The following is a 138,916-nucleotide window of genomic DNA, read 5'->3' as shown; positions in this document are numbered from 1 at the left end:
GAAGGGGATGTGGATGTGATGTGCTCATAGAGTTCCCTGGGCAAGGAACTGCAGTGCATTTTGTAGATGGTGCACATTGAGGCCACTGTATACTGGTGGTGGAGAGAGGGAATGTTTGATGGGTGTGTTACGGACTCAGTGTATGTCCCTTTAAGATAGAGTGTGTGTGTGTGTGTGTGTGTGTGTGTGTGTGTGTGTGTGTGTGTGTGTGTGGTGCTTACGTCAATAGAAGATAAAGGACGTAATGATGTTGTTGAAGAGGTCAGTCAAAGAAAGGAGAGAGAGAGAGAGAAGGGAGAGAGACACCAGCCTGCTTGTTTTCTCTATCGATGGATGAGAAACAATAACTGTGTTTACCACTGAAATCCATGTATGGAAGTTGGAAGTAATCCGGTGGAGTTCACTTTGTTGCTGACCTGTAGAAGGAAACAGGTATTTGTGTGTGGACGACCACGGTTCGGATGCTTTTCGGGGTGAGGAAGTCACTACCGAGTAAACACTGAAGTGTCATTTGGGTTCCATCGTGGAACATTTGGATTTCGTATGTACTCTCTCTATGTTTCTCTACATCTGCGTCTTATCTTCAGACAACGGTGGTTGTTGAAGAAGCCCTTGCTCATGTTTCACCTTATGGTTTGTGGAACGGAACTTTAAGAACCATTCCTGAACTTGGATTTTGGGACTTTGCCACACACACACACGCATGAAGATTTTGGGGTTAACGTTCAAGGTTTAACATTTTTGAATTCTAACATACTAACATTTTTACTTTTATTTTATGTATTATCATAAGTAGTGATTAATAAAATAGTTTTTAACACTGAATCAGGCTCAGTGCGTTTCTGTTGCTGGTTCGTGACAAAATTGGGGGCTCGTCTGGGATCCAACCCAAAGATTAACGAGTGTCGTCTGGGATCGTTCCCCAGATTGATGAGATTTGTTCGGGATTCAATCCAAAGATTGTTGAGGGAGGTCTGATAAATTCTTTTCTTTTTAATTGGCTTGTGTGTGTGGAAACCAGCAACAATGGATACATTTTTGGGAAAACCCATTCCTGGAGGATTGCAGGGGATGAGGAAGCCTGATTTGGTGAAAATTGCTGCAGAGCTACATCTTGAGGCAGTAACGCGAGTTATGAGAAAGGCAGATATTCAGAGACTGATAGCTGGCCATTATGTGGAAAAGAAGGTGTTTGAGAAGGAAGTGTTAAAACAGTTTCCTGGCAGTGAAATAGCAATTTCTGAGGCACAGGTGCAGCTGGCAAAGATAGAGGCTGAACGAGAGCAAACCCAGTTAAAGATAGAGGCTGAACAAAAGGCTGAACGAGAGCTAAATCGGATGAAGATAGAGGCTGATCTAGCAATGAAGCAGATGGAATTGAAGAGGATGGAGCTGGATAGTGAGGAGAAGGAAAAACAGAGGCAGCATGAGTTACAAATGAAGTGAAAGAGTTTGGAGTCTGATTCTGATTATGGTTTTTCAGCCAGCAGGGAGGTTCGATTAGTCCCTCCTTTTGAGGAAGATCAGGTTGATCAGTATTTCCAACATTTTGAAAAGGTTGCTGTGAGTTCAAACTGGCCAAAGGAAGGATGGGCTCTTATGGTACAGAGTGTGATTAAAGGTAAAGCTCAAAAAGCTTATTCTGCTTTGTCCGCTGAGGATGCAGCTGATTATACCAAGGTAAAACAAGCTGTGTTGAAGGCCTATGAATTGGTACCTGAAGCTTATAGACAAAAATTTAGAGACCTGAAGAAATCTGCAGATCAGACTTATATGGAATTTGCCAATGGAAAGAGAATATGTTTTGAACGATGGTGCCTGGCTAAAAATGTAGATGGGGATTTTGATAAATTAAAAGAATTGATATTAGTGGAAGACTTTAAAAGATGTGTTCCAGCTGAATTAACAACATATTTAAATGAAAAGGCAGTGGAAACTTTACAAGAAACAGCTAGGTTGGCAGATGATTATGCTTTAACCCATAAATCCAAATGGGAACAACCTAAAACCTTTCAAAAGAGTTACAAGGACAATCCAGGTAAACCAGAGATTAAATTGGGAGGTAATCAAAAAGGGAAGGATGAAAAGAAGCCAGTGCTGGAGAAACCTGTTGAGCGTACTTGTTATTACTGTAGGAAACCTGGCCATGTGATATCTAATTGTGCCCTTTTGAAAAAAAGGAAGGAAGCTGTGCCCAATGCTTGCTTTCAGGCAATTAAAAATCAAAAAGGTTTAGGAGATGCTGTTAAAGATCAGTCCTTGCAAGAGGGAAAAGCAGAAAAGTTGGAGGAGGTGAGAAAAGAATTCCGTTCTTATGTATCAGAGGGTTTTGTTTCACTGAATGATGAGTCACCCCAGGTGCCAGTGAAAATTCTTAGAGATACTGGGGCTAGTCAATCTCTCTTGCTGGACAGTGTTTTAAATTTTGGTGAAGAAAGTGACACTGGTGAAGTAAATCTAGTACGAGGCGTTACAGGTGAGACCATGTCTGTCCCTTTACACAAGGTGATTTTAAAGTCAAAATTTGTAGAAGGATCAGTCGAGATAGGGATAAGACCTAGTTTGCCATTGGAAGGAGTTTCTTTGTTATTGGGAAATGACCTTGCGGATGGAGAAATTGTTCCTGTGGTACGGTTAACGACCAAACCAAGGATTGATGAGTCTGAGAATGATCCAGATGTTTACCCATCATGTGCGTTGACTCGAGCTAGAGCTAGAGAATTAGCCAAGACAGACAGTCCGGTGCAGTCTGATGTGGTTCCTTGTGACAGTCCTAAACAGGAAAAAATTATGATACCTTGTCTGAGACTTTTCTGTCTTCACTGGAGGATCAACATCCTTATAGTGAGCCTGAATTTAAAGATTTGTCTTTGTCGACGAAGGAGTTTATGGTGGAACAGACAAAGGACCCTGAGTTGACAGAATTGAAAGAAAAAGCACTCTCATGTGAGGAGATTAAAAAAGTGTCAATTGGATACTATGTCAAAAATGGAGTGTTAATGAGGAAATGGAGACCTCCTCATGTTCCTGTTACTGAGGAATGGGAAGTTATTCATCAGGTTGTTGTTCCAAAAGTTTATAGGAATGAGATTTTAAACCTGGCCCACAGTATGCCTTTGGGTGGTCATTTTGGTGTGAATAAAACTGTAGGGAAGATCTTGAAACAATTCTATTGGCCTGGTTTGAGAAAAGATGTGTGATGTTTTGTCGAACCTGCCACACATGTCAGATGGTAGGTAAACCAAATCAAAAACCCCCTGTGGCTCCGTTGAAGCCAATTCCTGCTTTTGGGGAGCCCTTTCTGAAGGTGATTGTGGACTGTGTTGGCCCCTTACCAAAGTCTAAGACTGGAAATCAGTATTTGTTAACCATCATGTGTGCCACTTCTAGATTTCCAGAGGCAATACCCCTTAGAAATATTAAGGCCAAGACGGTGTCAAAGGCTCTTTTAACATTTTTTGCCTTGTTTGGTTTGCCGAACGAAATCCAATCTGATCAAGGTAGTAATTTTATGTCAAAAATTTTTCAACAAATAGTCTATGAGCTGGGAGCAAAGCAGATTGTATCATCTGCATATCACCCAGAATCTCAAGGAGCTCTGGAGAGATTTCATTCTACTCTCAAAAATATGCTGAAGACTTATTGCTTTGTAAACACAAAGGATTGGGACGAAGGCGTTCATTTACTTTTGTTTGCCATTAGAGACTCAATCCAGGAGTCATTAGGACTTAGTCCGTTTGAGCTTGTATTTGGACATAGGGTGAGAGGACCTTTGGAGTTGTTAAGAGAGCAATGGGTTAATGAGGAAGTGCACTTGAGTCTGTTGGACTATGACCAAAAATTTAAAACTCAGTTGGAGAGAGTCTGCCAGCTAGCGAGAGAGAATCTGAAAACAAGCCAGATAAGAATGAAGACATATTTTGATAGACGTGCTCGGCCTAGGACATTCGCAGTGGGGCAAAAGGTGTTGGTATTTTTCCCTAGCCAAAATAATCCCTTGCAAGCTCGTTTTTCTGGACCCTATGTTATTGAATCTCGAGTGACTGATCTAACATATATAATCAAAACACCAGATAGACGCAAGAAAACACAACTCTGTCATGTAAACATCCTAAAACCTTATTATGAGAGGGATTCAGTTGTGGCCTTGGTGGCTGATGTGAACGTCATTTCCAGAATGCCTGATGTTGATGTTGAGGAAGGCCAATTTAGACCAAATATTGTTCCATCGAAACTAAAAACCCAAAATATCCTGGAGAACCTTGAAACGAAGTTGGACCATTTACAAGTTTCACAAAAACAACAGATGAGAGAATTAATTTTAAAATTTAGAACCTGTTCCCAGATGTTCCAAACAGAACATCGATAATTACCCATGATGTTGATGTTGGGGATGCAAAACCAATCAAACAACACCCCTATCGAATGTATGTGGAAAAAAGTAAACTTGTTGATCAGGAGATAAAATACATGTTGGAAAATGATATTATTAAACATTCTACTTGAAATTGGAGTTTGCCCTGTGTTATTGTGCCTAAACCTGATGGAACTGTTAGATTTTGCACAGATTACAGGAAAGTGAATGCTGTAACAAAGTCAGATGCTTACCCTATTCCTAGGGTGGATGATTGCATAGACAGAGTGGGAAAGGCAAAACTTCTTACAAAGATTGACCTATTAAAAGGGTACTGGTGTGTTCCATTAACAGATAGAGGAAGGGAGATTTCAGCCTTTGTAACCCCTTCTGGATTGTATGAATACAATGTTTTACCATTTGGAATGAAAAATGCTCCGGCAACATTTCAAAGAATGATTAATTCAGTGATTCATGGGTTAAAACATACAGATGCCTACATTGACGACTTAGTGACTGGGAATGATACATGGGAGGATCACATCTCTGCGTTAGAAAGGTTGTTTGAAAGACTTTCCAAGGCTAACCTTACAGTTAACTTGGCTAAAAGTGAATTTGGCCATGCCACTGTGACGTATCTTGGTTATGTTGTAGGTCAAGGCAAGCAAGCTGAAAGCCATTTTATGCTACCATCCTCTGCTCAAATCACCTGACTTTGAAAAGCCATTTTCATGAGCAGTAGATGCCAGTGATGAAGCTGCAGGAGCTGTGTTGTTGCAGAAGGGTGACCTTGATGATATTGACCATCCTGTAGCTTACTTTTCAAAGAAATTTAATGAGCATCAAAAGAATTATTCCATTATAGAGAAAGAATTACTGTCGCTTGTTTTAGCCTTGCAACATTTCAATGTATATGTTTGCACCGCTCAGAAACCATTGACTGTGTATACAGATCATAACCCATTGGTGTTTCTGAGCCGAGTCAAAAACAAGAACAGAAGGCTGTTAAACTGGAGTTTAATTTTGCAAGAGTTTGATCTCATGATAACTCACATTAAAGGCAAAGATAATGTGATTGCTGATTGTCTTTCCCGATGTTAAATGGGAAACATGTATCTGTACTAATCTGATAGTCTGTAGTTGTGTAGAATGATAATCATTAACATTACTAACTGTATGCGCGGTTAAATTTTTCTTGGGAAAAATTTCTTTTTTAGGTGGGAGGTGTTACGGACTCAGTGAATGTCCCTTTAAGATTGTGTGTGTGTGTGTGTGTGTGTGTGTGTGTGTGTGTGTGTGTGTGTGTGTGTGTGTGTGTGTGTGTGTGTGTGTGGTGTGTGTGTGTGTGTGTGGCGTGCTTACGTCGATAGAAGATAAAGTACGTAATGACATTGTTGAAGAGGTCAGTCGAAGAAATGAGAGAGAGAGAGAGAAGGGAAAGAGACACCAGCCTGCTTGTTTTCTTTATCAATGGATGAGAAACAATAACTGTGTCTGCCACTGAAATCCATGTATGGAAATTAGAAGTAATCCGGTGGAGTTCACTTTGTTGCTGACCTGTAGAAGGAAACAGGTATTTGTGTGTGGACGACCACGGTTCGGATGCTTTTCGGGGTGAGGAAGTCACTACCGAGTAAACACTGGAGTGTCGTTTGGGTTCCATCGTGGAACATTTGGATTTCGTATGTACTCTCTCTATGTTTCTCTACATCTACATCTTATCTTCAGACAACGGTGGTTGTTGAAGAAGCGTTTGCTCATGTTTCACCTTATGGCTTGTGGAACTGAACTTTAAGAACCATTCCTGAACTTGGAGTTTGGGACTTTGCCACACACACACACACACACAGAAAGAGTTTAGTTTTTGGGGTTAACGTTCAAGGTTTAACATTTTTGAATTCTAACATACTAACATTTTTACTTTTATTTTACGTATTATCATAAGTAGTGATTAATAAAATAGTTTTTAACACTGAATCATGCTCAGTGTCTTTCTTTTGTTGCTGGTTCGTGACAGGTGCCAAACAAATGAGCTGATTTGTCCTGGGTGGTGTCAAGCTTCTTGAGAGTTGTTGGCACTGTCCACCCAGCAGGCGAGAGGAGTGTGTCCATCATGTCCCTCACTTGTGATGTGTGGATTGTGGAACAGCCTTCGGGTGTCAGTGGATGAGTCATTTACCCCAGGATACCCAGGATGTGACCTGCTCTCCTAGGTGAACAATATTCCCTGTAGTTTAAACCCCAGCACTGCTCCCTGCGGCACTCCACCTCAGGCCTGCAACCTGAAAATAATTTGTTTATGCAATCTGTTACCTGTCAGTTAGCAAATCCACTATCCAGGATAATTCATTACTCACAATGCCATCAGCTGTTCCCCTTTTCAATGTCTTCTGGAAATGTAAATATATCACATCAACTGGTTCAACTCTTCTACTTGTCATCTCCTCAAAGATCTCCAAGAAGTATGTCACAGACATTTTCTTCATGAATCCACGTTGATTCTGCTCCACTCTCCATGCCACTACCACTCTCCCTGCTTCAGTCTGAGCTTCCCACCTGTTTCACGAAGACCACTATCATCCCGGTACCTGAGAACAACAAGGTAACGTGCCTTAATGACTACCGCCCGGTAGTTCTGACATCCAGCGTCATGAAGCGTAACTCCAGCCTCCCAGACAACCTCAACTTGTTGCAATTCACCGAACACCGAAACAGGTCTACAGCAAATGCCATCTCCTTGGCCATATATGGATTATCTGGAGAGTCATCTCTGGAGCATCTGGACAGTAAAGACACCTATGTTAGACTATTGTTTATTGACTACAGCTCCACCTTCAATACTATAATTCCAAGCAAACTCATCACCAAACTCTGAGACCTGGGACTCAACACCTCCCTCTGCAACTGGATCCTTGACTTCCTGACCAACAGGCCGCAATCAGTGAGGATAGGCAGCAACACCTCCAGCATGATTATTTTCAACACTGGTGCCCCACAAGGCTGCGTCCTGAGCCCTATACTCTACTCCCTATACACTCATGACCAAGTGGCCTGATTCTGCTAACTCCATCTACAAGTTTGCAGATGATACCACTGTTGTAGGCTGTATCTCAAACAGTGATGAGTTGTGGAGTAGAAGAAGGAGATAGAGAGCCTAGTGACATGGTGTCATGACGATAATCTTTCCCTCAATGTCAGCAAAACAAAAGAGCTGGTCATTGACTTCAGGAAAGTAGGCAGTGTACGTGCACCTGTCCACATCAATGGTGCTGAGGTCAGGGGGTTGAGAGCTTCAAGTTCCCAGGAATGAACATCACCAATAGCCTGTCCAGGTCCAACCACATAGACGCCACGGCCAAGAAAGCTCACCAGCGCCTCTACTTCCTCAGGAGGCTAAAGAAATTTGGCATGTCCCCTTTGACACTCACCAACTTTTATCGATGCACCATAGAAAGCATCACAGCTTGGTACGGCAACTGCTCTGACCCGGACTGCAAGAAACTACAGAGTTCTGGACACAACCCAGCATATCACGGAAACCAGCCTCCCCTCCATGGACTCTGTCTATACTTCTCGCTGCCTTGGTGAAGCAGCCAGTATAATCAAAGACCTCACCCACCCAAGACATTCTCACTTCTCCCCTCTCCCATCAGGCAGAAGATAAATGGGCATTCAACATTTCGGGTCCCCTTCATCAAGAGTCCATTTCCTTGCACAGATGCTGCTTTTGTTTTTGCTTCGTTTTTGCTTAAGGTGCTGGTAACTGCCCACATTATTGGTATTGGTTTATTATTGTCACTTGTACTGAGGTACAGTGAAAAGCTTGTCTTGCATTAAGCCATTTGGATTCACATCAATTGGAGATATTCCCTGCATTCTACAAATTCCTCCCCCACCTTCTCTCCCACTGAAAATTAATTTGTGTTTCTCTCTTTCCCATTTCTGACAGAGGGTCCCAGGCCCAAAACATCACTGTTTCTCTTTCCTCAGACGCTGCCTGACCTGCTATTTCCAACATTTTCGGATTTGGTTCCAGATTTCCAGCCTCTCCAGTTCCTTGATTGTCATTTCCTCTGTTTGACTGTGTATGATTTTCTACATGCTTCGCTATAGTTCCTGCACAGTGGGTTCCAGCATTTTCCCAGTGACAGACATGAGAAGACTGACTTTCCTGCTTTCTACCACCTTCCTTTCTTCAATGGGAGCCTTACATTTGCAGTTTTCCGATTAGCAGGGCCCATTCCTGAATCCAGGAAATGCTATCAGTTCCCAACCAAACTAGAACTCCAAAATTGATCAGAAATGACCGATTGGTTTGATTTCTTGGGTTCACTCATTGGGCAGTGAATTTAACTTCCCAAAATGAATCACTTTGCATTTATTTGAGTTAAATTCCATCTGCCATTCCTTGGCCCACTTTCCCCGTTGATCTAGATCGTCTGGTAACTTTAGACAACCTACCGCACTCTCCACTACACCACCAATTTGGTGTCATCTGCAAACTTACTGATCATGCCAGTGAGCTGTGTATGGTCTAATCATGGTCAGTGGGCTGTGGTGTAAAAGGTAACGGGAAATGTGAGGGTTAATGGTGTGCAGCCATTATTTCTTTCACCATGGCGTGATATTGCTCCAACCGTGGTGTGACTATAGTTACGGCTGTAAGTTGTGCAGGTGCTGGTGAGATACAAAGAAGTACTCAAGGCAAATCTTGTTTTGTGACAAGTTTGCTGTCAGCAACTGCCCTCGTATGTGCAGCTTCCCACGGAGGCTTCTTTAGATGACGTATAAAAGAAGGGACACTAACATGTAAATCTCTGAGTGTATGATTTCTCTGAGTGTATATCAGTACAGAGCTCGGGTTACACTGTTTACTCTTTCTCTGTATCCCTCACTCCCGCTAGCATTAAAATAATAAAGCATCAGTGATATGCTCCTTGGTTCTGCAGTTGTCTGCTTTATTACAGCGCGGGTCTACTTTCACATTGGCGTAGTCGGTAGGATCTCACAGGGATAACAGGATACCTCCGGACTGAGTAAGTGGCAGGCGGCATTCGGAAGGTCAATGGGAGAAATAAAGACACCTTCAGACCCCTTGAGTCTGACTCCTAAGTTGCCTTCCAGGAACACTGTGGTCCCTCGTCTGAGATAGATCTGGTTGCCTGCCGAGATCCAAGAAGAACCAGGAGAAGAGAACAAAGAGATTCACAGGTAGGAGTGTGTTATTTTATGAAATATTCAAATGGTGTAAAAATAAGTACTTAAAGTTCATACGGTATAAGTTCGTTCGGAAATAAAGTTCGTTTGGAGTTAGAGTTCGTATGGAATAAAAAAAAAGTTTGTTCGGTATCAGTACGGCCGTGTGGGATAAGTAATATCGTTTGGTAAAAATAAGTTTGTTTGGGATAAGTTCATTTAGAAAATTATAGTAGTACGACAGAGTTCGTTTGGAAACAGAGTTCATTTGGAAATAGTGTTGGGTTGGAAACAGTCTGGGATAAACTGTAATTCGACCTGTGGCAGTGAGGCCAGGATAAGTTGTGACGCGGACATCAGACATTTAGTAGAATGGACAGAGCCTCGATAAAACTGATGGGGGCGTTCCAGTGCAGCAAATGTGTTACTTGCACCCAGAACATCGAAAAGAGTGTTGACAATTGTCAGCAGCATTAACAAAGAGATTAGGCAATGAATAATGGCCGATCGGTGGTACGTGGTCAGTGAAGGTTTTAGAGGAAGCGCCACAGTTATTATGGGAAAGGAATGTCAGTGTGAAGTAGAAAAGACGAATTAAGGAATCGAAAGAACCAGGTTTAAAAGAGTGGCAGAGAGTAGTTGGAGGGATAATGCATGTAGCAGAGAGATTGAGTTATGTACAAAGGAGGGTGCACCCAAGGACTGGGGGGTGTTAAAGGCTCAGTGTGGATGGTACGACAACCAAGAAAAGAAGCACAGAGATAACGAAGCCCAGGAGCAGTGCCAATTAATTAACAAAATGGCCAAAGTTGATAAGACTGATAACGACCTCGGAGACCCATTGTCAGGCATGGCGACCCTGTTCTTGCAGAATGATGAGGATGAGGAATTGGAAGATTCCTTGTGGGTGAGACCACCCCCGTATGCCCTCAGGGACATATGCTCTTGTATTGAGCATTGGTGCCCTGGGAAAGAGGTGCTGGCTGCCCACCCTATCTATTCCTCTTAATATTTTGTACACCTCTATCATGTCTCCTCTCATCCTACTTCTCGCCAAAGAGTAAAGTCCTAGCTCCCTTAGTCTCTCCTCATAATGCATACTCTCTAAACCAGACAGCATCCTGGTAAATCTCCTCCGCACCCTTTCCAATGCTTCCACATCCTTCCTGTAATGAGGTGACCAGAACTGGACACAGTACTCCAAGTGTGGTCTAACAAGAGTTTTGTAAAGCTGCATCATTATTTCGCGGCTCTTAAACTCAATCCCACGATTTATGAAAGCTAACATCCCATAAGCTTTCTTTACTACCCTATCCACCTGTGAGGCAACTTTCAGTGATCTATGGATATGAATCCCCAGATCCCTCTGCTCCTCCACACTAACCAGAATCCTTCCATTAACTTTGTACTCTGCCTTGGAGTTGGTCCTTCCAAAGTGTACCACCTCACACTTCTCCAGATTGAACTGCATCTGCCACTTCTCAGCCCAGCTCTGCATCCTGTCAATGTCCCTCTGCAACCTTTGACAATCCTCTACACTATCCACAACACCACCAACCTTTGTGTCATCTGCAAACTTGCCAACCCACCCTTCCACCCCCTCATCCAAGTCATTCATAAAAATCACGAAAAGCAGAGGTCCCAGAACCGATCCTTGTGGGACACCACTAGTCACAGCCCTCCAATCCGAATGCACTCCCTCCACCACAACCCTCTGCTTTCTACAGGCAAGCCAATTCTGAATCCACACGGCCAAGCATCCCTGGATCCCATGCCCTCTGACCTTCTGAAGAAGCCTACCATGTGGAACCTTGTCAAATGCTTTACTAAAATCCATGTAGACCACATCTACTGCACTACCATTCCCGTGGACAACGAGGACTCCAAGATCCTAGCCAAATGCTCAGCAATGTCCTCCCTCACCTCACAGAGCAGCCTGGGGAATATTCCGTCAGGCCCCGGGGACTTATCTGTCCTAATATTTTCTAACAGCTCCAACGCATCCTCTCTCTTGATATCTACACACTCTAGAACATTACCCTCACCTACACTGTCCTCAGCGTCATCAAGGCCCCTCTCCTTGGTGAATACTGAAGAGAAGTATTCATTGAGAACCTCACCCACTTCCACAGCTTCCAGGCACATCCTCCCACCTTTATCCCTATTTGGTCCAACCTTACTCCCGTCATCCTTCTGCTCTTCATGTACGTGAAAAATGCCTTGGGGTTTTCCTTAACTGTACTCACCAAGTCCTTTTCATGTCCCCTTCTCGCTCTCCTCAGCCTTTTCTTAAGTTCCTTCCTTGCTACTCTCTATTCCTCACGAGCCCTGTCTGATCCTTGCTGCTTACACTTTATGTTTGCTGCCTTCTTCCTAACTAGTTGTTCCACCTCTCTTGTCACCCACGGTTCCTTCACCCTGCCATCCTTTCTGTGACTCACTGGGACAAATGTATCCCTAACATCCTGCCAGAGATCCCTGAACATCGACCACATCTCCATAGTACATTTCCCTTCAAAAATGTCATCCCAATTCACACTTGCAAGTTCTAGCCTGAGAGCCTCATAATTCGCCTTTCCCCAATTAGATATCTTCCCGTCCTCTTTGCTCCTATCCCTGTCCATGACGATGCTAAAGGTTATGGAGCAGTGGTCACTGTCCCCCAAATGCTCACCCACCGATAGATCTGTCACCTGACCAGGTTCATTACCTAAAACTAGATCTAATATGGCATTCCCTCTGGTCGGCCTGTCAACATATTGTGACAGGAGTCCGTCCTGGACACACCTAACAAACTGCGCCCCATCTAAACCTTTGGTACAAAGCAGGTGCCAATCAATATTTAGGAAGTTGAAGTCTCCCATGATAACAACACTGTTATTCTTGCACCTTTCCAAACTCTGCCTCCTGATCTGCTCCTCAGTATCCTTGCTGCTACCGGGCGGCCTACAGAATACTCCCAGTAGAGTAACTGCTCCTTTCTTGTTCCTAACTTCCACCCATACTGACTCTAGAGAGGATCCTTCTACATTATCCACCCTTTCTGCAGCTGTAATAGTGTCCCTGACCAGTAACGCCAACCGTCCTCCTCTTCTCCCCTCCCCCCATCCCTTTTAAAACACTGAAATCCGGGAATATTCAGTATCCAATCCTGCCCTGGTGACAGACAAGTCTCTGCAAGAGCCACAATATCATAGTCCCATGTACTTATCCAAGCTCTCAGTTCATCACCCTTATTCCTGATGCTTCTTGCATTTAAGTAAATGCACCTTAGCCCATCCACCTTACTACTTTTATACCCTGTACTCTGCTTCTCCTTCCTCAAACCCCCTCTATATGTTAGATCTGGCTTTACTCCATGCACTTCTTCCACTGACCGATCCCTGTGGTTCCCATCCCCCTTGCAAACTAGTTTAAACCCTCCCGAACCACACCAGCAAACCTGCCTGCAAGGATATTGGTCCCCCTCGAGTTCAGGTGTCACCCATCCAATCTGAACAGCTCCCACCTTCCCCAGACGAGATCCAAATGATCCAAAAATTGAAAACCTTGTCCCCTGCATCAACTCCTCAGCCACGCATTTATCTGCCACCTGCTCCTATTCCTACCTTCACTATCGCGTGGCACTGGCAGCAATCCCAAGATCACTACCCTCGAGGTCCTGTCCTTCAGCCTTCTGCCTAGCTCCCTAAACTCACTTTTCAGGACCTCATCCCTCTTTCTATCTCTGTCGTTGGTACCAACATGTACCATGACTTCTGGCTGCTTTCCCTCCCGCACAAGAATGCTGTGGACCCGATCAGAGACATCCTGGACCCTGGCACCTGGGAGGCAACATACCATTTGGGATTCATGCTCACTGCCACAGAACCTCCTGTCTGTTCCCCTGACTATCCAGTCCCCTATCACTACTGCCCTCCTCTTCTCCTCCCTTCCCTTCTGAGCAGCAGGACCAGTCCCAGTGCCAGAGACCTGGCTACTGCTGCTTGATCCCTGTAGGTCATTTCCCTCAACAGCTTCCAAAGTGGAAAACCTGTTTTTGAGGGGACCAGCCTCTGGGGTCCTCTGCTCTGTCTGCCTGTTCCCTTTCTCTTTCTCTTCTGAGCTGAAGTTCCTCCAGCGTCAAGCACTTACTGCAGATGTGGTCACCGTGCACCACAGCAGGGTCCACTAGCTCCCACATCATGCAGCTGCAGCACATCACCTTGCCCTCCATCTCAACTGTTTTTTTCTTATCTAGCTGTAGTCTACTTCAAAGTTATAGTAATAACAGTAACCTTTACTTACCAGCTTTTCACCAGTGTTGCTGCTAAAATCCATGCAGACAATGTCTACCGCCATTGTCAATCCTCGTCACCTCTTCAAAACACTCAATCAAATTCATGAGACACAATCTCTCAACCTCAAAGCCACACTGACAATGCCTAATCAGCCCTTGCCTTTCCGAATGCAGGTTGATCCTGTCCCTCAGAATCCCCTGCAGTAACTTTCTCACCACTACCGTTCACCTCACCGGCCTGTGGTTCCCTGGCTTGTCCTTTCAGCCTTTCTTTAATAAAGGCACAACATTTGCCACCCTCAGTCTTCTGTCACCTCACCTGTGCCTAAAAACGTTGCAAATCTCTCTGCAGGGGCCCCTGCAATTTCTTCCCAAACCTTTTACAATTTTGTAGAATACACTTGATCAGGCTCTGAGGAATTAACCACCTGATTAGAATCAGAATCAGGTTTATTATCACTGACTTGCACGTTGTGAAGTGTGTTGTTTTGTGGCAGCAGTACAGAGCAAAGAAATAAAATTACTATAAATTACAAAACAAATAAATTGTGCAAACGAAGGAACAACGAAATAGTGTTCATGGACCATTCAGAAACCTGATGGCGGAGGGGAAGAAGCTGTTTCTAAATCACTGAGTGTGGGTCTTCAGGCTCCTGTACCTCCTCCCCAATGGTAGTAACAAGAAGAGGGCATGTCCTGGATAGTGAGGGTCCTCAGTGATGGATGCTGCCTTCCTGAGGCACCGCCTCTTGAAGATGTCCTCAATGGTGGGGAGGGTTGTGCCTGTGATGGAGCTGGCCTAGTCTACAGCCCTCTGCAGCCTGTTGCGATCCTGTGCATTGGAGCCTCTGTACCAGGGTGTGATGCAACCAGACAGAATGCTCCCCATCGTACATCTGCAGAAATTTACAAGAGTCTTTGGGAACATACCAAATCTCCTCAAACTCCCAGTGAAGTAGATCTGCTGGCGTGCCTTCTTCATGATTGCATCAGTGTGCTGGGCCCAGGACAGATCCTCTGAGATGTTGACACCCAGGAACTTGAAGCTGTCACCCTTTCCACCGCTGACCCCTCAATGAGGACTGGTGTGTGTTAAGAATATAGAACATAGAACAGTACAGTGCAGAACAGGCCCTTCGGCCCACAATGTTGTGCCGACATAGCTAATCTCCTACCTACAGAATGCCCATATCCCTCTATTTTCCTCTCATTCATGTGCCCATCCAAGCCCCTCTTAAAAGCCCCCAACGAATTTGCCTCCACCACCCCATCAGGAAACACATTCTAGGCATCCACTACTCTCTCGGTAAAAAACGTGCCCCTCACGTCTGTTCTGAACCTACCCTCTCTCACTTTAAATGCATGCCCTCTGGTATTGGATCACTCAATAATGGGAAAAAGATATTGCTTGTCCACCCTATCTATGCCCCTCATAATGTTATACACCTCCAACAGATCAACCCTCAGCCTCCGCTGCTCCAGAGAAAAGAGCCCAAGTTTGTCCAGCCTCTCCTGATAGCACATGCCCTCTAATCCAGGCAGCATCCTAGTAAACCTCCTCTGCACCCTCTCTAAAACCTTGACATCCATCCGATAGTGAGGTGACCAGAATTGCACGCAATACTCTAAATGCTGCCTAACCACAGTTCTATAGAGATGCATCATAACTTCTTGACTCTTGTACTCAATACCCCGATTAATAAATGCAAGTATTTCATAAGCCTCTTAACCACCCTGTCTACCTGTGTAGCCACTTTCAATGAGTCATGGACTTGCATCCCAAGGTCTCTCTGCTCTTCAACACTGTTAAGGGTCTTGCCCTTCAGAGTGTACTGCCTCATGACATTAGTCCTATCAAGGTGCACCACCTCACATTGATCCGGGTTAAACTCCATCTGCCATGACTCCTCCTCTTTTACCCCCCTTCTATTCTTCCTAAAACTTCGAAACCCTGGTACATCGATCACCAATTCCTGTCCCTCCCTCAACCAAGTCTCTTTCATGGCCAGAGTCTCTGTAACGGAGATGTCAGAGGTAGGTTTTTTACACAGAGAGTGGTGGGTGGGTGGAACGCACTGCCAGGGGTGGTGGTGGTGCCTGATACAACAGGGACATTGAAGAGACTCCTAGGTAGACACATGGATGTTTGAAAACTAGAGGGTTATGGGCTGTGTAGGAAGGAAGGGTTAGATTGATCAAGGAATAGGTGTTTATATAGGTTAGCGCAACATCGTGGGCCAAAGGGCCCGTACTGTGGTGCACTGTTCTTTGTTCTATTAACTTCCATGACCTTTTCTATGGCGAATACAGATGAGAAATATTCATTTAAGACCTCACCCATCTGCTGTGGCTCCGCACATAGATGAACACATTGATCCTTAAGGGGACCTATTTTTATCCTTGTTACCTTTTTGCTCTTGAAATATCCATGCCCTGGAATATTGAGCTGCCTTCCTGCCAGTCTCTCAACCAAGTTTCTCTCATGGCTACAATATCTTCGTTCCATGTACCATTCCAGGCTCCGAGCTCAGCCTCCTTACCCATTATACTCCTTGCATAGAAATAAATGCATTTCAGACCATCAGTCCATCCGTGTTTATTAACCTGGCCCTGCCTATTATTGCTGTTAGACTTACTTGACTGAATCTCTACCTTCTGCTCAATCATTCCACCTGCTGGCCTACTTCTCCAGTTCCCAACCCCTCCCAACGCTCCCTTGTAGCACCAGCAAACCTCCCTGTACAGGCGTTGGTGCCCTTTAGTTTAGATGCAACTTGCCCTTCTTGTACAGGTCCCACCTGCCCTGGAATAGATCCCAGTGATCCAGGTATCTGATGCCCTTCCTCCTACAGAAGCTCTTCCTATTTATGGCCTCGCTCACATGTGGCACAGAGAGTACTCCTGAGATTGCCACCCTGGAGGTCCTGCTTTGTGACTTTCTACCCAACTTCCTAAATTCCCTTCTCAGGATCTCATTCATCTTCCTGTATGGACCAAAATCTCTGGCTGCTCACCTTCCCCTCTCAGAATGCTCCGTACCCGCTCCGAGACATCCTTGACCCTGGCACCAGGGAGGTAATGCATCATTCTGGAATCTCGCTCACGGCCACACTGTCACCTGTCAATGCCTGACTACAACCGCTATCACTCCCCTAGACCTTGCCCTACCCTGCTATAGAACAGAGCCAGTCGTGGTGCCACTGATCTGGCTGCTGCTGCTGCTTTTGCCTGAGAAGCTATGCCCTCCCCCCCCCAACGATATCCAAAGCAGTATATTTGATTGAGAGGGGACCAGCCACAGGGGACTCCTGCCCTAACTGCCTGGTGATCACCCATCTACCTGACTGAACCTGTGGTGTGTCCTGAAACTCCTGTCTCTAACACTCTCTGCCTCCTGTGTGCTCCTCAGTGAGTCCAACTGCTGCTCCAACCCATCCATCAGGTCTGAAGGGAGCTCCAGCTGGAAACACTTGCTGCAGATGTAGTCGTCAGGGACACTTGAATGCTCCCTGATCTCCCACATATCACAGAAGGAGCAGACCACTCATAGAGTGATCGAGCAATACAGCCCTTCAGCCCGACCAGTCCATGCCGACCATAGTGTCCACCCAGCTGGTCCCAATTTCCCGCGTTCAGCCCATATCCCTCCAAGCCCCAACCCTCCATCCACCTATCCAAGTGCTTGTCAAATGACACTGTTGTACCTGCCTCACCCACTTCCTCCGGCAGCTCGTTCCATACACTCACCACCCTCTTTGTGAAAAAGTTGTTCCTCAGGTCCCTTTTAAATCTTTCCCCTCTCACCCTGAACCCATGCCCCCTAGTTTTGGACTCCCCTCCCCTGGGGAAAAGGTGCTACCATTCTCCTTATCTATGCCTCTCATCATTTTAAACATTTCTATAAGGTCACCCCTCACTCTCCTACGTTCCAAGGAATAAAAATAGTGCTGGGTCGGTGATGAGTAAACCAGAATCTGACAATAGGGAAACATCTGGCAGACAGGATGGTGTGGGAATGTGTGTGACCTCAAACACGGAGAGAGCAGTTCCTGTGGAAAGCAGGGATCAGGGGAAGAGGGTGGTGAGTGGTGGTGAGATCACTGTGTAGCTGGCGGAGATGGCAGAGAATGAGGTGCTGCATGTGGAGGGTTGTGGGTGAAAGGTGACGACCAAGGAACTCTATCGCCGTCCTGCCTGGGCAGAAGGGGTTGGGCACGTAAGGTGAAGGAAAGATCCACATGCACCTCCTCCAGCCTCCTCTGCTGCATCCGGTGCTCTCGATGTGGCCTCCTCGACATCGGTGAGACTAAGCGCAGATCAGGTGGCAGCTTTGCAGAGCGCCTGCGCTTTCTCCGTAAAGGCCATCTTGAACTTCCAGTTTCACGTCATTTTAACGGCCCTTCCCATCTCTGTCATCGCGATGAGATCCAAGTCGTTTGTTTCTAATCGTGCCATCAACACCTCTCCTGTTACAGATGCTGCACATGTTCAGAGAAAGAGCCTCAAGCTTTGACTTTTTGCAGTCGTTACTACCTGTGGGTTCACTTACAGCTGCACACGTTTGTTAGATTTCCTGCTCCTGACTGTTATGCCTGTACAGCACAGTACAGGCCCTTCAGCCCACAATGTTGCGCTGACATTCCATCCTGCTCTAAGATCTATCTAACCCTTCCCTCCCACATAGCCCCCCATTTCTCCATCATTCATGTGACTATCTGAGAGTCTCTTAAATGTCCCTAATCTGCCCCAACAACCTCTGCCGGCAGTGCGTTCCACGCACCCACCACTCTCTTGGTAAAAAAACTTATCTCAGACCTCCCCCTTATACCTTCCTCCAATCAACTTAAAATTATGTCCGCTCGTGTTAGCCATTGTCGCCCTGGGAAAAAGTCTCTGACTGTCCACTCGATCTAAGCCTCTTATCATCTTGTACACCTTTGTCAAATCAGCTCTCATCCACCTTCTCTCCAAAGAGAAAAGCCCTAGCTCACTCAACCTATCCTCATAAGACATGCTCTCCAATCCAGGCAGCATCCTGGTAAATCTCCTCTGCACCCTCTCTGAAGCTTCCACATCCTTCCTATAATGAAGCAACCAGAACTGAACACAATACTTCAAGTGAGGTCTAACCAGAGTTCTTTCGAGATGCAACATTATCTCACGGCTCTTGAAGAGCTTCAGTGCTTTGTTTCAACCCCACCCAGACCACATCCTTTGCTTTTCAAATAAATCATGTATGTTTGCATCAAGTCAAACAGCCCTTCAGCCCACCATATCCGTGCTGACCACCAGGGACCTGTCTAAGGGTGGTACCCATCTTGACTTCCTGACCAACAGACCACAATCAGTGTGGACAGGCAGCAACACCTCCGGCACGATTATCCTCAACACTGGTGCCCCACAAGGCTGCGTCCTCAGCCCCCTGCTCTACTCCCTGTAAACTCACAACTGTGTGTCCAGATTCTGCTCTAACTCCATCTGCAGGTTTGCAGATGACACCACCGTAGTGGGCCGAATCTCGAATAACTGTCAGTGGGAGAACAGGAAGGAGATAGAGAGTCGAGTGACATGGTGTCATAACAACAATATTCCCCTCAATGTCAGCAGAACAAAAGAGCTGGTCATTGACTTCAGGAAAGGGGGGTTGTGCACATGCTCCTGTTTACATCAGCGGTGCTGAGGTCGAGAGGGTTGAAAGCTTCAAGTTCCTAGGAGTGAACATCACCCAATAGCCTGTCCCCTCCAACCATGTAGACGCCACGGCCAAGAATGCTCACCAGCGTCTCTACTTCCTCAGGAGGCTAAAGGAATTTGGCATGTCCCCTTTGACCTCCACAAATTTTTACAGCTCCACCATAGAAAGCATCCTATCCAGATACATCGCAGCTTGGTACGGCAACTGCTCTACCCGAGACCGTAAGAAACTGTAGAAACTAGTGGACACATCTCAGCACATCACGGAAACCAGCTGCTCCTCCATGGACTCTACACTTCCCACTGCCTCATCAAAGACCCAACCCACACTGGACATTCTCTTTTCTCCCATCGCCATTCGGGCAGAAGATACAAAAGCCTGAAAGCTTTTCTGTTACTGTTTTCCCTTGTACGACCTCAATGCACTGTGTAATGAAATGGTCTGTGTGGATGGCATGCAAAACAGAGTTTTTCACCGTCCCTCAGTACATGTGACAATAATAAACAGATTTACCAAACTTAATCCCATTTACCAAGACTTTCCCACTCCCCTTCAAACCGCTTCTCACTCCCCTACTCCCCTCCCCACACTCTCTCTCCCCATCTCTCTCTCTCCCAGCCTATCTGTACCCTCCTCACTCCCCCCGCCCTTGGATCACCACTGAGTCACTTACAGTAACTCGGACTTCTGTGCCAGTGGCCATTACGTCTTTGAAACCTGAAAACACCATCGCACTGGTGACCTCTCCCTCCTTTCGACTACTAACACTACCATACTTGTGGCCTTTCTCTGGTTTAGAAGCGACAACGCTCAATCACTTAAAGGTAAGGAGAGGAGAGAAAAAAACCACTTGGTTGCTCCCAATCAGCTGCCACTCCTCACTTTCTGTACAGTGACCTCACTCCCGGTTCCACTGGTGGTCTCATGAGGGAGACAAGTGAGTTCCCTCTCTCCCCACACTCAGTGTGAAGAACCTCAGACTTTGACTTTTTGCATGTTTTACCGTGTCTGGCTTTACTTTCTGCCACACAGTTTATATTTCCTCCCCTTACCTGTCAAGCCTTGACTTTCATTTTCCCTCTCATTACTCTCCGATTTCTTTTTAACTTATTAAACTTCTCATCACTAGACCCCTCCCCCATTGGGTTAAAAGTATGCAGAGTAGCACACAGGACAGAGAAGATGACTCACCTGTGGCCAACGGAGAGTGAAAGAAGCTCCCTGTTATATCTGTGGCTCCGAGCACACGATCTCACAGATCACACGCTGTCAGAAATAATATCTGGAAGGTGGGTGAACTGAACTCCAGAGACGTCAGTGAGTGAGTCTGACCCGAACTGTAAAACAGCAACAGGTACAGTGACCGATGAACCAACTGTTCCCTTCAGTGACCCGGCCAGTGACCGACTGCTTCAGGCTCTCAGTGTGACCTCTGCTGTTATTGTGTCTTGGTTTTACTGAGAGCTTCAGTGCTTTCAGTTTCAACCCCACCCAGAGCACATCCATTGCTTTTCAAAGAAATCATGTGACTGTTTGTATCGGGTCAAATAGCCCTTCAGCCCACCATATCCGTGCTGACCACCAAGCACCTGTCTAAGGGTGGTACCCGTCTTGACTTCCTGACCAACAGACCACAAGCAGTGAGGATAGGCAGCAACACCTCCGGCACGGTTATCCTCAACACTGGTGTCCCACAAGGCTGTGTCTTCAGCCCCCTGCTCTACTGCCTGTAAACTCACAACTGTGTGTCCAGATTCTGCTCTAACTCCATCTGCAGGTTTGCAGATGGCACCACCGTAGTGGGCCGAATCTCGAATAACCATCAGTGGGAGAACAGGAAGGAGATAGAACATAGAACAGTACAGCACATTACAGGCCATTCAGACCACAATGTTGCGCTGACCTTTAAACCTCACCTAAGACTATCTAACCCCTTCCTCTATTTTAAATTCATCCATGTGCTTATCTAGCAATGTCTTGAATTTGACCAATGTACCTGCCTCCACCATGACCCCAGGCAGCACATTCCATGCCCCAACCAATCTCTGCGTAAAAAACCTTCCTCTGATATTTCCCTTGAACTTCCCACCCATTACTTTAAAGCCATGCCCTCTTGTATTGAGCATTGGTGCCCTGGGAAAGAGGCGCTGGCTGCCCACTCTATCTATTCCTCTTAATATTTTGTACATCTCTATCATGTCTCCTCTCATCCTCCTTTTCTCCAAAGAGTAAAGCCCTAGCTCCCTTAGTCTCTCCTCATAATCTATACTCTCTAATCCAGGCAGCATACTAGTAAATCTCCTCTGCACCCTCTCCAACCCATCCACATCCTTCCTATAATGAGGTGACCAGAACTGGACACAGTACTCTAGGTGTGGTCTAACCAGAGTTTTATAGAGCTGCATCATTTCCTCGTGACTCTTAAACTCGATCCCTCAACTTATGAAAGCCAACATCCCATAAGCTTTCTTAACTACCCTATCCACCTGTGAGGCAAATTTCAGAGAACTGTGGATATGAACCCCCAGATCCCTCTGCTCCTCCACACTGCCCAGAATCCTGCCATTAACTTTGTACTCTGCCTTGGAGTTTGTCCTTCCAAAGTGTACCACCTCACACTTCTCCGGATTGAACTCCATCTGCCACTTCTCAGCCCAGCTCTGCATCATATCAATGTCCGTCTGCAATCTTCAACAATCCTCTACACTATCCACAACACCACCAACCTTTGTGTCATCTGCAAACTTGCCAACACACTCTTCTAACCCCTCCAGTAAGTTTGTCAAACAGGACCTGCCCTTCCTGAATCCGTGCTGCGTCTGACTGATGGAACCACTTCTATCCAGATGTCTCTCTATTCCTTCCTTAATGACAGCTTCAAGCATTTTCCCAACAGCAGAGATTAAGCTAACTGGCCTATAGTTACCTGGCTTTTGCCTACATCCTTTTTTAAACAGTGGCGTGACATTTACTCTCTTCCAGTCTGCCGGGTTCTCAAGTACCAGCCGTGGCAAATGCTGTTTGTTTCATAGAATCATAGTTACAGTGAAACTGGGTGCAGAGCGAACTGGCTTTGCGACATCATCAAAACATCTGAGCACATGAGCATACAGGTCACTTGGAATTTCTGATCTTCTGGTCACCACCTCAGACATTTATAAGATCAGATACCTTTATTAGTCACATGTACATTGAAACACACAGTGAAATGCATCTTTTTGTGTAGAGTGTTCTGGGGGTAGTCCACAAGTGTCGCCATGCTTCCGGCGCCAACATAGCATGCCCACAACTTCCTAACCTGTACGTCTTTGGAATGTGGGAGGAAACCGGAGCACCCGGAGGAAACCCACGCAGACACACAGGGAGAACGTACAAACTCCTTATGGACGGTGGCTGGAATTGAACCCGTGTCACTGGCGCCGTAAAGCATTACGTAGGATAAAAAATGCTGGAAATGTTCAGTAGGTTTGTGGGAACAGCTGCTTCCTGGCCTGATGAGTATTTCCAACATACCCTGCTTATATTTCAGATTTCTAGTACTGGTATTGGTATTGGTTTATTATTGTCACTTGTACCGAGGTACAGTGAAAAACTTGTCTGACAAACCGATCGGACAGGTTGATTCATTACACAGTGCAGTCACATTGAGGTAGTACAGAGTGCATTGATGTAGTACAGGTAAAAACAATAACAGTACAGAGTAAAGTGTCACAGCTACAGAGAAAGTGCAGTGCAGTAAGGTGCAAGGTCACAACAAGATAGATCGTAAGGTCATGAGGTCATAGGTCATAGTCCATCTCATCGTATAAGGGAACCATTCAATAGTCTTATCACAGTGGGGTAGAAGCTGTCCTTAAGTCTGGTGGCACGTGCCCTCAGGCTCCTGTATCTTCTACCCGATGGAAGAGGAGAGAAGAGAGAATGTCCTGGGTGGGTGGGGTCTTTGATTATGCTGGCTGCTTCACCAAGACAACGAGAGGTAAAGACAGAGTCCAAGGAGGGGAGGCTGGTGTCCGTAATGCGCTGGGCTGTGTCCACAACTTTCTGCAGCTTCTTGCGGTCTTGGGCAGAGCAGTTGCCATACCAAGCCGTGATGCATCCAGATAGGATGCTTTTTATGGTGCATCGATAAAAGTTGGTGAGAGTCAAAGGGGACAAACCAGATTTCTTTAGCCTCCTGAGGAAGTAGAGGCGCTAGTGAGCTTTCTTGGCTGTGGCATCTACATGATTTGACCAGGACAGGCTGTTGGTGATGTTCACACCCAGGAACTTGAAGCTCTCAACCCTCTCGACCTCAGCACCATTGATGTAGACAGGTGTATGTACACCTCCCCCTTTCCTGAAGTCAATGACCAGCTCTTTAGTTTTGTTGACATTGAGGGAAAGGTTGTTGTCATGACACCATTCCAGTAAGCTCTCTATTTCCTTCCTGTACTCTGACTCATCACTGTTTGAGATACGGCCTACAATGGTGGTATCATCTGCAAACTTGTAGATGGAGTTAGAGCAGAATCTGGCCACACAGTCGTTGAGTGTATAGGGAGTAGAGTAGAGGGCTGAGGACGCAGCCTTGTGGGCCACCAGTGTTGAGAATAATCGTGCCGGAGGTATTGCTGCCTATCCTCACTGATTGCGGTCTGTTTGTTAGAAAGTCAAGGATCCAGTTACAGAGGGAGATGTTGAGTCCCAGGTCTCGGAGTTTGGTGACAAGCTTGCTTGGTATTATTGTATTGAAGGCAGAGCTGAAGTCAATAAACAATAATCTAACATAAGTGTCTTTACTGTCCAGATGCTCCAGAGCTGAGTGTAGGGCCAGGGAGATGGCATCCGCTGTAGACCTGTTTCGCCGATAAGCGAATTGCAATGGGTCCAGGTTGTCTGGGAGGCTGGAGTTGATGTGTGCCATGACCAACCTCTCAAAGCACTTCACGATGGTGGATGTCAGTGCCACTGGTCGGTAGTCATTGAGGCATGTTACCTTGCTTTTCTTTGGTACCGGGATGATAGTGGTCTTCTTAAAACAGGAGGGAACCTGAGATTGAAGCAGGGAGAGGTTGAATACGTGCGCAAATACTTCTGCCAGCTGATCAGCACAAGATCTGCGCACGCGGCCCGGGACACCATCTGGGCCAGGTGCTTTCCTCGTATTCACTCTTCAGAAGACTGATCTTCGGTCCTCCACTGTGATCACAGGTTCAGCTGCGTTGGTGGCTGTCAGGGTGGATGGTGACAATCCACTTCCTTTTTGTTCAAAACGTGCATAGAATGCATTAAATTCATCAGGGAAGGATGCACTGTTGTTAACTATGCAGCCTGACTTCATCTTGTAGCCTGTTATGTCATGTAAGCCCTGCCATAACTGACGGCTGGTCAAGGACTCTATTTTGAGTTGGTATTGCCTCTTGGCATTCCTTATAGCTTTACAAAGGTCATACCTCGCTTTCTTCTACAGATCAGGATTACCAGATTTGTGTGCAGCAGTCCTCTCCTTCAGGAGGGAGTGGATCTCCCGGTTCATCCATGGCTTCCTGTTTGGGAACACCTGGATTGTCCTCTTTGGTACACAGTCCTCCACACACTTAAATAAAATAACAGGGTTGTTATCATAGACTTCAACTTCCCAAATATTGATTGGCACCTGCTTAGTACCAAAGGTTTAGACGGGGCAGAGTTTGTTAAGTGTGTCCAGGACGGATTCCTGTCACAGTATGTTGACAGGCCAACTACAGCAAATGCCATATTAGATCCAGTATTAGGTCATGAACCGGGTCAGGTGACAGATCTCTCAGTGGGTGAGCATTTGGGGGACAGTGACCACTGCTCCCTAACTTTTAGAATTGTCATGGACAGGGATAGGAGCAAAGAGGACAGGAAGATATTTAACTGGGGAAGGGCAAATTACGAGGCTATAAGGCAAGAACTTGGGAGTGTGAATTGGGATGACATTTTTGAAGGGAAATGTACTATGGAGATGTGGTCATTGTTCAGGGATCTCTGGCAGGATGTTAGGGATAAATTTGTCCCAGTGAGGCAGAGAAACAATGGCAGGGTGAAGGATTCATGGGTGACAAGAGAGGTGGAACATCTAATTGGGAGGAAGAAGACAGCATACATAAGGTGTAGGCAGCAAGGATCAGATGGGGCTCTTGAGGATTATAGGGTAGCAAGGAAGGAACTTACGAAAGGGCTGAGGAGAGCAAGAAAGGGACATGAAAAGGCTTTGGCGTGTAAGGTTAAGGAAAACCCCAAGGCATTTTTCACTTATGTGAAGAGCAGAAGGATGGCGGGAGTAAAGGTAGGACCGATTAGGCATAATTAGGCGCGTGACGTCACTCGGAAGCGCGCGGGCGATTTAAAAAGCAGACGACCATATCCAGCGGGCAGCGTCGGAGCGGGCAGCGGAGTGAGGGGGAGCAGAGTGGGTTGGGCTTTGGCTCAAGGGGCTTCGGCAAGAGCGGGAAAGAGGCGAGACTAATAGAGAGGGGGTAAGTTATTAGTTTATTTGTTGAACTCAGTGATATTCAGCAATATGCATCTCGGGTTGGTCTTATGTTTGGAGTGTCAGATGTGGGGACCCTGGGAGACTACCAGACTCCCCGATAACTACATCTGCGCAAAGTGCACCGAGATGCGGCTCCTCAAGGAACGGATTGAGAGTCTGGAGCTGCAGCTCGATGACCTTCGGTTGGTTAGGGAGAGCGAGCAGGAAATAGACAGGAGTTATGAAGAGTCTGTAGACAGCACCTCTGTGGCAGTCCCCCTCAAAAACCGATATCTCATTTTAGATTCGGTTGGAGAGGATGACCTGATAGAGGAAGACCTCAGCAACCGGGACCTTGGCACCGTGCCTGGTACTGTGGTCCAGCGGAGGAAGCGAAATGCAGTGGTTATTGGGGATTTTATAGTAAGGGGTATGGATAGCAGATTCTGCGATAGCGACAACGAGTCTCGGATGGTGTGTTGCTTCCCTGGTGCCAGGGTACAGGATATCACAGACTGGGTCCAGAATACTCTGAGGGGAGAGGGTGAGCAGCCAGAAGTCTTGGTACATGTAGGTACCAATGACATAGGTAGAAAAAGAGAAGAGGTCCTGAAGGAGGAATACAAGGCAATAGGGAGAAGGTTGAGAAGTAGGACCTCAAGGGTAGTAATCTCAGGCTTACTATCTGTGCCACGTGTCAATGATAGGAAGAATAGAAAGCTCTGGCAGATGAATGTGTGGCTGAGTGACTGGTGCAGGGGGCAGGGCTTCAGATTTTTGGATAATTGGGACCTTTTTTGGGGGAGGCATGATCTATTCGCTAAGGATGGGTTGCACCTAAACTCCAAAGGGTCCAATATCCTGGCGGGAGACTGAGTTTGTGGAATGTCTAAGGGATGTTTTTCTGGAGCAACTTATTGAGGAGCCCACCAGGGGATCGGCTGTTTTGGATTGGGTGCTGTGTAGTGAACCCGAGGTGATGAGGGAACTAAAGGTAAAGGAACCACTGGGAACAAGTGATCACAATATGATTGAGTTTAGTTTCAAGTTTGAGAAGGAGAAGCTGATAACTGGTGTATCGATATTTCAGTGGAATAAGGGAAATTACAAAGGTATGAGAGATGAGTTGGCCCAAATTGATTGGAGGAGTAAGTTAGCTGAAGGGACGGCAGAGGAAAAATGGAAGAAATTTCTACAGGAAATAAGGACAATGCAGGACAGATATATTCCAAGAAAAAAGAAGGTTTTGAATGGAAAAAAGGCACAGATGTGGATAACGAGCGAGGTGAAGGATAAAATAAAAGCAAAAGGGGCGGCGTACAAAGTAGCAAAAATTAGTGGGAAAATAGAAGATTGGAACGATTTTAAAAATCTGCAGAGAGAAACTAAGAAGGTCATTAGGAAAGCAAAGATGAGTTATGAAAGGAAGCTGGCGGACAACATTCGGAAGGATTCTAAGAGTTTTTTTAAATACATAAGGAATAAAAGAGAGACACGGGTTGACATAGGACCAATTGATAACGGTGCAGGAGGTATTATAATGGATGATAGTGAGATGGCAAGGGAATTGAATGAATATTTTGCATCGGTCTTCACCGTGGAGGACATAAGCAATGTGCCCGTTAGTCAGGAGTCTCACGAATTGGAGCTGAGTTCAATTGAGATTAATAGGGAGAAGGTGCTTGGAAAACTAAAGGGGCTTAAGGCTGATAAGTCTCCTGGACCGGATGAGGTGCATCCCCGGGTTCTGAAGGAGGTGGCTGTGGAGATAGCGGAGGCATTGGCGATTATTTTTCAGGAATCGATAGATTCTGGCATGGTTCCGGAGGACTGGAGGGTAGCGAATGTAGTTCCGTTGTATAAGAAAGGTGGGAGGCAGCACAAAGGCAATTACAGACCTATTAGTCTGACGTCAGTGGTGGGAAAATTATTGGAGTCTATCCTCAAGGAGGAGGTTACCGAATACCTAGAGGCGCAAGGCAAGATAGGACCTAGTCAACATGGTTTTGTGAAGGGAAGATCCTGTCTGACCAACCTATTGGAGTTTTTTGAAGAAATCACAGGTAGGGTGGATAAGGGAGAGGTAGTAGACGTTGTGTATTTAGACTTTCAAAAGGCCTTCGATAAGGTGCCTCACAAGAGACTGATTAATAAGATGAGAGGTCATGGAATTATGGGCAGGGTAGCAAAATGGGTGGAGAATTGGCTGGTTGGCAGGAAGCAAAGGGTGGAAATAAAAGGATCTCGTTCTGGTTGGTTACCGGTTACTAGTGGTGTGCCTCAGGGGTCGGTGTTGGGGCCTCTCCTTTTTACCTTGTACATCAATGATTTGGATGATGGAATAAATGGTTGTGTGGCTAAGTTTGCGGATGACACCAAGATAAGTGGAGGAGTAGGGAGCATAGAGGAAATAGAAAGAATGCAGAGGGACCTAGACAGTTTAGGAGAATGGGCAAGGAAATGGCAGATGAGATTCAATGTTGAGAAATGTGCAGTTGTACACTTTGGAAGTAGAAATAAGCGGGTAGATTATTATCTAGAAGGAGAGAAGATTGATAGTGCGGTAGTACAAAGGGACTTGGGGGTACTCATACAAGATACCTTAAAAGTTAACCACCAGGTTGGATCGGTGGTTAAGAAAGCGAATGCTATGTTGGCATTCATCTCGAGAGGTATAGTGTATAAAAGTAAGGAAGTGTTGATGAGGCTCTACGGGGCGCTAGTGAGGCCTCATTTGGAATATTGTGCGCAGTTTTGGGCCCCACATCTTAGGAAGGATGTGCTGACATTGGAGAGGGTTCAGAGGAGATTTACGAGAATGATTCCAGGAATGAAAGGGCTTAAGTATGATGAGTGTTTGTCGGCTCTTGGACTGTACTCGCTGGAGTACAGAAGGATGAGAGGGGACCTCGTAGCGACATTTAAAATGTTGACAGGTAAGGATAGAGTAGATGTGGCTAGGCTGTTTCCCTTGGTGGGCGTGTCCAGGACCAGAGGGCACAATCTTAGAATTAGAGGGTACAGTTTCAAGACAGAGATGAGGAGAAGTTTCTTTACCCAGAGGGTGGTGAAATTGTGGAACTCCTTGCCACGCACAGCAGTGGAGGCCAGATCAGTGGGGGTATTCAAGGAGGAGATAGACAGATATCTAAATAGTCAGGGTATCAAGGGATATGGGGATAAGGCTGGCAAATGGGATTAGAATAGTTTTTTTTTCTTCTTTTTTTCCCACCCCATTTCTTTTTCCCTTTTCCTTGGAGCAGACTCGATGGGCCGAATGGCCTGCTTCTGCTCCCTTATCTTGTGATCTTGTGATCTTGTGATCTTAATTTAGTTGTAGGGGAGGGTTTAAACTGATCTGGCAGGGGGATGGAAACCAGGATGTTAGGTTACAAGATGCTAAGGTAAGGGAGGAAGTTTATAGAAACGAGTCCAGTGAGGATGGCAAGAAGGACAGGCAGGTGAGAAGTCAGGATAATTGGCTGAATAATAGAAGTACAACAAATCAGGATGTTAGGATACAGAATGTTAGGATAGGGGATGAGGTATATAAGAACAAGTCTAAGATAGTATGTAGTGCAGATGGTCAGAAGGATAGACAAGTGGAAAGTCAGGATAATCTGCTGAACAATAGAAGTACAACAAAATCAACAGCAGATACCGGACTAAACGTACTATATTTAACTGCATGCGGCATTAGGAATAAAGTAGATGACCTAGTGGCACAACTACAGGTTAATAAATACAACATTGTGGCAATCACCGAGTCATGGCTTCATGATGGATGTGACTGGGAACTGAATGTCCGGGGATACACAGTGTATAGGAAGGATAGGCGGGTGGGCAGAGGGGGAGGTGTGGCCATGATGGTTGGTAGTGATATAAAATCAATAGAACGGAAGGACATTGGGTCAGAGGAGGTGGAATCCTTATGGGTGGAGCTAAGAAATAGTATATATAGGCCCCCTAATAGCGGTCAGAAAGTGGACCATAAGTTGCAGTTTGAGATAGAAAAAGCGTGTCAGAGTGACAACGTCAAGATAATTATGGGAGATTTTAACATGAAGGTGGACTGGGAAATCCAGCAAGGCAGTAGATCTCAGGAGTGAGTTTGTGGAATGTCTAAGGGACGTTTTGCTGGAGCAACTTGTTGAAGAGCCCACCAGGGGATCGGCTGTTTTGGATCGGGTGCTGTGTAATGAACCGGAGGTGATTAGGGAACTAAAGGTAAAGGAACCACTGGGAACCAGTGATCACAATATGATTGAGTTCAGTTTCAAGTTTGAGAAGGAGAAGCTGATAACTGGTGTATCGATATTTCAGTGCAACAAAGGAAATTACAGTGGTATGGGAGAGGAGTTGGCCCAAATTGATTGGAAGAGTAAGCTAGCTGGAAGCACGGCGGAGGAGAAATGGAAGGAATTTCTACAGGAAGTAAGGAAAATGCAGGATAGATATATTCCAAGAAAAAAGGTTTTGAATGGAAAAAAGGCACAAATGTGGATAATGAGAGAGGTGAAGGCTAAAATAAAAGCAAAAGGGGCGGCATACAAAGAAGCAAAAATTAGTGGGAAAAGAGAAGACTGGGAAGCTTTTAAAAACCTGCAGAGAGAAACTAAGAAGGTCATTAGGAAAGAAAAGATGAATTATGAAAGGAAGTGGGTGGATAACATTCGAAAGGATACTCAGAGTTTTTTTTAAATACATCAGGAGTAAAAGAGAGACACGGGTTGATATAGGACCAATTGATAACGGTGCAGGAGGTATTGTAATGGACGATAGAGAGATGGCAGAGGAATTCAATGAATATTTTGCATTGGTCTCCACCGTGGAGGACATCAGCAATGTGCTGGTTAGTCAGGAGTCTCACGAAATGGAACTGAGTTCAGTTAAGATTACTAGGGAGAAGGTGCTAGGAAAACTAAATGGGCTAAAGACTGATAAGTCTCCCGGACCGGATGAGGTGCATCCCTGGGTTCTGAAGGAGGTGGCTTTAGAGATAGCGGAGGCATTGAAGATAATTTTCCAGAAATCGATAGATTCCGGCATGGTTCCGGAGGACTGGAGGGTCGCAAATGTAGGTCCATTATATAAGAAAGGTGGGAGGCAGTTAAAGGAAATTACAGACCTATTAGTCTGACGTCAGTGGTGGGAAAATTATTGGAATCTATCCTCAAGGATGGGGTTATGGAATACCTAGAGGCGCAAGGCAAGATAGGTCCTAGCCAACATGGATTTGTGAAGGGAAGATTCTGCCTGACCAACCTATTGGAGTTTTTTGAAGAAATCACAGGTAGGGTGGATAAGGGAGAGGTAGTAGATGTTGTGTATTTAGACTTTCAAAAGGCCTTTGATAAGGTGCCTCACAAGAGACTGAGTAATAAGATGAGAGGTCATGGAATTATTGATAGGATAGCAGAATGGGTGGAGCATTGGCTGGTTGGCAGGAAGTAAAAAGTGGAAATAAAAGGATCTCGTTATGTTTGGTTACCGGTTACTAGTGGTGTGCCTCAGGGGTCGGTGTTGGGACCGCTCCTTTTTACCTTGTACATCAACGATTTGAATAATGGAATAAATGGTTTCATGGCTAAATTTGTGGATGACACCAAGATTGGTGGAGGAGTAGGGAGTATTGAGGAGATAGGAAGGTTGCAGAGGGACCAAAACAGTTTAGGAGAATGGGCAAGGAAATGGCAGATGAGATTCAAAGTTGAGAAGTGTGCAGTTGTACACTTTGGAAGCAGATATAAGCAGGAAGATTACTATCTGGAAGGAGAGAAAATTCAAAATACGGAACTACAAAGGGACTTGGGGGTACTCGTGCAGGATACCCTAAAGGTTAAGCACCAGGTCGGATCGCTGGTAAAGAAAGCGAATGCTATGTTGGCATTCATTTTGAGAGGTATAGTGTATAAAAGTAAGGAAGAGTTGATGAGGCTCTACGGGGCACTAGTGAGGCTTCATTTGGAATATTGTGCATAGTTTTGGGCCCCACATCTTTGGAAGGATATTCTGACGTTGGAAAGGGTTCAGAGGAGATCTACGAGGAAGATTCCAGGAATGAAAGGGCTTACGTATGATGAGCGTTTGTCGGCTCTTGTACTGTACTCACTGGAGTACAGAAGAATGAGAGGGGACCTCATAGCAACATTTAAAATGTTGATAGGAAAGGACAGAGTAGATGTGGCTAGGCTGTTTCCCTTGGTGGGTGAGTCCAGGACCAGAGGGCACAATCTTAGAATTAGAGGGTACAGTTTCAAACCAGAGATGAGGAGAAATATCTTTAGCCAGAGGGTGGTGAATTTGTGGAACACCTTGCCACGTACAGCAGTGGAGGCCAGATAACTGGGGGCATTCAAGGAGGAGATAGATAGATATCTAAATAGTCAGGGTATCAAGGGATATGGGGATAAGGCGGGAAACTGGGATTAGAATAGGTTTTTTTTCTCACCATTCACCATTTCTTTTTTGTTTTTCTTTGGAGCAGACTAGATGGCCCGAATGGCATGCATCTGCTCCCTTGTCTTGTCATCTTGTGACAATTCAACTCCGCTTTTCAACACACAACAACTGCGGCAGCTAATGCCCATTGCTTCTGCATCACAATCGTCTTCCACCTCTTAGCATTCGCACCAAATCTAGCTGCAGACATGCAAAAAGAGGAGATGACCTCAAGCTTGTGCAAGTACAACGATCAGCGGTAGGGAGCACCTAAGCGGACCAGCAGAAATCGGCTCAGAGACCTTCCACAATGCCGCAAGACATCTCAGTCTTCAAGCTTGGCCTGCAACTGCGAGCTGGGGCTTCAGATTCTAGCACTCCCTGCTGGTATTTACCTGCAAGCGCGGAAACTCGACTGCCTTGTCCAGGCTGCAAACTCAGACATCAAGAAAGTTATGCTTCTGCCTTTGTGCTCAGCTGTCACACTGTATACTTGCCGTTGACCTGACAATTCTGTCTTCTTCTTGCTTGCAGACCAATTAAAGATGAGTCAGGTGCTACTGCTTCAGCAGCATGCTTGAAGAAATAGCGCTCTAAATGCTACCTTGTGCTTGGATAGCCTTGGGTATCCAGTGATTTCATGTGAGTGCATTCCTTCCGCTGACTTGCCTCAGCCCTGATCTGAGCAGCACTATCCCACCCGCTCGCACCCTGATACGGCAATTGGTGCTTGACCAATTAAATGTATACTTGCCATTGAGCTGACAATTCTGTTTTCTTCTTGCTTGCAGAACAGTGAAAGCTGAGACAGGTGCTACTGCTTCAGCAGCATGCTTGAAGAAATAGCGCTCTGGAATGCTACCTTGTGCTTGGATAGTGTTATGGACTCAGTGAAAGTCCCTTTAAGATAGAGAGTGTGTGTGTATGTGTGTGTGGGGCGGGCTTACGTCAATAGAAGATAAAGGACGTAATGACGTTGTTGAAGAGGTTAGAAGAAGCAGAAGGAGAGAGAGAGAGAAGGGAGAGAGACACCAGCCTGCTTGTTTTCTCTATCGATGGATGAGAAACAATAACTGTGTTTGCCACTGAAATCCATGTATGGAAGTTGGAAGTAATCCGGTGGAGTTCACTTTGTTGCTGACCTGTAGAAGGAACCGGGTATTTGTGTGTGGACGACCACGGTTCGGATGCTTTTCGGGGTGAGGAAGTCACTACCGAGTAAACGCTGGAGTGTCGTTTGGGTTCCATCATGGAACATTTGGAATTTGTATTTACTCTCCCTATGTTTCTCTACGTCTACGTCTTATCTTCAGACAACGGTGGTTGTTGAAGATGCCCTTGCTCATGTTTCACCTTATGGCTTGCGGAACTGAACTTTAAGAACCATTCCGGAACTGGGAGTTTTGGACTTTGTCACACACACACACGAAGAGTTTAGTTTTGGGGTTAACGTTCGAGCTGGGGCTTCATATTCTAGCACTCCCTGCTGGTATTTACCTGCATGCGCGGAAAGTCGACTGGGAACATTAGGGAGAAGGTTGTGAAGTAGGACCTCAAGGTTGGTGATCCCAGGATTACTACCAGTGCCACGTGTCAATGATAGGAAGAATAGAAAGCTCTGGCAGATGAATGTGTGGCTGAGTGACTGGTGCAGGGGGCAGGCCTTCAGAGTTTTGGATAATTGGGACCTTTTTTGGGGGAGGCATGACCTATTCGCTAAGGATGGGTTGCACCTAAACTCCAAAGTGTCCAATATCCTGGCGGGAATGTTTAAATTAGTTGTAGGGGAGGGTTTAAACTGATCTGGCAGGGGGATGGAAACCAGGATGTTAGGTTACAAGATGCTAAGGTAAGGGAGGAAGTTTATAGAAACAAGTCCAGTGAGGATGGCAAGAAGGACAGGCAGGTGAGAAGTTAGGATAATTGGCTGAATTATAGAAGTACAACAAATCAGGATGTTAGGATACAGAATGTTAGGATAGGGGATGAGGTATATAAGAACAAGTCTAAGATAGTATGTAGTGCAGATGGTCAGAAGGATAGACAAGTGGAAAGTCAGGATAATCTGCTGAACAATAGAAGTACAACAAAATCAATAGCAGATACCGGACTAAACGTACTATATTTAAATGCATGCGGCATTAGGAATAAAGTAGATGACCTAGTGGCACAACTACAATAATAAATACGACATTGTGGCAATCACCGAGTCATGGCTTTATGATGGATGTGACTGGGAACTGAATGTCCATGGATACACAGTGTTTAGGAAGGATAGGCAGGGTAGGGCAGAGGGGGAGGTGTGGCCATGATGGTTGGTAGTGATATAAAATCAATAGAAAGGAAGGACATTGGGTGAGAGGAGGTGGAATCCTTATGGGTGGAGCTAAGAAATAGTACGGTTCAAAGGACGATAGTAGCAGTCAGATATAGGCCCCCTAATAGCGGTCAGGAAGTGGACGATAAGTTGCAGTTTGAGATAGAAAAAGCGTGCCAGAGTGACAATGTGAAGATAATTATGGGGGATTTTAACATGAAGGTGGACTGGGAAATCCAGCAAGGTGGTAGAACTCAGGAGAGTGAGTTTGTGGAATGTCTAAGGGACGTTTTTCTGGAGCAACTTGTTGAAGAGCCCACCAGGGGATCGGCTGTTTTGGATTGGGTGCTGTGTAATGAACCCGAGGTGATTAGGGAACTAAAGGTAAAGGAACCACTGGGAACCAGTGATCACAATATGATTGAGTTTAGTTTCAAGTTTGAGAAGGAGAAGCTGATAACTGGTGTATCGATATTTCAGTGGAACAAAGGAAATTAGAGTGGTATGGGAGAGGAGTTGGCCCAAATTGATTGGAAGAGTAAGCTAGCTGGAGGCACGGCGGAGGAGAAATGGAAGGAATTTCTACAGGAAATAAGGAAAATGCAGGATAGATATATTCCAAGAAAAATGGTTTTGAATGGAAAAAAGGCACAAATGTGGATAATGAGCGAGGTGAAGGCTAAAATAAAAGCAATAGGGGCGGCATACAAAGAAGCAAAAATTAGTGGGAAAAGAGAAGACTGGGAAGCTTTTAAAAACCTGCAGAGAGAAACTAAGAAGGTCATTAGGAAAGAAAAGATGAATTATGAAAGGAAGTTGGCGGATAACATTCCAAAGGATACTAAGTTTTTTTTTAAATACATAAGGAGTAAAAAGAGACACGGGTTGATATAGGACCAGTTGATAACGGTGCAGGAGATATTGTAATGGACGATAGAGAGATGGCAGAGGAATTGAATGAATATTTTGCATTGGTCTCCACCGTGGAGGACATCAGCAATGTGCCGGTTAGTCAGGAGTCTCAAGAAATGGAACAGAGTTCAGTTAAGATTACTAGGGAGAAGGTGCTAGGAAAACTAAATGGGCTAAAGAATGATAAGTCTCCCGGACCAGATGAGGTGCGTCCCCAGGTTCTGAAGGAGGTAGCCTTAGAGATAGCGGAGGCATTGGGGATAACTTTCCAGAAATCAATAGATTCCGGCATCGTTCCCGGAGGACTGGAGGGTCGCAAATGTAGTTCCGTTGTATAAGAAAGGTGGGAGGCAGCATAAAGTAAATTACAGACCTATTAGTCTGACATCAGTGGTGGGAAAATTATTGGAATCTATCCTCAAGGATGGGGTTATGGAATACCTCGAGGCGCAAGGCAAGATAGGTCCTAGCCAACATGGTTTTGTGAAGGGAAGATCCTGCCTGACCAACCTATTGGAGTTTTTTGAAGAAATCACAGGTAGGGTGGATAAGGGAGAGGCGGTAGATGTTGTGTATTTAGACTTTCAAAAGGCCTTCGATAAGGTGCCTCACAAGAGACTGATTAATAAGATGAGAGGTCATGGAATTACGGGTAGGATAACAGAATGGGTGGAGCATTGGCTGGATGGCAGGAAGTAAAGAGTGGGAATAAAAGGATCTCGTTCTGGTTGGTTACCGGTTACTAGTGGTGTGCCTCAGGGGTCGGTGTTGGGACCGTTCCCTTTTACCTTGTACATCAATGATTTGGATAATGGAATAAATGGTTGTGTGGCTAAGTTTGCTGATGACACCAAGATAGGTGGAGGAGTAGGGAGTATTGAGGAGATAGGAAGATTGCAGAGGGACCTAGACAGTTTAGGAGAATGGGCAAGGAAATGGCAGATGAGATTCAATGTTGAGAAATGTGCAGTTGTACACTTTGGAAGCAGAAAGAAGCAGGCAGATTATTACCTAGAAAGAGAGAAGATTGAAAGTACGGAAGTACATGGGACTTGGGGGTACTCGTGCAGGATAGCTTAAAGGTTAATCACCAGGTCAGATCGGTGGTAAAGAAAGCAAATGCTATGTTGGCATTCATTTCGAGAGGTATAGTGTATAAAAGTAAGGAAGTGTTGATGAGGCTCTACGGGGCACTAGTGAGGCTTCATTTGGAATATTGTGCGCAGTTTTGGGCCCCACATCTTAGGAAGGATGTGCTGACGTTTGAGAGGGTTCAGAGGAGATTTATGAGGATGATTCCAGGAATGAAAGGGCTTACATATGATAAGTGTTTGTCGGCTCTTGGACTATACTCACTGGAGTACAGAAGAATGAGAGGGGACCTCATAGCGACGTTTAAAGTGTTGATAGGAAAGGATAGAGTAGATGTGGCTAGGCTGTTTACCTTGGTGGGTGAGTCCAGAACCAAAGGGCACAATCTTAGAATTCGAGGGTACAGTTTCAAAACAGAGATGAGGAGAAATTTCTTTAGCCAGAGGGTGGTGAATTTGTGGAACTCCTTGCTACGTACAGCAGTGGAGGCCAGATCAGTGGGGGCGTTCAAGGAGGAGATAGATAGATATCTAAATAGTCAGGGTATCAAGGGATATTTGGGATAAGGCCGGAAATTGGGATTAGAATAGGTTCTTTTTCCTCCCCATTCCCCATTTCTTTTTCCCTTTTCCTTGGAGCAGACTCAATGGGCCAAATGGCCTGCTTCTGCTCCCTTGTCTTGTGATCTTGTGTAAAGCTGGGAAGATGTGCCTGAAAGCTGTGGAAGTGAGTGAGGTTCTCAATGAATACTTCTCTTCAGTATTCACCAAGGAGAGGGGTCTTGATGACAGTGTTGGTGTTAATGTTCTAGAGCATGTTGATATCAAGAGAGGATGTGTTGGAGCTGTTAGAAAATATGTCCCCGGGGCCTGATGGAATATTCCCCAGGCTGCTCCGCGAGGCGAGGGATGACATTGCAGAACCTTTGGCTAGGATCTTTGAGTCCTCGTTGTCCACAGGAATGGTACCAGAGGATTGAAGGGCGGCAAATGTTGTCCCCCTATTCAAAAAAGGTAGTAGGGATAGTCCACGGAATTACAGACCAGTGAGCCTTACGTCTGTGGTGGGCAAGCTGTTGGAAAGGATTCTTAGAGATAGGATCTATGGGCATTTGGAGAATCATAGTCTGATCACAGAGAACCAGCATGGCTTTGTGAAGCACAGATCATGTCACACAAGCCTGATGGTGTTCTTTGAGGATGTGACCAGACAGATTGATGAGGGTAGTGCAGTGGATGTGGTCTACATGGATTTCAGTAAGGTATTTGACAAGGTTCCACATGGTAGGCTTCTTCAGAAGGTCAGAGGGCAAGGGATCCGGGGAAGCTTGGCCGTGTGGATTCAGAATTGGCTTGCCTGTAGAAAGCAGAGGGTTGTGGTGGAGGGAGCGCATTCAGATTGGAGGGCTGTGACTAGTGGTGTCCCACAGGGATCGGTTCTGGGACCTCTGCTTTTCATGATTTTTATTAATGACTTGGATGAGGGGGTGGAAGGGTGGGTTGGCAAGTTTGCAGACGACACAAAGGTTGGTGGTGTTGTGAATAGTGTGGAGGAACTGTCGAAGATTGCAGACAGACATTGATAGGATGCAGAGCTGGGCTGAGAAGTGGCAGATGGAGTTCAATCTGGAGAAATGTGAGGTGGTACACTTTGGAAGGACAAACTCCAAGACAAAGTTAATGGCAGGATTCTGGGCAGTGTGGAGGAGCAGAGGGATCTGGGGGTCTATATCCACAGATCACTGAAAGTTGCCTCACAGGTGGATAGGGTAGTTCAGAAAGCTGATGGGATGTGAGCTTATGAAAGTCGTGGGATCAAGTTTAAGAGCCACGAGGTAATGATGCAGCTCTACAAAACCATACTTAGACCACACTTAGAGTACTGTGTCCAGTTCTGGTCACCTCATTATAGGAAGGATGTGGAAGCATTGGAAAGGATGCAGAGGAGATTTACCAGGATGCTGCCTGGTTTAAAGAGTATGGATTATGAGGAGAGATTAAGGCAGCTAGGGCTTTACTCTTTGGAGAGAAGGAGGATGAGGGGAGACATGATAGAGGTGTACAAAATATTGAGGAATAGATAGAGTGAACAGCCAGCGCCTCTTTTCCAGGGCACCAATGCTCAATACAAGAGGGCATGGCTTCAAAGTAATGGGTGGGAAGTTCAAGGGAGATATCAGAGGAAGGTTTTTTACCCAGAGAGTGGTTAGGGCATGGAATGCGCTGCCTGGGGCGGTGGTGGAGGCAGGTACATTGGTCAAATTCAAGTGATTGTTAGATAAGCATATGGAGGAATTTAAAATAGAGGTTTATGTGGGAGGAAGGGGTTAGATAGTCTTAGGCGAGGTTTAAAGGTCAGCACTACATTGTGGGCCGAAGGGCCTGTATTGTGCTGTACTGTTCTATGATTCTTACATCTGGTGGTACAAGCCCTCAGGCTCCTGTATCTTCTACTGATGGAAGAGGAGAGAAGAGAGATGTCCCAAGTGGGTGGGGTCTTTGATTATGCTGGCTTCTTCTCCAAGGCGGCGAGAAGTAAAGACAGAGTCCAAGGAGGGGAGGCTGGTGTCCTTGATGCTCTGGGCTGTGTCCACAACTCTCTGCAGTTTCTTGTGGTCCTGAGCAGAGCAGTTGCCATACCAAGCCGTGATGCATCCAGATAGGACGCTTTCTATGGTGCATCGATAACAGTTGGTGAGTGTCTAAGGGGATATTGCAAATTTCTTCAGCCTCCTGAGGAAGTAGAGGTGCTGGTGAGCTTTCTTGGCCATGGCATCTACGTGATTTGACCAGGACAGGCTGTTGATGATGTTCACTCTTAAGAATTTGAAGCTCTCAACCCTCTTGACCTCACACTGTTGATGTAGACAGGTGCATGTCCATCGCCCTGTTTCCTGAAGTCAGTGACCAGCTCTTTAGTTTTGTTGACATTGAGGGAAAGGTTGTTGTCATGACACCATTCCACTAAGCTCTCTATCTCCTTCCTGTACTCTGACATCACCGTTTGAGATAAGGCCTACAACAGTGGTATCATCTGTGGGCAGCCCGCAAGTGTCGCCACGCTTCCGGCACCAACATAGCACGCCCACAACTTCCTAACCCGTACGTCTTTGGAATGTGGGAGGAAACCGGAGCACCCGGAGGAAAACCACGCGCACATGGGGAGAATGTATAAACTCCTTACAGACAGTGGCCGGATTTGAACCCGGGTCACTGGTGCTGTAAAGCGTTATGCTAACTGCTACACTACTGTGCCTGCCCCTACACTACCCTGCCTGCCCAGGGAGTGGATCTCCAGGTTCTTCCATGGTTTCCAGTTTGGGAACACCCATATTTCCTCTTTGGCACACAGTCACCAACACACTTGCTGATAAAGTCTGTGATGGTGGTGACGTACTCATCAAGGCTGGCAGCTGGGTCTTTGAACATGGACCAGTTCACTGACTCAAAGCAGTCACATAGGAGTTCATCTGTTTCCTCAGACCAGCATTGCACAACTCTCTGTACTGGATCCTCCCGTTTCAGTTTCTGGTTGTATGCAGGGAGAAGGAGCACAGCCTGGTGATCCGATTTCCCAAAGTGAGGGCGAGGGGTGGCTCAGAAGGCATCTTTGATGGATGAAGAGCAGTGGTCAAGGGTGTTAGGGCCCTTGGTGTCCACTTTGCTTTTGTATAAATTGAAATTTGAGGTAATTATGCAGAACTGAAATGTGACATAAATATTTAATTATAAGGTACATCCTCGCAATATTAACACAAAATAACATCTGTTAACATTTCTGCTTTCCAGATCCATTATTTCAGCACAATCCAATGGAGGCGGGTTTGCACAATGGAAATATTTCAGGATCCAGGTAACAAAGAATGCACCTTGCTTGCAGACTGGGAAAATCTGAACAACCCAAGTTCCAGATCTCTCTTATTGATGAATTACAAGTCATTTTCGACACCTGATAATCACCATGAGGGTGATCCATCAATAAATAATCAGGGTAATCAGTAAACCATAGAACCATAGAACTATACAGCACAAAACAGGCCCTTCGGCCCACCATGTTGTGCCGTCCATCAAACCACCCTCACACTATCTAACCCTTTCCTCCCGCATATCCCTCTATCTCACATTCCTCCATATGCCTATCCAACAAACTCTTGACCATGTCCAATGTATCTGCCTCCACCACCACCCCAGGTAGTGCATTCCATGCACCAACCACTCTCTGGGTGAAAAACCTCCCCCTGACATCTCCCCTGAACCTCCCACCCATACCTTAAAGCCATGCCCTCTCGTCTTGAGCATTGGTGCCCTGGGAAGGAGGCGCTGGTTGTCTACTCTTATCTATTCCTCTCAATATTTTATATACCTCTATCATGTCTCCTCTCATCCTCCTCCTTTCCAGTCAATAAAGCCCTAGCACCTTAAGCCTCTCCTCATATTCCATACGCTCTAATCCAGGCAGCATCCTGCTAAATCTCCTCTGCACCCTCTCCAATGCCTCCACATCCTTCCTATAATGAGGCGACCAGAAGTGAACACAGTACACTAAGTGTGGTCTAACTAGAGTTTTGTAAATCTGCATCATCACTTCGCGGCTCTTAAACTCAATCCCACAATTTATAAAAGCCAACATCCCATTGGCCTTCTTAACTGCTCTATCCACCTGTGAGGTAACTTTCAGTGAACTGTGAATATGAACATCCAGATCCCTCTGCTCCTCCACACTGCCAAGTACCTTGCCATTTACCCTGTACTCTGCCCTGGAGTTTGTCCTTCCAAAGTGTACCACCTCACACCTCTCCGGATTGAACTCCATCTGCCACTTGTCAGCCCAGCTCTGCATCCTATCAATATCCCTCTGTAAGCACCGACAGCCCTCCACACTATTCACAACACCGCCGATCTTAGTAGTCATCCGCAAACTTACTAACCCAGCCCTTCCACCCTGATCGTCTAAGTCATCTATAAATATCACAAGATGTACACGTCCCAGAACCGATCTCTGGAGGACAGTGACTAGTCACTGTCCTCCAATCCGAGGGCACTCCCTCCACAACAACCCTCTGCTTTCTACAAGCAAGCCAATTCCTAATCCACACAGCCAAGCTTCCTTGGATCCCTTGGCCTCTGACCTTCTGAAGAAGCCTACCATGAGGAACCTTATCAAACGCCTTACCAAATCCATATAGACCACATCCACCGCGCTCCCCACATCAATCTTCCTCGTCACCTCCTCAAAGAACTCTATCAGGCTTGTGAGGCAAGATCTTCCCTTCACAAAGCCATGCTGGCTGTCCCTAATCAGTCCATGATTCTCTAGGTGTTCATAGATCCTATCCCTTAGAATCCTTTCTAACAGCTTACCCACCACAGACGTGAGACTCACCGGTCTATAATTCCCTGGACTATCCCTACTACATGTTTTGAACAAGGGGACAACAATCGCCACCCTCCAATCCTCTGGCACCATCCCCGTGGACAACGAGGACTCAAAGATCCTTACCAGCGTTTAATCAATCTCCTCCCTCACCTATCGAAGCAGCCAGGGGAAAATCCCGTCAGTCTTCGGAGATTTATCTGTCTTGATATTACTTAACAACTTCAACACATCCTCTCGCATGATATTTACAACCTTGAGAACATTACCCTTACCAGCACTCCTTTCTGCATCATCAAGACCCCTCTCCTAGGTGAATACCGAAGAGAAGTATTCATTGAGAACTTCTCCCACTTCCGCCGCCTCCAGGCACAATCTCCCACCTCTGTCTTTAATCGGACCTACCTTTACCCTCGCCATCCTCCTACCCTTCACGTAGGTGAAAAAGGCTTTGGGATTTTCCTTAACCCTACTAGCCAATGCCTTTTCATGTCCCCTTCTAGCCCTCCTCAGCCCTTTCTTAAGTTCCTTCCTCACTACTCTATATTCCTCACGGTCCCTGTCTGTACCTTGCTGCTTAGACCTTATGTATGCTACCTTCTTCTCCCTAACTAGTCGTTCGACCTCTCTCGTCACCCACGGTTCCTTCACCGCCTCACTGGGACATATTTATCCCTAACATCCTTTCATAAGTTCCCTGAACATCGACCACATCTCCATAGTACATTTCCTTTCAAAAAGGACATCCCAATTTACACTCCCAAGTTCTCTCCTTATAGCCTCATAGTTCGCCCTTCCCCAATTAAATATCTTCTTGTCCTCGCTGCACCTGTCACAAGTATTCATTAAGTACCTCCACTACTTCTTCCGGATCCATACACACTTTCCCACCGCTGCACTTGATAGGCCCTATCCTTTCACATCTCATCCTCTTACTCTTCACATACTTGTCGAACGCCTTGGGGTTTTCCTTAATCCTGCCCCCAAGGCCTTCTCATGTCCCCTTCTGGCTCTCCTAATCTCTTTCTTAAGTTCCTTCCTTTTAGCCTTGTACTCCTCCAGGTCTCTAACATTACCTAGCTCACTGTACCTTTTGTATGCTTTTCTTTTCCTTTTGACTAGATTATAGCCTTCAGACACCACGGTTCCTGTATCCTGTCATGACTCCCCCGTCTCATCGGAACATGTCTATGCAGAGCTCCACACAAATCCCCACTGAATATTTGCCACATATCCTCCTGTACTTTTCCCAGAGAACATCTGTTCCCAATTTAATCTTCCAATTTCCTGCCTGAGAGCTTCATAATTCCATTTACTCCAAGTAAACACCTTTCTAGTCTGTCTGTTCCTATCCCTTTCCAGTGCTAACGTAAAGGAGATAGAATTATGATCACTATCACCAAAATGTTCACTCACTGAGAGATCTGACACCTGACCAGGTTCATTTTCCAATATCAAATCAAGCACATCCTCTCCTCTTGTAGGTCTATCTACATACTGTGTCAAGAACCCTTCCTGAACACACGTAACAAACTCCATCCCATCTAAACCCCTCACTGTCTGGAGATGCCAATCGATGTTTGGGAAATTAAAATCCCCCATCACAACAACTCTGTTATTCTCACACCTTTCTAGGATCTGCTTCCCTATCTGCTCCTCAATAACCCTGTCGCTACTGTGCGGCCTATTTTGTTAAGCAGATTGCCCCAGTCCCCTGTAACTTGAATTAACAATTTGATATCTCCCTGTAGGGAGGAGTGGGTACAATTTGCCGTTTTTTCCCAAGCTAATCTAATCCACAGTAAGTTGAAGCGACAGTGACAGCTTTGTTCTATCAACCAGTTACCACCCACCATGAATCACATCATTCTGCGCTGCCTCAGAACTGACATTTCAATCTTTCTTTATGAGTTGATCTGCCTTTCTAGCCAAACTGGGATTCATTTATAGCTGGGAAACAGGCCATTCGGCCCAATTCATCCATGTCGACCAAGATGCCTACCGAAGCTCTACACCACAACTTTGTGCATGGGGGAACATGTCTTCCGAATTTCATTGAGTTTTTTGAAGAAGTAACCAAGAAGGTCAATGAGGACAGGACGGTAGATGTAGTCTACATGGACTTCAGCAAGGCCTTTGATAAGGTACCACATGGTAAGCTACTCTGAAAGGTTAGACCACACGGCTAGCTCACTGGATACAGAATTGGCTTGATGTAGGAAGCAAAGGGTGATGGTGGAAGGTTGTTTTTCAGACTGAGCAACACACACAGAATGCTGGAGGAACTCAGCACGTCAGGTAGCATCTATGGAGAGAAATAAACTGTCGATGCTTCGGGTCGAGACCCTTCATCAGGACTAGAAAGGAAGAGGGCAGAAGCCGATAAAGGAAGGTTGGGAGAGGGGGAGGAGTACATGCAGGCGATAGGTGAATTCACCTATCATCTGCTATCACCTGAACTCACCTATCACCTGCCTGCAGGTACTCCTCCCCCGATATTCTGGCTTCTCTGCTCTTCCTTTCCAGTCCTGATGAAGGGTCTCGACCCAAAACATCGACTGTTTATTTCCCTCCATTGATGCTGCCTGACCTGCTGAGTTCCTCCAGCATTCTGTGTGTGTGTTGCTCCAGATTCCCGCATCTGCAGAATCTCGTGTCTCTGTTTTTCACACTGGATGCCCATTACTAGTGGTCGCCTCAGGGGTCGGTGCTGGGCGCATCGTTGTTTATTAGCTATATCAATGATATAGATATCAACGACAAGTTTGCAGATGACACTAAAATAGGTGGCATCGTAGACACTGAGGGTTATCAAGAATTACAATAGGATCTTGATCAGCTGGGTAAGTGGGCCCTGGAATGGCCAATGGAGTTTAATTCAGGTAAGTGTGAGGTGTTGCATTTTGGGAAGTCAAATTAAGGCAGGACTTTCACAGTGAATAGCAGAATCCTGGGGAGAGTTGTACAACAGAGGGACCTAAGAGGACAAGTACATAGTGTCCTGAAAGTGACATCACAGGTAGTCACGGTGGTGAAGAAAGCTTTTGGCACACTGGCCTTCATCAGTCTACGCACTGAGCATAGAAGTTGGGATGTTATGTTGCAAATATACAAGACATTGGTGAGGCCGCACTTAGAGTATTGTGTGCAGTTTTGGTCACCCTGCTATGGGAAGATTCCATTAAGCTGGAAAGAGTGCAAAGAAGATTTACAAGGATGTTGCCAGGACTCAAGAGACTGGCTTATAGGGAAAGGTTGGGCAGGCTTGGACTTTATTCCTTGGAGCATAAGAGAGTGAGAGGTGATCTTATAGAGGCGCATAAAATCATAAGGATCATAGACAGGGCCTTTTTCCCAAGGTTAGGAATCAAGAACTAGAAGGCATAGGTTTAAGTGAAGATGGGAAAGACTCAATCAGAAACCCAAACAGTCCTTTCAGGTGAGACAGAGATTCACCTGCACCTCCCTTAATATCATCTACTGCATTCGGTGCTCCAAGAGTGGCCTCCTCTACATTGCTGAGACCAAACGCAGACTAGATGACCACTTTGCAGAACACCTGCGCTGTCCGTAACTGCGATCTGCATCTGCAACTGGAGGAACAGCATCGCATTTTTCATCTTGGAACCTTGCAGCATGAACTTCAATTCTCCCACTTTAAGTAATCCCCACACTCACCTCACCACCCCCCACCCCCAACCATGCCTCTTCTTTTCTTCCCTTTGCAAGCCTCTCTCTTTTCTAACCCCTTTTTTTCTCTCACTCATCCCCTGGTGGATCTGCACTCCCCTCCTCCCCCACACCTGCCTTATACTATCTCTTACCTGCATCTACCTATCAACATCTTGGGCACACCCTGCCTCCCCTCTTTTGTCCACCTATCACTGCTCTGCTTTTCCCTTCTTGATATTGGGCTTCCCCTTTTCCTATCTTCAGTCCTGAAGAAGGGTCCTGACCCAAAACGTTGACCGCCTGTTTTTCTCCACAGATGCTGCCTGGCCTGCTGAGCTCCTCCAATATCATAGTGTTTTTCATCTGGATTCCAGCATCTGCAGTCCTTTGTTTCCCCAAGATTCAATAGCAACCTGAGGGGCAACTTTTCACACAAAGGGTGGTACTTATATGGAATGAGCTGCCAGAGGAAGTGGTTGAGGCAGGTACAATAACATTTAAATGACATTTGGACAGATAAGTAATTAAGAATCGCTTAGAGGGATATGGGTCAAACACAGGCAAATGGGACGAGCTTAGGTGGGCGTCTTGCTTTGCTTGGACAAGTTGGGCCAAAGGGCCTGTTTTTGTGCTGTATGGCTCTCTGACTCTAAATGTTCTGTTTCAGGTATCCAGGCAGCTCTTAAGTTGCACGACAAGGGTGTGATCCACATGAACTAAAATAAAAGCAGAGAATGCCGGAAACACTCAGCATCTATGGAGAGAGAAATAGATTTGACATTTCAAGTTAATAACCTTGCATTAGAATCGTTCTGATGACAGATCATTGATGTGATGCATTAACCTTGTTTTTCACTTTACAGATGCCACCTGAGCTGCCAAGTCCTTCCAGCACATTTTGTATTTGTTGAGACTTCTCACGTCTGCAGTTTATTGTTTTTCCGTTTAATTAGTTTGGCGTCAGCAGCCAGGGTATTAATAATAACCACAACTAGTAGCCAAAAATATTATTTCAGCCGCTGCAGGTAAAGGGAAAGCACCGTGTCGAGCAGTGGATCCAGAGGAGAGATCAGAGCTGGTGTCCTGCTGTTTGTTGCTGGCTGATGGTCCAGAGGTGGGTGTGACGGGGCATCCGAGAGCCGGGCTCCGCCACGGAGAGCCCCGTCCGTCCGTCCGTCCGTCCCTTCGCTGCGGCTCTGTCACTGCGTCGGGTGCGACAACAATCTCCTTGGCCGCGATGTGATCGGTGAGACGGGCTTTGCCCGCACACACCCGCCCCTCCAACCCCACAGCCATCCCGTCACCGCCAACCTTCCCAGTAATTCCCCTGCGGCTGGCGACGGGCTCACCGGCCGCAGGGTGCGGGTGGCTGGAGAATCGGGGGGAATAAAACGTGTGAGTGCGGCTCCGGTAAATGTGCGTCTGAGGGGGCATCACGGACTCGGTGGGCCGAAGGGCCTGTTCCCCTGCTCTCTGACAAACAATTGATGAGTGGCGGGGGTATGAAGGAGGTCCCGCGTTATATAACATCCCCAGACCCGGATTACAAGGAAGGAAGCGGTCGGACAGCCGGCGGGTAAACACTCACCTCCCGCTGCCCGTCCCCGTCCCGCTGCCGTCGGTGGACACCACAACATGGCGGCGCCGCCTTCCCGCCCGGTCGCACCGCGCAGGCGCCGCCGCCTTCCCGCCCGGTCGCACCGCGCAGGCGGTAAGGGGAATGGGGGTGTGTAGTGGGTGGAATGTAGGTTGTGGTGGGGTTTGTCGGTGGGGTGGGGTCGGTCAGTGAGGTGGGGGTGTGTGGGGTAGTGGGTGGGGTGTAGGTTATTGAGGTGGGGGTGGGTGTGGGGTTGGGTTGCGTCGGGTGTAGGTCGGTCAGTGGGATGGGGTGTGGTGGGGTGTGTGGGTCAGGGGTTGGGTAGTGGGTAGGGTGTGGGGTTGGGTTGGGTGTAGGTCAGTCAGTGGGATGGGGGGTGGTGGGTTGTGTGGGTCGGGGTCGGGGTTGGGTAGTGGTTAGGGTGTGGGGTTGGGTTGGGTGTAGGTCAGTCAGTGGGATGGGGGGTGGTGGGGTGTGTGTGTGTGGGTCGGGGGTTGGGTAGTGGGTGGGGTAAAGGTCAGTGAAGTGGGGTGTGGGGGTGGGTTGGGTAGTGAGTGGAGATTCCAAATGGAGACATTACTTCAATGGGACCCATTGTAGATGATCTCATAGAAATGTACAAAATTCTCACAGGACTTGACTGGGTGGATGCAGAGAGGAGTTCAGGACCAGAGGGCACATGAGGGGTTAGCCATTCAGGACTGAAATGAGGGGACATTTCTTCACTCAGTGGGTGGTGAACATGTGGAATTCTCTACCCCAGAGGACCGTGGAGGTTCAGTTACTGAGTTCTTTCAAAACGATGTAGGGATATGGGAAACATGGGCTGCAGGAAAGTGGCACTGAGGTAGAAGATCAGCTATAATCTCAATGAAGGGTGGAGCTCGAAGGGCTGGATGCCAACTCCTGCTCCTATTTCTTGTGTTTGTATGTGGGACAGAAAGCTGTCGTACTGACCAGTCAAGATCTGAGGCAGCAGGATTTGGGTGACCTCGAGTTTAGTGAGTAGAGAGAAGGAGACCATCTGGGAGTGCATTGGGCTAGCCTAGTAACAGAAGCATGGATGGAGGTCTCAGCAACATGCAACGTGAGGCTGGGGTGGAGTTGGTGGATGCTGATCTGCTAGAATTAACACCGGAGATGGGTACAAGTACAATGCATTTCTGTTGACTCAATCCACCTTTAAAGTCACTTTCAGAAACTCAGCAATGTCTTCATAGGCCTTCAATTCATCTTCCATCTTCATGGCCACGTCCTGTATATTTTTAGCCACTGTAGTCTTGCTTCCTTTGCTCAGGTCTATGAAATTCTTTGTTATGGAGTAGGTATTTGATACCACTAAGATGACTGTAAGAATTGCTGAGAATACGTTGAGCACAGTAGCCGGTAGAGGAAAGGATCCTGAAATCAGGTCTTTAACATTGACCACTTGCTGGCTGGTGGGTTTTATATGCCCAGCTGTGCTCGGTGCTGCCCCCACAGGCCACCCTCTGTCAATGGCATCACTGTACTTTGCTGTATTGCAGGACTGGTTCAGGAAGTTGGAGATTTCTTCACTAGGCTCGTGGCTCATGATTTCTCCCCTTAGCTTCAAGCTCCAGGACTTAATGGCACCATCAACTTCAGATAAAACCATTGACATTTGTTGACACTGGTCATTATACTGTTGTATGATTTTATTGACCACCTTCTGCCTGTTGAATTGTGTAATGGTTTCAGAGGTGCCAGCTGTAAGAGTAGTAACAGCACCAGCAGTACTTATCCCACCTCCCACAGCACTGAGACCCAGCGAGGTACCTAGTGTGAAGGGACTGGCGTCCATCCCTGAAGTGGACAAAGCCCCTCCGAGCACAGCTGCCGAGGCCCCGCTGATACTTGCGATCACAGAGATTATGTGATATTCATCAATGCTGTCCGCAATCTCTCGCAATTCCTTTACGTTGCCGTCTATCTGATCTTTCCAGTCCGGGAATTGCCTTACAAACACCTGGCATTCCTTGGCATGCTTTCCCAGTTCAGTTTTCAGTTCTACCCTGTTAACAGTGTACACGTGTCCATCTAATCCCATTGGGCACACTACCACTGCGAAAATCTAAACTGTTCATTGCCAACAATGATACTGAGAAGGGAGCCTAGTCCAATAAATTAGCTGTCACCTTAAATGGAACTGAGCAATCAAGACACAGGAAGCATAGGGGGATGATAATTCTTTTCTTTTTTATGTGATGTGTTACGGACTCAGTGAAAGTCCCTTTAAGATAGAGAGTGTGTGTGTATGTGTGTGTGGGGCGTGCTTACGTCAATAGAAGATAAAGGACGTAATGACGTTGTTGAAGAAGTTAGAAGAAGAAAGAGAGAGAGAGAAGGGAGAGAGACACCAGCCTGCTTGTTTTCTCTATCGATGGATGAGAAACAATAACTGTGTTTGCCACTGAAATCCATGTATGGAAGTTGGAAGTAATCCGGTGGAGTTCACTTTGTTGCTGACCTGTAGAAGGAAACAGGTATTTGTGTGTGGACGACCACGGTTCGGATGCTTTTCGGGGTGAGGAAGTCACTACCGAGTAAACACTGAAGTGTCGTTTGGGTTCCATCGTGGAACATTTGGATTTCGTATGTACTCTCTCTATGTTTTTCTACATCTACATCTTATCTTCAGACAACGGTGGTTGTTGAAGAAGCCCTTGCTCATGTTTCACCTTATGGCTTGCGGAACTGAACTTTAAGAACCATTCAGGAACTGGGAGTTTTGGACTTTGTCACACACACACACGACGAGTTTAGTTTTGGGGTTAACGTTCGAGGTTTAACATTTTTGAATTCTAACATACTAACATTTTTACTTTTATTTTACGTATTATCATAAGTAGTGATTAATAAAATAGTTTTTAACACTGAATCATGCTCAGTGTGTTTCTTTTGTTGCTGGTTTGTGACAGATGTGAGTGGCAGGGCTGTAAGTTACTACCCATCCCCAATTGCCCTTGAGAAAGTGGGGTGGGCTGCCATCTTGAATCACTGTATCCTTCTGGGGAAGATGCTCCCACAGTGCTGTCAGAGAGTGAGTTCCAGGATTTAGACGCAGCAGTGATGGAAGAATGGTGCTGAGATGTCAGGACAGTGTGTGACGTGTGAGATGTCCCCATGCGTTCCTGTACTTGCTGCAGGTCTAGGTTTAGGTGGTGCTGTCAAAGGCAAAGAATGAGCCAGGGAACTACAAGCTGATGAGCTGACATCTGTGGTGGGAAAGTTACAGGAGGGGATACAAGAGACAGGATCTACCAGCATTTGGAAAGGCAAGGACTGAAGAGGGATAGTCAGTGTGGATTTGTGCATGGGAAATCATGAATTTGATTGAGTGTTTAGAAGAGGTGATCAAGAGGATTGATGAGGGCAGAATGGTAGATGTTGTCTATGTGGACTTTAGCAAGGCCTTTGACAAGGCCCCACATGTAGGCTGGTCTGGAAGGTTAGATCACATGGGATCCAGGGTGAACTAGTTAATTCGATACAAAATTGGCTTGATGGTAGGAGTCAGAGGGTGGGAGTGGAGGGTTGTGTCCACATCAGAGGCCTGTGACCAGTGGTGTGCCCCAGAGATTGGTGCTGGATCCACGATTGTTTGTCATACATATTAACAATTTGGATAAGAATGTAGTTAACATGGTTAGTAATTTTGCAGATGAAACCAAAATTGGTAGTCTCCTGGACAATGAAAAAGGTTGTCTAAGATTACAACAGAATCTAGATCAACTGTGAAAGTGGGCCAAACATTGACAGATGGAATTTAACTCGGACAAGTGCGAAGTATTGTATTTTGGTCAGTTAAACCAGGGCAGGACTTGTACAATAAATGGTGGAGCCCTGGAGAGTGTTGTAGAACAGAGAGACCTGGGAATACAAGTACATAGTTCCCTGAAAGTGGCGACACAGGTAGACAGGGTGGTGAAGAAGGCATTTGGCACTCTGGCCTTCATCGGTCAGGGTGTTGAGTTGGGACGTCATGTTACAACTGTACAAGACGTCAGTGAGACCACACTCGGAGTATTGTGCGCAGTTCTGTTTGCCAGCTATGGGATGTCATTAAGCTGGAAAGGCTGCAGAAAAGATTCACAAGGATATTACCGGGACTGGATGGCTTGAGTTAAGAGGAGAGACTGGACAGGCTGGGACTGTTCCCTGGAGCGTAGGAGACTAAGGGGTGACATAGAGGTTTATAAAATCAGTGGGGGGCATCGATAAGGTGGATGGTCACAGTCTTTTTGCCAGGGTAGGGGAGTCTAAAAGTAAAGGGCAGAGATATAAGGTGAGAGGGGAGAGATTTAAAGGGGACATGAGCGGCAAATTTCTCACTCACAATGGGTGATAGGTACATGGAACGAGCTGCCAGAGGAAGTGGTAGAGGTGGGTACAATTAGATTTGGACAGGTACATGGATAGAAAAGATTTAGAGGGATAATGGGCCAAACACAGGCAAATGGGACGAGCTCAGGTAGGCAGCTTTGTCAGCACGGATGAGTTGGACCCAAGGGCCTGTTTCCGTGCTGTGTGACTCTATGACTGGATGACAAAAGTTAATGAGGTGGATTCTTCAGGGTGAAGAGGAGCATGGGACGGAGAGTCCTTTCTTTTTCAATCTTTTTATTAGTTTTCAAATTAATACAGATTAATATATCAATGTTTATACATGTAATACAAAGAGATCAGGAGAACAACCATGACATGGATAATCAGAAAGAACAATAGAGTATAAAAAAATCTGTAGATCCAATGGTCTATCAGTGAATGAATATAATATAAAAGAAAAAGATTTTTTATAAAATATAAAAAAAGAAAAAAAACCAAAACAATAAGAAAAATTATAAACAATATATCAAACCAAACTAAGCTAAAGAAAAAAAATACAAAGAAAACCAAAAGAAAAACTGGACTAAGATTCCTCAATAGAACCAGAGCAATATTATGTCATCAACTCCATTCCTCTAAATTGAAAGGTTATTATAAGGGGATCTATATCATGTGAAAATATTGAATAAATGGACTCCAAATACCTTCAAATTTAAGTGAAGGATCAACAGTGCCACTCCTAATTTTTTCCAAGTTTGAACATGATATAGTTTGAGAGAACCATTGAACAGTAGTAGGGGGTATTGGATCCAAAATGGATCGCTTGGCCATTCATGTAACAAAGGCAATCATACGGTTAGCAGAGGCAGATAGATGACCAGATTCTATCCTTGGTAAACCAAAAATTGCAGTGATAGGATGAGGTTGTAAATCAATCTTCAATACATTTGAAATAATGTTAAAAATATCTTTCCAATATTTTTCCAAAAGAGGACAAGACCAAAACACATGTGTCAGAGAAGCCACATTCGATTTACATCTGTCACATATAGGATTTACATGTTGATAAAAACAAGCTAGTTTATCTTTTGACATATGGGTCCTGTGAACTACCTTAAACTGTATCAAAGAATGCCTGGCCCACATTGAAGATGTATTAACTAAATGAAGAATTTTCTTCCAAGTCTCTAGGTATAGATGTCTGGAGTTCACTTTCCCATTCATTCTTAATTTTGTCCAGTGGTTCTGAATGAACTTCCATAATTAAATCATAAATTATTGCTATCAAGCCCTTCTGACAAAGATTAAAACCAAAAATTTTTTCCGTAATTTCAGTTTTGTAAGGTGTGGGAAAAGAGGGTATAGTAGCTTTTAAAAAATTTCTAATTTTCAAATATCAAAAAAAGTGTGATCTCGGCAAATTGTATTTATTAGACAGTTGTTCAAAAGATGAAAAACAGTTATCAATGAATAAATCACGAAGACATACTGTTCCCTTCCTTTTCCGTATGGAAAAAGCTGAGTCAACTCTGGATGGATAAAAGAAAAAATTATATTGAATGGGACTTGATAGATTAAATTTATTCCATCCAAAAAATTTACGAAATTGAAACCATATTCGTATTGTATGTTTAACAATTGGGTTGATCATATGTTTACTTAATTTGGTAAGTGCAAAAGGGAGAGAAGCTCCTAAAATAGAAACTAATGAATATTCAAGTACTGATTGGGATTCGAGGTGTACCCATTTGGGGCATTGAATTACATCTGAATCTTGTGTCCAAACAATTAAATATCTAATATTGATTGCCCAATAATATAATCTAAAGTTAGGCAAGGCCATACCACCATCCTTTTTTAGTTTTTGGTACGGAGAGTCCTGGTGGATCAGAAGAGAGAATGGGAGACGGCCCCGGAGAGATAAAAGCAATGCGTGTCACCTCTCCTGATCTGTTTTGCACCTTTTCCGCCTCTTGGGTGTCACCTGCCTGTGCCTGACCCCATGTAAAACTAGTCTGACCTACTGCCACATTAATCTTCTTTGTTACTTCATCAAAAATCCCAGGTACCTGCAGCTGTGAGGCAGCAGCACTAACTGCTGCACCATTATTGTTATTGTTTTCACCTGTACTACGTCAATGCACTCTGTACTAACCCAATGTAACTGCACTTTGTAATGAATTGACCTGTACGATCAGTATGCTAGACAAGTTTTTCACTGGACCTCGGTGCAAGTGACAATAATAAACCGATACCATTATGCCACTGCAGGTCACTTTCTGAGGTACGTGCCTTTTGCTGAAAATAACCTTGGTTTTTTAAATTTTTGGCACATGGTCCAAGACTGGCAAATAGTGCACATCTCATGGCCCTGGAGAAGTGGAGAACTTCCCGGTCTCATTGGGAATATTGTAGGTTACAGTTCTTCAAGTATTCATCCAGGTACCTTCTAAATGAGCCGAGGGTTCTATCTCCAACACCCCTTCAAAGGTCAGGGCTCTCTCTACTCTTTCTACCAATTACAAACCATCGATCATCCAGCACCCTCAGGACGCTGCTGCTGGACCAGCAGATTTTCCAAACTATTGGATGTTATCCCAATACCTCCAACATACCCTTAATTCATTGTCTTTTAAGTTTACACTGCAGTTTAATAAATCTTCCAATGAGCCAGTTGAGTTTAAAGGGAGCATGGTAAGTGGGCCCCAGTCATCGAGTTATACAACACGGTAACAGGCCCTTCGGCCCAGAACCATGCCAACCAAGATACTTGTCTAAGCTGGTCCCATTTTCTCACGTTTGGAATCTAAACCTTTCCTGTGCACATACCTGTCTAAATATTGCTTAAGTGTTGTTATTGAGTGATGTGAGAAGAGGGGTCCTGGTACGTTTGAAGGGAGCATAGGAAATATCACCACATGAGTCAGATGCCAAACCCTCGGAGATTTTTGAACAATAGGATAGTGGGCTATCGGAGCTTGGTAAATTGGTTCATTCTCATCATGTACTGAGGTACAGTGAAAAAGTTTGTTTTGCATGCCATCCATACAGATCAGTTCATTGCATCAGTGCATTGAGGTAGTACAAGGTAAAACAACAACAGAATGCGCAATAAAGTGTCACGGTTCCAGAGAAAGTGCAGTGCAGGCAGACAATAAGGTGCAAGGTCATAACGAGGTAGATTGTGAGGTCAAGAGTCCATCTTATCGTACTAGGGAACCGTTCGATAGTCTTATAACAGCTGGGTAGAAGCTGTCCTTGAGCCCGGTGGTACTTGCTTTCAGGCTTTTGTATCTTCTGCCCGATGGAAGAACGGAGAAGAGAGAACATACAGAGTGGGTGGGGTCTTTGATTATGCCGGCTGCTTTCACGAGGCGGTGAGAAATGTAGACAGAGTCCATGGAGGGGAGGCTGGTGTCCGTGATGTGCTGAGCTGTGACAAAACTCTCTGCAGTTTCTTGCGGTCCCAGGCAGAGCAGTTGCTGTACCAAGCCGTGATGTATCCGGATGCATAGGATGCTTTCTATGGTGCATTGTTAAAAATTGGTGAGGGTCAAAGGGGACATGCCAAATTTCCTTAGCCTCCTGAGGAAGTAGAGGCACTGGTGCATTTTCTTGGCGGTGCCATCTGCATGGTTTTACTATACCTTGAGCCTGTGTTTGACCCTGGGAATACCTCACGCCAACTGATGGTGGGATCCCAGCATTCCTCAGAGTGAAATACAGGACTGCCAGGCAGAAGCACATGCCTTTCCTTCCATTATTGGAAACTAATTGAATCAATCCACTGCAACAGCAACAGATTCAACTGTCCTGGTGTCTGACTTGTGAGATGGATGTGAGTCCATGATGTAGAACAACTTGGTGTGAAAATCATCTTCATCCAAATGAACCACCTTCATCCGAATCCATGATGGCGCCAGAGTGTGGCAACTCTTTGTGAGCTGGCTTCGGCACATCCTTTCATTGCATTTATCACAATCATTTTACTCTCTTAAATCTCAATGCTGAGACTAAAAGAATCACTAACAACATTCTCTGTAACTACAACACTATATTCTGGATTGTTTAATTACCGATGGAATGATCTGTCTGGATGGCACACAAAAGCTTTTCACTGTATCTTGGTACATGTGACAATAGGAAATAAAGGAGAGAAAGTATTTAGCAGAGTTCACTCAAAATTCAGTTCACATTCAGCTTTTCAGTGAACATCTACCTACCACAGCTCTTGGGGAATGTGCTCTCCATCTGTGAAAGGAATCAGATCAAGATTAACACATTTCATTCATCAGACAACAACAGATCTCTGGGAGCCCCCTGTTAATACCACTGGAACTGTCTGACTCCCAGTGGGCAACCAACCCTTTCCACTGAGATCCTAACAGATTTACATTACAACACTGGAAAGATACTTCAGAGCCATTGTTCAAGAAATTCAGACCCAAAATTCTGTTCATATTAGGGATCCAGCCCAATAACTCAAATGAAAACTGAGGCCAGTTTTTTTGTTCTTGATTTTGTGAGGAAAATTGCTATGTCAGTTGCACAACATTAGCACTGCACTTCAAAGTAGTTATCATCTGGACAAGTAGATTAAGATTAAATTAGATTTCTTTATTAGTCACACGTACATCAAAACACACAGTGAAATGCAGATTTTGCGTAGAGTGTTCTGGGTGCAGCCCACAAGTGTCGCCACGCTTCTGATGCCGACATAGCAACCCCACTACTTCCTAACACGTACGTCTTTGGAATGTAGGAGGAAACTGGAGCACCCGGAGGAAACCCACGCAGACACGGGGAGAATGTACAAACTCCTTACAGACAGTGGCAGGAATTGAACCCGGGTCACTGGCGCTGCAATAGCGTTACGCTAAATGCTACACTACCATGCCTGCCTACATGGATTGGAGAGGTTTTGAGGGCCATGGGCCAAGCACGAGCAGATGGGACTCACTCGCTGGGCAACACAGTCGGCGTGGACGAGTTGGGCCGAAGGGCCTGTTTCCATGCTGTATGACTCCAGTTGTATGTTAAGCTTTTGAATCTTTGAGCTCTGCATACCTCTCCCCCACGACTGGAGTAGGTAACCATTTGTATACCCCTGTTTCAGCAGCTTCATTGTAGCTGCGACCTCACAGTGACCTGGTGCCATGTGAAAGGAGGCTGAGTGTTTCGATGGGAAGCAATTTGTCACAGCACGGAAACAGGCCCTTCGACCCAACTCATCCATGCTGACCCAAGGTGCCTACCTGAGCGAGTCCCATTTGGTCCATATCACTCTAAACCTTTCCTATCCATTTGCTGTCATTCTGCTTTGTCTCGTTCAGATTTTTCAGACTTTGGAGTGAGAATTGTTGCTGTAGATTACAACAGGACATTGACAGGATGCAGAGCTGGGCTGAGAAGTGGCAGGTGGAGTTCAACCCAGAAAGATGTGAAGTGATACATTTCATAAGATCAAATTTGAAGGCAGAATACAAGGTTAATGGCAGGACTCTATAGCGGTGTGGAAGAACAGAGGGATCTTGGGGTCCACGTCCATAGATCCCTCAAGGTTGCCACACAGGTCGATGAGGTTGTTAAGAAGAATTATGGTGTGTTGGCCTTCATTAGTTGGGGTATTGAGTTCAAGAGCCGCGAGGTCACGTTGCAGCTCTATAGAACTCTGGTTAGACCAGACTTGGAGTATTGTGTTCAGTTTTTCCCACCTCATTATGGGAAGGATGTGGAAGCTTTAGAGAAGGTGCAGAGGAGATTTACCAGGATGCTGCCTGGATTGGAGAGCATGTCTTGTGAGGATAGGTTGAGTGAGCTCGGGCTTTTCTCTTTGGAGAGGAGGAGGATGAGAGGTGACTTGATAGAGGTGTACAAGATGATAAGAGGCAGAGATCGAGTGGACAGTCAGAGACTTTCCCAGGGTGACAATGGCTAACACGAGGGGGCATAATTTTAAGGTGATTGGAGGAAGGTATAAGGGTGATGTCAAGGGTAAGTTATTTTACACAGAGTGGTGAGTGCGTGAAACGCACTGCCGGCAGAGGTTGTGGGGGTTGGTACATTAGGGACATTTAAGAGACTCTTAGATAGACACATGAATGACAGAGAAATGGGGGGGCTATGTGGGAGGGAAGAGTTAGATCGATATTAAAGCAGGATAAAATTTGGCACAACATTGTAGACCGAAGGGCCTGTACTGTGCTGTAATGTTCTATGTTCTACAAAACCACAGTTTCTGATTTTTTAGACAACTCAACTTTCTGGAAGACACCAGTAGGCATCTGATGGGTAAATGAACTTTTACTTTAGATAAGTGAATGACACGATGGTTAGGAAATCAAGAGATTAGACATTATGTGGAAAATAAGTTTGGAAGTGGAAAGAAGTAGCAAACAGATCTGGAACAGGAATACCTAACAAACAATAACTGGAGTTTCTTTCCAGAAGGATGGATTAGATCAGTTTATTGTCATGTACTCCAGGTTGTAATGAAATTGCTTGTTCGCATGAAGCTTACAGAGTAAACAGTAAACGTGGTAAATGCAACAATAAATACAGCAGTGAGTGCAAAACAACAGAATGAACAGTCCAGCACTGGAACAAGCCCTTCAGCCCAGACTGCTGTGCCGAACTAATTAAACTAGTAATTAAATACCTAACTAAACGACTCCCTTCTGCGTACACGATGTCCATATCTCTCCATTCTCTGCACATTCATGTGTTCATCTAAGGGCCTCTTAAACACCTCCCTCATATCTTCCTTCACCACCATCCTGGCAGCGCATTCCATGCACCCACCACTCTCTGTATAAAAGAACTTGCCCCCCTCATCTCCTTTGAAATTTCCCCCTCTCACCTTAAATATGTAGCCTCGTGCCAGACGTATCAACCCTGGGAAAAAGATACTGGCTGTCTATCTGTGCCTCTCATCATCTTAAAATCTTCTATCACATCTCCCCTCAGCCTTCGCTGCTCCAGAGAAAACAACCCAGGTTTGTCCAACCTCTGCTCACAGCACAGGGCCTCTAATCCAGAGAGCACCCTGGTGGACCTGGTCTGCACCCTCCCCAAAGCCTCCACATCCGATAATGGGGTGACCAGAATTGAATGCAGAGGTCCAGATACAGCCGAACTCAATGCCTCGACTAATGAAGACAACCATACCATACACCTTCTTTACCGCCCTATCAACTTGTGTCGCCACTTTGAGGGAGCTATGGACTTGGACTCCAAGATCCCTCTGTATATCAACACTGTTAAGGGTCCTGACATTAACTGAACTGTCTCTTTACATTTGATCTCCCAAAGTGCAACACTTCGCATTTGGCCATGCTGAACTCCATCGGCCATTTCTCCACCCATATCTGCAACTGATCTGTATCCCGCTGTATCCTTTACCAGTCTTCTACACTATCCACACCACCACCAATCTTCAGGTCATCTGCAAACTTACTAACCCACCCAGGTACATTTTCATCCAGGTCATTTATATACATCACAAACAGCAGAGGTCCCAGTACGGATCCCTGAGGAACACCACTATCACAGACCTCCAGCTAGAATAAGCCCAATCAGCTACTTTCCTCTGTCTTCTATGAGCAAGCCAGTTCTGAATCCAAACAGCCAAGTCACGGTGGATCCCATTTTCTGGAATGAGCTTCCCATGAGGGACCTTGTCAAACGCCTTACTAAAATCCATGTAGACAACATCCACAGCTCAACATTCATCAATCACCCTCATCACCTCCAAAAACTCAGTCAAGTAAGGCACGACTTGCCCTGCACAAAGTCATGCTGACTGTCCCTAATTAGGCCAAAGTTTTCCAAATGCTCATAAATCCTATCCCGAAGAATCATCTCCAATAGCTTCCCTACCATTGATGTGAGACTCACCAGTCTATAGTTACAGGATTATCCCCATCTCCCTTCTTGAACAACAGAACAACATAGGCTTCTCGCCAGTCCTCCGGGACCTTGCCTGTGGCTGAAGAGAACACAACGATCTTGGTCAAGGCCCCATTGATCTCACCTCTTGCCTCTCAATCTGGGGGGTACATCCCATCCGCTCTACCAGTTGAGCTATCGAAGGAAAGCCAGAAGAAAGAAAATCCCCGTAAACTCTTGGCACTCCAGATCATTGGCCATCCGTTTTTCAACACACAAATTCCGCGGCAGCAAATGCCCATTGCTTCTGCATCTCAATCGACTTCCACCTCTTAGCATTTGCACCAAATCTAGCTACAGTCAGGCAAAAAGAGGAGATAACTTCAAGCATGTAGAATTACACCGATCAGCGGTAGGGAACACTTAAGCAGACCAGCAGAAATTGGCTCAGAGTCCTGCCACAATGCCGCAAGACGTCTCAGGCTTCATGCATGGCCTGCAACTGCGAGCTGGGGCTTCAGATTCTAGCACTCCCTGCTGGTATTTACCTGCAAGCGCGGAAACTCGACTGCCTTGTCCAGGCTGCAAACTCGGACATCAAGAAAGTTATGCTTCTGCCTTTGTGCTCAGCTGTCACACTGTATACTTGCCGTTGAACTGACAATTCTGTCTTCTTCTTGCTTGCAGACCAATCAAAGATGAGTCAGGTGCGACTGCTTCAGCAGCATGCTTGAAGAAATAGCGCTCTGAATGCTACCTTGTGCTTGGATAGACTTGGTTATCCTGTGATTTCATGTGAGCGCATTACATCCGCTGACTTGCCTCAGCCCTGATCTGAGCAGCACTATCCCACCCGCTCGCACCCTGATACGGCAATTGGTGCTTCACCAATTAAAATAAGAGCCGCTCCTTCGAGCCGGAGTCGAACCAGTGACCTAAGGATGACTAAACTTCCACTACACTCCTCCGCTCTACCAGCTGAGCTACCGAAGGAAAGCCACAACTAAGATTCTCCACTTACACTCTTTGCTCTCCACATCTTCGACCTTCCGTCCATGCTATCTGTCCACCTCCAGCAGCACGCTGACACTTGCAGCTGCCGACTCCTGCAAAGGGCTCGGGCCAGTGGTGCAATGGAGAACGTGTCTGACTACGGATCAGAACATTGTAGGTTCGACTCCTACCTGGCTCGTTGTCATGCTTTGCTCAATCTTTTGCAAGCCTTGCCTGCTGCCTTCTTGCCGCCTGCTGCCCTGTCAAATGCTTTCTCCACACTTACGCTTTTTAATCGCAGACGGAATGCTCAGATCGACACTCACGCTTGATCTAAGTGGCAACTGGCTGGTCTGCATCCATCGTTTCTCCACTCAAACCACATAGCCCCAGCAGGTCTCAGCATCTGCAGAAACTGACAGGATTTGCTGTTCCTCCTCCCTCCAGCACCTTCAACATATCGAGCAACCCATTGAGCAAACTTAGACAAGGGGATGGTCCGACGTGCCTCTGATTCCAAAAGAAGAATGGAGAATGCGGGCATCGATCCCGCTACCTCTCGCATGCTAAGTGAGCGCTCTACCATTTGAGCTAATTCCCCACCACTTTTGCCTCTCCTACTCTTCTTCACTCTGCACCACAACCACCACTGCATGCCTGCAACCAAATGCATCAACATACACGCATTCCCCCAACAAAGCAGGCAATTATCCACAAAAATGAGCTCTCACACTTCCACCACAAATATTGCTGACACACTGCACAGCACACCATCTGCACCTTGTCCTCAGCAAATATGATCATTCACCTCTGCTTTTCAACACACAACTCCCGTGGCAGCTAATGCCCATTGCTTCTGCATCTCAATCGACTTCCACCTCTTAGCATTCGCACCAAATCTAGCTACAGTCATGATAAAGAGGAGATGACTTCAAGCTTGTCGAAGTACACCGATCAGCGGTAGGGAACACCTAAGCAGACCAGCAGAAATCGTCTCAGAGACCTGCCACAATGCCGCAAGACGTCTCAGGCTTCATGCTTGGCCTGCAACTGCGAGCTGGGGCTTCAGATTCTAGCACTCCCTGCTGGTATTTACCTGCAAGCCCGGGAACTCGACTGCCTTGTCCAGGCTGCAAACTCGGACATCAAGAAAGTTATGCTTCTGCCTTTGTGCTCAGCTGTCACACTGTATACTTGCCGTTGAGCTGACAATTCTGTCTTCTTCTTGCTTGCAGACCAATCAAAGATGAGACAGGTGCTACTGCTTCAGCAGCATGCTTGAAGAAATAGCCCTCTGGAATGCTACCTTGTGCTTGGATAGCCTTGGGTATCCAGTGATTTCATGTGAGTGCATTACTTCCGCTGACTTGCCTCAGCCCTGATCTGAGCAGCACTATCCCACCTGCTCGCACCCTGATACAGCAATTGGTGCTTCACCTATTAAAACAAGAGCCGCTCCTTCGAGCCGGAGTCGAACCAGCGACCCAAGGATGACTACACTTCCTCTACAGTCCTCCGCTCTACCAGCTGAGCTATCGAAGGAAAGCCAGAAGTAAGATACTCTGCTTACACTCTTTGCTCTCCACATCTTCGATCTTCCGTCCATGCTATCTGTCCACCTCCAGCAGCAGGCTGACACTTGCAGCTGCCGACTCCTGCAAAGGGCTCGGGCCAGTGGCGCAATGGAGAACGCGTCTGACTACGGATCAGAAGATTGTAGGTTCGACTCCTACCTGGCAGGTTGTCATGCTTTGCTCAATCTTTTGCAAGCCTTGCCTGCAGCCTTCTTGCCGCCTGCTGCCCGGTCAAATGCCTTCTCCACACTTACGCTACTTAATCGCACACGGTCTGCTCAGATTGACACTCACGCTTGATCTAAGTGGAACTCTCTGGTCTGCGTCCATCGTTTCTCCGCTCAAACCACGTAGACCCATCAGGTCTCAGCCTCTGCAAAAACTGACAGGATTTCCTCTCCCTCCTCCCTCCAGCACCTTAAGCATATCGAGCAACCCATCGAGCAAACTTTTGCCAAGCGGATGGCCCGACGTACCTCTGATTCCAAAAGAGGAATGGAGAATGCGGGCATCGATCCCGCTACCTCTCGCATGCTAAGCGAGCGCTCTACCATCTTAGCTAATTCCCCACCACTTTTGCCTCTCTTACTCTTCTTCACTCTGCACCACAACCACCACTGCATGCCTGCAACCAAATGCATCAACATGCACGCATTCCCGCAACAATGCAGGCAATTATCCACAAAAATCAGCTCTCACACCTCCACCACAACTATTGCTGACACACTGCACAGCACACCATCTCCACCTTATCCTCAGCAAATATGATCATTCAACTCCGCTTTTCAACACACAACTCCCGCGGAGGCTAATGCCCATTGCTTCTGCATCTCAATCGTCTTCCAGCTCTCAGCATTCGCTCCAAATCTAGCTACAGTCATGCAAAAAGAGATGACTTCAAGCTTGTGAAAAGTACAACGATCAGCGGTAGGGAGCACCAAAGCGGACCAGCGGAAATCGGCTCAGAGACCTGCCGCAATGCGGCACGACTTCTCAGGCTTCATGCATGGCCTGCAACTGCGATCTGCGGCTTCAGATTCTAGCACTCCCTGCTGGTATTTACCTTCAACTGCGGAAACTTGACTTCCTTGTCCAGGCTGCAAGCTCCGACATTCAAGAAAGTTATGCTTCTGCCATTGTGCTCAGCTGTCACACTGTATACTTGCCGTTGAGCTGACAATTCTGTCTTCTTCTTGCTTGCAGACCAATCAAAGATGAGTCAGGTGCGACTGCTTCAGCAGCATGCTTGAAGAAATAGCGCTCTGGAATGTTACCTTGTGCTTGGATAGCCTTGGGTATCCTGTGATTTCATGTGAGTGCATTCCTTCCGCTGACTTGCCTCAGCCCTGATGAGAGCAGCACTATCCCACTTGCTCGCACTGTGATACGGCAATTGGTGCTTCAACAATTAAAACAAGAGCCGCTCCTTCGAGCCGGGGTCGAACAAGCGACCTAAGGATGACTACACTTCCACTACAGTCCTCCGCTCTACCAGCTGAGCTACCGAAGGAAAGCCACAACTAAGATTCTCCGCTTACACTCTTTGCTCTCCACATCTTCGATCTTCCGTCCATGCTATCTGTCCACCTCCAGCAGCACGCTGACACTTGCAGCTGCCGACTCCTGCAAAGGGCTCGGGCCAGTGGCGCAATGGAGATCGCGTCTGACTACGGATCAGAAGATTGTAGGTTCGACTCCTTCCTGGCTCGTTGTCATGCTTTGCTCAATCATTTTGCAAGCCTTGCCTGCTGCCTTCTTGCTGCCTGCTGCCCGGACAAATGTCTTCTCCACACTTATGCTTCTTAATCGCAGACGGACTGCTCAGATCGACACTCACGCTTGATCTAAGTGGAACTGCCTGGTCTGCGTCCATCGTTTCTCCGCTCTAACCACGTAGACCCAGCAGGTCTCAGCCTCTGCAGAAACTGACAGGATTTGCTCTCCCTCCTCCCTCCAGCACCTTCAACATATCGAGCAACACATCGAGCAATCTTTTGCCAAACGGATGCCCCCATGTGCCTCTGAATCCAAAAGAGGAATGGAGAATGCGGGCATCGATCCCGCTACCTCTCGCATGCTAAGCGAGCGCTCTACCATTTGAGCTAATTCCCCACCACTTTTGCCTCTCTTACTCATCTTCACTCTACACGACAACCACCACTGCATGCCTGCAACCAAATGCATCAACATACTCGCATTCCCGCAACAAAGCAGGCAATCATCCACAATCATGAACTCTCACACCTCCACCACAACTATTGCTGACACACTGCACAGCACACCATCTCCACCTTATCCTCAGCAAATATGATCATTCACCTCCGCTTTTCAATACACAACTCCCGCTGAGGCTAATGCCCATTGCTTCTCCATCTCAATCGTCTTCCAGCTCTTAGCATTCACTCCAAATCTAGCTACAGTCATGCAAAAAGAGATGACTTCAAGCTTGTGAAAAGTACAACGATCAGCGGTAGGGAGCACCAAAGCGGACCAGCGGAAATCGGCTCAGAGACCTTCCACAATGCCACAAGACATCTCAGTCTTCAAGCTTGGCCTGCAACTGCGAGCTTGGGCTTCAGATTCCAGCACTCCCTGCTGGTATTTACCTGCAAGCGAGGAAACTCGACTGTCTTGGCCAGGCTGCAAACTCAGACATCAAGAAAGTTATGCCTCAGCCATTGTGCTCAGCTGTCACACTGTATACTTGCCGTTGAGCTGAAAATTCCGTCTTCTAATTGCTTGCAGACCATTCAATGCTGAGACAGGTGCTACTGCTTCAGCAGCATACTTGAAGAAATAGCTCTCTGGAATTCTACCGTGTGCTTCGATAGCCTTGGGTATCCTGTGAGTGCATGTGAGTGCATTCCTTCCGTGACTTCCCTCAGCCCTGATCTGAGCAGCACTATACCACCCGCTCGCACACTGATACGGCAATTGCTGCTTCACCGAGTAAAACCAGAGGCGCTCCTTCGAGCCGGTGTCGATCCAGCGACCTAAGGATGACTACACTTCCTCTACAGTCCTCCGCTCTACCAGCTGAGCCATAGAAGGAAAGCCAGAAGCAAGCAACTCCCCGTACACTCTTTGCTCTCCAGATCATTGGCCATCCGTCCATGCCATCTGTCCACCTCCAGCAGCACGCAGACACTTGCAGCTGCTGACTCCTGCAAAGGGCTCGGGTCAGTGGAGATCGCGTCTGACTACGGATCAGAAGATTGTAGGTTCGACTCCTACCTGGCTCGTTGTCATGCTTTGCTCAAACTTTAGCAAGCCTTCCCTGCTGCGTTCTTGCTCCCTGTTGCCCGGTCAAATGCCTTCTCCACACTTATGCTTCTTAATCGCAGACGGACTTCTCAGATCGACACTCACGGATGATCTCAGTGGCAACTGGCTGCTCTGCGTCCATCATTTCTCAGCTCAAACCACAGAGACCCAGCAGGTCTCAGCCTCTGCAGAAACTGACAGGATTTGCTATCACTCCTCCCTCCAGCACCTTCATCATATCGAGCAACACATAGAGCAAACTTTTGCCAAGCGGATGGCCCGACGTGCCTCTGGTTCCAAAAGAGGAATGGAGAACGCGGGCATCGATCCCGCTACCTCTCGCATGCTAAGCGAGCGCTCTACCATCTGAGCTAATTTCCCACCACTTTTGCCTCTCTTACTCTTCTTCACTCTGCACCACAACCACCACTGCATGCCTGCAACCAAAAGCATCAACATGCACGCATTCCCCCAACAAACCAGGCAATTATCCACAAAAATGAGCTCTCACACCTCCACCACAACTATTGCTGACACACTGCACAGCACACCATCTCCACCTTGTTTTCAGCAAATATGATCATTCAACTCCGCTCTTCAATACACAACTCCCGCGGCAGCTAATGCCCATTGCTTCTGTATCTCAATCGACTTCCACCTCTTAGCATTCGCACCAAATCTAGCTACAGTCATGCAAAAAGAGGAGATGTCTTCAAGTTTGTAGAAGTAGACAGTTAGCGGGAGGGAACACCTGAGCAGAGCAGCAGAAATCGTCTCAGAGACCTGCCGCAATGCCGCAAGACGTCTCAGGCTTGAAGCTTGGCCTGCAACTGTGAGCTGGGGCTTCAGATTCTAGCACTCCCTGCTGGTATTTACCTGCAAGCGCTGAAACTCGACTGCCGTGTCCAGGCTGCAAGCTCCGACATTCAAGAAAGTTATGCTTCTGCCTTTGTGCTCAGCTGTCACACTGTATACTTGCCGTTGAGCTGACAATTCTGTCTTCTTCTTGCTTGCAGACCAATCAAAGATGAGACAGGTGCTACTGCTTCAGCAGCATGCTTGAAGAAATAGCGCTCTGGAATGCTACCTTGTGCTTGGATAGCCTTGGGTATCCTGTGATTTCATGTGAGTGCATTCCTTCCACTGACTTGCCTCAGCCCTGATGAGAGCAGCACTATCCCACTTGCTCGCACTGTGATACGGCAATTGGTGCTTCACCGATTAAAACAAGAGCCGCTCCTTCGAGCCGGAGTCGAACCAGCGACCTAAGGATGACTACACTTCCTCTACAGTCCTCCGCTCTACCAGCTGAGCTATCGAAGGAAAGCCAGAAGTAAGATTCTCCGCGTACACTCTTTGCTCTCCAGATCGTTGGCCATCCGTCCATGCTATCTGTCCACCTCCAGCAGCACGCTGACACTTGCAGCTGCAGACTCCTGCAAAGGGCTCGGGCCAGTGGCGCAATGGAGAACGCGTCTGACTACGGATCAGAAGATTGTAGGTTCGACTCCTACCTGGTTCGTTGTCTTGCTTTGCTCAATCTTTTGCAAGCGTTGCCTGCAGCCTTCTTGCAGCCTGCTGCCCGGTCAAATGCCTTCTCCACACTTACGCTTCTTAATCGCAGACAGACTGCTCAGATCGACACTCATGCTTGATCTAAGTGGAACTGCCTGGTCTGCGTCCATCGTTTCTCCGCTCTAACCACGTAGACCCAGCAGGTCTCAGCCTCTGCAGAAACTGACAGGATTTGCTCTCCCTCCTCCCTCCAGCACCTTCAACATATCGAGCAACACATCGAGCAATCTTTTGCCAAGCGGATGCCCCGATGTGCCTCTGATTCCAAAAGAGGAATGGAGAATGCGGGCATCGATCCCGCTACCTCTCGCATGCTAAGCGAGCGCTCTACCATTTGAGCTAATTCCCCACCACTTTTGCCTCTCTTACTCTTCTTCACTCTGCACCACAACCACCACTGCATGCCTGCAACCAAATGCATCAACATACACGCATTCCCGCAACAAAGCAGGCAATTATCCACAAAAATGAACTCTCACACATCCACCACAAATATTGCTGACACACTGCACAGCACACCATCTCCACCTTATCCTCAGCAAATATGATCATTCAACTCTGCTTTTCAACACACAACTCCCGCGGCAGCTAATGCCCATTGCTTCTGTATCTCTTTCGACTTCCACCTCTTAGCATTCGCACCAAATCTAGCTACAGTCATGCAAAAAGAGGAGATGTCTTCAAGCTTGTAGAAGTACACAGATCAGCGGGAGCGAACACCTGAGCAGAGCAGCAGAAATCGGCTCAGAGACCTGCCACTATGCCGCAAGACGTCTCAGGCTTCAAGTTTGGCCAGCAACTGTGAGCTGGGGCTTCAGATTCTAGCCCTCCCTGCTGGTATTTACCTGCCAGCGCTGAAACTCGACTGCCGTGTCCTGGCTGCAAACTCAGACATCAAGAAAGTTATACTTCTGCCATTGTGCTCAGCTGTCACACTGTTTTCTTGCCGTTGAGCTGACAATTCTGTCTTCTTCTTGCTTGCAGACCAATCAAAGATGAGACAGGTGCTACTGCTTCAGCAGCATGCTTGAAGAAATAGCTCTCTGGAATGCTACCTTGTGCTTGGATAGCCTTGGGTATCCTGTGATTTCATGTGAGTGCATTCCTTCCGCTGACTTGCCTCAGCCCTGATCTGAGCAGCACTATCCCACCCGCTCGCACTGTGATACGGCAATTGGTGCTTCACCGATTAAAACAAGAGCCGCTCCTTCGAGCCGGGGTCGAACTAGCGACCTAAGGATGACTACACTGTCACTACAGTCCTCTGCTCTACCAGCTGAGCTATCGAAGGAAAGCCAGAAGTAAGATTCTCCGCGTACACTCTTTGCTCTCCACATCTTCGACCTTCCGTCCATGCTATCTGTCCACCTCCAGCAGCAAGCTGACACTTGCAGCTGCAGACTCCTGCAAAGGGCTCGGGCCAGTGGCGCAATGGAGAACGCGTCTGACTACGGATAAGAAGACTGTAGGTTCGATTCCTACCTGGCTCATTGTCTTGCTTTGCTCTATATTTTGCAACCCTTGCCTGCTGCCTTCTTGCACCCTGCTGCGCGGTCAAATGCCTTTTATATACTTATGCTACTTAACCAAGACGGTCTGCTCAGATCGACACTCACGCTTGATCTAAGCGGCAACTGGCTGGTCTGCGTCCATCGTTTCTCCGCTGAAACCACGTAGTCCCAGCAGGTCTCAGCCTCTGCAGAAACTGACAGGATTTGCAGTCCCTCCTCCCTCCAGCACCTTCAACATATCGAGCAACCCATCGAGCAAACTTTTGCCAAGCGGATGGCCCGACGTGCCTCTGATTCCAAAAGAGGAATGGAGAATGCGGGCATCGATCCTGCTACCTCTCACATGCTAAGCAAGCGCTCTACCATTTGAGCTAATTCCCCACCACTTTTGCCTCTCTTACTCTTCTTCACTCTGCACCACAACCACCACTTCATGCCTGCAACCAAATGCATCAACATACACGCATTCCCCCAACAAAGCAGGCAATTATCCACAAACATCAACTCTCACACTTCCACCACAACTCTTGCTGACACACTGCACAGCTCACCATCTCCACCTTATCCTCAGCAAATATGATCAGTCAACTCCGCTTTTCAACACACAACTCCCGCGGCAGCTAATGCCCATTGCTTCTGCATCTCAATCATCTTCCACCTCTTAGCATTCGCACCAAATCTAGCTACAGTCATGCAAAAAGAGGAGATGACTTCAAGCTTGTGAAAAGTACAACGATCAGCGATAGGGAGCACCAAAGCGGACCAGCGGAAATCGGCTCAGAGACCTTCCACAATGCTGCAAGACATCTCTGTCTTCAAGCTTGGCCTGCAACTGCGAGCTTGGGCTTCAGATTCCAGCACTCCCTGCTGGTATTTGCCTGCAAGCGCTAAACTCGACTGTCTGGGACAGGCTGCAAACTGAGACATCAAGAAAGTTATGCCTCTGCCATTGTGCTCAGCTGTCACAATGTATACTTGCCATTGAGCTGACAATTCTGTTTTCTTCTTGCTTGCAGAACAGTGAAAGCTGAGACAGGTGCTACTGCTTCAGCAGCATGCTTGAAGAAATAGCGCTCTGGAATGCTACCTTGTGCTTGGATAGCCTTGGGTATCCTGTGATTTCATGTGAGTGCATTCCTTCCGTGACTTGCCTCAGCCCTGATCTGAGCAGCACTATCCCACCCGCTCGCACTGTGATACGGCAATTGGTGCTTCACGATTTAAAACAAGAGCTGCTCCTTCGAGCCGGAGTCGAACCAGCGACCTAATGATGACTACACTTCCTCTACAGTCCTCCGCTCTACCAGCTGAGCTATCGAAGGAAAGCCAGAAGTAAGATTCTCCGCGTACACTTTTTGCTCTCCACATCTTCGACCTTCCGTCCATGCTATCTGTCCACCTCCAGCAGCACGCTGACACTTGCAGCTGCCGACTCATACAAAGGGCTCAGGCCAGTGGGGCAATGGATAACGCGTCTATGACTACGGATCAGAAGATTGTAGGTTCGACTCCTACCTGGTTCGTTGTCTTCCTTTGCTCAATCTTTTGCAAGCCTTGCCTGCTGCCTTCTTGCCCCCTGCTGCCCGGGCAAATGCCTTCTCCACACTTACGCTTCTTAATCACAGACGGACTGCTCAGATCGACACTCACGCTTGATCTAAGCGGCACCTGGCTGGTCTGCGTCCATCGTTTCTCCTCTCAAACCACGTAGACCCAGCAGGTCTCAGCCTCTGTAAAAACTGACAGGATTTGCTCTCCCTCCTCCCTCCAGCACCTTCAACATATCGAGCAACACATCGAGCAATCTTTTGCCAAACTGATGCCCCAACGTGCCTCTGAATCCAAAGAGGAATGGAGAATGCGGGCATCGATCCCAGCTACCTCTCGCATGCTAAGCGAGCGCTCTACCATTTGAGCTAATTCCCCACCACTTTTGCCTCTCCTACTCTTCTTCACTCTGCACCACATCCACCACTGCATGCCTGCAACCAAATGCATCAACATACTCGCATTCCCGCAACAAAGCAGGCAATCATCCACAAAAATGAGCTCTCACACCTCCACCACAACTATTGCTGACACACTGCACAGCACACCATCTCCACCTTATCCTCAGCAAATATGATCATTCACCTCCGCTTTTCAATACACAACTCCCGCGGAGGCTAATGGCCATTGCTTCTGCATCTCAATCGTCTTCCAGCTCTTAGCATTCGCTCCAAATCTAGCTACAGTCATGCAAAAAGAGATGACTTCAAGCTTGTGAAAAGTACAACGATCAGCGGTAGGGAGCACCAAAGCGGACCAGCGGAAATCGGCTCAGGGACCTTCCACAATGCCACAAGACATCTCGGTCTTCAAGCTTGGCCTGCAACTGCGAGCTTGGGCTTCAGATTCCAGCACTCCCTGCTGGTATTTACCTGCAAGCGAGGAAACTCGACTGTCTTGGCCAGGCTGCAAACTCAGATATCAAGAAAGTTATGCCTCTGCCATTGTGCTCAGCTGTCACACTGTATACTTGCCGTTGAGCTGAAATTCCGTCTTCTAATTGCTTGCAGACCATACAATGCTGAGACAGGTGCTACTGCTTCAGCAGCATACTTGAAGAAATAGCTCTCTGGAATTCTACCGTGTGCTTTGATAGCCTTGGGTATCCTGTGAGTGCATGTGAGTGCATTCCTTCCGTGACTTGCCTCAGCCCTGATCTGAGCAGCACTATACCACCCGCTCGCACACTGATACGGCAATTGGTGCCTCACCGAGTAAAACCAGAGGCGCTGCTTCGAGCCGGAGTCGATCCAGCGACCTAAGGATGACTAAACTTCCACTACAGTCCTCCGCTCTACCAGCTGAGCTATAGAAGGAAAACCAGAAGCAAGCAACTCCCCGTACACTCATTGCTCTCCTGATCGTTGGCCATACGTCCATGCCATCTGTCCACCTCCAGCAGCACGCAGACACTTGCAGCTGCAGACTCCTGCAAAGGGCTCGGGTCAGTGGCGCAATGGAGATCGCGTCTGACTACGGATCAGAAGATTGTAGGTTCGACTCCTACCAGGCTCGTTGTCATGCTTTGCTCAAACATTAGCAAGCCTTGCCTGCTGCGTTCTTGCCCCCTGCTGCCCGGTCAAATGCCTTCTCCACACTTATGCTTCTTAGTCGCAGACAGACTGCTCAGATCGACACTCACGGATGATCTCAGTGGCAACTGGCTGCTCTGCGTCCATCATTTCTCCGCTCAAACCACAGAGACCCAGCAGGTCTCAGCCTCTGCAGAAACTGACAGGATTTGCTCTCCCTCCTCCCTCCAGCACCTTCAACATATCGAGCAACACATCGAGCAAACTTTTGCCAAGCAGATGGCCCGACGTGCCTCTGAATCCAAAAGAGCAATGCAGAATGCGGGCATCGATCCCGCTACCTCTCGCATGCTAAGCGAGCGCTCTACCATTTGAGCTAATTCCCCACCACTTTTGCCTCTCTTACTCTTCTTCACTCTGCACCACAACCACCACTGCATGCCTGCAACCAAATGCATCAACATACACGCATTCCCCCAACAAACCAGGCAATTTTCCACAAAAATAAACTCTCACACTTCCACCACAACTATTGCTGACACACTGCACAGCACACCATCTCCACCTTGTCCTCCGCAAATATGATCATTCAACTCCGCTTTCAAAACACAACTCCCGCGGCAGCTAATGCCCATTGCTTCTGTATCTCAATCGACTTCCACCTCTTAGCATTCGCACCAAATCTAGCTACAGTCATGCAAAAAGAGGAGATGTCTTCAAGCTTGTAGAAGTACACAGATCAGCAGGAGGGAACACCTGAGCAGAGCAGCAGAAATCAGCTCAGAGACCTGCCACAATGCCGCAAGACGTCTCAGGCTTCAAGCTTGGCCAGCAACTGTGAGCTGGGGCTTCAGATTCTAGCACTCCCTGCTGGTATTTACCTGCAAGCGCTGAAACTCGACTGCCGTGTCCAGGCTGCAAACTCAGACATCAAGAAAGTTATGCTTCTGCCATTGTGCTCAGCTGTCCTTATTGCACTACAATTTCTCTGCAGCTGTGACATCTTACTCTGTACTGTTATTGTTTTTACCTGTACTACATCATGCACCCTGTACTAACACAATGTAACTGCACTGTGTAATGAATTGACCTGTACGATCGCTTTGTAAGACAAGCTTTTCACTGGACCTCGGTACAAGTGACAATAATAAACCGATACCAATAATAATAGCGGATATTAGCTATAAGGTTGGGCAAACTCCAGATTGTTTTCTCTGGAGTGTTGCAGGCTGCAGGGAGGCCTGACAGAAGTTCATAAAACCTGGACTGTCAGAATCTTTTTCCCAGGGTAGAAATGTCAAATACCTGTGGGCATAGCTTTAATGTGAGAGGGGTAAAGTTTATTTTTTTTTACACAGAGTGGTAGGTGCTTGGAACGCAGTGACAAGGGTAAGCAGTGGAAGCAGATATGTAGTGGTGTTCAAGAGGATTTTAGATAGACATTTGAGTATGCAGGAATGGAGGGAATATGGACCGTGTGCAGGCAGGAAGCATTAGTTTGACCTGACATCGTGTTCAGCACACATAGTGTGCCAAAGGGCCTGTTCCTGTGCTGTACTATTCTATGAAGACTTTTTCACATCTCTGATGATGGCATCTCAATTTGTGACTCAAATGTTACTTGCCACAAATTGGCACATGCCACAACAAAGCCAAAGTCAAAGCTCAGTTTATTGTCACATGCACAAGTACATGTGTGCACAGCTGCAATGAAAAACTTGCTTGCAGCAGTATCACAGGCACAGAGCATCATATAAGCTGCATTCACAAGAAAAACATAAATTAAGCATCAATTATATAACATTTTTCTAAGAAAGAACATAATTACAACAAAGTCCATGGTAGTGTAAAGTGATCATAGTGTTGTAATCCTGAGGTAGTAATTAGGGTTGTGCCGGTTGGTTCAAGAACCAAATGGTTGAAGGGAAGTAGCTGTTCCTCAACCTGGTGGTGTGGGACTTCAGGCTTCTGTACCTCCTGCCCGATGGTAGCTGCAAGAAGATGGCATGGCCCAGATGGTGGGGATCTCTGATGATGCATGTTCTATTCTTGAGGCAGAACCTCCTCTAGATACTCGCGATGGTGGAGAAAGATGTGCCTGTAATGTATTGGGCTGAGTCCACTACTCTCTGCAGCTCCTTACGTTCCTGCACATTAGAATTTCTGTACCAGACCGTGATGCAACCAGTCAGGATACTTTCAACAGTACATCTGCAGAAGTTTATTGGTGTTCGGTGACAAGCCCAACCTCCTTAACCTTCTAAGAAAGTAAAGATGCTGGTGCGCCTTCCTCGTGATTCCATCTATTTGCTGGGCCCAGGACATCATCCGCTATGTTAATGTCCAAGAATTTTAAAGCTGCTGACCCTCTTTTTCTCCTATCCCCCAATGCAGACTGGCGCATGTTCGCCCTCCTTCCCCTTCCTGAAGTCAACAATCAGCTCTTTAATTTTACTGACGCTGAGCAAGAGGTTGTTGTTGTGGCACCACTCAACCAGGTGTCCTACCTCACTTCTGTAGGCTGACTCATCACCACCTGTGGTTCATCCAACGACAGTAGTGTCATTGGCAAATTGTAGGCTTGTGATGCCTCATTTGCTGAGGAGTTGTGGATAAAATTGAACATTATGTAATCATCAACAAACATCCCCACCTCTGACCTTTTGATGACAGGTGGTGAGATACATCAATACTCAGTTCTCTTCCTTCACATAAGAGTTATAGGATTCTATATCCTATCGACACTGAATGGGGAAGGACAATGACAGGTTAGGTGAATAATTGGGCACATCAGGTTCCTACTGTAAGAAAAATATTTTAGAACATAGAAAAACTACAGCACAATTCAGGCACTTCGGCCCACAAAGCTGTGCCGAACATGTCCCTACCCTAGAAATTATTAGGCTTACCCATAGCCCCCTATTTTATTCAGCTCCATGTACCTATCTAACAGTCTCTTGAAAGACCCTATCGTATCTGCCTCCACCACCGTTTCCAGCAGCCCATTCCACACACACACCACTCTCTGAGTAAAAAACTTACCTGACATCTCCTCTAAATCTAGTCCCCAGCACTTTAAACCTACGTCCTCTTGTGGTCACCCTATCAATACCTCTCATCATCCTATACACCTCAATCAGGTCCCCCCCTCATCCTCCGTCGTTCCAAGGAGAAAAGGCCGAGTTCCCTCAACCTGCTTTCATAAGGCATGCTCGGCATTCCAGGCAGCATCCTTGTAAATCTCCTCTGCACCCTCTCTATGGCTTCCACATCTTGCCTTGCAGTGAGGCGACCAGAACTGAGCACAATACTCCAAGTGGGGTCTGACCAGGGATCTCTATAGCTGCAACAATACCTCTCCGGCTCCTAAATTCTCCGGCCGCACTTAGAGTATTGTGTGCAGTTTTGGTCACCCTGCTATGGGAAGATTCCATTAAGCTGGAAAGGGTGCAAAGAAGATTTACAAGGATGTTGCTAGAACTCAAGAGACTGGCTTATAGGGAAAGATTGGGCAGGCTTGGACTTTATTCCTTGGAGCATAGGAGAGTGAGAGGTGATCTTATAGAGGCGCACAAAATCATAAGGATCATAGACAGGGCCTTTTTCCCAAGGTTGGGAATCAAAAACTAGAAAGCATAGGTTTAAGTGAAGATGGGAAAGACTCGATCAGAAACCCAAACAGTCCTTTCAGGTGAGACAGAGATTCACCTGCACCTCCCTTAATATCATCTACTGCATTCAGTGCTCCAAGTGTGGCCTCCTCTACATTGCTGAGAGCAAATGCAGACTAGGTGACCATTTTGCAGAACACACTGCGCTGTCCGTAACTACGATCTGCATCTGTAACTGGAGGAACAACATCGCAGTTTCCATCTTGAAACCTTGCAGCATGAACTTCAATTCTCCCACTTTAAGTAATCCCCACACTCACCTCACCACCACCCCACCCCCCAACCATGCCTCTTCTTTTTTTCCCTTTGCAAGCCTCTCTCTTTTCTAACCCCTTTTTTTTCTCTCACTCATCCCCTGGTGGATGTGCTCTCCCCTCCTCCCCCACACCTGCCTTATACTATCTCTTACCTGCATCTACCTATCAACATCTTGGGCACACCCCGCCTCCCCTCTTTTGTCCACCTATCACTGCTCTGCTTTTCCCTTCTTGATATTGGGCTTCCCCTTTTCCTATCTTCAGTCCTGAAAAAGGGTCCTGACCCAAAACGTTGACTATCTGCTTTTCTCCACAGATGCTGCCTGGCCTGCTGAGTTCCTTGAACATCTACATTCCAGCGTCTGCAGTCCTTTGTTTCCCCAAGATTCAATCAGAACCTGAGGGGCAACTTTTCACACAAAGGGTGGTACTTATATGGAATGAGCTGCCAGAGGAAGTGGTTGAGGCAGGTACAATAACATTTAAATGACATTGGACAGATAAGTAATTAAGAATCGCTTAGAGGGATATGGGTCAAACACAGGCAAATGGGACTAGCTTAGGTTGGGCATCTTGCTTGGCTTGGACAAGTTGGGCCAAAGGGCCTGTTTTTGTGCTGTATGGCTCTCTGACTCTAAATGTTCTGTTTCAGGTATCCAGGCAGCTCTTAGTTGCACGACAAGGGTGTGATCCACATGAACTAAAATAAAAGTGGAGAATGCCGGAAACATACAGCATCTATGGAGAGAGAAATAGATTTGACATTTCAAGTTAATAACCTTGCATTAGAATCGTTCTGATGACAGATCATTGATGTGATGCATTAACCTTGTTTTTTCACTTTACAGATGCCACCTGAGCTGCCAAGTCCTTCCAGCACATTTTGTATTTGTTGAGACTTCTCACGTCTGCAGTTTATTGTTTTTCCGTTTAATTAGTTTGGCGTCAGCAGCCAGGGTATTAATAATAACCACAACTAGTAGCCAAAAATATTATTTCAGCCGCTGCAGGTAAAGGGAAAGCACCATGTCGAGCAGTGGATCCAGAGGAGAGATCAGAGCTGGTGTCCTGCTGTTTGTTGCTGGCTGATGGTCCAAAGGTGGGTGTGACGGGGCATCCGAGAGCCGGGCTCCGCCACGGAGAGCCCCGTCCGTCCGTCCGTCCGTCCCTTCGCTGCGGCTCTGTCACTGCGTCGGGTGCGACAACAATCTCCTTGGCCGCGATGTGATCGGTGAGACGGGCTTTGCCCGCACACCACCCGCCCCTCCAACCCCACAGCCATCCCGTCACCGCCAACCTTCCCAGTAATTCCCCTGCGGCTGGCGACGGGCTCACCGGCCGCAGGTGTGGGTGGCTGGAGAATCGGGGGGAATAAACGTGTGAGTGCGGCTCCGGTAAATGTGCGTCTGAGGGGGCATCACGGACTCGGTGGGCCGAAGGGCCTGTTCCCCTGCTCTCTGACAAACAATTGATGAGTGGCGGGGGTATGAAGGAGGTCCCGCGTTATATAACATCCCCAGACCCGGATTACAAGGAAGGAAGCGGTCGGACAGCCGGCGGGTAAACACTCAGCTCCTGCTGCCCGTCCCCGTCCCGCTGCCGTCGGCGGACACCACAACATGGCGGCGCCGCCTTCCCCGCCCGGATCGCACCGCGCAGGCGCCGCCGCCTTCCCCGCCCGGTCACACGAGAAGAGAGAACATACAGAGTGGGTGGGGTCTTTGATTATGCCGGCTGCTGTCACGAGGCGGTGAGAAATGTAGACAGAGTCCATGGAGGGGAGGCTGGTGTCCGTGATGTGCTGAGCTGTGACAAAACTCTCTGCAGTTTCTTGCGGTCCCAGGCTTGAGCAGTTGCTGTACCAAGCCGTGATGTATCCGGATGCATAGGATGCTTTCTATGGTGCATTGTTAAAAATTGGTGAGGGTCAAAGGGGACATGCCAAATTTCCTTAGCCTCCTGAGGAAGTAGAGGCACTGGTGCATTTTCTTGGCGGTGCCATCTGCATGGTTTTACTATACCTTGAGCCTGTGTTTGACCCTGGGAATACCTCACGCCAACTGATGGTGGGATCCCAGCATTCCTCAGAGTGAAAGACAGGACTGCAGGCAGAAGCACATGCCTTTCCTTCCATTATTGGAAACTAATTGAATCAATCCACTGCAACAGCAACAGATTCAACTGTCCTGGTGTCTGACTTGTGAGATGGATGTGAGTCCATGATGTAGAACAACTTGGTGTGAAAATCATCTTCATCCAAATGAACCACCTTCATCCGAATCCATGATGGCGCCAGAGTGTGTTGTTACGGACTCAGTGAAGTCCCTTTAAGATAGAGAGTGTGTGTGTATGTGTGTGTGGGGCGTGCTTACGTCAATAGAAGATAAAGGACGTAATGACGTTGTTGAAGAAGAAGAAGAAGAAGAGAGAGAGAGAAGGGAGAGAGACACCAGCCTGCTTGTTTTCTCTATCGATGGATGAGAAACAATAACTGTGTTTGCCACTGAAATCCATGTATGGAAGTTGGAAGTAATCCGGTGGAGTTCACTTTGTTGCTGACCTGTAGAAGGAACCAGGTATTTGTGTGTGGACGACCACGGTTCGGATGCTTTTCGGGGTGAGGAAGTCACTACCGAGTAAACACTGAAGTGTCGTTTGGGTTCCATCGTGGAACATTTGGATTTCGTATGTACTCTCTCTATGTTTTTCTACATCTACATCTTATCTTCAGACAACGGTGGTTGTTGAAGAAGCCCTTGCTCATGTTTCACCTTATGGCTTGCGGAACTGAACTTTAAGAACCATTCAGGAACTGGGAGTTTTGGACTTTGTCACACACACACACGACGAGTTTAGTTTTGGGGTTAACGTTCGAGGTTTAACATTCTTGAATTCTAACATACTAATATTTTTACTTTTATTTTACGTATTATCAATAGTAGTGATTAATAAAATAGTTTTTAACACTGAATCATGCTCAGTGTGTTTCTTTTGTTGCTGGTTTGTGACAAAATTGGGGGGTCGTCCGGGATAGTTCCCAAGGTTAACGAGTGTCGTCTGGGATCGTTCCCCAGATTGACGAGATTTGTTCGGGATTCAATCCAAAGATTTTTGAGGGAGGTCTGATAAATTCTTTTTAATTGGCTTGTGTGTGTGGAAACCAGCAGCAATGGATATTAAGGCATTTTTGGAGTCACCAACCCAAAAGGGATTGGAGGTGGCGAAAAAGGATGATTTGATAAAGATTGCTACAAGGCTAAACCTTACAGAAGTAAAGCAGTCTATGAGAAAGGCAGATATTCAGAGATTGATAGCTGGCCATTATGTGGAAAAGAAGGTGTTTGAGAAGGAAGTGTTAAAACAGTTTCCTGGCAGTGAAATAGCAATTTCTGAGGCACAGGTGCAGCTGGCAAAGATAGAGGCTGAACGGGAACAAAAGCTAACTCAGATGAAGTTAGAGGCTGAACGGGAACGGGAACTAATTCGGTTAAAGTTTGAGGCAGAGGAGAAGGAAAAACAGAGGCAGCATGAGTTACAAATGAAGCGTAGGAGTTCGGAATCTGATTCTGATGATGGTTTTTCAGCCAGCAGGGAGGTTCGATTAGTCCCTCCGTTTGAAGAAGATCAGGTTGATCAGTATTTCCAACATTTTGAAAAGGTTGCTGTGAGTTCAAACTGGCCAAGGAAAGGATGGGCTCTTATGGTACAGAGTGTGATTAAAGGTAAAGCTCAAAAAGCTTATTCTGCTTTGTCTGTTGAGGATGCAGCTGATTATACCAAGGTAAAACAAGCTATATTGAAGGCCTGTGAATTGGTACCTGAAGCTTATAGACAAAAATTCAGAGGCTTGAGGAACTCTGCAGATCAGACTTATATGGAATTTGCCAATGGAAAGAGAATATGTTTTGAATGATGGTACATGGCTAAAAATGTAGATGGGGATTTTGGTAAATTGAAAGAATTGATATTAGTGGAAGACTTTAAAAGATGTGTTCCAGCTGAATTAACAACATATTTAAATGAAAAGGCAGTGGAAACTTTACAAGAAACTGCTAGGTTGGCAGATGATTATGCTTTAACCCATAAATCCAAATGGGGACAACCTAAACCTTTCAAAAGAGTTACAAAGACAATCCAGGTAAACCGGAGATTAAATTGGGAGGTAATCAAAAGGAAAGGATGAAAAGAAGCCAGGGCTGGAGAAACCTGTTGAGCGTACTTGTTATTACTGTAGGAAACCTGGCCACGTGATATCTAATTGTGCCCTTTTGAAGAAAAAGAAGGAAGCTGGGCCCAATGCTTGCTTTCAGGCAATTAAAAATCAAAAAGGTTCAGGAGATGCTGTTAAAGATCAGTCCTTGCAAGAGGGAAAAGCGGAAAAGTTGGAGGAGGTGAGAAAAGAATTCCGTTCGTATGTGTCAGAGGGTTTTGTTTCACTGAATGATGAGTCACCCCAGGTGCCAGTGAAAATTCTTAGAGATACTGGGGCTTGTCAATCTCTCTTGCTGGACAGTGTTTTAAATTTTGGTGAAGAAAGTGACACTGGTGAGGTAAATCTAGTGCGAGGCGTTACAGATGACACCATGTCTGTCCCTTTACACAGGGTGATTTTAAAGTCAAAGTTCGTAGAAGGACCAGTCGAGATAGGGATAAGACCTAGTTTGCCAGTGGAAGGAGTTTCTTTGTTATTGGGAAATGACCTTGCAAATGGAGAAAGTGATCCTGTGGTACGGTTAACAACCAAACCAAGGATTGATGAGTCTGAGGATGATCCAGATGTTTACCCATCATGTGCGGTGACTCGAGCTAGAGCTAAAGAATTAGCCAAGACAGACAGTCCGGTGCAGTCTGATGTGGTTCCTTGTGACAGTCCTAAACAGGAAGAAAATTTTGATGCCTTATCTGAGACTTTTCTGTCTTCACTGGAGGATCAACATCCTTACAGTGAGCCTGAATTTAAAGATTTGTCTTTGTCGAGGAAGGATTTTATGGTGGAACAGACAAAGGACCCTGAGTTGACAGAATTGAAAGAAAAAGCACTCTCATGTGAGGAGATTGAAGAAGTGCATTTGAGTTTGTTGGACTATGTCCAAAAATTTAAAACTCGGTTGGAGAGAGTCTGCCAGCTAGCGAGAGAGAATTTGAAAACAAGCCAGATAAGAATGAAGACATATTTTGATAGACGTGCTCGGCCTAGGACATTCGCAGTGGGGCAAAAGGTGTTGGTATTTTTCCCTAGCCAAAATAATCCTTTGCAAGCTCGTTTTTCTGGACCCTATGTTATTGAATCTCGAGTGACTGATCTAACATATATAATCAAAACACCAGATAGACGCAAGAAAACACAACTCTGTCATGTAAACATGCTAAAACCTTATTATGAGAGGGATTCAGTTGTGGCCTTGGTGGATGATGTGAAGGTTGTTTCTAGAATGCCTGATGTTGATGTTGAGGAAGGCCAATTTAGACCAAATATTGTTCCATCGAAACTAAAAAAACCAAAATATCATGGAGAACCTTGAAACGAAGTTGGACCATTTACAAGTTTCACAAAAACAACAGATGAGAGAATTAATTTTAAAATTTAAAAATCTGTTCCCAGATGTTCCAAACAGAACATCGATAATTACCCATGATGTTGATGTTGGGGATGCAAAACCAATCAAACAACACCCATATCGAATGAATGTGGAAAAAAGTAAACTTGTTGATCAGGAAATCAAATACATGTTGGAAAATGATATTATTAGACATTCTACTTCAAATTGGAGTTCGCCCTGTGTTATTGTACCTAGACCTGATGGAACTGTTAGATTTTGCACAGATTACAGGAAAGTGAATGCTGTAACAAAGTCAGATGCTTACCCTATTCCTAGGGTGGATGATTGCATAGATAGAGTGGGAAAGGAAAAATGTCTTACAAAGATTGACCTATTAAAAGGGTACTGGTGTGTTCCATTAACAGATAGAGGAAGGGAGATTTCAGCCTTTGTAACCCCTTCTGGATTGTATGAATACAATGTTTTGCCATTTGGAATGAAAAATGCTCCGGCAACATTTCAAAGAATGATTAATTCAGTGATTCATGGGTTAAAACATACAGATGCCTACACTGATGACTTAGTGACTGGGAATGATACTTGGGAAGATCACATCTCTGCGTTAGAAAGGTTGTTTGAAAGACTTTCTGAGGCTAACCTTACAGTTAACTTGGCTAAAAGTGAATTTGGCTATGCCACTGTGACGTATCTTGGTTATGTTGTAGGTCAAGGCAAGCAAGCTCCTGTTCAGGTAAAAGTTCAAGCAATATCTGAGTTCCCTATTCCCACAGGTACGAGGACTGTTAGAAGATTTTTGGGAATGGTTGGATATTACCGAAAATTTTGTAAAAATTTTGCTGATATTGCTCTTCCCCTAACTAATCTTCTGAAGAAGGGAGTAAAGTTTGTTTGGACAGATTCTTGTCAAGAAGCATTTGAGAAGCTGAAAGCCATTTTATGCTACGATCCTGTGCTCAGAACACCTGACTTTGAAAAGCCATTTTCATTAGCAGTAGATGCCAGTGATGAAGCTGCAGGAGCTGTGTTGTTGCAGAAGGGTGACCTTGATGATATTGACCATCCTGTAGCTTACTTTTCAAAGAAATTTAATGAGCATCAAAAGAATTATTCCACCATAGAGAAAGAATTACTGTCGCTTGTTTTAGCCTTGCAACATTTCAGTGTATATGTTTGCACCGCTCAGAAACCATTGACTGTGTATACAGATCATAACCCATTGGTGTTTCTGAGCCGAGTCAAAAACAAGAACAGAAGGCTGTTAAACTGGAGTTTAATTTTGCAAGAGTTTGATCTCATGATAACTCACATTAAAGGCAAAGATAATGTGATTGCTGATTGTCTTTCCCGATGTTAAATGGGAAACATGTATCTGTACTAATCTGATAGTCTGTAGTTGTGTAGCATGATAATTATTAACATTACTAACTGTATGCGCGGTTAAAATTTTCTTGGAAAATTTTTTTTTTAGGTGGGAGGTGTTACGGACTCAGTGAAAGTCCCTTTAAGATAGAGAGTGTGTGTGTATGTGTGTGTGGGGCGTGCTTACGTCAATAGAAGATAAAGGACGTAATGACGTTGTTGAAGAAGAAGAAGAAGAAGAGAGAGAGAGAAGGGAGAGAGACACCAGCCTGCTTGTTTTCTCTATCGATGGATGAGAAACAATAACTGTGTTTGCCACTGAAATCCATGTATGGAAGTTGGAAGTAATCCGGTGGAGTTCACTTTGTTGCTGACCTGTAGAAGGAAACAGGTATTTGTGTGTGGACGACCACGGTTCGGATGCTTTTCGGGGTGAGGAAGTCACTACCGAGTAAACACTGAAGTGTCGTTTGGGTTCCATCGTGGAACATTTGGATTTCGTATGTACTCTCTCTATGTTTTTCTACATCTACATCTTATCTTCAGACAACGGTGGTTGTTGAAGAAGCCCTTGCTCATGTTTCACCTTATGGCTTGCGGAACTGAACTTTAAGAACCATTCAGGAACTGGGAGTTTTGGACTTTGTCACACACACACACACACGAAGAGTTTAGTTTTGGGGTTAACGTTCGAGGTTTAACATTCTTGAATTCTAACATACTAATATTTTTACTTTTATTTTACGTATTATCAATAGTAGTGATTAATAAAATAGTTTTTAACACTGAATCATGCTCAGTGTGTTTCTTTTGTTGCTGGTTTGTGACAGTGGCAACTCTTTGTGAGCTGGCTTCGGCACATCCTTTCATTGCATTTATCACAATCATTTTACTCTCTTAAATCTCAATGCTGAGACTAAAAGAATCACTAACAACATTCTCTGTAACTACAACACTATATTCTGGATTGTTTAATTACCGATGGAATGATCTGTCTGGATGGCACACAAAAGCTTTTCACTGTATCTTGTACATGTGACAATAATAAACCAATGCCAATAGGAAATAAAGGAGAGAAAGTATTTCGCAGAGTTCACATCAAAATTCAGTTCACATTCAGCATTTCTGTGAACATCTACCTACCACAGCTCTTGGGAATGTGCTCTCCATCTGTGAAAGGAATCAGATCAAGATTAACACATTTTATTCATCAGACAACAACAGATCTCTGGGAGCCCCCTGTTAATACCACTGGAACTGTCTGACTCCCAGTGGGCACCCAACCCTTTCCACTGAGATCCTAACAGATTTACATTACAACACTGGAAAGATACTTCAGAGCCATTGTTCAAGAAATTCAGACCCAAAATTCTGTTCATATTAGGGATCCAGCCCAATAACTCAAATGAAAACTGAGGCCAGTTTTTTTGTTCTTGATTTTGTGAGGAAAATTGCTATGTCAGTTGCACAACATTAGCACTGCACTTCAAAGTAGTTATCATCTGGACAAGTAGATTAAGATTAAATTAGATTTCTTTATTAGTCACACGTACATCAAACACACAGTGAAATGCAGCTTTTGCGTAGAGTGTTCTGGGTGCAGCCCACAAGTGTCGCCACGCTTCTGATGCCGACATAGCAACCCCACTACTTCCTAACACGTACGTCTTTGGAATGTAGAGGAAACTGGAGCACCCGGAGGAAACCCACGCAGACACGGGGAGAATGTACAAACTCCTTACAGACGGTGGCAGGAATTGAACCCGGGTCACTGGCGCTGCAATAGTGTTACGCTAAATGCTACACTACCATGCCTGCCTACATGGATTGGAGAGGTTTTGAGGGCCATGGGCCAAGCACGAGCAGATGGGACTCACTCGCTGGGCAACACAGTCGGCGTGGACGAGTTGGGCCGAAGGGCCTGTTTCCACGCTGTATGACTCCAGTTGTATGTTAAGCTTTTGGATCTTTGAGCTCTGCAGACCTCTCCCCCACGACTGGAGTAGGTAACCATTTGTATACCCCTGTTTCAGCAGCTTCATTGTAGCTGCGACCTCACAGTGAACTGGTGCCATGTGAAAGGAGGCTGAGTGTTTCGATGGGAAGCAATTTGTCACAGCACGGAAACAGGCCCTTCGACCCAACTCATCCATGCTGACCCAAGTTGCCTACCTGAGTGAGTCCCATTTGGTCCATATCACTCTAAACCTTTCCTATCCATTTGCTGTCATTCTGCTTTGTCTAGTTCAGATTTTCAGACTTTGGAGTGAGAATTGTTGCTGTAGATTACAACAGGATATTGACAGGATGCAGAGCTGGGCTGAGAAGTGGCAGGTGGAGTTCAACCCAGAAAGATGTGAAGTGATACATTTCATAAGATCAAATTTGAAGGCAGAATACAAGGTTAATGGCAGGACTCTATAGCGGTGTGGAAGAACAGAGGGATCTTGGGGTCCACGTCCATAGATCCCTCAAGGTTGCCACACAGGTCGATGAGGTTGTTAAGAAGAATTATGGTGTGTTGGCCTTCATTAGTTGGGGTATTGAGTTCAAGAGCCGCGAGGTCACGTTGCAGCTCTATAGAACTCTGGTTAGACCAGACTTGGAGTATTGTGTTCAGTTTTTCCCACCTCATTATGGGAAGGATGTGGAAGCTTTAGAGAAGGTGCAGAGGAGATTTACCAGGATGCTGCCTGGATTGGAGAGCATGTCTTCTGAGGATAGGTTGAGTGAGCTCGGGCTTTTCTCTTTGAAGAGGAGGAGGATGAGAGGTGACTTGATAGAGGTGTACAAGATGATAAGAGGCAGAGATCGAGTGGACAGTCAGAGACTTTCCCAGGGTGACAATGGCTAACACGGGGGGCATAATTTTAAGGTGATTGGAGGAAGGTATAAGGGTGATGTCAAGGGTAAGTTATTTTAGACAGAGTGGTGAGTGCGTGAAACGCACTGCCGGCAGAGGTTGTGGGGGTTGGTACATTAGGGACATTTAAGAGACTCTTAGATAGACGCATGATTGACAGAGAAATGGGGGGGCTATGTGGGAGGGAAGAGTTAGATCGATATTAAAGCAGGATAAAATTTGGCACAAACATTGTAGACCGAAGGGCCTGTACTGTGCTGTAATGTTCTATGTTCTACAAAACCACAGTTTCTGATTTTGCAGACAACTCAACTTTCTGGAAGACACCAGTAGGCATCTGATGGGTAAATGAACTTTTACTTTAGATAAGTGAATGACACGATGGTTAGGAAATCAAGAGATTAGACATTATGTGGAAAATAAGTTTGGAAGTGGAAAGAAGTAGCAAACAGATCTGGAACAGGAATACCTAACAAACAATAACTGGAGTTTCTTTCCAGAAGGATGGATTAGATCAGTTTATTGTCATGTACTCCAGGTTGTAATGAAATTGCTTGTTCGCATGAAGCTTACAGAGTAAACAGTAAACGGGGTAAATGCAACAATAAATACAGCAGTGAGAGCAAAACAACAGAATGAACAGTCCAGCACTGGAACAGGCCCTTCAGCCCAGACTGCTGTGCCGAACTAATTAAACTAGTCATTAAGTACCTAACTAAACGACTCCCTTCTGCGTACACGATGTCCATATCTCTCCATTCTCTGCACATTCATGTGTTCATCTAAGGGCCTCTTAAACACCTCCCTCATATCTTCCTTCACCACCATCCTGGCAGCGCATTCCATGCACCCCCACTCTCTGTATAAAAGAACTTGCCCCCCTCATCTCCTTTGAAATTTCCCCCTCTCACCTTAAATATGTAGCCTCGTGCCAGACGTATCAACCCTGGGAAAAAGATACTGGCTGTCTATCTGTACCTCTCATCGTCTTAAAATCTTCTATCACATCTCCCCTCAGCCTTCGCTGCTCCAGAGAAAACAACCCAGGTTTGTCCAACCTCTGCTCACAGGACAGGGCCTCTAATCCAGAGAGCACCCTGGTGGACCTGGTCTACACCCTCCCCAAAGCCTCCACATCCGATAATGGGGTGACCAGAATTGAATGCAGAGGTCCAGATACAGCCGAACTCAATGCCTCGACTAATGAAGACAACCATACCATACGCCTTCTTTACCGCCCTATCAACTTGTGTCGCCACTTTGAGGGAGCTATGGACTTGGACTCCAAGATCCCTCTGCATATCAACACTGTTAAGGGTCCTGACATTAACTGTACTGTCTCTTTACATTTGATCTCCCAAAGTGCAACACTTCCCATTTGGCCGTGTTGAACTCCATCGGCCATTTCTCCACCCATATCTGCAACTGATCTGTATCCCGCTATATCCTTTACCAGTCTTCTACACTATCCACACCACCACCAATCTTCAGGTCATCTGCAAACTTACTAACCCACCCAGGTACATTTTCATCCAGGACATTTATATACATCACAAACAGCAGAGGTCCCAGTACGGATCCCTGAGGAACACCACTATCACAGACCTCCAGCTAGAATAAGCACAATCAACTACTTTCCTCTGTCTTCTATGAGCAAGCCAGTTCTGAATTCAAACAGCCAAGTCACGGTGGATCCCATTTTCTGGAATGGGCTTCCCATGAGGGACCTTGTCAAACGCCTTACTAAAATCCATGTAGACAACATCCACAGCTCAACATTCATCAATCACCCTCATCACCTCAAAAGACTCAGTCAAGTAAGGCATGACTTGCCCTGCACAAAGTCATGCTGACTGTCCCTAATTAGGCCATAGTTTTCCAAATACTCAGAAATCCTATCCCTAAGAATTATCTCCAATAGCTTCCCTACCACTGATGTGAGACTCACCAGTCTATAGTTACAGGATTATCCCCATTTCCCTTCTTGAACAACAGAACAACATAAGCTACTCGCCAGACCTCCGGGACCTTGCCTGTGGCTGAAGAGAACACAACGATCTTGGTCAAGGCCCCAGCGATCTCACCTCTTGGCTCTCAATCTGGGGGGTACATCCCATCCGCTCTACCAGCTGAGCTATCGAAGGAAAGCCAGAAGCAAGCAAATCCCCGTAAACTCTTGGCACTCCAGATCATTGGCCATCCATTTTTCAACACACAACTCCCGCGGCAGCTAATGCCCATTGCTTCTGCATCTCAATCGACTTCCACCTCTTAGCATTCGCACCAAATCTAGCAACAGTCATGCAAAAAGAGGAAATGACTTCAAGCTTGTAGAAGTACACAGATCAGCAGTAGGGAACACCTAAGCTGACAGGCAGAAAACGGCTCAGAGACCTGCCACAATGCCGCAAGACGTCTCAGGCTTCATGCATGGCCTGCAACTGCGAGCTGGGGCTTCAGATTCTAGCACTCCCTGCTGGTATTTACCTGCAAGCGCGGAAACTCGACTGCCTTCTCCAGGCTGCAAACTCCGACATCAAGAAAGTTATGCTTCTGCCATTGTGCTCAGCTGTCATACTGTATACTTGCCGTTGAGCTGACAATTCTGTCTTCGTCTTGCTTGCAGACCAATCAAAGATGAGTCAGGTGCTACTGCTTCAGGAGCATGCTTGAAGAAATAGCGCTCTAAATGCTACCTTGTCCTTGGATAGCCTTGGGTATCCTGTGATTTCATGTGAGTGCATTCCTTCCGCTGACTTGCCTCAGCCCTGATCTGAGCAGCACTATCCCACCCGCTCGCACTGTGATACGGCAATTGGTGCTTCACCGATTAAAACAAGAGCCGCTCCTTCGAGCCGGAGTCGAACCAGCGACCTAAGGATGACTACACTTCCACTACAGTCCTCCGCTCTACCAGCTGAGCTATCGAAGGAAATCCAGAAGTAAGATTCTCCGCGTACACTCTTTGCTCTCCACATCTTCGATCTTCCGTCCATGCTATCTGTCCACCTCCAGCAGCACGCTGACACTTGCAGCTGCCGACTCCTGCAAAGGGCTCGGGCCAGTGGCGCAATGGAGAACGCGTCTGACTACGGATCAGAAGATTGTAGGTTCGACTCCTACCTGGCTCGTTGTCATGCTTTGCTCAATCTTTTGCAAGCCTTGCCTGCTGCCTTCTTGCCGCCTGCTGCCCGATCAAATGCCTTCTCCACACTTACGCTTCTTAATCGCACACGGTCTGCTCAGATCGACACTCACGCTTGATCTCAGTGGCAACTGGCTCGTCTGCGTCCATCGTTTCTCCGCTCAAACCACGTAGACCCAGCAGGTCTCAGCCTCTGCAGAAACTGACAGGATTTGCTGTTCCTCCTCCCTCCAGCACCTTCAACATATCGAGCAACACATCGAGGAAACTTTTGCCAAGCGGATGGCCCGACGTGCCTCTGATTCCAAAAGAGGAATGGAGAATGCGGGCATCGATCCCGCTACCTCTCGCATGCTAAGCGAGCGCTCTACCATTTGAGCTAATTCCCCACCACTTTCGCCTCTCTTACTCTTCATCACTCTGCACCATAACCAGCACTGCATGCCTGCAACCAAATGCATCAACATACACGCATTCCCCCAACAAAGCAGGCAATCATCCACAATCATGAACTCTCACACTTCCACCACAACTCTTGCTGACACACTGCACAGCTCACCATCTCCACCTTATCCTCAGCAAATATGATCATTCAACTCCGTTTTTCTACACACAACTCCCGCGGAGGCTAATGCCCATTGCTTCTGCATCTCAATCGTCTTCCAGCTCTTAGTATTCGCAGCAAATCTAGCTACAGTCATGCAAAAAGAGATGATTTCAAGCTTGTGAAAAGTACAACGATCAGCGGTAGGGAGCACCAAAGCGGACCAGCGGAAATCGGCTCAGAGACCTTCCACAATGCCGCGAGACATCTCAGTCTTCAAGCTTGGACTGCAACTCCGAGCTTGGGCTTCAGATTCTGGCACTCCCTGCTGGTATTTACCTGCAAGCGCGGAAACTCGACTGTCTTGGCAAGGCTGCAAACTCAGACATCAAGAAAGTTATGCTTCTGCCATTGTGCTCAGCTGTCACACTGTATACTTGCCGTTGAGCTGACAATTCCGTCTTCTAATTGCTTGCAGACCATTCAATGCTGAGACAGGTGCTACTGCTTCAGCAGCATGCTTGAAGAAATAGCTCTCTGGAATTCTAGCGTGTGCTTCGATAGCCTTGGGTATCCTGTGAGTGCATGTGAGTGCATTCCTTCCGTGACTTGCCTCAGCCCTGATCTGAGCAGCACTATACCACCCGCTCGCACACTTATACGGCAATTGGTGCTTCACCGAGTAAAACCAGAGCCGCTCCTTCGAGCCGGATTCGAACCAGCGACCGAAGGATGACTACACTTCCACTACAGTGGTCCGCTCTACCAGCTGAGCTATCAATGGAAAACCAGAAGCAAGCAACTCCCCTTACAGTCTTTGCTCTCCAGATCGTTGGCCATCCATCCGTGCTATCTGTCCACCTCCAGCAGCACGCTGACACTTGCAGCTGCCGACTCCTGCAGAGGGCTCGGACCAGTGGCGCAATGGAGATCGCGTCTGACTACGGATCAGAAGATTGTAGGTTCGACTGCTACCTGGCTCGTTGTCATACTTTGCTCAAACATTAGCAAGCCTTCCCTGCTGCCTTCTTGCCCCCTGCTGCCTGCTCAAATGCTTTCTCCACAATTACGCTTTTTAATCGCAGACGGACTGCTCAGATCGACACTCACGCTTGATCTAAGTGGCAACTGGCTGGTCTGCGTCCATCGTTTCTCCGCTCAAACCACAGAGCCCCATCAGGTCTCAGCCTCTGCAGAAACTGACAGGATTTGCTGCCCCTCCTCCCTCCAGCACCTTCAACATATCGAGCAACACATCGAGCAAACTTTTGCCAAGCGGATGGCCCGACGTGCCTCTGATTCCAAAAGAGGAATGGAGAATGCGGGCATCGATCCTGCTACCTCTCACATGCTAAGCGAGCGCTCTACCATTTGAGCTAATTCCCCACCACTTTTGCCTCTCTTACTCTTCTTCACTCTGCACCACAACCACCACTTCATGCCTGCAACCAAATGCATCAACATACACGCAATCCCCCAACAAAGCAGGCAATTATCCACAAAAATGAGCTCTCACACCTCCACCACAAATATTGCTGACACACTGCACAGCACACCATCTCCACCTTGTCCTCAGCAAATATGATCATTCAACTCCGCTTTTCAACACACAACTTCCGCGGCAGCTGATGCCCATTGCTTCTGCATCTCAATCGACTTCCACCTCTTAGCATTCGCACCAAATCTAGCTACAGTCATGCAAAAAGAGGAGATGACTTCAAGCTTGTAGAAGTACACCGATCAGCGGTAGGGAACACCTAAGCAGACCAGCAGAAATGGGCTCAGAGACCTGCCAGAATGCCACAAGACGTCTCAGGCTTCATGCATAGCCTGCAACTGCGAGCTGGGGCTTCAGATTCTAGCACTCCCTGCTGGTATTTACCTACAAGCGCGGAAACTCAACTGCCTTGTCCAGGCTGCAAACTCCGACATCAAGAAAGTTATGCTTCTGCCATTGTGCTCAGCTGTCACACTGTATACTTGCCGTTGAGCTGACAATTCTGTCTTCTTCTTGCTTGCAGACCAGTCAAAGCTGAGACAGGTGCTACTGCTTCAGCAGCATACTTGAAGAAATAGCCCTCTGGAATGCTACCCTGTGCTTGGATAGACTTGGTTATCCTGTGATTTCATGTGAGTGCATTACTTCCGCTGACTTGCCTCAGCCCTGATCTGAGCAGCACTATCCCACCCGCTCGCACCCTGATACGGCAATTGGTGCTTCACCAATTAAAATAAGAGCCTCTCCTTCGAGCCGGAGTCGAACCAGCGACCTAAGGATGACTAAACTTCCACTACAGTCCTCCGCTCTACCAGCTGAGCTATCGAAGGAAAGCCAGAAATAAGATTCTCCGCGTACACTCTTTGCTCTCGACATCTTCGACTTTCCGTCCATGCTATCTGTCCACCTCCAGCAGCACGTAGACACTTGCAGCTGCCGACTCCTGCAAAGGGCTCGGGCCAGTGGCGCAATGGAGATCGCATCTGACTACGGATCAGAAGATTGTAGGTTCGACTCCTACCAGGCTCGTTGTCATGCTTTGCTCAAACATTAGCAAGCTGTGTGTGTGTGACAAAGTCCCAAACTCCCTGTTCCGGATTGGTTCTTAAAGTTCAGTTCCGCAAGCCATAAGGTGAAACGTGAGCAAGGGCTTCTTCAACAACCACCGTTGTCTGAAGATAAGATGTAGATGTAGAAAAACATAGAGAGAGTACATACGAAATCCAAATGTTCCACGATGGAACCCAAACGACACTTCAGTGTTTACTCGGTAGTGACTTCCTCACCCCGAAAAGCATCCGAACCGTGGTCGTCCACACACAAATACCTGTTTCCTTCTACAGGTCAGCAACAAAGTGAACTCCACCGGATTACTTCCAACTTCCATCCATGGATTTCAGTGGCAAACACAGTTATTGTTTCTCATCCATCGATAGGCTGGTGTCTCTCTCCCTTCTCTCTCTCTCTCCTTCTTCTTCTGACCTCTTCAACAACGTCATTACGTCCTTTATCTTCTATTGACATAAGCACGCCCCACACACACATACACACACACTCTCTGCCTGCTGCGTTCTTGCCCCCTGCTGCCCGGTCAAATGCCTTCTCCACACTTATGCTTCTTAGTCGCAGACAGACTGCTCAGATCGACACTCACGGTTGATCTCAGTGGCAACTGCCTGGTCTGCGTCCATCGTTTCTCCGCTCAAACCACGTAGACCCAGCAGGTCTCAGCCTCTGCAGAAACTGACAGGATTTGCTGCCCCTCCTCCCTCCAGCACCTTCAACATATCGAGCGACCCATCGAGCAATCTTTTGCCAAGCGGATGGCCCGACGAGCCTCTGATTCCAAAAGAGGAATGGAGAATGCGGGCATCGATCCCGCTACCTCTCGCATGCTAAGCGAGCGCTCTACCATTTGAGCTAATTCCCCACCACTTTTGCCTCTCCTACTCTTCTTCACTCTGCACCACAACCACCACTGCATGTCTGCAACCAAATGCATCAACATACACGCATTCCCCCAACAAAGCAGGCAATTATCCACAAAAATGAACTCTCACGCTTCCACCACAACTATTGCTGACACACTGCACAGCACACCATCTCCACCTTGTCCTCAGCAAATATGATCATTCAACTCCGCTTTTCAACACACAAGTCCCGCGGCAGCTAATAACTTCAAGCTTGTGCAAGTACACCGATCAGCGGGAGGGAGCACCTAAGCGGACCAGCAGAAATCAGCACAGAGTCCTGCCACAATGCCGCAAGACTTCTCCGGCTTCAAGCTTGGCCGGCAGCTGCGAGCTGGGGCTTCATATTCTCACACTCCCTGCTGGTATTTGCCTGCATGCACGGAAAGTCGACTGGGAACATTAGGGAGAAGGTTTAGAAGTAGGACCTCAAGGGTAGTATCCCAGGATTACTACCAGTGCCACGTGTCAATGATAGGAAGAAAATAAAGCTCTGGCAGATGAATGCATGGCTGAGTCACTGGTGCAGGGGGCAGGACTTCAGATTTTTGGATAATTGGGACCATTTTTGGGGGAGGCATGACCTATTCGCTAAGGATGGGTTGCACCTAAACTCCAAAGTGTCCAATTTGCTGGCAGGTATGTTTAAATTAGTTGTAGGGGAGGGTTTAAACTGATCTGGCAGGGGGATGGAAACCAGGATGTTAGGTTACAAGATGCTAAGGTAAGGGAGGAAGTTTATAGAAACGAGTCCAGTGAGGATGGCAAGAAGGACAGGCAGGTGAGAAGTCAGGATAATTGGCTGAATTATAGAAGTACAACAAATCAGGATGTTAGGATACAGAATGTTAGGATAGGGGATGAGGTATATAAGAACAAGTCTAAGATAGTATGTAGTGCAGATGGTCAGAAGGATAGACAAGTGGAAAGTCAGGATAATCAGCTGAACAATAGAAGTATAACAAAATCAATAGCAGATACCGGACTAAACGTACTATATTTAAATGCATGCGGCATTAGGAATAAAGTAGATGACCTAGTGGCACAACTACAATAATAAATACGACATTGTGGCAATCACCGAGTCATGGCTTTATGATGGATGTGACTGGGAACTGAATGTCCATGGATACACAGTGTTTAGGAAGGATAGGCGGGTGGGCAGAGGGGGAGGTGTGGCCATGATGGTTGGTAGTGATATAAAATCAATAGAAAGGAAGGACATTCGGTGAGAGGAGGTGGAATCCTTATGGGTGGAGCTAAGAAATAGTAAGGGTAAAAGGACGATAGTAGCAGTCAGATATAGGCCCCCTAATAGCGGTCAGGAAGTGGACGATAAGTTGCAGTTTGAGATAGAAAAAGCGTGCCAGAGTGACAATGCGAAGATAATTATGGGGGATTTTAACATGAAGGTGGACTGGGAAATCCAGCAAGGTGGTAGAACTCAGGAGAGTGAGTTTGTGGAACGTCTAAGGGACGTTTTTCTGGAGCAACTTGTTGAAGAGCCCACCAGGGGATCGGCTGTTTTGGATTGGGTGCTGTGTAATGAACCGGAGGTGATTAGGGAACTAAAGGTAAAGGAACCACTGGGAACCAGTGATCACAATATGATTGAGTTCAGTTTCGAGAAGGAGAAGCTGATAACTGGTGTATCGATATTTCAGTGGAACAAAGGAAATTACAGTGGTATGGGAGAGGAGTTGGCCCAAATTGATTGGAGGAGTAAGCTAGCTGGAGGCACGGCGGAGGAGAAATGGAAGGAATTTCTACAGGAAATAAGGAAAATGCAGGATAGATATATTCCAAGAAAAAAGGTTTTGAATGGAAAAAAGGCACAAATGTGGATAACGAGCGAGGTGAAGGCTAAAAAAAAAGCAAAAGGGGCGGCGTACAAAGAAGCAAAAATTAGTGGGAAAAGACTGGGAAGCTTTTAAAAACCTGCAGAGAGAAACTAAGAAGGTCATTAGGAAAGAAAAGATGAATTATGAAAGAAAGTTGGCGGATAACATTCCAAAGGATACTAAGAGTTTTTTAAATACATAAGGAGTAAAAAAGAGACACAGGTTGATATAGGACCAATTGATAACGGTGCAGGAGGTATTGTAATGGACGACAGAGTGATGGCAGAGGAATTGAATGAATATTTTGCATCGGTCTTCACCGTGGAGGACATCAGCAATGTGCGGGTTCGTCAGGAGTCTCACGAAATGGAACTGAGTTCAGTTAAGATTACTAGGGAGAAGGTGCTAGGAAAACTAAATGGGCTAAAGACTGATAAGTCTCCCGGACCAGATGAGGTGCATCCCCGGGTTCTGAAGGAGGTAGCTTTAGAGATAGCGGAGGCATTGGAGATAATTTTCCAGGAATCGATAGATTCCGGCATGGTTCCGGAGGACTGGAGTGTTGCAAATGTAGTTCCGTTGTATAAGAAAGGTGGGAGGCAGTTAAAGGAAATTACAGACCTATTAGTCTGACGTCAGTGGTGGGAAAATTATTGGAATCTATCCTCAAGGATGGGGTTATGAATACCTAGAGGCGCAAGGCAAGATAGGTCCCAGCCAACATGGTTTTGTGAAGGGAAGATCCTGCCTGACCAACCTATTGGAGTTTTTTGAAGAAATCACAGGTAGGGTGTATAAGGGAGAGGTAGTAGATGTTGTGTATTTAGACTTTCAAAAGGCCTTCGATAAGGTGCCTCCCAAGAGACTGATTAATAAGATGAGAGGTCATGGAATTACGGGAAGTATAACAGAATGGGTGGAGCATTGGCTGGTTGGCAGGAAGTAAAGAGTGGAAATAAAAGGATCTCGTTCTGGTTGGTTACCGGTTACTAGTGGTGTGCCTCAGGGGTCGGTGTTGGGACCGTTCCTTTTTACCTTGTACATCAATGATTTGGATAATGGAATAAATGGTTTCCTGGCTAAGATTGTGGATGACACTAAGATAGGTGGAGGAGTAGGGAGTATTGAGGAGATAGGAAGGTTGCAGAGGGACCTAGACAGTTTAGGAGAATGGGCAAGGAAATGGCAGATGAGATTCAATGTTGAGAAATGTGCAGTTGTATACTTTGGAAGCAGAAATAAGCAGGCAGATTATTATCTAGAAAGAGAGAAGATTGAAAGTACGGAAGTAAAAGGCACTTGGGGGTACTCGTGCAGGATAGCTTCAAGGTTAATCACCAGGTCGGATCGGTGGTAAAGAAAGCAAATGCTATGTTGGCATTCATTTCGAGAGGTATAGTGTATAAAAGTAAGGAAGTGTTGATGAGGCTCTACGGGGCACTAGTGAGGCCTCATTTGGAATATTGTGCACAGTTTTGGGCCCCACATCTTAGGAAGGATGTGCTGACGTTTGAGAGGGTTCAGAGGAGATTTACGAGGATGATTCCAGGAATGAAAGGGCTTATGTATGATGAGCGTTTGTCGGCTCTTGGACTGTACTCACTGGAGTACAGAAGAATGAGAGGGGACCTCATAGCGACGTTTAAAATGTTGATAGGCAAGGATAGAGTAGATGTGGCTAGGCTGTTTCCCTTGGTGGGTGAGTCCAGAACCAGAGGGCACAATCTTAGAATTAGAGGGTACAGTTTCAAAACAGAGATGAGGAGAAATTTCTTTAGCCAGAGGGTGGTGAATTTGTGGAACTCCTTGCTACGTACAGCAGTGGAGGCCAGATCAGTGGGGGCGTTCAAGGAGGAGATAGATAGATATCTAAATAGTCAGGGTATCAAGGGATATGGGGATAGGGCCGGAAATTGGGATGAGAATAGGTTCTTTTTCCTCCCCATTCCCCATTTCTTTTTCCCTTTTCCTTGGAGCAGACTCAATGGGCCAAATGGCCTGCTTCTGCTCCCTTGTCTTGTGATCTTGTGTAAAGGTGGGAAGATGTGCCTGAAAGCTGTGGAAGTGAGTGAGGTTCTCAATGAATACTTCTCTTCAGTATTTACCAAGGAGAGGGGTCTTGATGACAGTGTTGGTGTTAATGTTCTAGAGCATGTTGATATCAAGAGAGGATGTGTTGGAGCTGTTAGAAAATATGTCCCCAGGGCCTGATGGAATATCACCCAGGCTGCTCCGCGAGGCGAGGGAGGAGATTGCAGAACCTTTGGCTAGGATCTTTGAGTCCTCGTTGTCCACAGGAATGGTACCAGGGGATTGGAGGGTGGCAAATGTTGTCCCCCTATTCAAAAAAGGTAGTAGGGATAGTCCACGGAATTACAGACCAGTGAGCCTTACGTCTGTGGTGGGCAAGCTGTTGGAAAGGATTCTTAGAGATAGGATCTATGGGCATTTGGAGAATCATAGTCTGATCACAGAGAACCAGCATGGCTTTGGGAAGGGCAGATCATGTCACACAAGCCTGATGGTGTTCTTTGAGGATGTGACAGGACAGATTGATGAGGGTAGTGCAGTGGATGTGGTCTACATGGATTTCAGTAAGGCATTTGACAAGGTTCCACATGGTAGGCTTCTTCAGAAGGTCAGAGGGCAATGGATCCGGGGAAGCTTGGCCGTGTGGATTCAGAATTGGCTTGCCTGTAGAAAGCAGAGGGTTGTGGTGGAGGGAGCGCATTCAGATTGGAGGGCTGTGACTAGTGGTGTCCCACAGGGATCGGTTCTGGGACCTCTGCTTTTCATGATTTTTATTAATGACATGGATGAGGGGGTGGAAGGGTGGGTTGGCAAGTTTGCAGATGACACAAAGGTTGGTGGTGTTGTGAATAGTGTGGAGGATTGTCGAAGATTGCAGACGGACATTGATAGGATGCAGAGCTGGGCTGAGAAGTGGCAGATGGAGTTCAATCTGGAGAAATGTGAGGTGGTACACTTTGGAAGGACAAACTCCAAGACAAAGTTAATGGCAGGATTCTGGGCAGTGTGGAGGAGCAGAGGGATCTGGGGGTCTATATCCACAGATCACTGAAAGTTGCCTCGCAGGTGGATAGGGTAGTTCAGAAAGCTGATGGGATGTTAGCTTTCATAAGTCGTGAGATCAAGTTTAAGAGCCACGAGGTAATGATGCAGCTCTACAAAACCATACTTAGACCACACTTAGAGTACTGTGTCCAGTTCTGGTCACCTCATTATAGGAAGGATGTGCAAACATCGGAAAGGGTGCAGAGGAGATTTACCAGGATGCTGCCTGGTTTAGAGAGTATGGATTATGAGGAGAGATTAAGGCAGCTAGGGCTTTACTCTTTGGAGAGGAGGAGGATGAGGGGAGACATGATAGAGGTGTACAAAATATTGAGGAATAGATAGAGTGAACAGCCAGCGCCTCTTTCCCAGGGCACCAATGCTCAATACAAGAGGGCATGGCTTCAAAGTAATGGGTGGGAAGTTCAAGGGAGATATCAGAGGAAGGTATTTTACCCAGAGAGTGGTTGGGGCAGGGAATGCACTGCCTGGGGCGGTGGTGGAGGAGGTACATTGGTCAAATTCAAGTGATTGTTAGATAAGCATATGGAGGAATTTAAAATAGAGGGATATGTGGGAGGAAGGGATTAGATAGTCTTAGGCGAGGTTTAAAGGTCGGCACTACATTGTGGGCTGAAGGGCCTGTATTGTGCTCTACTGTTCTATGATTCTATGATTCTTACGTCTGGTGGTATATGCCCTCAGGCTCCTGTATCTTCTACTGATGGAAGAGGAGAGAAGAGAGATGTCCCAAGTGGGTGGGGTCTTTGATTATGCAGGCTTCTTCTCCAAGGCGGTGAGAAGTAAAGACAGAGTCCAAGGAGGGGAGGCTGGTGTCCTTGATGCGCTGCGCTGTGTCCACAACTCTCTGCAGTTTCTTGTGGTCCTGAGCAGAGCAGTTGCCGTACCAAGCCGTGATGCATCCGGATAGGACGCTTTCTATGGTGCATCGATAAAAGTTGGTGAGTGTCAAAGGGGATATTGCAAATTTCTTCAGCCTCCTGAGGAAGTAGAGGTGCTGGTGAGCTTTCTTGGCCATGGCATCTACGTGATTTGACCAGGACAGGCTGTTGATGATGTTCACTCTTAAGAATTTGAAGCTCTCAACCCTCTTGACCTCAGCACTGTTGATGTAGACAGGTGCATGTCCATCGCCCTGTTTCCTGAAGTCAGTGACCAGCTCTTTAGTTTTGTTGACATTGAGGGAAAGGTTGTTGTCATGACACCATTCCACTAAGCTCTCTATCTCCTTCCTGTACTCTGACATCACCGTTTGAGATAAGGCCTACAACAGTGGTATCATCTGGGGGCAGCCCGCAAGTGTCGCCACGCTTCCGGCACCAACATAGCACGCCCACAACTTCCTAACCCGTACGTCTTTGGAATGTGGGAGGAAACCAGAGCACCCGGAGGAAAACCACGCGCACATGGGGAGAATATATAAACTCCTTAAAGACAGTGGCCGGATTTGAACCCGGGTCACTGGCGCTGTAAAGCGTTATGCTAACTGCTACACTACTGTGCCTGCCCCTACACTACCCTGCCTGCCCAGGGAGTGGATCTCCAGGTTCTTCCACGGTTTCCAGTTTGGCAACACCCATAATTCCTCTTTGGCACACAGTCACCAACACACTTGCTGATAAAGTCTGTGATGGTGGTGACGTACTCATCAAGGCTGGCAGCTGGGTCTTTGAACATGGACCAGTTCACTGACTCAAAGCAGTCACATAGGAGTTCATCTGTTTCCTCAGACCAGCATTGCACAACTCTCTGTACTGGATCCTCCCGTTTCAGTTTCTGGTTGTATGCAGGGAGAAGGAGCACAGCCTGATGGTCTGATTTCCCAAAGTGAGGGCGAGGGGTGGCTCAGAAGGCATCTTTGATGGTTGTATAGCAGTGGTCAAGGGTGTTAGGGCCCTTGGTGTCCACTTTGCTTTTGTATAAATTGAAATTTGAGGTAATTCTGCAGAACTGAAATGTGACATAAACATTTAATTGTGAGGTACATCCTCACAATATTAACACAAACTAATATCTGTTAACATTCCTGCTTTCCAGATCCATTATTTCAGCACAATCCAATGGAGGCAGGTTTGCACAATGGAAATATTTCAGGATCCAGGTAACAAAGAATGCACCTTGTTTGGAGACTGGGAAAATCTGAACAACCCAAGTTCCAGATCACTCTTATTGATGAATGACAAGTCATTTTCGACACCTGATAATCGCCATGAGGGTGATCTATCAATAAATAATCAGGGTAATCAGTAAACCATAGAACCATGGAACCATACAGCACAAAACAGGCCCTTCGGCCCACCATGTTGTGCCGTCCATCAAGCCACCCTCACACTATCTAACCCTTTCCTCCTGCATATCCCTCTATCTCACACACCACCATATGCCTATCCAACAAACTCTTCAACCTGTCCAATGTATCTGCCTCCACCACCACCCCAGGCAGTGCATTCCATGCACCAACCACTCTCTGGGTGAGAAACCTCCCCCTGACATCTCCCCTGAACCTCCCACCCATAACCTTAAAGCCATGCCCTCTTGTCCTGAGCATTGGTGCCCTGGGAAGGAGGCACTGACTGTCTACTCTATCTATTCCTCTCAATATTTTATATACCTCTATCATGTCTCCTCTCATCCTCCTCCTTTCCAGTGAATAAAGCCCTAGCACCTTAAGCCTCTCCTCATATTCCATACACTCTAATCCAGGCAGCATCCTGGTAAATCTCCTCTGCACCCTCTCCAACGCCTCCACATCCTTCCTATAATGCGGCAACCAGAACTGAACACAGTACTCTAAGTGTGGTCTAACTGGAGTTTTGTAAAGCTGCATCATCACTTCACGGCTCTTAAACTCAATCCCGCGACTTATGAAAGCCAACATCCCATTGGCCTTCTTAACTGCTCTTTCCACCTGTGAGGCAACTTTCAATGAACTGTGAATATGAACCCCCAGATCCCTCTGCTCCTCTACACTGCCAAGTACCTTGCCATTTACCCTGTACTCTGCCCTGGAGTTTGTCCTTCCAAAGTGTACCACCTCACACTTCTCCAGATTGAACTCCATCTGCCACTTCTCAGCCCAGCTCTGCATCCTATCAATATCCCTCTGTAAGCTCCGACAGCCCTCCACACTATCCACAACACCGCCGATCTTAGTGTCGTCCACAAACTTACTAACCCAGCCCTCCACCCCCTCATCTAAATCATCTATAAATATCACAAAATGTATAGGTCCCAGAACCGATCTCTGCGGGACATGACTAGTCACTGTCCTCCAATCCGAGGGCACTCCCTCCACAACAACCCTCTGCTTTCTACAGGCAAGCCAATTCCTAATCAACACAGCCAAGCTTCCCTGGATCCCTTGGCCTCTGACCTTCTGAAGAAGCCTACCATGAGGAACCTTATCAAACGCCTTAGCAAATCCATATAGACCACATCCACCGCGCTCCCCACATCAATCTTCCTCGTCACCTCCTCAAAGAACTCTATCAGGCTTGTGAGGCAAGATCTTCCCTTCACAAAGCCATGCTGGCTGTCCCTAATCAGTCCATGATTCTCTAGGTGTTCATAGATCCTATCCCTTAGAATCCTTTCTAAAAGCTTACCCACCACAGACGTGAGAGTCTCCTGTCTATAATTCCCTGGACTATCCCTACTACCTTTTTTGAACAAGGGGACAACAATCGCCACCCTCCAATCCTCTGGCACCATCCCCGTGGACAACGAGGACTCAAAGATCCTTACCAGCGTTTCAACAATCTCCTCCCTCGCCTCTCGAAGCAGCCTGGGGAAAATCCCGTCAGGCTTCGGAGATTTATCTGTCTTGATATTACTTAACAACTTCAACACATCCTCTCTCTTGATATTTACAACATTGAGAACATTACCCTTACCGGCACTCCCTTCCGCATCATCAAGACCCCTCTCCTAGGTGAATACCGAAGAGAAGTATTCATTGAGAACTTCTCCCACTTCCGCCGCCTCCAGGCACATCCTCCCACCTCTGTCTTTAATCAGACGTACCTTTACCCTGGCCATCCTCCTACCCTTCACGTAGGTGAAAGAGGCCTTGGGATTTTCCTTAACCCTACTAGCCAATGCCTTTTCATGTCCCCTTCTGGGTCTCCTCAGCCCTTTCTTAAGTTCCTTCCTCACTACTCTATATTCCTCACAGGCCCTGTCTGAACCTTGCTGCTTATACCTCATGTATGCTACCTTCTTCTCCCGAACAAGTTGTTCCACCTCTCTCGTCACTCACGGTTCCATCACCACCTCACTGGGACATATTTATCCCTAACATCCTGCAGAAGCTCCCTGAACATCGACCACATCCCCATGGTACATTTCCCTTCAGAAAGGACATCCCAATTTACACTCCCAAGTTCTCTCCTTCTCGCCTCATAGTTCGCCCTTCCCCAATTTAAAATCCTCTTGTCCTCTCTGCACCTGTCCCTGTCCATGACAATTTGAAAGGTTATGCAGCAATGGTCACTGTCCCCCAAATGCTCACCCACCAATAGATCCTTCACCTGTCCCAGTTCATTTCCTAAAACTAGATCTAACATGGCATTCCCTCTAGTCGGCCTGTCGACATACTGCGTCAGGAATCCCTCCTGGACACATTTAACAAATTCTGTCCCATCTAAACCTTTGGCACTAAGCAGGTTCCAGTCTATATTTCAGAAGTTGAAATCTCCCAGTTTCACAACCCTGTTATTTTTGCTTCTCTCCAAACACTGCCTGCCAATCTGCTCCTCTATATCTCTACTGCTACCGGGGGGCCTATAGAATACTCCTAGTAGAGTAACTGCTCCTATCTTGTTCCTTAATTCCACCCATACGGACTCTAGAGATGACCCTTCTATAACATCCATCCTTTCCAATGCCGTAACAGTGTCCCTGACCAGTATCGCCACCCCTCCTCCTCTTCTCCCCACTTCCCCATCCCTCTTAAAACACCGAAAACCAGGAATATTCAATATCCACTCCTGTCCTGACGTCAGCCAAGTCTCAGTAATAGCCACAATACCATAGTCCCCCATACTTATCCAAGACCTCAGTTCATCCCCCTTATTCGTGACACTTCTTGCATTTAAGTAAACACACTTCAGTCCATCTACCTTACTACTTTTATAGCCTGTATTCTGCTTCTCCTTCCTCACAGCCTCTCTACCTGTTTGATCTAACTTTTCCCCATCCCCTTCTTCCTCTCACCTACTCCTCCGGTTCCCTTCCCCCTCACAAACTAGTTTAAACCCTCCCGAACCACCCTAGCAAACCTAGCCGCAAGGATATTGGCCCCCTTCTGGTTCGGGTGCAACCCGTCCTCTCTGTACAGGTCCCACCTTCCCGAGAAGAGATCCCAATGATCCAGAAATCTAAAACCCTCCCTCCTGCACCAACTTCTCAACCACACATTTATCTGCCACCTCCTCCTATTCCTGCCTTCACTATCATGTGGCACTGGCAGCAATCCCGAGATTGCTACCCTTGAGGTCCTGTTCCTCAATCTTCTGCCTAGCTCCCTAAACTCACTCTTCAGGACCTCATCCCCCTTCCTACCTATGTCGTGGTGCCAACATTAACCACAACTTCTGGCTGGTCTCCCTCCCACTCAAGAATCCTGTGGACCCGATCAGTGACATCCCGGAACTTGGCACGTGGGAGGCAACATACCATCCGGGATTCATGCTCACTGCCACAGAACCTCCTGTCTGTTTCCCTGACTATCGAGTCCCCTATCACTACCGCATGTCTCTTTCCCACCCTTCCCTTCTGAGCAGCAGTACCAGTCCCAGTGCCAGAGACCTGGTAACTGCAACTAGGCCCCTGCAGGTCATCCCCCTCAACAGCCTCCAAGGCCGAAAACCTGTTACTGAGGGGAACAGCCTCCGGGGTTCTCTGCTCTGTCTGTCTGCCTGCCTGACTTCTTCTTCCTCTTCCCTCCCTTGACAATCACCATTCTATCTGCCTCCTGAACCTCAGATGTACCTGCTCTAATGGGGGTGACTGTCACCTGATGGACCGTGTCTACATAACTCTCTCCCTCCCTTATGCTGCGCAGTGTTTGTAGCTGCGACTCCAGCTCATCAACTCTGAGCTGAAGTTCGTCCAGCCTCAAGCACTTACTGCAGATGTGGCCATCTTGGACCGCAGCAAGGTCCACGAGTTCCCACATCAAACGGCTGCAACACACCACCATGTCCTCCATCTGACTACCTTTCTCTTTGTTCCCTAGTTAGTCCCACCTACAAATCTATAATAGACAACAGGTAAACCTTACCTTTACCTACTTACCAGCTACTTACCCTCCTTGCCCCTTCACGCAACATGGTGATCACTATATAGCTGATACGATCAATAAAGAGAGGCCCAAGCAAATAAATAAATGAAATGTTAGAATAATCAGTAAATTGTAAGATTCATCACCAAAGGTGAGATCACATTTCTCAATGGTAAGAGTTTAGAAGAGATGGAATGACTGAAGGAGCCGATACTGATGTATTCTCTTGAGCACCAAGTGCGATATTTCCACAAACTCCCAATTGGAGCTCCGTGAAGTTCCCTGCTATTGTCCCAACTTCAGGCCCGTGCTATTGGTAGATGCCTCAGTCATAGACAGTCTTTACAAGTACAATGATGCTGAAACACAAAAAAGGACTGAGCAATCTGCAATAACCAAAACATTGTCACAGAAAGTTCATCTCAATGTTTGGTCCTTGCAATACTCAGCTCATGAACATTACCTGAACTTAGAGCATGGGTAAGTACATGGAACTACAATGTTGTGGCCATTGCAGAGACTTGGCTGTCACAAGGGCAGGAATAGCTGCTGGAAGTTATGGGGTTTAGATGTTTCAAAAGGGACAGGGAGGGAGGTAAAAGAGGTGGGGGAGTGGCTTTGCTGATCAGGGACAGTATCACAGCTGCAGAAAGGGAAGATATCACTGTGGGTGGAAGTCAGAAACAGGAAGGGAGCAATCACTGTATTGGGAGCATTCTACAGTCCCCCACAAATAGCAACAAAGACACTAAAGAACAGATTAGGAGGCAGATTTTAGAAAGGTGCAACAATAACAAGGTTGTTGTCATGGGTGATTTCAACTTCCCAAAGGTTTGGTTGCAATGGAATTTGTTAGCTTTGTCCAGGAAGGATTCCTGACACAATATGTAGACAGGCCGACTAGAGGAGAGGCCATTCTGGATCTGGTACTAGACAAAGAACCTGGTCAGGTGTCAGATCTCTCGGTGGGTGAGCATTTCGGAGACAGTGACCCCAACTCCCTGACCTTTACCCTTGACTTGGAAAGGGATAGGAGCAGACGGTATGGGAAAGTATTTAATCGAGGGAGGGGGAATTATGATGCTATTAGGCAGCAACTTGGGAGCGGAAATTGGCAGCAGATGTAGACAAGGAAATGCACAATGGAAATGTGAAGGTTGATTAGAGATCACCTACATGGGGTTCTGGAAGGTTTGTCTAAATGAGGCAGGAAAATTGATGGCAGGGTGAAGGAACCATGGTTGACAAGAGATGTGGAATATCTAGTGAAGAGGAAGAAAGAAGCTTACTTAACCTTTAGGAAGCAAGCATCAGACAGGGCCCTGGAGAGTTACAAGTTAGCCAGGAGGGAGCTTAGGAATGGACCGAGGAGAGTGAGAAGGGGGCATGAGAAGGCCTTGGTGACTAGAATTAAGGAAAACCCAAAGACGTTCTACTCATACGTGAAGAACAGAAGGATGACTAGAGTGAAGATAGGACCGATTAAGGATAGATGAGGAAACATGTGCCTGGAGTCGGAGGAGGTAGGCGATTGATAAGTCTCGAGGGGTAAACTACAGGAAGCAAGGGAAGAGATTTCTGAGCCCTTGGTGACGATCTTTGCATCCTCACTGGCCACAGGAGTAGGACCAGATGATTGGATGGTGGCAAATGTTGTTCCTTTGTTCAAGAAAGGGAGTAGGTATCACCCTGGGAATTACAGACCAGTGAGTCTTACTTCAGTGGTGGGCAAATTATTGCAAAAGATTCTTAGGGACAGGATTTATGAGCATTTGGAGAAGCATAGGCTGATTAGGGACAGTCAGCATGGCTTTGTGAGGGGCAGGTCATCCCTCACGAGCCTGATTGAGTTCTTTGAGAATGTGACAAAACACATTGATGAGGGTAGAGCAGTGGATGTTGTGCATATGGACTTTAGTAAGGCGTTTGATAAGGTTCCACATGATAGGCTCATTCAGAAAGTCGGGAGATATGGGATCCAGGGAAACTTGGCTGTGTGGTTTCGGTATTGGCTCGCCCATAGAAGGCAGAGTGTGGTTGTGGATGGAGAATATTCTGCCTTGAGGTCAGTGACCAGTGGTGTTCTGCTGGGATCTGCTCGGGGACCCCTGCTCTTTGTGATTTTTATAAATGACTTGGATGCGGAGGTGGAAGGGTGGGTTAGTAAGTTTGCAGATGGCACGAAGGTTATTGCTGTTGTGGACAGTGTAGAACATCGTCGAGGGTTACAACGGGACGTTGATAGGACGTAAAGCTGAGCTGAGAAGTGGCATACAGAGTTCAACCCAGAAAAGTGTGAAGTCATTCACTTTGGAAGGTTGAAATTGTAGACAGGATACAGTGTTAATGGCAGGATTCCTAGCCGTGTGAAGGAACAGAGGAATCTTCAGGCCCAAGTCCACAGATCCCTCAAAGTTGCCGCGCAGCTTGATAGGGTTGTTAAGAAGGCGTATGGTGTGTTGGCCTTCATTAGTTGGGGGACTGAGTTCAAGAGCCACAAGGTAATGTTGCAGCTCGATAAAACCCTGGATAGAACACACTTAGAGTATTGTGTTCAGTTCTGGCCACCTCATTATAGGAAGGATGTGAGCTTTAGAAAGGGTGCAGAGCAGATTTACCAGGATGCTACTTGGATTGGAGAGCATGTCTTATGATGTCTATTGGATAAGTACATGGGACTATGATATTGTGGCTGACGTCAGGGCAGGAATGGATATTGAATGTTCCTGGTTTTCAGTGTTTTGAAAGGGATAGGGAGGGGGGGAGAAGAGGAGGAAGGGTGCCGATACTGGTCAGGGACACGGTTACAGCTGCAGAAAGGGTAGATAATGTAGGATCCTCTCTAGAGTCAATATGGGTGGAAGTTAGGAAGAAGAAAGGGGCAGTTACCCTCCTGGGAGTATTCTATAGGCCCCCCGGTAGCAGTAGGGATACTGAGGAGCAGATTGGGTGGCAGTATTTGGAAAGATGTGAAAATAACAGGTTTATTATAAAGAGAGACTTCAACTTTCCAAATATTGATTGGCACCTACTTAGCGCCAAAGGTTTAGGTGGGGCAGAGTTTGTTAAGTGTGTCCAGGATAGATTCCTGACACAGTATGTTGACAGGCTGACTAGAGGGAATGCCATATTAGATCTAGTTTTGGTAATGAACCAGGACAGGTGGCAGATCTATCGGTGGGTGAGCATTTCGGGGACAGTGACCATTGCTCCGTAACCTTTAGAATTGTCATGGACAGGGATAGGAGCAAAGAGGACGGGAAGATATCCAATTGGGGAAAGGCGAATTATGAGACTATAAGGTGAGAACTTGGGAGTGTAAATTGGGATGACATTTTCGAAAGGAAATGTACTATGGAGATGTGGTCGATGTTCAGGGATTTTATGCAGGATGTTAGAGATAAATTTGTCCCGGTGAGGCAGAGAAGGAATGGTAGGCTGAAGGAACTGTGGGTGACGAGAGAGGTGGAACGACTAGTTAGGAAGAAGGCAGCATACATAAGGTGTAAGCAGCAAGGATCAGACAGGGCTCCTGAGGAATATAGAGTAGCAAGGAAAGAACTTAAGAAAGGGCTGAGGAGAGCGAGAAGGGGACATGAAAAGGCTTTGGCGAGTAGCGTTAAGGAGAATCACAAGCCTTTTTTCTCGTACATGAAGAGCAGAAGGATGGCTAGAGTAAAGGTAGGTCCGATTAAAGACAAAGGTGGGAGGATGTGCCTGGAAGCTGTGGAAGTGGGTGAGGTTCTCAATGAATACTTCTCTTCAGTATTCACCAAGGAGAGGGGTCTTGATGACGCTTTGGCCAGTGTAGGTGAGGATAATGTTCTAGAGTATGTAGATAAAAAGAGAGAGGATGTGTTGGAGCTGTTAGAAAATATTAGGACAGATAAGTCCCCAGGGCCTGATGGAATATTCCCCAGGCTGCTTCGTGAGGCGAGGGAGGAGATTGCTGAACCGCTGGTAAGGATCTTTGAGTCCTCGTCCACGGGGATGGTACCGGAGGATTGGAGGGTGGTGAATGTTGTCCCCTTATTTAAGAAAGGTAGTAGGGATAGTCCAGGGAATTACAGGCCGGTGAGCCTTACGTCTGTGGTGGGTAAGCTGCTAGAAAGGATTCTAAGAGATATGATCTATGAGCATTGAGAGAATCATGGACTGATTAGGGACAGCCAGCATGGCTTTGTGAAGGGAACATCTTGCCTCACAAGCCTGATAGGGTTCTTTGAGGAGGTGCCCAGAAAGATTGATGAGGGTAGTGCAGTGGATGTGGTCTATATGGATTTTAGTAAGACGTTTGATAAGATTCCACATGGTAGGCTTCTTCAGAAGGTCAGAGGCCAAGGGATCCAGGGAGGTTTGGCAGTGTGGATTCAGAATTGGCTTGCCTGTAGAAAGCAGAGGGTTGTGGTGGAGGGTGTTCATTCGGATTGGAGGGCTGTGACTAGTGGTGTCCCACAGGGATCGGTTCTGGGACCTGCACTTTTTGTGATATTTATTAATGACTTAGATGAGGGGGTGGAAGGGTGGGTTAGCAAGTTTGCAGATGACACAAAGATCGGTGGTGTTGTGGATAGTGTGGAGGGCTGTCGAAGCTTGCAGAGGGATATTGATAGGATGCAGAGCTGGTCTGACAAGTGGCAGATGGAGTTCAATCCAGAGAAGTGTGAGGTACTACACTTTGGAAGGACAAACTCCAAGGAGGAGTACAAGGTAAACGGCAGGATTCTGGGCAGTGTGGAGGAGCAGAGGGATCTAGGGGTTCATATCCACAATTCACTGAAAGTTGCTTCACAGGTAGATACGGTAGTTTTGAAAGCATATGGGATGTTGGCTTTCATAAGTCAAGGGATCGAGCTTAAGAGCCACGAAGTGATGATGCAGCTTTACAAAACTCTGGTTAGGCCACACAGAGTACTGTGTCCAGTTCTGGTCACCTCATTATAGGAAGGATGTGGAGGCACTGGAAAGGGTGCAGAGGAGATTTACCAGGATGCTGCCTGGATTAGAGAGTATGGATTACAAGGAGAGACTAAAGGAGCTAGGGCTGTTCTCATTGGAGAGAAGGATGATGAGGGGAGACATGATAGAGGTATTCAAGATATTGAGAGGAATAGATAGAGCGGACAGCCAGCGCCTCTTTCCCCGGTCGCCAATGCTCAAAACAAGAGGACATGGCTTTAATGGGTGGGAAGTTCAAGGGTGATGTCAGAGGGAGGTTTTTCACCCAGAGAGTGGTTGGTGCATGGAATGCGCTGCCTGGGGTGGTGGTGGAGGCTGATACATTGGACAAGTTCAAGAGATTGTTAGATAAGCATATGGAGGAATTTAAGATAGAGGGGTATGTGGAAGGAAGGGGTTAGATAGTCTTAGGTGTGGTTTGAAAGGCGGCACAACATGGTGGGCCGAAGGGCCTGTATCGTCTTGTATTGTTCTATGGTTGTATGGTTCTAGGATAGGTTGAGTGAGCTAGGGCTTTTCTCTTTGGGACAAAGGAAGATGAGAGGTGACCTGATGGAGGTGTACAAGATGACACGAGGCATAGATCAAGTGGACAGCCAGTGACTTTTTCCCAGGGTGGAAATAGCTAACATGAGGGGGCATAATTTTAAGGTGATTGGAGAAAAGTACAGGGAGTTATCAGAGGTAAGCTTTTTACACAGAGAGCGTTGGGGTGCAGAATGCACTGCCAGGAGTGCTGGTAGAGGCAGTGACATTAGGGACATTTAAGAGACTCTTAGATATGCTCATGGATGACAGAAAAATGGAGACGTATGTCGGAGGGAATGATTAGATTGATCTTAGAGTAGGTTAAACGGTCAGCACGGCATCGTGGGCCGAAAGGCCTGTATTGTGCTGTAATGTTCTATTGGTGTCCTGAGATCTCAGTATCCTAGTGAAATCTCCTGCTCTGGAATACATGGATGGGGTGCACTACTAATTTCTGGGTGGTGCTGACAGGACAGATCTGAGCACATCACAAAACAGGTCAGGTGATGACTGTGATTAAATAGATCTTTGTACTTCCATGAAAAAACTGTTTTTCTAATTTAGGCCCACATTTCTTCAGTGCTGATTATCCTCACTGCTCCATGCCCGAAACTTCTGTGCACAATTCCCTGGAACGTTTATTGTGAGGCATACATAAAAAAATAAACTGTGAAAGTGTAAAGTTTTGTTAAAATGTTTAAAGTAAAAACTACCAGGGTGTAAATGCCATGAAAATTAGCTTTATGCAGCAGCAGGGCAGTATATTACAAGAACAAACTCAAGTTAACATAAACTTAAATTAACATAAATTATACACAACTTACACAACAAAATAAGAAATCTTTATTAGTCATATGTACATCAAAACACAGTGAAATACAACTTTTGTGTAGAGTGTTTTGGGGCAGCCCGCAAGTGTCGCCACGCTTCCGGCACCAACATAGCACGCCCACAACTTCCTAACCCGTACGTCTTTGGAATGTGGGAGGAAACTGGAGCACCCAGAGGAAACCCACGCAGACACGGGGAGAACAAGAGGACATGGCTTTAGGGTGAAAGGGGAAAGGTTTAGGGGGAAAATTAGAGGGAACTTCTTCACTCAAAGAGTGGTGGGAGTGTAGAATGGGCTGCCATCTGATGTGGTAAATGCAGGCTCGCTCTTAACTTTTAAGAGTAAATTGGATAGATACATGGATGAGAGAGGTCTGGAGGGGTATGGGCTGGGGGTAAGTAAATGGGTCTAGCAGAATAATGTTTCGGCACAGACTAGAAGGGCCGAATGGCCTTATTTCTGTGCTGTAGTTTTCTACAGTTTTTCTATGGTTTTTCTTAATGTACAAACTCCTTACAGACAGCGGCCGGAATTGAACACAGGTCGCTGGCGCTGTAATAGCGTCACGCTAACCGCTACACTACCATGTCTGAACATAACGACAGTATAAATATAATGTGCCTAAACATAATGACATGATAAACATAACTACAGTAGAGCAAGTGCAGTGGTTCTGTTCTGTGAACACCATCATTTGATGCCCATTGCGATTATGGAAGGAGCAAAGACAGTAAAACTGCAATTGCTGAAAAGATTCAGACTCTGGTTCAGTTATCTCACAAATGGACTGCCGGGCCCTTAGGTTTAATTACTTTATACATTCTAACATGATTCTAATGCTTTTGAGTTCTCTGCAAGGAGTACTATAAATTGGTAGGTTTTTGTGCTTACAGACAGGAAACTCAGTCCAGAATATTGTTGGTTCTGCAGGTATGTAACGAATGAATGTAGCTTTGCTTTCTCCATCTCCATCCTCCTGGCTGGTCACTGCCCCACACCCTCCCTCCATCCCACCTCAAATCCAAATGACAACCATTTAATTTAACCACCCTGCTTTCACAAGTCCAGGTTAACCTTGGTCACACTCACAAGGGTCACCAGCACGAGCGCAGTCTGCACGAACGGTCACACTGACCATGCACCATCAATACTTCAGACAGTTCACCAAAAACAATGACTTCAGTGAGTTGGGCTCAGTTACAAACAGAGCAGGACTGTCACCTGATGCACTGAGAAAGAACTATGGGAACACATTGGCTCTGAACTCTCATTATTTCACTTTTGAATGACCAGTTTAACCTGTTTATGAAGTGTTCTCTTCAGATGTGTGCAGGATCACAGCTCAGTTCCAGCATTAACCTTCGTTGTATCTGTTTTCACAGAACTTACATCTTGATAAAGTGTAGTTTCTGTCATTGTAATTCTAAGAATGTGCACCATTGCAAAAATGAGAGAAAATTAATTTTTTATTCTTAACAGGGACCGATATGAACTGGAAATGAGAACAGACACCATACAACACTTTGTAAATGAGTTTCCTAAGTGGGAATGTCGAATGACCAGACATATACGTCAGCTACAAGAGATTGCAAACAGTATTGATCGGTGTCACAAAGGGGCAACAATTGCGAATGTCACAGGGTCATCTGCAGGTGCTGCAGGTGGTGCACTAACTCTTGCAGGAATAATTGCTGCTCCTTTCACAGCAGGCGTGTCCTTGGTGCTCACTGCTGTGGGAGCGAGCATAGGTGGAGCTGGTGCTGTCACTAACTTGACAGCTGGCATCACCGAACATGTTAAGCGGTCAAAGAAGCAAAAAAAAGTAGATGAGATCATAAGACAATATAACAGAGATCAGAAGGAAATGTCAGAACACTTAAAAGACATCTGTAATGACCTCCAGTTCTTGAGTCACCTCGGTGAGGGAGAAATTACAGAATGTGATTATAATGAAGACACAATGAGAGATTTTCAAGCCATCATCAAACCAAAGGAAATTTGCAATAAATGTAGGGCAAAATATTTGCCCGAAGCTAAAGGCAGATTGCATTTACAAGGGGTTCGGAAGGCAATAAAAGTCTTCGATGAATGCAGGAAAATGGATTTACCTGAAGTTAAAGCTGCATTGCAATCTCGTTCCATCGTCATGAAAATAACTGATGTGACAGCAGCAGTTATGGCCAAACAAGTATTAAGGAAAACTCCTGGCCTAAAAGAACTAGCTAAGAAATTGACATCACTGAGTCACAATGTTCGAAGCACACAGTATGCACTGGAAACTAGAAATGTGGAACGCCTGCTTTGGAGAACTCCTCTGGCTTTGTCCAAAACTACAAGAGTTCTTTCAGGAGTTCTGGGAGCATTCTTTGTAGCGTGGGACATCTACTCTATTGCAAAGGACTCCATTGAGCTTCACAAAGGAAGTAAAACTGAAGTAGCTAAAAAGATACGAGATGAAGCTCAGAAGATAGAGGATGCATTAAAACTCTACGGGGATATCTGCCAATTTCTAAAAAGGTTCTTGAGAGAAACTGGGTTAAGGCATTAATGAAGTCTCGAGGACTGAGTAGAAAAGGGATGAAAAAGTATCCATTTTCACACGGCCAAGTTCTAATTGTGAGATTATGCTACTTGTTCTGGAATCTCTCACCAGTGTTAAAACTCTCTTTGTAGCTATCCTATCAAACCACTTTATCATGTACAGAACTGCATGACAGACAGAGGGCAGTGGTGGAAGGGTGCTATTCTGGCTGGAGGCCTGTGACCTGTGGTGTTCCGCAAGGATCAGTGCTGGGACCTCTGTTGTTTGCTACATATATAAATGACTTGGATGAAAATGTAGATGGGCTGGTTAGTAAGTTTGCAGACAACACCAACATTGGTGGAGTTGCGGAGAGTGAAGTAGGTCGTCAAAGGATACAGCAGGATATAGATCAGTTACAGTTATCGGCAGAGAGATGGCAGATAGAGTTTAATCTGGGCAAGTGTGAGGTGTTGCACTTTGGGAGGTCAAATGTAAGGGGAAAGTATACAGTTAATGGCAGGACCCTTAAGAGCATTGATGTACAGAGGGATCTCGGGATCTCAGTCTGTATTTCCCTGAAAATGGCAACGCAAGTACTTAGAGTGGTAAAGAAGGCATATGGCGTGCTTTCCTTAGGGCCACAGAGCCTAAGAGTCAGGAAGTCATGGTGCAGCTGTTTAAAACTTTGGTTAGGCCACACTTAAGAGTATTGCGGGCAGTTGTGATCCCTCCATTACAGAAAGGATGTGGAGGTTTTGGAGAGGGTGCAGAAGAGGTTTACCAAGATGCTACCTGGATTAGATGCAGCGGATGCCATCTCCATGGGCCTACAATCAGCTCTGGAGCATCTGGACAGTAAAGACACTTATGTTAGACTATTGTTTACTGACTACAGCTCTGCCTTCAATACAATAATCCCAAGCAAGCTTGTCACCAAACTCCGAGACCTAGGACTCAACACCTCCCTCTATAACTGGATCCTTGACTTTCTAACAAACAGACTGCAATCAGTGAGGATAGGCAGCAATACCTCCAGCACGATTATTCTCAACACTGGTGCCCCACAAGGCTGCGTCCTCAGCTCTCCACTCTACTCCTGATACACTCATGACTGTGTGGCCAGATTCTACTTTAACTCCATCTACAAGTTTACAGATGATACCACCGTTGTAGGCTGTACCTCAAACAGCGATAAATCGAAGTACAGGAAGGAGATAGAGAGCTTAGTGGAATGGTGTCATGACAACTACCTTTCCCTCAATGTCAACAAAACTAAGGAGCTGGTCACTGACTTCAGTAAAGGGGGCGGTGTACATGCACCTGTCTACATCAATGGTGCTGAGGTCGAGAGGGTTGAGAGCTTCAAGTTCCTGGGAGTGGACATCATCAACAGCCTGTCCTGGTCAAATCACATAGATGCCACAGCCAAGAAAGCTCACCAGTGCCTCTACTTCCTCAGGAGGCTAAAGAAATTTGGTTTGTCCCCTTTGACTCTCACCAACTTTTACCGATGCACCATAGAAAGCATCCTATCTGGATGTATCACGGCTTGGTACGGCAACTGCTCTGCCCAGGACTGTAAGGAACTGCAGAGAGCTGTGGACACAGCCCAGCACATCACGGACACCAGCCTCCCCTCCTTGGACTCTGTCTTTACCTCTTGTTGTCTTGGTGAAGCAGCCAGCCTAATCAAAGATCCCACCCACCCGGGACATTCTCTCTTCTCTCCTCTTCCATCGGGTAGAAGATACAGGAGCCTGAGGGCACGTGCCACCAGACTTAAGGACAGCTTCTACCCCACTGTGATAAGACTATTGAACGGTTCCATTATACAATGAGACGGACTATCATATTACGATCTACCTTGTTGTGACCTTGCACCTTATTGCACTACAATTTCTCTGTAGCTGTGACACCTTACTCTGTACTGTTATTGTTTTTACCTGTACTACATCATGCACCCTGTACTAACACAATGTAACTGCACTGTGTAATGAATTGACCTGTACGATCGCTTTGTAAGACAAGCTTTTCACTGGACCTCGGTACAAATGACAATAATAAACCGATACCAATAATAATAGCGGATATTAGCTATAAGGTTGGGCAAACTCCAGATTGTTTTCTCTGGAGTGTTGCAGGCTGCAGGGAGGCCTGACAGAAGTTCATAAAACCTGGACTGTCAGAATCTTTTTCCCAGGGTAGAAATGTCAAATACCTGTGGGCATAGCTTTAATGTGAGAGGGGTAAAGTGTATTTTTTACACAGTGGTAGGTGCCTGGAACGCAGTGACAAGGGTAAGCAGTGGAAGCAGATATGTAGTGGTGTTCAAGAGGATTTTAGATAGACATTTGAGTATGCAGGAATGGAGGGAATATGGACCGTGTGCAGCGCAGGAAGCATTAGTTTGACCTGACATCGTGTTCAGCACACATAGTGTGCCAAAGGGCCTGTTCCTGTGCTGTACTATTCTATGAAGACTTTTTCACATCTCTGATGATGGCATCTCAATTTGTGACTCAAATGTTACTTGCCACAAATTGGCACATGCCACAACAAAGCCAAAGTCAAAGCTCAGTTTATTGTCACATGCACAAGTACATGTGTGCACAGCTGCAATGAAAAACTTGCTTGCAGCAGTATCACAGGCACAGAGCATCATATAAGCTGCATTCACAAGGAAAACATAAATTAAGCATAAATTATATAAAATTTTTCTAAGGAAGAACATAATTAGAGCAAAGTCCATGGTAGTGTAAAGTGATCATCGTGTTGTAATCCTGAGGTAGTAATTAGGGTTGTGCCGGTTGGTTCAAGAACCAAATGGTTGAAGGGAAGTAGCTGTTCCTCAACCTGGTGGTGTGGGACTTCAGGCTTCTGTACCTCCTGCCCGATGGTAGCTGCAAGAAGATGGCATGGCCCAGATGGTGGGGTTCTTTGATGATGTATGTTGTATTCTTGAGGCAGAACCTCCTGTAGATACTACCGAGGGTGGAGAAAGATGTGCCTGTAATGTATTGGGCTGAGTCCACTTCTCTTTACAGCTCCTTACGTTCCTGCACATTAGAATTTCTGTACCAGACCGTGATGCAACCAGTCAGGATACTTTCAACAGTACATCTGCAGAAGTTTATGAGAGTGTTCGGTGACAAGCCCAACCTCCTTAACCTTCTAAGAAAGTAAAGATGCTGGTGCGCCTTCCTCGTGATTCCATCTATTTGCTGGGCCCAGGACATCATCCGCTATGTTAATGCCCAAGAATTTTAAAGCTGCTGACCCTCTTTTTCTCCTATCCCCCAATGCAGACTGGCGCATATTCGCCCTCCTTCCCCTTCCTGAAGTCAACAATCAGCTCTTTAATTTTACTGACGCTGACCAAGAGGTTGTTGTTGTGGCACCACTCAACCAGGTGTCCTATCTCACTTCTGTAGGCTGACTCATCACCACCTGTGGTTCATCCAACGACTGTAGTGTCATTGGCAAATTGTAGGCTTGTGATGCCTCATTTGCTGAGGAGTTGTGGATGAAATTGAACATTATGTAATTATCAGCAAACAGCCCCACCTCTGACCTTTTGATGACAGGTGGTGAGATACATCAATACTCAGTTCTCTTCCTTCACATAAGAGTTATAGGATTCTATATCCTATTGACACTGAATGAAGAAGGACAATGACAGGTTAGGTGAATAATTGGGCACATCAGGTTCCTACTGTAAGAAAAATATTTTGGAACATAGAAAAACTACAGCACAATTCAGGCACTTCGGCCCACAAAGCTGTGCCGAATATGTCCCTACCCGAGAAATTATTAGGCTTACCCATAGCCCCCTATTTTATTCAGCTCCATGTACCTATCTAACAGTCTCTTGAAAGACCCTATCGTATCTGCCTCCACCACCGTTTCCGGCAGCCCATTCCACACACTCACCACTCTCTGAGTAAAAAACTTACCTGACATCTCCTCTATATCTACTCCCCAGCACCTTAAACCTACGTCCTCTTGTGGCCACCAATTCAGCCCTGTGAAAAAGCCTCTGACTATCTACCCTATCAATACCTCTCATCATCCTATACACCTCAATCAGGTCCCCCCCTCATCCTCCGTCGCTCCAAGGAGAAAAGGCCGAGTTCCCTCAACCTGCTTTCATAAGGCATGCTCGACATTCCAGGCAGCATCCTTGTAAATCTCCTCTGCACCCTCTCTATGGCTTCCACATCTTGCCTGCAGTGAGGCGACCAGAACTGAGCACAATACTCCAAGTGGGGTCTGACCAGGGAACTATATAGCTGCAACAATACCTCTCGGCTCCTAAATTCAATTCCCCAATTGATCAAGGACAATACACCATATGCCTCCTTAGCCACAGAGTCAACCTGCGCAGCCGCTTTGAGTGTCCTATGGACTCAGACCCCAAGATCCCTCTGATCTTCCACACTGACAAGAGTCCTACCATTAAGACTATATTCCGCCAACATATTTGACCTACCAAAATGAACCACTTCACACTTATCTGGGTTCAACTGCATCTGCCACTTCTCAGCCCAACTCTGCATCCCATCTATGTCCCTCTGTAACCTCTGACAGCCCTCCAAACTATCCACAACACCCCCAACCTTCGTGTCATCCGCAAACTTACTAACTCACCCCTCCACCTGGCCCACATTGAAGATGTATTAACTAAATGAAGAATTTTCTTCCAAGTCTCTAGGTACAGATGTCTGGAGTTCACGTTCCCATTCATTCTTAATTTTGTCCAGTGGTTCTGAATGAACTTCCATAATTAAATCATAAATTATTGCTATCAAGCCCTTCTGACAAAGATTAAAACCAAAAAATTTTTCCGTAATTTCAGTTTTGTAAGGTGTGGGAAAAGAGGGTATAGTAGCTTTTAAAAAATTTCTAATTTTCAAATATCAAAAAAAGTGTGATCTCGGCAAATTGTATTTATTAGACAGTTGTTCAAAAGATGAAAAACAGTTATCAATGAATAAATCACGAAGACATACTGTTCCCTTCCTTTTCCGTATGGAAAAAGCTGAGTCAACTCTGGATGGATGAAAGAAAAAATTAGATTGAATGGGACTTGATAGATTAAATTTATTCCATCCAAAAAATTTACGAAATTGAAACCATATTCGTATTGTATGTTTAACAATTGGGTTGATCATATGTTTACTTAATTTGGTAAGTGCAAAAGGGAGAGAAGCTCCTAAAATAGAAACTAATGAAAATTCAAGTACTGATTGGGATTCGAGGTCTACCCATTTGGGGCATTGAATTACATCTGAAGCTTGTGTCCAAAAAATTAAATATCTAATATTGATTGCCCAATAATATAATCTAAAGTTAGGCAAGGCCATACCACCATCCTTTTTTAGTTTTTGGTACGGAGAGTCCTGGTGGATCAGAAGAGAGAATGGGAGACAGCCCCGGAGAGATAAAAGCAATGCGTGTCACCTCTCCTGATCTGTTTTGCACCTTTTCCGCCTCTTGGGTGCCACCTGCCTGTGCCTGACCCCATGTAAAACTAGTCTGACCTACTGCCACATTAATCTTCTTTGTTACTTCATCAAAAATCCCAGGTACCTGCGGCTGTGAGGCAGCAGCACTAACTGCTGCACCATTATTGTTATTGTTTTCACCTGTACTACGTCAATGCACTCTGTACTAACCCAATGTAACTGCACTGTGTAATGAATTGACCTGTACGATCAGTATGCTAGACAAGTTTTTCACTGGACCTCGGTGCAAGTGACAATAATAAACCGATACCATTATGCCACTGCAGGTCACTTTCTGAGGTACGTGCCTTTTGCTGAAAATAACCTTGGTTTTTTAAATTTTTGGCACATGGTCCAAGGCTGGCAAATAGTGCACATCTCATGGCCCTGGAGAAGTGGAGAACTTCCCGGTCTCATTGGGAATATTGTAGGTTACAGTTCTTCAAGTATTCATCCAGGTATCTTCTAAATGAGCCGAGGGTTCTATCTCCAACACCCCTTCAAAGGTCAGGGCTCTCTCTACTCTTTCTACCAATTACAAACCATCGATCATCCAGCATCCTCAGGACGTTGCTGCTGGACCAGCAGATTTTCCAAACTATTGGATGTTATCCCAATACCTCCAACATACCCTTAATTCATTGTCTTTTAAGTTTACACTGCAGTTTAATAAATCTTCCAATGAGCCAGTTGAGTTTAAAGGGAGCATGGTAAGTGGGCCCCAGTCATCGAGTTATACAACACGGTAACAGGCCCTTCAGCCCAGCGTCCATGCCAACCAAGATACTTGTCTAAGCTGGTCCCATTTTCTCACGTTTGGAATCTAAAACTTCCCTGTGCACATACCTGTCTAAATATTGCTTAAGTGTTGTTATTGAGTGATGTGAGAAGTGGGGTCCTGGTACGTTTGAAGGGAGCATAGGAAATATCACCACATGAGTCAGATGCCAAACCCTCGGAGATTTTTGAACAATAGGATAGTGGGCTATCGGAGCTTGGTAAATTGGTTCATTATCATCATGCACTGAGGTACAGTGAAAAAGTTTGTTTTGCATGCCATCCATACAGATCAGTTCATTGCATCAGTGCATTGAGGTAGTACCAGGTAAAACAACAACAGAATGCGCAATAAAGTGTCACGGTTCCAGAGAAAGTGCAGTGCAGGCAGACAATAAGGTGCAAGGTCATAACGAGGTAGATTGTGAGGTCAAGAGTCCATTTTATCGTACTAGGGAACCGTTCGATAGTCTTATAACAGCTGGGTAGAAGCTGTCCTTGAGCCCGGTGGTACTTGCTTTCAGGCTTTTGTATCTTCTGCCCGATGGAAGAACGGAGAAGAGAGAACATACAGAGTGGGTGGGGTCTTTGATTATGCCGGCTGCTTTCACGAGGCGGTGAGAAATGTAGACAGAGTCCATGGAGGGGAGGCTGGTGTCCGTGATGTGCTGAGCTGTGACAAAACTCTCTGCAGTTTCTTGCGGTCCCAGGCAGAGCAGTTGCTGTACCAAGCCGTGATGTATCCGGATGCATAGGATGCTTTCTATGGTGCATTGTTAAAAATTGGTGAGGGTCAAAGGGGACATGCCAAATTTCCTTAGCCTCCTGAGGAAGTAGAGGCACTGGTGCATTTTCTTGGCAGTGCCATCTGCATGGTTTTACTATACCTTGAGCCTGTGTTTGACCCTGGGAATACCTCACGCCAACTGATGGTGGGATTCCAGCATTCCTCAGAGTGAAAGACAGGACTGCAGGCAGAAGCACATGCCTTTCCTTCCATTATTGGAAACTAATTGAATCAATCCACTGCAACAGCAACAGATTCAACTGTCCTGGTGTCTGACTTGTGAGATGGATGTGAGTCCATGATGTAGAACAACTTGGTGTGAAAATCATCTTCATCCAAATGAACCACCTTCATCCGAATCCATGATGGCGCCAGAGTGTGGCAACTCTTTGTGAGCTGGCTTCGGCACATCCTTTCATTGCATTTATCACAATCATTTTACTCTCTTAAATCTCAATGCTGAGACTAAAAGAATCTCTAACAACATTCTCTGTAACTACAACACTTTATTCTGTATTGCTTAATTACGGATGGAATGATCTGTCTGGATGGCACACAAAAGCTTTTCACTGTATCTTGGTACATGTGACAATAGGAAATAAAGGAGAGAAAGTATTTAGCAGAGTTCACTCAAAATTCAGTTCACATTCAGCTTTTCTGTGAACATCTACCTACCACAGCTCTTGGGGAATGTGCTCTCCATCTGTGAAAGGAATCAGATCAAGATTAACACATTTCATTCATCAGACAACAACAGATCTCTGGGAGCCCCCTGTTAATACCACTGGAACTGTCTGACTCCCAGTGGGCAACCAACCCTTTCCACTGAGATCCTAACAGATTTACATTACAACACTGGAAAGATACTTCAGAGCCATTGTTCAAGAAATTCAGACCCAAAATTCTGTTCATATTAGGGATCCAGCCCAATAACTCAAATGAAAACTGAGGCCAGTTTTTTTGTTCTTGATTTTGTGAGGAAAATTGCTATGTCAGTTGCACAACATTAGCACTGCACTTCAAAGTAGTTATCATCTGGACAAGTAGATTAAGATTAAATTAGATTTCTTTATTAGTCACACGTACATCAAAACACAGTGAAATGCAGCTTTTGCGTAGAGTGTTCTGGGTGCAGCCCACAAGTGTCGCCACGCTTCTGATGCCGACATAGCACACCCACTACTTCCTAACCCGTACGTCTTTGGAATGTAGGAGGAAACTGGAGCACCCGGAGGAAACCCATGCAGACACGGGGAGAATGTACAAACTCCTTACAGACGGTGGCAGGAATTGAACCCGGGTCACTGGCGCTGCAATAGCGTTACGCTAAATGCTACACTACCATGCCTGCCTACATGGATTGGAGAGGTTTTGAGGGCCATGGGCCAAGCGCGAGCAGATGGGACTCACTCGCTGGGCAACACAGTCGGCGTGGACGAGTTGGGCCGAAGGGCCTGTTTCCATGCTGCATCACTCTAGTTGTATGTTAAGCTTTTGAATCTTTGAGCTCTGCATACCTCTCCCCCACGACTGGAGTAGGTAACCATTTGTATACCCCTGTTTCAGCAGCTTCATTGTAGCTGCGACCTCACAGTGACCTGGTGCCATGTGAAAGGAGGCTGAGTGTTTCGATGGGAAGCAATTTGTCACAGCACGGAAACAGGCCCTTCGACCCAACTCATCCATGCTGACCCAAGGTGCCTACCTGAGCGAGTCCCATTAAGTCCATATCACTCTAAACCTTTCCTATCCATTTGCTGTCATTCTGCTTTGTCTCGTTCAGATTTTTCAGACTTTGGAGTGAGAATTGTTGCTGTAGATTACAACAGGACATTGACAGGATGCAGAGCTGGGCTGAGAAGTGGCAGGTGGAGTTCAACCCAGAAAGATGTGAAGTGATACATTTCATAAGATCAAATTTGAAGGCAGAATACAAGGTTAATGGCAGGACTCTATAGCGGTGTGGAAGAACAGAGGGATCTTGGGGTCCACGTCCATAGATCCCTCAAGGTTGCCACACAGGTCGATGAGGTTGTTAAGAAGACTTATGTTGTGTTGGCCTTCATTAGTTGGGGTATTGAGTTCAAGAGCCGCGAGGTCATGTTGCAGCTCTGTAGAACTCTGGTGAGACCACACTTGGAGTATTGTGTTCAGTTTTTCCCACCTCATTATGGGAAGGATGTGGAAGCTTTAGAGAAGGTGCAGAGGAGATTTACCAGGATGCTGCCTGGATTGGAGAGCATGTCTTGTGAGGATAGGTTGAGTGATTCGGGCTTTTCTCTTTGGAGAGGAGGAGGATGAGAGGTGACTTGATAGAGGTGTACAAGATGATAAGAGGCATAGATCGAGTGGACAGTCAGAGACTTTCCCAGGGTGACAATGGCTAACACGAGGGGGCATCATTTTAAGGTGATTAGAGGAAGGTATAAGGGTGATGTCAAGGGTAAGTTTTTTTACACAGAGAGTGGTGAGTGCGTGAAACGCACTGCCGGCAGAGGTTGTGGGGGTTGGTACATTAGGGACATTTAAGAGACTCTTAGATAGACACATGAATGACAGAGAAATTGGGGGGGCTATGGGGGAGGGAAGAGTTAGATCGATATTAAAGCAGGATAAAATTTGGCACAACATTGTAGATAGAAGGGCCTGTACTGTGCTGTAATGTTCTATGTTCTACAAAACCACAGTTTCTGATTTTGCAGACAACTCAACTTTCTGGAAGACACCAGTAGGCATCTGATGGGTAAATGAACTTTTACTTTAGATAAGTGAATGACACGATGGTTAGGAAATCAAGAGATTAGACATTATGTGGAAAATAAGTTTGGAAGTGGAAAGAAGTAGCAAACAGATCTGGAACAGGAATACTTAACAAACAATAACTGGAGTTTCTTTCCAGAAGGATGGATTAGATCAGTTTATTGTCATGTACTCCAGGTTGTAATGAAATTGGTTGTTCGCATGATGCTTACAGAGTAAACAGTAAACGTAGTAAATGCAACAATAAATACAGCAGTGAGTGCAAAACAACAGAATGAACAGTCCAGCACTGGAACAAGCCCTTCAGCCCAGACTGCTGTGCCGAACTAATTAAACGAGTAATTAAGTACCTAACTAAACGATTCCTTTCTGCGTACACGATGTCCATATCTCTCCATTCTCTGCACATTCATGTGTTCATCTAAGGGCCTCTTAAACACCTCCCTCATATCTTCCTTCACCACCATCCTGGCAGCGCATTCCATGCACCCACCACTCTCTGTATAAAAGAACTTGCCCCCCTCATCTCCTTTGAAATGTCCCCCTCTCACCTTACATATGTAGCCTCGTGCCAGACATATCAACCCTGGGAAAAAGATATTGGCTGTCTATCTGTGCCTCTCATCGTCTTAAAATCTTCTATCAGATCTCCCCTCAGCCTTCGCTGTTCCAGAGAAAACAACCCAGGTTTGTCCAACCTCTGCTCACAGCACAGGGCCTCTAATCCAGAGAGCACCCTGGTGGACCTGGTCTGCACCCTCCCCAAAGCCTCCACATCCGATAATGGGGTGACCAGAATTGAATGCAGAGGTCCAGATACAGCCGAACTCAATGCCTCGACTAATGAAGACAACCATACCATACGCCTTCTTTACCGCCCTATCAACTTGTGTCGCCACTTTGAGGGAGCTATGGACTTGGACTCCAAGATCCCTCTGCATATCAACACTGTTAAGGGTCCTGACATTAACTGTACTGTCTCTTTACATTTGATCTCCCAAAGTGCAACACTTCACATTTGGCCGTGTTGAACTCCATCGGCCATTTCTCCACCCATATCTGCAACTGATCTGTATCCCGCAATATCCTTTACCAGTCTTCTAGACTATCCACACCACCACCAATCTTCAGGTCAACTGCAAACTTACTAAACCACCCAGGTACATTTTCATCCAGGTCATTTATATACATCACAAACAGCAGAGGTCCCAGTACGGATCCCTGAGGAACACCACTAGTCACAGACCTCCAGCTAGAATAAGCCCCATCAACTACTTTCTTCTGTCTTCTATGAGCAAGCCAGTTCCGAATCCAAACAGCCAAGTCACAGTGAATCCCATTTTCTGGAATGAGCTTCCCATGAGGGACCTTGTCAAACGCCTTACTAAAATCCATGTAGACAACATCCACAGCTCGACCTTCATCAATCACCCTCATCACCTCAAAAAACTCAGTCAAGTAAGGCATGGCTTGCCCTGCACAAAGTCATGCTGACTGTCCCTAATTAGGCCATGGTTTTCCAAATGCTCATAAATCCTATCCCTAAGAATCATCTCCAATAGCTTCCCTACCACTGATGTGAGACTCACCAGTCTATAGTTACCAGGATTATCCCCATCTCCCTTCTTGAACAACAGAACAACATTAGCTACTCGCCAGTCCTCCGGGACCTTGCCTGTGGCTAAAGAGAACACAACGATCTTGGTCAAGGCCCCAGTGATCTCATCTCTTGCCTCTCAATAACCTGGGGTATATCCCATCATATATCCCATCAAAAACCTTCATGTTTTTAAAGAGACCCAACACTACATCCCCCTTTATCTCAAAGTGCCCCATCATATTAGCACACTCCACACTGATCTCCTTATCCTCCACGTCCTTCTCCTTGGTAAATACCAACACAAAGTACTCATTAAGGACCTCACCCACATCATCTGCCTCCAAACACATGTTCACTCCTTTCTCCTTGAGAGGTCCTACCCTCTCCTTCATTATCCTCCTGCTCTTGATGTATGTATAGAATGCCTTGGAATTCTGTTTAATCCTACTTGGCAAGGGCTTTTCATGGCCCCTCCTGGGTCTCCTAATTCCCTACTTGAGTTCTTTTCTATCTTCTTTATTTTCCTCAAGGGCTCCGTTTGATTTTTATCTTCCTAAGGGCCGCAGTGTGGCATTTCTGTGGCCACAATCAAGACTCCAGGATGGTGTGTTACCTCCCTGGTGCCAGGATCGAGGATGTCTTGGAGAGGGTACAGGATATTTGAGAGGGGAGGGTGAGTAGCCAGATGCTGTGGTCCATATAGGTACCAATGACATGGGCAGGAGCAGGATGAGGTCCTGCAAAGGGATTTTAGGGAGCTCAGGAGAAAGTTAAAAAGCAGGATATCCAGGGTTGTAATCTCAGGATTACTGCCTGCGCCACGTGGTGGTGAGGTGAGAAGTAGATGCATAGAGCAGATCAACATGTGGCTAAGGTGCTAGTGCAGGAGGGAGGGCTTCACATTTATGGATCATTGGGCTCTCTCCCAGGGCAGGTGGGACCTGTACAAATGGGACCATTTGCACCTGAACTGGAGGGGGACAGATATCCTCACCAGGAGGTTTGCTGGTGCTGCTCAGGGGCGGGGGGGGTTTAAACCAGAGCAGCAGGGGGATGGGAACCACAGCAGCAGGAGGGTCCAGGGCAGGAAAAGGTGGTTTGACAAGTAAGACTGAAAGGAAGGACAGCGAGGGACAGGCTAATAAACACAGTGGGACTGATGGGCTGAAATGTGTTTACTTCAACACTAGGAGTGTTACGGGAAGGAGGATGAACTTAGAGCCTGGATCAGTACATGGAATTATGATGTTGTTGCCATTATAGAGACCTGGATGTGTGAGGGACAGGACTGGCGGCTCAACGTTTCTGGGTTTTCTCATTTTAAAGGTGATAGAGAGGGGGGTAGAAGAGGTGGAGGGGTTGCACTACTGATAAGGGAGAATATCATAGCAGTAGACAGAGAGGACACAATGGAGGGCTTGTCCACAGAGGCAATTTGGGTGGAGGTCAGAAATGGGATAGGTTCAATTACACTAATGGGCCTCCCAATGGCCACCGAGAGGTGGAGCAACAGATAAGTAGAAAGATTGTGGAAGGTGCAGAAACAACAGGGTTGTCATAGTGGGGCACTTTAACTTCCCCAGTATTGGTGGGAACTTCCTTCATACAAGAAGCTTGGATGGAGCGGGATTTCTTCAGTGTATCCAAGAGGGGTTCTTGAAATGGTCTGTGGAGAGTCCAACGAGAGGAGAGAATATACTGGACCTGGTTTTGGGAAATGAGCCAGGCCAGGTGACAGACCGGATAGTGGGGGAACATTTTGGGAATAGTGACCACAACTCATTGTTTTAAGATAGTTACGAGTAAGGATAAAATTGGATCTTGCAGTAAGGTACTAAATTGGAGGAAGGTGAATTACAACAGGATAAGGCAGGAGCTAAGGGGCGTTGATTGGGAGCAGCTGCTGTCGGACAAGCCCACGTCTGACGTGTGGGAGTTGTTTAAAGACCAGCTGATCAGAGTTCAGGATCAGCATGTTCCGGTAAGGAGTAAGGACAGGGATGGTAAGGTAAGGGAGGCTTGGATAACTCGAGGGGTCCTAAACTTAGTCAGGAAGAAAAAGGAAGGTTTAAGAAGCTGAAATCAGACTGGGCTCTTGTGGAATATAAAGATAGCAGGAAAGTGCTCAAGCAGGTGATAAGAAAGGCCAAAAGGGGCCATGAAATACCTTTGGTGAGCAAGGTCAAGGAGAATCCCAAAGCATTTTATGCTTGTATTAAGAAAGAGGATAATTAAGGAGAGGGTAGGTCCGCTGTAGGATAAAGAAGGGAATTTGTGCTTGGAGTCAGAGGGAGTGGCTGAGGTAAATGAGTACTTTACGTCGGTATTTACTGAGGAGAAGGGTATTTAGAGGACAGTGAAAACAGAGTGGGGCATGCTAATATACTAGGACATTTTGAGGTTAAGGAGGAGGTAGTGCTGGGTCTTCTAAATAGCATTCAGGTGGATAAGTCCCCAGGTCCTGATGGCAGATATCGCAGAATATTGAAGGACGCAAGTGAGGAGATTGCTGGGGCTTTGACAAAGATCTTTGTGTCCTCAATAGCCACAGACAAGGACCCAGAGGATTAGAGAGTAGCAACTGTTGTGCCTTTGTTCAAGAAAGTAAATGGGGATAATCCATAATAGGACAATGAGCCTCACGTCAGTGATTGGGAAGCTATTGGAGAGGATACTGAGCGATAGGGTGTATGTATATTTGGAAAGGCACGGCCTGCTTAGGGACAGTCAGCATGGCTTCGTGCAGGGCAGGTCATGTCTTACAAACTTGATTGAGTTTTTTGAGGAGGTGACAAAGGTGCTTGATGACTGTAAGCCAGTGGACATTATCTGCATGGACTTTAGTAAGGCAGTTGACAAGGTTCCTCACGGTAGGTTGATTCAGAAGATAAAGATGCATGGGATCCAGGGTGAATTGCAAGATTGGATTCGGAACTGGCCACCCACAGAAAACAGAGAGTAGTTGTGGAAGGCTGTTATTCTGGCTGGAGGTCCATGACCAGTGGTTCCGCAAGGATCGGTGCTGGGACCTCTGTTGCTTGTGATGTATATCAATGATCTGGATGAAAATGTAGATGGGTGCATTAGCAAGTTTGTGGATGACACCAAGATTGGTGGAGTTGCAGACAGTGTAAAGGACTATCAAAGTATACAGGGGGATATCGATCAGTTACAGATATGGGCAGAGGAGTGGCAGATGGAGTTTAATCTGGGCAAGTGTGAGGTGTTGCACCTTGGGAGGTCAAATGAAAGGAGAAAGTATGCAGTTAATGGTAGACCCCTTAACAGCAGGTACAGAGGGATCTTGAGGTCCAGGTCCATAGTTCACTGAAGGTGGCTACACAAGTGGATAAGGTGGTAAAGGAGGCATATGGCATGCTTGCCTTCATTGGTAGGGTGTTGAGTAGAAGAGTAAGGAAGTCATGTTGCAGCTACATAAAACTTTAGTCAGACCGCACTTGAAGAATTGTGAGCAGTTCTGGTCGCCCCATTACAGGAAGGATGTGGAGACTGTGGAGAAGGAGCAGAAGAGGTTCACCAGGATGCTGCCTAGATTAGAGGGTATGAGCTATAAAGAAAGGTTGGACAAACTTGGGTTGTTCTCCCTCGAGCGTCGGAGGCTGAGGGGAGACCTTATAGAGGTTTTTAAAATTTATGAGAAGCCTAGATAGGTTAGACGGTCTGAATTGTTTCCTAGGGTAGAAATGTCTAACACCAGAGGACATGCTTTTAAGGTCAGAGGGAGAAGTTTTTTTACACAGAGAGTGGTAGGTGCCTGGAATGGGTCACCAGGGGTGGCAGTGGGAGCAGGCAGTTTGGTGGAGTTTAAGAAGATTTTAGATCAACACATGAATACAAAGGAATATGGATAATATGCAGGAGGAGGACATTTAGTATAGATTGACATCAAGATCGGCACAACATCATGGGGCGGATGGCTGTCCAGTGCCGTACTGTTCTGTTCTATGTTCTAAACCTCACATACGCTTCCTTTTTCTTCTTGACTAAATTCACCAGCTCTCTCGACATCCAAGGTTCCCTCACCCTGCCGTCCTTGTCCTTCCTTCTTACTGGAACATCTCTGTCCTGTACTCTGTGCAGTTGGTCTTTAAACACTCTCCACATGTCGGATGTGGACTTGCCCAAAAACAGCTGTTCCCAATTAACCCTCCCTAGTTCCTGCCCAATGCTCCTGTAATTTGCCCTGCCCTGCCCTGGTGGGCTGAAGGGCCTGTTTCTTATGCCGTATGACTGTGATCAAGACCAAGAACTTAAATAGGGAACCTAGACAAACCAAATTACCAGTAATAGTGTGGAGGATGAATGCACAGACTGCATGTGAGAATGTTTTCTAGACCAGTATGTTGAGGAACAGACTGTTTCAGATCCGGTGTTGTGTGATGAGAAGGGGGTAATTGATGATCTGGTGATGGCCTTGAGGGGACAATGGCCATGATATGATACAGTTTTATATAAAAATTTAAAGTGATTTAGTTCAAAGTGAAACCAGAATCTTAAAGCAATCTATGAAGCCATGTGATGCGAGTCGATTGGGAAAATACATTGAAAGTATGACGGTAAGAATGCAATAACTGATCTAAAGATTGGGACATAGTTTACAAATATCCCATTTAAGGTCAAAACTACTGGAAGAGTTGTCCAGCTGAGGCTATCACAAGAAATTAAAGATAATAATAGATAAAAGGGAAAGGATTGTACAAGTCCTGAGGATGGGAACATTCCAGGATTCAGCAGAGGAAAGGGGAAGTAGAATAGTTAGCCAGTGAGGAACAAAACGAACTTCTATACAAAGGAGAACATTAGTAAAAATTAATGCCTCATGAGGTATTACTGAGGTACAAGGAAACGGCAGAGAAATTAAACTAATATCTTGTGTCTGTCTTCATGGAAGAATACACAGTTAAACCTCCTAAATAGGAGCGATGAGGATCTCAATGGAATTAAATGAGTAAATAATGGGAGTGGAAGAGTAGAGCTCCCCAGGATATGATGGTCTGCAAACATGGCCTTCAGAGGACATTGCTGTGAGGATGATGCATACAGATTGTCATCTTCTGGAGTTGTTCCTGTGGATTGAAGGGCAGCAACTGTGACCCCACTGTTGAAGAAAGGAGGGAGAGAGAAAACAGGGAACTACTGGCCGTTTAGCCTGATATCACAGGCAGGGAAAATGGTTAAATCTAATATTGTGGCAATTTTTGTTTTCTTATTTTTTTTATTTACGTTTATTAACTAAAAGCACTACAAAAGGACAACCAGTGCCAAAACACTACAACTAATACAGAAAGAGAAGAAAACAAACTAAGCATCTACATAACTACAGCAAAATAATGCTAACTAAATACCCGCGAAACGCACACACAACACAGCAGAGAAAAAACACCCACTAGATGCACCACGCGACACAGCAGAGAAAAAACACCCGCTGAACACACCACACAACACAGCAGAGAAGAACACCCACTAAACGCACCACGCAACACGTCAGAGAAGAAGCGCATTCTCACCATCCACAACACACGTGATCCCGAGGGGCCCACTGAGCACGGAACTCAACCAGGGCGCAAGCGGATACCGCGTGCAATATTGTGGCAATAGAGCAGTCAGAAAATACTCACGCTTGTGGACTGAGTTGACATGGGATTATGAAAGGGAACTCCGAGGTGACAAACCTTTTTGAGGTTGCGACTACCAGAATAGAGGATGAAATGAGGTTGATGTGTAATGTGACTTTCAGAAAGCCTTTGAGAGCATTAACATAACTAGAGTGTGGGGTTGGAGGTGATATACTGGCAAGACATGAAGGTTTGTGAACAGACAGAAGACAGAATCGTTCTCAGCTTGGGAAGCTGTGACCAGTGGACCGGTGCTGGGCCCCCTGCTGTTCACAATCTATAGTAATGAGTTGGAAGAAGGATCCAGTGTGGTAGATCTAAGTCTGCCGATACAAAGCTAGGTGGCAGTCTGGGCTGCGAGGAGGATGCAGAGAGGTTTCAGGGGGATATAGACAGCTTGTGAATGGACAAGGACATCCCATCACCAATCCCTGTAGTTCACCACTGGTCACAGAAGATATAGTCTCTCCAGGATGCTATACAGACAGACACATGTCTTGTTAGGTTAACTGACCGCTGTAAATGGCCCCTAGTGTGTAGGTGAGTAGTCAAATCTGGGAGACACGAGGAGAATAAAATGGGATCAGTATAAGTGGATGCTCGATGATTGTTGTGGACAGTGGTTGAAAGGCTTGTTTCTGTTCTCTGACCAGAGATCAACAGAATTTTTCAGAATTACATGTTATGAGGGCAGTTAAGTAAAGTTGAGGTGAGGTAAAAGGTCATCCATGATCTCATTGAATGCATTAAGATTAAGATCTTTATTAGTCACATATACATCGAAACACACAGTGAAATGCATCTTTTGTGTAGAGTGTTCTGGGGGCAGCCCGCAAGTGTTGCCACGCTGCCGGCACCAACATAGCACGCCCACAACTTCCCAACCCATATGTCTTTGGAATGTGGGAGGAAACCAGAGCACCCAGAGGAAACCCACGCAGACACGGGGAGAACGTACAAACTCCTTACAGACATCAGCTGGAATTGAACCCAGGTCGCTGGCGCTGTAATAGCGTTACGCTAACAGCCACACTACCCTGCCATGGGGGCCGAATGGCCTTTTGCATTCTTCACACAGAGGTGAGAATGTGGAATTCAGGACCATGAGGAATGCTAGGGTATATTTAAGGGTAACCAATGGGTCACGTTTATAGCGTTAGATGAGAAAGCTTTGAAGAAAACCAAGAGCAACATTGACGTGGAGTGGTTGGGAGAAACGGCGGGTGTTGAGAATGCTTTAGGCTCAGGATATCAGGACATTAAGTTTAGAAGGTAACACAAAAAAACAGGAGAGCAGACAGCACTAGTTTACAGTAGTTACTCTATTTGGTATTAGATTGGGCCATTAGTGAAGGCTGAGGAGACCTGATGGAAGTTTATAAAATTATGAGAGGCACAGAGTAGACAGTCGGTAGCTTTTTCAAAGGGCTGAAATGTCTAATACTGAAGGGCATGCATTTAAGGTGAGAGGGGATAAGTTCAAAGGTAGGGCAAGTTTTTTTCCCCACAGAGAGCGGTGGGTGCCCGGAATGGTCTGCTAGGGGTGGGGGTGGAGGCAGATATGTTAGAGGCATTTAAGAGGCTCTTAGACAGGCACATGGACCCTGATCACTACAGTTTAGCAGCACTATGTTCACTATGCACTAAAATGGATCTTTTTTGTTCTAATTGCGTTATTTCCTGTAAATATTGTGTATAATTTATATTTATATTTTTCTTGAGAATGCTGCTTATCTGATGCTCTGTGCCTGTGATGCTGCTGCAAGTAAGTTTTTCATTGCACCTGTACACACATGGACTTGTGCACATGACAATAAACTCCACTTTGACTTTGAACTAGATATCATTAGCTAAATTAGTTTGGCACAACATGGTGGGCTGAAGGGCCTGTTCCTGTGTTCTGTGAGAGCCTCTAACAAGGGTAACGCAGCAATCTGTCCCAATTCCTGACTCAGTGGCCTGACCGATGAAGGCAATCATGCCATATGCCTGCTTCACCACCCTGTTTACCAGTATTGCTGCTTTTAGGGAACTTGTACTCCTCGGTCTGTCTATTCAACGACACTCCCCAGGGCCCTGCCATTCACTGTGTACATCCTGTCCTGGTTTATCTTCCCAAAATGCGTCACCTTGCTCCTGTCTCAGTTAAATTCCATCTGCCATTCCTTGGCCCGCTTTCCCCGTTGATCTAAATCCTGTGGTAACCTGAGACAACCTTCCTCGCTCTCCACTAGACCACCATCTGCAGACTTATGAATCGTGCCATCTACACTGTCATTGAAATCGTTAATACAGATGACAAGCAACAGGGAACCCAGCACCGATCCCTGCGGCACACTCCTGGTCACGGTTCTCCAATCTGAAACACAACTCTCCAACACCACCTTCTGACTCCTTCCACAAAGCCAATTTTGCATCCAGTTGGCCAGCTCAGCCTGGATCCCAGGGGATTTGATGGTCTGGACCAGAGTGTTGTATTTCTACTCATGTTTATCATTGTTATTCTATTCCAGTGTGAAGGTCGACCCGCAGTATAATAAAGCAGACAACAGCAGAACCAAGGAGCGTATCATTGCTGCTTTATTAGTTTAATGCTAGCGGGAGTGAGGGATACAGAGAAAGAGTAAACAGTGTAACCCGAGCTCTGTACTGATCCCCACTCAGAGATTTACATGTTAGTGTCCCTTTTTTTATACTTCATCTAAAGAAGCCTCCGTGGGAAGCTGCACATACTCGGGCAGTTGCTGACAGCAAACTTTAAGCAAAACAAGATTTGCCTTAAGCACTTCTTTGTATCTCACCAGCACCTGCACATCTTGCAGCCATAACTATAGTCACCCCATGGTTGAAGCAGTATCACGCCATGGTGGAAGGAATGATGGCTGCAAACCATTAACCCTCACATCTCCAGTGACCTTTTACATTCCCTCCTTTTATCGTTCCACGATAACCACTTACAGCAAATTTAACATAAGACAGGAGTGCAGCACACAACAGCATCATGAAAGCAATGCTAGCAATGGGATAATTGCAAGGACTTATATACCCTGGGTAAATGTTGTCCACCACCCCTTAAAAGGCCACCAAAATGGTCCCGGGAGAATGTAATTGTGGGACTGTTTCCCTATTTCCTTCACCTCGGTTCTCCGTTCCTTGATGTGATTTGCTAAATGGGTGATATTCTCTGAGGCGCCAGGGATAAAGGTGCAACATTCCTGTCCCAACACCGCACATGTTCCTCCCTCGGTGAATTTGCTGAGCACAAAATATGGGGGTTCTCTGGACTGCTCATATTTGAGCTATACCAATTAGTAGATGTGTGTGCAGTGAGCTGACATGCCTCCGACCCGGTATTCTAATGGGTTTTGTTAGAGAGACACTTCCACACTTGATGTTCAGTGTGGTTTCAAGGCATGGCTACCATAGGAATCCCCTGACCACTATAAGTTGGTATATGCACACAGGTCCAACAGCGGGACACACTCGTAGTTGTACCATACAGTAAGGACATGCGTAGATAAGTACTGTCATGCCAGTCCCATCTGGCTACACCGTGTGAACCCTTTCCCTTCTGCACGAGTGTCTTCATTACAAGGATGCCCAGAATAAATCCCGAAACACTGTTAGATACTAGATTTGTCCATTCTCACCGCGCCACTCTGTCCCTTCCCAAGGTCAATGTTTTTACAGTCGGACTGATGTACCCACCGTGATTGTCCTTTAACTTTTACCGCCGTGGGTGTTGTCCTCCTCTTTTCTCTGAGTGTTGTGTACCTGCGAATGTAGAGTCTCAAGAACTTCGGTTAGTTTTTTTACGTAACTAATCATTCTCTCACTGAGGGCATGTATCTAGTGAAGTAACATTGGTAGAAATGTACCTAGTACACAACCTTGTCCCACAGGAGTGGTCCGTAACCGTGTGTCAGGATCTCTGGTGCACCCCTGCTGTTTCCACAATTCAGTTTGATTTGCAGGGGCGTCCCCCTGAAGTTTCGCTGCACTCTCACGTTAGGCAGGGCTGTTCTATTCAAGAGTTGTCTGTCTCCGTCTGAATAGACAGTGAGGGGACCATGGATAGCAGCATCCTTTGTGGCAGCATCCGCGTGGGCATTTCCCAAGGAAATGGGATCCTGGACTTTAGTGTGTGCATCACACTTCATTATTGCTGGGTGGGAAGGTTGGGACAGAGACACTAGGAGATGAGAAACAAACAGAGCGTTCTTAATATGAGTGCCTGAGGAGGTCAAAAATCCACGATGCTGTCACAATGCACCAAATCATGGGCAACCCCAAACGCATATTGTGAGTCCGTGTAAATGTTAATGGAAATATTCTTTCCTTTAATGCAGGCACACGTCAGAGCAAAGAGTTCAGCTTGTTGTGCGGAGAGAGGATGATGGAAGGCTGCAGCCTCTATCATTGTGTCAGTACCCTGTACGATAGAATAACCAGATCGTCACTGGCCTTGGTCATCAACAAAGGCTGAGCCATCTACAAACCAGGTTGAGGCTCCATTAATCGGACAGTCCTTTAAATCCTCAGAGCCAAAGTTAGGAAATGATTTCTCTGCAAACAGTCATGATCTGGCTCCGAAATCTCAGAGGTTGGGTGTGTCAGAAAAGAGGCTGGATTAACAGTTGGACAATTGTGGAAGGTCAAGTATGGATTGGCCAACAGGGAGACCTCATATCTACCCAGTCATGCCTGAGTCATGTGCCAGGTCTGCTCTGATGTTAAGAAGGCAGTGACTGAATGCTGCGAGTAAACCCGGACCGGCTGGTGTAGGGTAAGATTAGCGGCTGCGGAGACAATGTCATGTAAAGCCGGCAAAATCTGTGTACACTGTGGCATTCCCTGTGCCGCAAGATCTAGTTTAACAGAAAAATAGGCAACCAGTCTCTGGACATCACCGTGATATTGGGTATGTACAGCCGTGGCATAATTGTAACATAGAGTTGGAACGGGTGGTCACAGAGAGGTCGTCCAAGCACAGGAGCAGATCACAAGGCTTCTTTCATGTCTTCAAACATCGTAAGCTGTTGAGTAGAAAGAGTAAAGTGCTGTGACACATTAACAGAGGCCAGAGGGAAAGATCCTTGGTTGATATCGCTACGTTAGGAATCCATTGTCGACAGAAGTTTACCAATCCCAAAAAGGCACGCATTTGCTTTGGTGTGTGAGGAGCAGGGTAATTAGTGATGGGAGGAGTACAAGCCTGGGTAAGTTTTCTTTCAGTGGCACTTAACATGATCTCTAAGAATTTTACCTCTTCTTTACCCTGCGTTACCTTCCGTCAGGGAATGACATATCCCCATCCGTGCAGTTCCTTCGCAAGCGACTCAGTGGTATCTTTGTCATTTGTTTCTTTGGCCGGGCTGGCCAGCAACAGGTCATCTACATACTGGATGACGGCGGAGCAGCCGGGAAGAGTTAATGATGTCAGTTGCTTCTGCAGGGTCTGTGAAAACAATGCAGGTGAATGAATAAAGCCTTGAGGCAGTCGTGTCCACGTATATTGTTGTCCCTCGTAGGTAAAGGCAAAAAGATACTGACTGTCTGGGTGCAGAGAAACTGCAAAGAAGGCATGTTGCAAATCGATTATCGAAAACACCGTAGATAACACCGGAATGAGACTGAATATAGTGGCTGGAGTTGGCACAATAGGATGCATCGGCATCACAATGTCATTGATAGCACGCAAATCCTGTACCAGGCGCCACTCAAGAGCGTCCAGGTTTCAGGACCGGGAAAATCGGTGTGTTGCAGGGTGAACGACAGGGTACGAGGATGCCTTGATGTACCAATGAGTCCACCAGCTCCCTGGTGCCTTCACATGCTTCCAGCTTCAAGGGGTACTGTGGTATGGACGGCAGTTGGATGTTGAGTTTTACCGATATGTGTACCGCGCACAGGTGGTTTTTCCTTCCTCGTACGGAGACGCAGACCAGACCTCATCAGGAATTTCCATCCTGTCCTGTGACCGGTGATGTTTCAATATGTCAAAGACTTCTTGAGCTGTCACCCAATATGTCAACACACCTTGAGGGAACTCCTGCTTCACAGTCAAATTAGGATCAGCAAGATTCACCAAGCACTGTGTCAAAACACCGAGTTCCTTAGCCGTATGTCCCTCATTAACAGTGAGCGTAACGTGGATGGATTAATCCTGTTTGCTTCCACAATTTATCTGGTATTTCTGCAATTAAGGCCGTTCCTTGTGGTCCCTCAACTTGCCCTGTCAATTGTATCTTAATTCTCTGTCCTTCACACGGCTCATAGAAGTGCTCCTTCTCCCAGTCGTGACCAGTGGGATCAGCACAGGGTGACATGAGGGTTAGGCAGGTCAGAAAAGAGCGGCTCCGGGGGAAGGTCTACTGACCACCATTGGGGAGGGCTGACTGCCACTAGGTCTCATGGCTGCACAGAGGGTGAACTTAGATCCAGCTCACTATCAGTACACAATACTTCCACTCCAAGTCCTCTGAGCAAGTCCCTTCCAGCCAAAGTGCAACCCAGATTTGATGTAACGTGTGGGTGGCGTAATCGTAAGTCACTCGTAAGGGTGCTCTGGTCGGATAGTCGCTGAGATTACCTTCCAGTCCAGACCTTCGAACAGTACGAGTGGCTACAGGGAACACATATTCCTCCAAAAGTTCCTGATCCAGGGTGGATAAGGTTGCCCCTGTATCAATCAAAAATAGAAGAGAGACTCCTTGCACCTTCATCATCACAACGGACTCTTCATTTCCACCCTTCGCTATCAATGGCAGAGCCCTTCCTGCAAACTCGGATCACTGTCTGAAGGGGCTGTTGGTGGTAAAGAGTGCCCTTCTCTCATACCTGCCGTCTATATTTTCCTGGTAATTAGTCGGACAGTCCTGTCACCTGTGTCCCTCTCACCCACACTTAAAGCAGACCTCCCTGCGTGGTGGTGACGGTCCTTTATTTGGGCGACCCTGAAGTCCCTGACCTCGCCCCCACGGCCTTCTCCTCCCTTGTTGATAGGATCTCTGGAGGAGAATCTGTGTTGGTCCTCTTGGAGGATCACCACTGCTGGGATACAGCCAATCATCCCAGTCATCAACTCCCATCGGTGCACGCAGGGGGAACTCATACTAAACGTGGGCCTTGGTTGATGGTCCAGTTTCCTCTCTATTTTTGGACCAGAAAGCCAGCACTGCCCTGCAGGATTGTTCCCTTGTATTTAATGATGCTGTTTTCTCTGGGAGACACTGCTCAGAATGGCATTAAATTGGGCGGACAGCTGACCCTTATTGTATGCCTGATCTCCAGCATATGTCTGATATGCTGTAGTGAAACGTTCCCAAAATTCCTGGGCTGTCTCTTTAGAAGTAGGTTGACATTCCAGAACTTTCCTCATGTCAATGGGTCTTTTCAGACTCTCCGAGAGGGCTGTCAACATAATATTAACGTTGATTCGGGTCATTATTTTGCCGATTTAAATCTTCATATGTAACAATCTGGGCTCCTCCCGGACTCCAGGAGCCTGCATTGCCGCCTTCCATTTACTATTCTCTTCAGTATTCAATATGGCATGACCGAGGGAAAAGAGATCTTGGGGTTGTGCCCCGTACATGGTCTGGGTAGATCGTATATAATTTACGAATCCAACTGGATCTTTGTTTCTACCTGGGGCGTGATGGGCAATTAGTAACATCTCTTGGGGTTTCCATGGTGTATAAATCTGCACAGTATCTGGTTGGCCCTGAACAGCTGCTCGGGGATTGGGGAGAACTCGAACAGGGTGCATTCTACAGTCAGGGTTTTTCTTCCTCTGTGTCTTTAATTGGGAATCTGTTTTTACACGTTCAGCTACCCCTTCTACTCCTTGCTCATCTCTAGTGGGAGGCTGGGCTTGGGGTGATTGCTCCGCACGACGGGGTGCTCGTGCCAGTCCCTGCGGTGGTAAAGCCTGTGGTCCCTGAGGGCATACGGGGGTGGTCTCACCCACAAGGAATCTTCCAATTCCTCATCCTCATCATTTTGCAAGAACAGGGTTGCCATGCCTGACAATGGGTCTCCGAGGTCGTTATCAGTCTTATCAACTTTGGCCATTTTGTTAATTAATTGGCGCTGCACCTGAGCTTCGTTATCTCTGTGCTTCTTTTCTTGGTTGTCGTACCATCCACACTGAGCCTTTAACACCCCCCAGTCCTTGGGTGCACCCTCCTTTGTACATAACTCAATCTCTCTGCTACATGCATTATCCCTCCAACTACTCTCTGCCACTCTTTTAAACCTGGTTCTTTCGATTCCTTAATTCGTCTTTTCTACTTCACACTGACATTCCTTTCCCATAATAACTGTGGCACTTCCTCTAAAACCTTCACTGACCACGTACCACCGATCAGCCATTCTTCATTGCCTAATCTCTTTGTTAATGCTGCTGACAATTGTCAACACTCTTTTCGATGTTCTGGGTGCAAGTAACACATTTGCTGCACCGGGATGCCCCCATCAGTTTTATTGAGGCTCTGTCCCATTCTACTAAATGTCTGATGTCCGAGTCACAACTTATCCTGGCCTCACTGCCACAGGTCGAATTACAGTTTATCCCAGACTGTTTCCAACCCAACACTATTTCCAAATGAACTCTGTTTCCAAACGAACTCTGTCGTACTACTATAATTTTCTAAATGAACTTATCCCAAACAAACTTATTTTTACCAAACGATATTACTTATCCCACACGGCCGTACTGATACCGAACAAACTTTTTTTTTATTCCATACGAACTCTAACTCCAAACGAACTTTATTTCCGAACGAACTTATACCATACGAACTTTAAGTACTTATTTTTACACCATTTGAATATTTCATAAAATAACACACTCCTACCTGTGAATCTCTTTGTTCTCTTCTCCTGGTTCTTTTTGGATCTCAGCAGGGAACCAGATCTACCTCAGACGAGGGACAACAGTGTTCCCGGAAGGCAACTTAGGAGTCAGACTCAAGGGGTCTGAAGGTGTCTTTATTTCTCCCATTGACTTTCTGAATGCCGCCTGCTACTTACTCAGTCTGGAGGTATCCAATTATCCCTGTGAGATCCTACCGACTACGCCAATGTGAAAGTAGACCCGCGCTGTAATAAAGCAGACAACTGCAGAACCAAGGAGCATATCACTGATGCTTTATTATTTTAATGCTAGCGGGAGTGAGGGATACAGAGAAAGAGTAAACAGTGTAACCCGAGCTCTGTACTGATATACACTCAGAGAAATCATACACTCGGAGATTTACATGTTAGTCTCCCTTCTT

General features: G+C 46.3%; 2 protein-coding genes and 18 non-coding genes across 20 annotated transcripts; 7 read left to right on the top strand and 13 right to left on the bottom strand.

Annotated features, from left to right (window-relative positions):
• Positions 1–48,580: 48,580 nt before the first annotated feature.
• LOC127579854 (apolipoprotein L6-like) lies at positions 48,581–49,477 on the bottom strand. Its single transcript, XM_052032845.1, has one exon. The coding sequence runs from the start codon at positions 49,475–49,477 to the stop codon at positions 48,581–48,583; it is 897 nt and encodes a 298-aa protein (XP_051888805.1).
• Positions 49,478–60,550: 11,073 nt separating this feature from the next.
• On the bottom strand, positions 60,551–60,636 carry trnay-gua (transfer RNA tyrosine (anticodon GUA)). The gene is given in 2 exon segments: positions 60,551–60,586; positions 60,600–60,636. It is a non-coding gene; the product is annotated as a tRNA-Tyr (tRNA).
• Positions 60,637–60,762: 126 nt separating this feature from the next.
• trnar-acg (transfer RNA arginine (anticodon ACG)) lies at positions 60,763–60,835 on the top strand. Its single transcript has one exon. It is a non-coding gene; the product is annotated as a tRNA-Arg (tRNA).
• Positions 60,836–62,092: 1,257 nt separating this feature from the next.
• Positions 62,093–62,178, bottom strand: trnay-gua (transfer RNA tyrosine (anticodon GUA)). The gene is given in 2 exon segments: positions 62,093–62,128; positions 62,142–62,178. It is a non-coding gene; the product is annotated as a tRNA-Tyr (tRNA).
• A 126-nt stretch (positions 62,179–62,304) lies between these two features.
• Positions 62,305–62,383, top strand: trnar-acg (transfer RNA arginine (anticodon ACG)). Its single transcript has one exon. It is a non-coding gene; the product is annotated as a tRNA-Arg (tRNA).
• A 1,251-nt stretch (positions 62,384–63,634) lies between these two features.
• Positions 63,635–63,720, bottom strand: trnay-gua (transfer RNA tyrosine (anticodon GUA)). Its single transcript is given in 2 exon segments — positions 63,635–63,670; positions 63,684–63,720. It is a non-coding gene; the product is annotated as a tRNA-Tyr (tRNA).
• A 126-nt stretch (positions 63,721–63,846) lies between these two features.
• On the top strand, positions 63,847–63,919 carry trnar-acg (transfer RNA arginine (anticodon ACG)). The gene has a single exon. It is a non-coding gene; the product is annotated as a tRNA-Arg (tRNA).
• Positions 63,920–64,249: 330 nt separating this feature from the next.
• On the bottom strand, positions 64,250–64,322 carry trnaa-agc (transfer RNA alanine (anticodon AGC)). The gene has a single exon. It is a non-coding gene; the product is annotated as a tRNA-Ala (tRNA).
• Positions 64,323–66,711: 2,389 nt separating this feature from the next.
• On the bottom strand, positions 66,712–66,797 carry trnay-gua (transfer RNA tyrosine (anticodon GUA)). The gene is given in 2 exon segments: positions 66,712–66,747; positions 66,761–66,797. It is a non-coding gene; the product is annotated as a tRNA-Tyr (tRNA).
• A 126-nt stretch (positions 66,798–66,923) lies between these two features.
• Positions 66,924–66,996, top strand: trnar-acg (transfer RNA arginine (anticodon ACG)). Its single transcript has one exon. It is a non-coding gene; the product is annotated as a tRNA-Arg (tRNA).
• A 329-nt stretch (positions 66,997–67,325) lies between these two features.
• Positions 67,326–67,398, bottom strand: trnaa-agc (transfer RNA alanine (anticodon AGC)). Its single transcript has one exon. It is a non-coding gene; the product is annotated as a tRNA-Ala (tRNA).
• An 856-nt stretch (positions 67,399–68,254) lies between these two features.
• Positions 68,255–68,340, bottom strand: trnay-gua (transfer RNA tyrosine (anticodon GUA)). The gene is given in 2 exon segments: positions 68,255–68,290; positions 68,304–68,340. It is a non-coding gene; the product is annotated as a tRNA-Tyr (tRNA).
• A 126-nt stretch (positions 68,341–68,466) lies between these two features.
• Positions 68,467–68,539, top strand: trnar-acg (transfer RNA arginine (anticodon ACG)). The gene has a single exon. It is a non-coding gene; the product is annotated as a tRNA-Arg (tRNA).
• A 1,257-nt stretch (positions 68,540–69,796) lies between these two features.
• trnay-gua (transfer RNA tyrosine (anticodon GUA)) lies at positions 69,797–69,882 on the bottom strand. The gene is given in 2 exon segments: positions 69,797–69,832; positions 69,846–69,882. It is a non-coding gene; the product is annotated as a tRNA-Tyr (tRNA).
• An 18,315-nt stretch (positions 69,883–88,197) lies between these two features.
• On the bottom strand, positions 88,198–88,283 carry trnay-gua (transfer RNA tyrosine (anticodon GUA)). The gene is given in 2 exon segments: positions 88,198–88,233; positions 88,247–88,283. It is a non-coding gene; the product is annotated as a tRNA-Tyr (tRNA).
• A 126-nt stretch (positions 88,284–88,409) lies between these two features.
• trnar-acg (transfer RNA arginine (anticodon ACG)) lies at positions 88,410–88,482 on the top strand. The gene has a single exon. It is a non-coding gene; the product is annotated as a tRNA-Arg (tRNA).
• A 330-nt stretch (positions 88,483–88,812) lies between these two features.
• On the bottom strand, positions 88,813–88,885 carry trnaa-agc (transfer RNA alanine (anticodon AGC)). The gene has a single exon. It is a non-coding gene; the product is annotated as a tRNA-Ala (tRNA).
• Positions 88,886–91,282: 2,397 nt separating this feature from the next.
• trnay-gua (transfer RNA tyrosine (anticodon GUA)) lies at positions 91,283–91,368 on the bottom strand. The gene is given in 2 exon segments: positions 91,283–91,318; positions 91,332–91,368. It is a non-coding gene; the product is annotated as a tRNA-Tyr (tRNA).
• A 140-nt stretch (positions 91,369–91,508) lies between these two features.
• LOC127579845 (uncharacterized) lies at positions 91,509–113,693 on the top strand. The gene is made up of 3 exons (XM_052032835.1): positions 91,509–91,542; positions 99,483–99,546; positions 111,527–113,693. The coding sequence occupies exons 1-3, from the start codon at positions 91,509–91,511 to the stop codon at positions 112,593–112,595; spliced, it is 1,167 nt and encodes a 388-aa protein (XP_051888795.1). The 3' UTR covers positions 112,596–113,693.
• Positions 92,396–92,468, bottom strand: trnaa-agc (transfer RNA alanine (anticodon AGC)). Its single transcript has one exon. It is a non-coding gene; the product is annotated as a tRNA-Ala (tRNA).
• Positions 113,694–138,916: the final 25,223 nt, after the last annotated feature.

Source organism: Pristis pectinata, chromosome 2 (genome assembly GCF_009764475.1).
Source record: "Pristis pectinata isolate sPriPec2 chromosome 2, sPriPec2.1.pri, whole genome shotgun sequence".
Classification (NCBI taxonomy): domain Eukaryota; kingdom Metazoa; phylum Chordata; class Chondrichthyes; order Rhinopristiformes; family Pristidae; genus Pristis; species Pristis pectinata.
This window is presented reverse-complemented; position numbering and strand designations above follow the sequence as displayed.

Coding starts and splice junctions, on each gene's coding strand:
- LOC127579854 (XM_052032845.1), bottom strand. CDS start 49,477: ATGGGATTAGATGGACACGTGTACACTGTTAACAGGGTAGAACTGAAA.
- LOC127579845 (XM_052032835.1), top strand. CDS start 91,509: ATGGAGATCGCATCTGACTACGGATCAGAAGATT. Junction 91,543..99,482: donor TGACTACGGATCAGAAGATT/GTAGGTTCGACT, acceptor CCTGCTTTCCAG/ATCCATTATTTCAGCACAAT. Junction 99,547..111,526: donor GGAAATATTTCAGGATCCAG/GTAACAAAGAAT, acceptor TATTCTTAACAG/GGACCGATATGAACTGGAAA.